At 41.7% G+C, this 144,179-nt stretch overlaps 1 protein-coding gene across 1 annotated transcript; it reads right to left on the bottom strand.

Moving 5' to 3' along the window:
- Window positions 1–71,059: 71,059 nt before the first annotated feature.
- LOC116376477 (mucin-2-like) lies at window positions 71,060–126,136 on the bottom strand. Its single transcript, XM_031836691.1, has 9 exons — window positions 125,769–126,136; window positions 92,397–92,456; window positions 79,974–80,986; window positions 78,504–79,712; window positions 73,338–74,579; window positions 73,141–73,214; window positions 73,075–73,091; window positions 72,435–73,019; window positions 71,060–72,266 (listed from the first exon to the last, which is right to left on the bottom strand). The coding sequence occupies exons 1-9, from the start codon at window positions 126,134–126,136 to the stop codon at window positions 71,060–71,062; spliced, it is 5,775 nt and encodes a 1,924-aa protein (XP_031692551.1).
- Between the last annotated feature and the right edge of the window lie 18,043 nt (window positions 126,137–144,179).

Raw genomic sequence — 144,179 nt, 5'->3', positions numbered from 1 at the left:
GATCCCATAGAGGTTAAATCACTTTTTCCACCTGATCAATCTTCACACAATACCTCATAATGACAAAGCAAAAACGGGTGAAGAAAGTTTTGCAAATGTTTTAGAAGTAAAACACTGAATATCACATTTACATACGTTTTCAGACCCTTTAATCAATCATTTGTTGACGCACCTTTGGCAGCAATTATAGCTTCGTGTCTTCTTGGGCATGGCTCTACAAGCTTTGCACACCTGCGTTTGGAGAGTTTCCGCTGCTGCTGAAAAACATCCCCATAGCATGATGCTGCCACCACCATACTTCACCATAGGGATGGTGTCAGGTTTCCTCCAGACAAGACGTTTGACATTATGGCCAAAGAATACAATCTTGGTTTCATCAAACCAGATAATCTTGTTTCTCATGGTTTGAGAATCTTTAAGTGCTTTTTGACTAACTCCAAGAGGGCTGTTTTACTGAGAAGTGGCTTCCTTCTGGCCACACTACCATAAAGGCCTGATTGGTGGAAAGCTGCAGAGATGGTTGTCCTTCTGGAAGGTTCTCCCATCTCCACATGTTCTTGGTCTCCTCCCTGACCAAGTCCCTTTTTTCCCCTGATTACTCAGTTTGGCCGGGCAGCCAGCTCCAGGAAGAGTCTTGTTGCTCCAAACTTCTTCCATTTAAGAATGATGGAGGCCACTGTGTTCATAGGGATCTTCAATGCTGCAGAAATGTTTTGGTACCATTCCCCAGAGTTGTGCCTAGACACATCCCTGTCTCAGAACTATACGGATAATTCCTTCGACCTCATGGCTTGGTTTTTGCTTTGACATGCAGTGTCAACTGTGGGACCTTATATAGGTGTGTGTTTTTACAAATCATGTCCAATCAATTGAATTCATCACAGGTGGACTAAAGGTTGTAGAAATATCTCAAGGATGATCAATGGAAACAGGATGCACCTGAGCTTAATTTCATGTCTCATAGCAAAGGGTTTGAATACTTATGGAAATAAGGTATTTCTGTTTTTTAATTTTTACATTAAATGTCTAAAAACCTGTTTTTGCTTTGTCATCATGCAGTTTTGTGAGTAGATTGATGAGGGGAAAAAACTGTTAAATCAATTTTAGAATAAGCCTGTAACGTAACAAAATGGGGAAAAAGTCAAGGGGTCTGAATACTTTCCGAATGTACTGTATAATATACTAAAGAGATGCTGCTGGACACCAGTTGATCATCCCTGATTGGGATAAATCATTATTTTGTTCAGGTGGTCTACAGCTTATCTTTTATTTTTTTGCAAGAATATAGACTTTGGGAAGGCTTTGCAGAGGCTTTTAAATGGTCAAAATCAGATTATTTTTTAACAGAACTCCGGAACTCGACAACTAATGCTACAACTGACGCTACAACTACAGCTACGACTACTGCTACGACTACTGCAACCACCATGACAGTCACGCCAGCAGCAACCACAAACACTACATTGGGTTTACATACCTCCAGCAGCGCTATGGCAAGAAACAGACCTCAAGAAATGGTCACTATATTACTTGCTTCAATACTGATCTATTTCTTCTGAACAAAATAACTCTAGGACTCAATTAAACCCATTGTCACATTCTGACCATCGTTCGTATGTGTTTTCCTTGTTTTAGTGTTGGTCAGGACGTGAGCTGGGTGGGCATTCTATGTTTCATGTCTAGTTTGTCTATTTCCATGTCTGGCCTGATATGGTTCTCAATCAGAGGCAGGTGTTAGTCATTGTCTCTGATTGGGAACCATATTTAGGTAGCCTGGGTTTTACTGTGTGTTTGTGGGTGATTGTTCCTGTCTCTGTGTTTGCACCAGATAGGACTGTTTCGGTTTTCATTACGTTCATTTACGTTCTTTGTTTTGTAGTGTTTGTATTGATTTGTGTTTTTACGTTTGTTTATTAAACATGGATCGCAATCTACACGCCGCATTTTGGTACGACTCTCCTTCACCACAAGAGAACCGTTACACCCATTAAGCTGATAATGTAATGAAGCTAATTCTGCCACAATACCAGAAAATGTATCATTGTGAAATTGTGTGATGTTTTGCTATTTAATGACATAAGTATGACCCAAGGGACCACAATACATGCATTTGCTCATGCTGAGGACATAGCCTCAACATTCTACATGTTCATCACAAAAGCCATTGAAAAAATAATCCTGGGGATGACAAATTTGGAGGGTTTCCGTAAATATGGAGACAACTGGAACAGGATGGATGAGATTGACCTGCATGCCTACATAGGGCTGCTTCACTTAGTGGGTGTGTATAGGTCCCGAGGCGTGGCTACATGTAGACTCTGGGATGCAGAGAGTGGAAGGGCGATTTTCTGTGCTATGATTCCACTGAAAGTCTTTCACACTTTCTCAAGAATGTCACGATATGATAACAGTGAGTCAAGACCCAACGGCAGACTCAACAGCCTTGGTTCCTCAAATGACTGCCTCGCCAGGTTCTCCAACTACTTCTCAGACAGAGTTCAGTGTGTCAAATCGGAGCGCCTGTTGTCCGGACCTCTTGCAGTCTCTATGGGGGTGCCACAGGGTTAAATCATCGGGCCAACTCTTTTCTCTGCACAAATTCTCATTTACAACTGTTACCTGGCCAAGATAAAGCAAAGCAGTGCGACAAAAACAACAGTTACACATGGGATAAACAAACGTACAGTCAATAACACAATAGAAGAATCTGCAAAAAAGAGTGGTGTCCACTGATTAAATGCAGTCTTTCTGCATTGTGAAGAGGGAAAACCCAGATATTCACAAATTTTGTGATGAACGACATGCAAAATAGATTTAAAACCTCATTCCTTATGATTACCTTTGTGGCTGTTTGTTTTTCATCTATGAAGGTGTTATTCAATGTGTTCCTATGGGCTATAGTCGTAAAGGCCAAGTTCAATATTCTATCAAATATATTTTATATATAGAGTTTATATAAGGAGTCTACAATTCAAAATCAAAGCTAAATTACCATTTAATTTATTTGGAATTTAATTTATTTGGGTAACAGACATATAGTACAAGTCAAAAGTTGAGACACCTACTCATTCAAATGAAATGAAATGAAATTGTATTTGTCACATGCGCCGAATACAGCAGGTGTAGACCTTACATTGAAATGCTTACTGACATACCCTTAACCAACAATACTTTAACAAGTTAAGAAAATAAAGTCTTAAGTAAAAAATGAAAAATAAGTAACAAAAAACAGCAGCAGGAAAACAACAATAGTGAGGCTATATACTGTACAGGGGGAAGAGGTACAGAGTCTGTGTGTGGGTAGAGTTGTAGATAGAGTTAAAGTGACTATGCATAGGTAATAAACAGAGAGAAGCAGCAGCGTAACACAGGGGTCTGGCTAGCCCTTTGATTAGCTGTTCAGGAGTCTTATGGCATCAAATAAAATACAATCAAATGTTATTGGTCACATACACATGGTTAGCAAATGTTAATTCAAGTATAACGAAATGCTTGTGCGTCTAGTTCTCATAGCGCAGTAATATCTAACAAGCAATCTAACAATTTCACAACAACTACCTAACACACACAAATCTAAAGGAGTGAATGAGAATATGTACATATTATTACATGGATGAGCGATGGCCGAGAGGCATAGGTAAGGTGTAATAGAGGGTAAAAAATACAGTATATACAGGTGAAGTCGGAAGTTTACATACACCTTAGCCAAATACATTTAAACTCAGTTTTTCACAATTCTTGACATTTGATCCAAATAACAATTCCCTGTCTTAGGTCATTTACAATCACCACTTTATTTTAAGATTGTGAAATGTCAGAATAATAGTAGATAAAAGCTGAAATAAATCATTCTATTTCTTTCATCACATTCCCAGTGGGTCAGAAGTTTACATACACTCAATTAGTATTTGGTAGAAATGTCCATAAATTGTTTAACTTGGGTGAAACGTTTCGGGTAGCCTTCCACAAGCTTCACACAATAATGTGAATTTTGGCCCATTACTCCTGACAGAGCTGATGTAACTGTCAAGCAAAGAGGCACTGTGTTTGAAGGTAGGCCTTGAAATACATCCACAGGTACACCTCCAATTGACTCAAATTATTTAAATTAGTCTATCAGAAGCTTCTAAAGCCATGACATCATTTTCTGGAAGTTTCCAAGCTGTTTAAAGGCACAGTCAATTTAATGTATGTAAACTTCTGACCCACTGGAATTGTGATACAGTGAATTATAAGTGAAATAATCTGTCTGTAAACAATTGTTGGAACATTTACTTGTGTCATGCACAAAGTAGATGCCCTAACCAACTTGACAAAACTATTGTTTGTTTAACAATACATTTGTGGAGTGGTTGAAAAACAAGTTTTAATGACTCCGACATAAGTGTATGTAAACTTCCGACTTCAACTGTATATCTTCAAAAGATGTAAATCATTGCAATTTACAGTGTTGCTATGATTTGAAACAGTATTTGATAATGTTTCATTTGCATGTATGATTCAATCATTTAATATCGTATATCCTTTCAAAATGCCTTTATGCCACTGGAGTCAAAAGATGAGATGCTTTCAAATTAACATCAACATGGATTTGTTCAGGAATTTGAAGAATCTGGGATTCTCGGCTGATGAAACAGCAAGTATGTTTTAATATTATATCGGGGAGGACAGTGAAATTGTACTATTTTGCTTTATTTTTTTCCATAACTCAAATCATGTCTTTATTTCAGTCCTCACTCTAATTAGCGGAGCCACAACCAAAACTCCCACGGCAATTACAGAAACACAATCAGCTTCCACAGCAACCACGTCTGGGTCAACATTATTTGGTTCTGCCAACTCACTTACTGGTTCTACAGTGACATCTTCTGGAACAAGTTCAGTATCAACAACAAATCCTCTAGACTACAGCAACCGGTTCCACAACATCAAATGCACCATCCACTACAACAACTGGTGCTTCGGCAGCCAACACTAAAATAACTACAACCCATGTTAGTTCAGCCACAACAAATGCTGCTTCCACTGCAAAATCTCCTGCTACAACTTTAACCTCTACAATTGCGCTCGCAGACTAAACAGCAGAGCCCACTGGAGAAGAGGGGTACCTGAAATTTGAATTCAGAATGGCACTTCCCTTCATAAGTGACTATTCAGACTCTTCCACTGCAGCATTCAAGAATCTGGCAGCAAATGTTTCTGCAGAGGTATGATGTTTGTATTTCTTGGTAAATTTGGACAAGATAGTTTCATTGGCTCCATTGAGTTAAAAGGTCAATATGACATTGGTACATACATCAAAACGTGATTAAAACTATAATGTTGACCTTGTGGATGGTCTGTCTATGAATTTGAGAGTTGTTATATTTCTTCAGTTCCATCCCTCAGCTTACTCCTCATTATTTAAACCTTATTTGTATTGTTCTTCTGTCATGTGAATCATCTGTTATAATGACCAATCTATCCCATTACATACAAAATATGTCAGGTCAACACATTCTCATGAGTACAAACTTGTTTCTAATTTTAATCTGATATGGATGACTCTTTTACATAAAGCATTTACAATGCTGTTGTACTTTACCTGTGAATATAAATTATATTTTACATTGCAGGAGCGGTTCAGGGATAGTCAACATGACTCTTATACTCAACAACACAGTGGTTCCCGATACAACCAGTGTTGAGCAGGCATTTACTAAAGCTCTGTCCAAGGGGAGCGCCTACCTTTCAGTTGAAACAGCATCCATCAGAGCAAGTAAGCCACATTTTTTTGTCATTGTCATCAGTGTCGTGAAAAGAGATGTTCTCTGCACATACAGTTGAAGACGGAAGTTTACATACACTTAGGTTGGAGTCATGAAAACTCGTTTTTCAACCACTCCACAAATTTCTTGTGACCAAACTATAGATTTGGCAAGTCGGTTAGGACATCTACTTTGACATGACACAAGTCATTTTTCCAAACAATTGTTTACAGACAGATTATTTCACTGACTGCAAGTTAAGCCATCATTGCTGACCTTGTTGTCATTATCATCACTTTCAACATTGACACATGGCACATTAATATTGGGTACATTTTTAGTAGTTATCTTCTGTGGTCTTACAGGGACAAAAACTACAGTTTCAGCTGCTGTAACCCCCACAGTTGCCACAACTATCAAGGCTGAAGTTAGGACAGCTTCATCAACAACAGCTGCGGCTACAACAACCACAGCCTCCCACACAACAATCACAGCCACTTCTACAACAACTAAAGTGAATCCAAAAACAACAACAACCACAGTCAAAGATACAACAACCACAGCTGCACTCACAATAACCACAGCCGCACCAACAAGAACCACATCAGGTATGAAAACAGTTACTCTGGCTCTCTGCCAGACCTCTGACTCATTCCCCTCTCATTCGCTCCCACCTCACAGTAGAAGCATCAAACAAGGTTCTAAAGACTGTTGACATCTAGTGGACGCCATAGGAAGTGCAATTTGACCCATAGACACTGTGCATTCGATAGGGAATGAGTTGAAAAACTACAAACCTCAGATTTCCCACTTCCTGGTTGGATTAATAATATGCATATATTAGCAACTGGGCCTGAGTAGCAGACAGTTTACTCTGGGCACCTTATTCATCCAAGCTACTCAATACTACCCCCAGCCATAACAAGTTTTAAAGCACCTCACCTGAAAATAAATACTACATCCCTTTGTCTGTATCTTTTTCTACAGGAGTGGCTCAGTGATTGTCGACATGACACTTATTTTCAAGAATGAGACTGTGGTTCCAAATGCAACCAGTGCAGAGCAGGGATTGACTGAATCTCTGTCTCAGGGGAACACCTTCCTCGCTGTTGATAAAACCTCTATTACTGCAAGTAGAATAAGCCATCATTGATAACCCCGTTGTCAATGTCATCACTTTCAACACTGACACATGACACTTATATAGAGTAGATTTCTATGAGTTAACTCAACAGATGCTCCAACAACAACAACAGCTTCCACCACGACAACAACAGCTGATCCCACACTCAAAACAGCCACAGCTGCCCCTATAACAACCACAGCGGAAGCTACAACAACCACAACTGCTGCCACAACAACAGCTACTGCCAAATGAAACACTTCTGCAGCAACAACAAACACAGCTGCTGCTACGACAACCTTAGCTGGTTCTTCTACCACAACAGCTGCTCCTACAACAACAACAGTCGCAGCAGCAACATCTACATTTTCTCCCACAACAACCACAACCACAACTACAGCAGCAACGACAGCAAATGAGGGATCACTGGGAATACGATTCAGAATGATCCGTACATTCCTAAGTGACTATTTGGACTAGTCCACAACTGCATTTCAGGAATTGGCAGCAAATGTGACCAAAGAGGTGAGCAACCCTTCCTTCTTTGAACAAGAATGTGTCTGTGGTTTCACAGTTGAAATAAAGGATGGAATTATTGACACTAATATACTTTTTTAAATTTCAGGTAAATCATGGATACATAATAATATATCCTTAATATGAAAGCATATGCGATATAAGGTGCATGGTGAATGTTTCCACACTCTTCGCACAGTTAAAAAAATGTTAAATTAAAATAAAGTAAAATCTAACAATAGACAAAATTGGGATTTTCCCACAGATCTACATAAATAACTCCACACTTTCAAAGTGAAAGAGAAATTATAGAAATGTTCTCAAAGTAATGAAAACAAACAATGTATTGATTGCGTAGGTCTTCACACCCCAGAGTTCATATTTGGTTGATTACATCAACTTTTGCAGAAACATCGATCCATTGTTCTCTGCAAACTTGCTCAACCTCAGTCAAGTTGGTTGGGGATCACTGAAGGAGCGCAACATTGAAATCTTGTCTTTGATTTTTTTAAGACTAGCCCACTCAGAAACACAATTGTGTGGAAACCCATTCTGGTGTGTATTTGGCAATTTGAGTAATTGATGCCCTGAAAAATACAACTACTTTTGATCCTAACTAACTCTCCAGTCCCTGCCGGTGACAAGCATACCCATGACTCTGATTTTCAAGCAGATTTAAGTCTGGACCTAGACTAGCACCCTCAGAAACACTCAACACCATGTGGAAAACCATTTAGTAATTTAGCAGACACTCTTATTCAGAGTAACTTTTACAGTTAGTGAATTCAGGTACGAGAACCACAACTCACAGTCATAGTAAAGAAACCTTACACCAGCCTCAGTCTTGTGAAGTGTATGGACGCAACCCAGTTGTTCATTCTAAATGTCCCATTGCCATACTCGCTGACAACGTTCTTATCCCTTGCTTGCTAGCAAGCCAACTATGGCTAACTTACAGTCACGTCATAAAGTACAGCCAGTATACCGGCAAAGTATTTGCATTTGTTTAAATTGCTTTCTATTGACATTGATTTGCAGACATCCATAACAATGAGCTAATGAGGTGCGATTTTGCCTGGCAAAGAAAATGTGCTTACTCGTCAGGACACTGTTGTTCGGAGGAGCTAGTGAACAACACAGCTAACATAATCACTTCAAACTGAAGCTGGACAGATGGCAAACTAGCTGCACTTACCTTTTTCAATTGACATTTCTTTGTATATATATCCATAAACTGAGTTTGACTGGCTGAGAAAAGCTGCCTGTCTGTCCGTCGCGTCCCTGCTCCCGACATGTTCATTATTATTGGACAGCTGGAGATCGAATTTGAAAATCGAAACAATGTTGCAAATGTCGGAAAGACAGAGAGCAAGGTTTATACAAATCTCCGCTGTTGAAAACTAAATGGTAGCCTAAAAGAAATGTGAGATATTGTCTAGATGTTTTTTTATCGTGGAGATTAAGTTTGTAAATTGCTTGGCTGGACTGAAGAGACAGTGGATAGAGCAGTCAGATGGAACAGAGTAAATAGGCATTTTAAAGTCATAGATTTAGCCAGCGGTAATTTGTGCAATAGACACTGTCTGGAATTCGATTTTAACCAATCACTATTCAGGACAAGACCCACCCGTTATATAATACAGTATTACACAATGGCCTTGTTGCAATCAAAAATTATGATTTGGAATGGAGGCCAGTGTCATACAGGCCAGTAGGCCTACTTAGAAGTGCCACATCAAGGGTGTGCAGACCTACACAATCAATATATATGTTTATTTTTTTATTTTTTATTAAAGCACATTTCTATTTTCATTTTGCTTACAAAGTGTGGAGTAGCTTCATTTAATTACTTGATTTTTAGATTTTAATTTAAGGCTGCACAATGTGAAAAGCTTGCAAAGGGTGTGAAGACGTTCTTGGCATTCTATAATGAAAGAATCCTACTATGTCTGATGTCCTTTCTTGCTTTCACTTGGTAACCTTCTTGATTGATTTGGTAGATAAACGTGAAGGAGATTTTGGTCACAAGTTTACTTGGTGACAATGGTCATTTAATGTGGTATTATTAGATTAGGAAAGATTTCTCTAAACTGGTGCAATAACACCGTTTTTTGGAGAGGAATTTTGATGATTGAGTGTTTATTACTGTTTTGTAGTTTAACACGAAATTCTGTCAAATATCAATATTGATGACAAAATTATGAAACATATTTGATTAAATTATTTTTTGTATATATTGTTTAATTGTGTTAATATATTATTATTTTGTTATTTTTGAAGTTCAGATGTGTGTATAAAGTTTGCACATAAAAAACAATTGCGTTTAAAATGATGAAATGCACAAATACTATCATGACAATGAAATTAGTTGGATAATGATAGATAACTCTATAAAGTAATGCTATAAAATCTAAATCATGAAAAAATCCCAGCATTCTTACATGAAATTCAGTATCTTGCATGCCAATTTCCACTCACCTGAACTTCTTGAAATAATAAATAAAGTCCACATAAAATTATACTCCCAAAGGTTCACAAAGTTATTGTCAGCCAGGAATACAGGTCCAAAAGTAGCGCATATCCTCACTCTATCACCTCACGATCATTACTGTCAGTATAGCAGGAGAACCCAGGTATGCTGAATAAGAATCTCAGACCATATTTACAGCCTTAATATTGCAATTGCTGATCCACTGGTTGGGTGGCCTCAATGTCAGCCCTTTTGTGTTGTTAGAATGTTCTAAACATTACTCCACCCAGGATAATCCATCTACCCTGCCCCAATGTGCAAATACATCATCAGTGCCATCCGCCTAAATGTTGTTTTTGTTCATTGTCTGATTGCAAAAGAGGTATCGGAATGATTTGCCTTACCAGTTATACCACAAGATAATTGCTTTCTCAGAGACACGTGTGCACATTTATCATGCAGAGGAGTACACAATGCATTCTTTCATACAATATAATAAAATACAATATATATTCAAAAGTATTTCGACACCCATTCAAGTTAGTAGATTCGCCTATTTAAGCCACACCCTTGCAGTCTCCATAGACAAACATTGGCAGCAGCATGGCCTTACTGAAGAGATCAGTGACTTTCAACATGACAAGTCAGTTCATCAAATTTCTTCCCTGTTATAGAGCTGCCCCGGTCAACTGTATGTGCTGTTATTGTGAAGTGGAAACATCTAGGCGCAACAACGGCTCAGCCGCAAAGTGGTAGGCCACAGAACGGGACCGCCGAGTGCTAAAGTGCATACCATGAAAAAAATAATCTGTCCTCTATTGCAACACTCACTGCAGAGTTCCAAACTGCCTTTGGAATCAAAGTCAACAAAATAACTGTTCGTCGGGAGCTTTATGAAATGGGTTTCCATGGACGAGCAGCCGCACACAAGCCTAAGATCAACAAGTGCAATGCCTGGTGTTGGCTGGAGTGGTATAAAGCATGCCGCCATTGGATTCTGGAGCAGTGGAAACGTGTTTCTCTGGAGTGATGAATCTCACTTCACCATCTGGCAGTCCATCGGACTAATCTTGGTTTGGCAGAGGCCAGGAGAACACTACCTGCCCGAATGTTTAGAGGCAACTGTAATGTTCGGTGAAGGAGGATAATGGTCTGGGGCTGTTTTCATGGTTTGGTATAAGCCTCTTAGTTCAAGTGAAGGGAAATCTTAATGCTACAGCATACAATGAGATTCTAGACGATTGTGTGCTTCCAACTTTGTGGCAACAGTTTGGGGAAGGACCTTTCCTGTTTCAGACAATGCCCCCATGCACAAAGCAAAGTCCATACAGAAATGCTTTGTCGAGATTGGTGTGGAAGAACTTGACTGGCCTGCACAGAGCCCTGACCTCAACTCCATTGAAAACATGTGGGATGAATTGGAATGCCAACTGCAAGCCAGTCCTAATTGCACAAATTCAGAGCCCAACCTTACTAATGCTCGTGGCTGAATGGAAGCCAATCCCCACAGCGATGTTCCAACATCTAGTGGAAAGCCTTCCCAGAAGAATGGAGGCTGTTATAGCAGCAAAGGGAGGGACCAACTCCAAATGAATGTCCATGATTTTTGAATGAGATGCTCGACGAGCAGGTGTCCACATACTTTTGGTATGTTATGTAAAATACGAGATTTAGCAAACGCTTTTATCCAAAGCAACTTACAGTCATGCATACTGTACATACACTTTACCTATTAGTTCTCATAACCCATATGGGTGCTGTAATTGCATGTTCACAACCACCACAAGTTTCCAAGATCCGTTCTTTTAGCATTACCTAGTTGCTTAATTTTCCTTTTAAGTATGACAGTCACAGCATAGTGGTTGCATTAGAAAAATAGATAACTTGTCGGTTTCAAAAATGAAATGGTGTCACTAGGCCTGGATTTCCTGGGTGTCAGCCCCAAACCTTTTGATGGTACAATAAAAAAGAATACAGTACATTTTATTTTATTTTATTAATTTCAGTCTGATGAGTTTCCATAACCACGCATCACTTGCGCTATGCACTATAAAAAAAAAAATTTGCTGACACATTTTTCTGACAAAAATAAACAGTACAATATCCTGCACTAGGCAGTAGCAGGCACTGCAAGGAGCCCATGGAGCGATGCAGTGCCTGCTGTGATTTGTTGAGATTTCACAACGCACTGGACCGGTCAGTGTCCCTTGGCAGCTCCCGCACCAGTTAGATGTCAATGTCATCACTCAGCAAAACGCCTGTCACTTAGTCAGAGCCTGTAGCATAACACAGAGCAAATATTGATATTCAGGACTTCTTCCTAAAGAGAGCAGGTTGAGCATTAGCAGGCAGCAGTGAATGAGGTGGAGAGGGCAGATCAGAGCTGTTTCCAGAGAACGTAATGTTAATTTCTCTTCCATAATCTGTGTCCAAATGAGAGAATTTGTCAATACGTCCAACTGGTCTCATAACTGCAGACCATGTTTATGGCATCGTGGGGCGGGCAGTTTACTAATGTCAACATTGTCAACAGAGTGCCCCACTGTGGTGGTGGGGTTATGGTATGGGCAAGTGAAAGCTTCGGATAATGAACACAATTGCATTTTATCAATGGCAAATTAAATGTGCAGCGATACAGTGACGAAATCATGTCGTGCAATTTGTCCGCCGCCATCATCTCATGGTTCAGCATGATGATGCACAGCCCCATGTCGCAAGGATCTGTACACAATTCCTGGAATCTGAAAATGTCCCAGTTCTTTCATGGCTTGCATACTCACCAGACATGTCACCAATTGAGCACGTCTGGGATGCTCTGGATTTACGTGTATGACAGTGTGTTCCAGTTCCCACCAATATCCAGCATCTTCGCACAACCATTGAAGAGGAGTGGGGCATCAATCCACAGGCCACAATCAACAGCCTGATTAACTCCATGCGAAGATGTGCCGCGCTGCATGAGGCAAATGGTGTAAACACCAGATACTGACTGCTTTTCTGATCCACGCCAATATAATTTTTAAGGTATATGTGACCAGTCATGTGAAACCCATAGATTAAGGCCTAATTCATTTATTTCAATTGACCGATTTCCTTATACGAACTGTAACTCAGAAAAATCTTTGAAATTCTTGCATGTTGTGTTTATATTTTTGTTCAGTGTACATATTTAAGGTAGAACTGACAAACTGCCAACCAGATATTTAAGTTGGAACCGACAAAATGAAATGAAGTTCTTACAACCTATTCCATTCTACAACCTATTTCATGCTTGGTTCTAGTCTGTTATTTTCATATAGACTGTGTAACTATTTGTAAAAAATGACCTTATTAAATTTGTGTAATTATATAATTCAGCTTTTATTTTTGTTACTCATTACTCATTTAGCTACTTACCTTTTCTTTTGTTGTTGCGTTGTTGAGAGGTGAACCTACAAGTAAGTCTACTCCATGTTGTATATAATGTGATATTAGACAACTAAACAACCTTGGAATTGAACTTTGAAGGGAAGGGGGAAAGCAAACAGAAAGAGAGTGTAAAAGGTAGTCAACTTTGTGGTTAGATTGTAAGGGAACTGTTGCTGAGCGATTAGTTATTAGTCAGTTCGGCTTTGGTCAGATGTTTAAAAAATAATCACGTTTTTCGATTTCGGTTTTGATAATAAAATAAAATAAATACGCAATATGCACTGTGTGGATTGAATGCTGTAACAACACAGAATAAAGCAATTAATATAAGTCCCATCATGGTAGTGTCACGTTCTGACCATTGTTCTGTTATTTTATTCTTTGTTTTAGTATGGTCAGGGCATGAGTTGGGGTGGGCAGTCTATGTTTGTTTTTCTATGTTGGTTTTTGTGTTCGGCCTTGTATGGTTCTCAATCAGAGGCAGGTGTCGTTAGTGGTCTCTGATTGAGAATCATACTTAGGTTGCCTGGGTTTCACTTTTGGTTTGTGGGTGTTTGTTTCCCTGTGAGTGTTTGGGCCACACGGTACTGTTTCGGCACAGAGGAAGGCTCCGTCCTTGGAGCGGTACTGGATGCCATGCCTGGACTGGGCACCGTCACAGAGGAAGGCTCCTGCCATGGAGCGGGACTGGATGCTGTGCCTGGACTGGGCACCGGCGCAGGTTGCACCGGACTGATGACACGCTCCTCAGGTCGAGTGCTTGGAGCCTGCACAGGACGCTCCGGGCTGGGGATGCGCATTGGAGGCCTAGTGCGTGGAGCCGGTACAGGTGGCACCCGACTGTTGACACAAACTTAAGGGCGAGTGTGGGGAGCTGGCACAGGACATACCGGGCTGGGGAGGTGCACTGGAGGCTTGGTGCGTGGAGCTGGCACAGATGGCACCGGATTGATGACCCGCTCTTCAGGGCAATTGCGGGGAACCGGCACAGGACGTACAGGGCTGAGAAGGCGTACTGGAGGCCTGGTGTGTGGAGCCGGTGCAGACATCACCATAGTGCTGACAGTCTCTTCAGGTCAAATGTTGAGCAGAACACACTTGACCAACATCTTTCTCCTCTCTCTCTCTCCCAACTTCTCCATCGCCTCCCTGACGGTCTCTGGCTCTTCAGAGCGATTGCGGTGAGCTGGCACAGATGGCACCGGACTTATGACCCGCCATTCAGGGAGAGTGTGAGGAAGCGGCAGAGGACGTACGGGGCTGAGAAGGCGCACTGGAGGCCTGGTGTGTGGAGCCGGTGCAGATGGCACCGGACTGGTGTCACACTCTTCAGCACGCCTGCGTGCAGCATACTCCTCGCTATCACCTCTATCCGGTATTTTTCATTGAATTCCCTCACCTACTCCCAAACAGGCTCTGGCACTCCCCGCTGCTCAGTCGACCACCTCATGTGCCCGCTCCAAAAACAATCTTGGGGTTTCTGTGGCCGTGGTCTCTGGCGTCTTCGCTGTCCTTCCTGATCCTTCTGCGACTCCCGCCAAGGAAGGGTCTCGCATCCACTCCTGATCTCCTCCCAGGTCCGACTCACCTTCTCCTCCATGGAACACTGCTTGGTCCTTGATTCGTTGGGATATTCTGTCACGATCGTGATGAAAGACGGACCAAGGCGCAGCTTGATTTGAGTTCCACATACTTTTAATCCTAAATTGAATCTACAACAAACAATAAACAAACACCGGCTGTGAACAAACAGAGCGCACCTCAGCACTCAACACAACAATATCCCACAAGTACAGGTGGTAACAGGGACACCTTAATTATGATTTCCAATTAGAGACAATGAACATCAGCTGCCTCTAATTGGGAACCATACTAAGTGCACCTACATACAGTGAGGGAAAAAAGTATTTGATCCCCTGCTGATTTTGTACGTTTGCCAACTGACAAAGAAATGATCAGTCTATAATTTTAATGGTAGGTTTATTTGAACAGTGAGAGACAGAATATCAACAACAAAAATCCAGAAAAACGCATGTCAAAAATATTATACATTTATTTGTATTTTAATGAGAGAAATATGTATTTGACCCCTCTGTAAAACATGACTTAGTACTTGGTGGTAAAACCCTTGTTGGCAATCACAGAGGTCATAGTTGGCCACCAGCTTTGCACACATCTCAGGAGGGATTTTGTCCCACTCCTCTTTGCAGATCTTCTCCAAGTCATTAAGGTTTCGAGGCTGACGTTTGGCAACTTGAAACTTCAGCTCCCTCCACAGATTTTCTATGGGTTTAAGGTCTGGAGACAGGCTAGGCCACTCCAGGACCTTAATGTGTTTCTTCTTGAACCACTCCTCTGTTGCCTTGGCCGTGTGTTTTGGGTCATTGTCATGCTGGAATACCCATCCACGACCCATTTTCAATTTCCTGGCTGAGGGAAGGAGGTTCTCACCCAAGATTTGACGGTACATGGCCCCGTCCATCGTCCCTTTGATGCGGTGAAGTTGTCCTGTCTCCTTAGCAGTAAAACACCCCCAAAGCATAATGTTTCCACCTCCATGTTTGACGGTGGGGATGGTGTTCTTGGGGTCATAGGCAGCATTCCTCCTCCTCCAAACACGGCGAGTTGAGTTGATGCCAAAGAGCTCCATGTTGGTCTCATCTGACCACAACACTTACGCATTTGTCCTCTGAATCATTCAGATGTTCATTGGCAGACTACAGATGGGCATGTATATGTGCTTTCTTGAGCAGGGGGATCTTTCGTTGCAGGATCTCAGTCCTTCACGGCGTAGTGTGTTACCAATTGTTTTCTTGGTGACTATGGTCCCAGCTGCCTTGAGATCATTGACAAGATCCTCCCGTGTAGTTCTGGGCTGATTTCTAACCGTTCTCATGATCATTGCAACTTCACGAGGTGAGATCTTGCATGGAGCCCCAGGCCGAGGGAGATTGACAGTTATTTTGTGTTTCTTCCATTTGCGAATAATCTCACACGCTGTTGTCACCTTCTCACCAAGTTGCATGGCAATGGTCTTGTAGCCCATTCCAGCCTTGTGTAGGTCTAGAATCTTGTCCGTGACGTCCTTGGAGAGCTCTTTGGTCTTGGCAATGGTGGAGTAGCAACCTCCATCACTGGTTTCACAAGGAAATGCATTGGTGACATTGTACCCATTGTACCCACAGTAAAGGTCTACTTCTTCGCCAATCAAAAGCCTTGGATTAACACAGAGGTTTGAGCAAAGCTAAAGGACAGGGCTACAACACACCAGGCTATTGCAGATAACCCTGAGGCTGTGGCTGAGGACAGGAATAAGTACAGGAAGTCTCGCTACAACCTGATCTGATCTGCTGATCAGCTGATCTGGGACTGAACCCGTACCTCTGCAACTGTATCCGGGACTTCCAGAGGGCTGACCCCATGTGGTGAGGGTAGGCAACATCACCTCCGCCATGCTGACCATCAACACGGCCACACTAACTATCCCCTCCTGTAATCCCTGTTCACCCACAACTCTGTGGCTACACATGACTCCAACACCATTATTAATTTTGCTGACAACATTATGGTGGTTGGCCTGATCACAAATGACGATGAGATAACCTATAAGGAGGAGGTCATTGACCTGGCAGTGTGGTGCCAGGACAACAACTTTCCCTCAATGTCAGCAAGACAAAGAGCTGATTGTGGACTAAAGGACACGGAGGGCAGAGCAGGCCCCCATCAACATCGAAGGGGCTGTAGTGGAGATAGTCAAGAGCTTCCTCTGTGTCCACATTACACACACCAACACAGTCGTGAAGAAGGCATGACAATGCCTCTTTCCCATCAGGAGGCTGGAACAATTTGGCATCGACCTTCAGATTATCAAAACGTTCTCCAGCTGCACCATTGAGAGCATTTTGACTGGCTGCATCACCCCTATGGTATGGTAACTGACTGGCCTCTGATTGCAGGGCTCTACAGAGGGTGGTGTGTATGGCTCAGCACATCACTGAGGCAGAGTTTCCTGCCATCCATGACGTCTATACCATTCAGTGTCAAATGCCCTAAATATTATCCAGCCACCCACGTCATGGACTGTTTTCTCTGCTACCGCATGGCAAGGGGTACTGATGCACCAAGTCTAGAATTAACAAGACCCTGAAAAGCTTCTACCCCCAAGCCATAAGACTGCTAAATAGTTGTTTTCCTTTTCACATATGCTGCTGTTTATTATCTATCCTGTTGCCTAGTCACTTTATCTCTATTTATACAGTGCTGTGAAAAAGTATTTGCCCAATTTCAAATTTTTTATACTGAATGTTATCAGATCTTCAACCAAAACCTAATATTACAAAAAGTGAACCTGAGTGAACAAATACCACAACAATTACATAAAACTAAGTTATGCAACACCGAATGCCCCTGTGTTAAGTTAAAAAGTAATTTCCCCCTTACACTCAATAACTGGTTGTGGCACATTTAGCTGCAATGACTCTAACCAAATGCTTCCTATAGTTGTTGATCAGTCTCTCACATTACTCTGGAGGAATTTTGGCCCACTCTTCTGTGCAGAACTGCTGTAACTCAGTGACATTTGTGGGTTTTCAAACATGAACTTTTCGTTTCAAGTCCTGCCACAACATCTCAATTGGGATTAGGTCTGGACTTTGACTAGGTCATTCCAAAACTTCAAATGTGTTGCTTTTTAACCATTTTCATGTAGACTTGATTGTTTTGGATCATTGTCTTGCTGCATGACCGAGCTGCTCTTCAGCTCACAGACGGATGGCCTGACATTCTCCTGTAGAATACTCTGATATAGAGCAGAATTCATGGATCCTTCTATTAAGGCATGTCTTCCAGGTCCTGAGGCAGAAAAGCATCCACAAACCATCCCACTTCCACCACCATGCTTGACCGTTGGTATGAGGTTCTTACCGTGGAATGCAGTGTTTGGTTTTTGCCAGGCATAATTTAACCCGAGGAAATCCCAGGACCTTACTTTTTTCACTATCAGTCACCTCCTCACCCTACAGATTTGCCGAGTTTGAAAGGTTAAAAATCAACACCATCCGACAGAATACTGTATCTGTCACGGCAGATTTCCTCATCTTCCTCTGTAGAGGTGTAGCAAGGATCGGACCAATACGCAGCGTGGTAGGTGTCCATGTTTTTAATAGGGAAAAAACTGAACACACTTTACAAAATACAAAATAACAAACGTGGCAAAACCGAAGCAGTCCTATCTGGTGCAGAGAACACAAAGACAGGAAACAATCACCCACAAAATACCCAAAGAATATGGCTGCCTAAATATGGTTCCCAATCAGAGACAACAATAGACAGCTGCCTCTAATTGAGAACCAATCTAGGCAACCATAGACATAAAATTCCCTAGAAAGGAAACAGCCCCATAAACTTACAAAACCCCTAGACAAGTCACACACCCTAGATGAGACAAAAACCATACATCACCCATGTCACACCCTGGCCTAACCAAAATAATAAAGAAAACAAAGATAACTAAGGCCAGGGCGTGACAGTATCTTCCAAATCTGACGCAGAGAAGCTAATCCATATATTCATTTTCTCCAGAATTGATTATGGGAACAGAGTACTTGGACACCTGCCTGTAAATTAAATTAATAAACTACACCTCATCCAAATGAGTTCCGCAAGGATTCTGACACAAACAACAAAGTCTGCCCACATCACTCCTATCCTTGTTGATCTCCTGTTCCTCAAATAATTGACTATAACATTCCCTACATCGGATTTGGTGGTGGGGAGTGGAGGGGGAGTTTTTTTTTGGGGGGGGGGGGCTGTGTTAGGGTCTCGGATGGTTGAGGAGCAGCTCTCGGGTGAACTGTGGGGGGATCTTGGATGGTTAGTGCCTGGAGGTTGTGAGTTTGGGACGGTGGCCGAGAGGCTGCTGGTTCGGGTCCCCGATTTGACTTAGTGAGAGATCTGTCGTTGTGCCATTGGGCATGACCTTGGTAGCTCCTTTGGGTTGCTCTGGATGGGAGTGTCTGCTAGATGACTGAATGTAATGTCAATGTTGAGCTACGTCACTTCAGGTAGATTGTATGTTTTAAAGGATTGGACCCTTTTTTTCAATTTTCGTGACATACCCAAATCTAACTAGCTGTAGCTCAGGACCTGGAGCAAGGATATGCATATTCTTGATAACATTTGAAAGGAAACACTTTGAAGTTTGTGGAAATGTGAAATTAATGTAGGAGAATATAACACATTAGATCTGGTAAAAATAAAATAAATTACAAACAAAAAAACGTGTTTTATTGAAATGTTTTTTTTCATCATCCTAGAATGGCAAGAGAAGGCAATAATGTATTATTGCAGTTAAATTCCAGATTGATCCAATGAAGCATTTCAATACTGGACAATATTTTGTATCACGTCTGCCCAATTAGACATATTCGATTTAATTTCCAATTAATGTGCAGTTGTAATGTTTTTTCTGACAGAATATAATTTTACAAGATTGGGCATGTGCCAATTTGATGGATTAATTGTACATAGGGTGCACTATGAAGCCTACTGAAGGGTACCTTTTTAATTGTACATAGGGTGCACTATGTAGCCTTCTGAAGGGTAATGGTGATATACAGTTTATTCAGAAAGTATTCAGACCCCTTGACTTTTTTCGTATTTTGTTACATTACAGCCTTATTCTAAAATGGATTTAAAAAAGAATCAATCTACACACAATACCGCATAATTACAAAGTGTGCATTCTGTTTCCATTGATCATCCTTGAGATGTTTCTACTTGTGTGTAGATTGTGTAGATGAGTCCACCTGAGGGAAACACCTGAGGGAAATTCAAATAATTGGACATGGTAGGCTATAGCCTACTAGAGTGTAGGCTATAGGCTATCAAATGGTGTGACATCTAGGCCTTATATTGTGATTAAATGGAGATATACACTGAGCATACGAAACATCAGGAACAAATTCCTAATATTGTGTGAATTGTCTCAATTGTCTTAAGGCTTAATAATCCTTCTTTAAAATGTCTTCAGGATAGTGTCTATTTTTCTCCATTTCCGCCTGACTGACGTACCCAAAGTAAACTGCCTGTTACTCAGGACCATTATATGCATATAATTGGTAGCATTGGATAGAAAACATTTTGAAATTTGTAGAAATGTTAAAATAATGTATGAGACTATGACACAATTGATATGGTAGGACAAAATCCAAAGAAAAACCAACCAGAATAATTTTTTTGAGATCTCATGCTATTATCATGGAGAGCTATGGGTCCTATGCAATTCCAGCTCCCAGATTGCAATTCCTAGGGCTTCAACTAGATGTCAACAGTCTTTGTTCAAGGTTTCAGGCTTGTTTCTTCCCAAACGAGGGAGAATTTCGACTTTTCGATTTTGGCGCTGAGAGTCAAAGTTGAAAATCAGTCTGTGTGCACACGGCGATGAGGATGCGCACTTGCTAATTTTACTTCTATATTGAACATACTTCTTTCCATATGAAATATTGTAGTTTATTTACATTTTAGGGTACCTGAGGACAAAAAAAAACGATTTAGTTTGACTTGTTTTAACAAAGTTTAGCAGTAGCATTTTGGATTCCTTTGTCTGCAAGTTGATTAATGAAATCGATGGCGCCAACTAAACTGACTTTTTGGCATTTGATTAAAGAAGGATTTTATCTAACAAAACAACCATGCATGTAGTAGCTTGGACGCTTTGGATTGCAAACAGAGGAATATTTTCAAAAAGTATGTGATTTTATGAAGCCTGTGCTGGTTGAAAAATATGTTGATGTGGGGTGCCGTCCTCAAACAGTCACATGGTATGCTTTCGCTGTAATAAATCAGACAATGCAGTTCGATTAATAAGAATTTAAGCTTATAACCGATAGATGAAGGCTAGGCGTCCCGCTAGCAGGACGACTGTCGACCAAATCCGTTGTATGACTTAAATGTTTAATGTTACGATTATTTATTTGAATTGCGGGCCCTCCAATTTCACCGGATGTTGTCGACAGGTGTCCTGCTAGCGGGACGCCAAGCCATCCTGTCTCCTCCCCTTCATCTACACTGATTGGAAGTTACATCAATAAGGGATCATAGCTTTCAGCTGGATTCACCTGGTCAGTATGGCATGGAAAGAGCAGGTGTTCATGTTTTGTATGCTCAGTGTAGATCGACCATTTAGAAATATTCTTATTTTTGGGGGTTTTACAGTGCACAATTAATATGCAGTTGTTATGTGTTTTTGAAAAGAATCTAATTTTGGCGTGTAGGTGTTTGTCCATAGATCTCCTACACATAATTTTGTCGAAGTACACATCTGGGGAAGGGTAGCAAAACATTTCTGCAGCATTGAAGGTGGCCAATAACACAGTGGCCTCCATCATTCTTAAATGGAAGAAGTTTAGATTCAACATGACTCTTCCTAGAGCTGGCTGCTCTGCCACACTCTGAAAGTGGGGGAGAAGGCCCTTGGTCATGGAGGTGACCAAGAATCCTTTGGTAACTCTGACAGAGCTCCAGAGTTTGTCTGTGGAGATAGGAAACCCCTCTCTGCAGCACTCAACCAATCAGGCCTTTATGGTAGAGTTGCCTGACGGAAGTCACTCCTCAGTCAAAGGCACATGACAGACCGCTTGGAGTTTGTCAAAATGCACCTAAAGGACTCTCAGACCATGAGAAACAAGATACTCTGGTCTGAATAAACCAAGATTAAACTGTTTGAACTGAATGCCAAGCATCACGTCTGGAGGAAACCTAGCGCCATCCGAAAGGTGAAGCATAGTGGTGGCAGCATCATGTGATGTTTTTTTTTTCAGTGGCAGGGATTGGGAGGCTAGTCAGGATTGCGGGCAAAATGAACGGACCAAAGTAGAGATCCTTGATGAAAACCTGCTCCGGATCACTCAGAATCACAAAGTAACATAAAGGTTCACCTTCCAACAGGACAACAACCCAAAGCAAACAGCCAAGACAACACAGGAGTGGCTTCGGAATAAGTCTCTGAATATCCTTGAGTGGCCCAGCCAGAGCCCGGACTTGAACACTATCGAACATCTTTGTAGAGACCTGAAAACAGCTGTGCAGTGACTCTCCCCATCCAAGCTGACAGAGATTGAGAGGACCTGCAGAAAATGTGAGAAACTCCCTAAATACAGGTGTGCCAAGCTTGTAGCGTTATACCCAAGAAGACTTGAGGCTGTAATCACTGCCAAATGTGCTTACACAAAGTACTGATTAATATGCAACACTTGTGTAAATGTGATATTTAAGTTTTTATTTTTAATAAAAGCTTGCCAATTTGATGGATAATTATACATCTTTATGGCTCTATGTATCTTATCGTCGTGTAGCCTATAGCCTATTATGCCTATGCAAACGGTGTGACAACTAATACTGTGATTAAATGGATATATAGATAGGACCATTTAAAACTATTTGAATTGTTTCTGGGTTTATAATGCAGAATTCATGTGTAGTTATGTCATTTTTGACAGAAATCTATTTTTAGGCATATGCCAATTTAATGGAATCCAGCTTCCAAGTTCAGTCAAAAGTGCTATTGTCAGGCATGTCTTTATTTTTAGATCAATTGTTTTATTATACATTCAAGCTATAGGCAAAACACAATTAGATTGTCAGCCCACGTCGGACATAAAACATGATTATCAATAACACAATTTACATGTTAAATTCATAATACATGGACCTAATAAATGCATGGACCTAGCAAGCAACAATAGATGCTATGCTAACTGATTCCACTATTGAAAGGAAAAAATATACACAAAAATAAACCTTATATGATACCCAACCCTTTCCTCCCACCCAAGTGACCAGTTTGATTTAACTCCTTATAGTAAGAGACCTAACAATCTCAGCTGCATCTGACCACGTTGTTAAAAGTATTTCATTAGTGCCATGTGAGCCAGCAGTAGAAAAATAACAATATCCAAAAAAGAGAGAACCTATTACAGCCATGTCAGAATATATGGAGGCTTCCATCTTAAAGGGCAATTCCACCCCTTTTCAGCTTCCTATTCATTATCTCCAGCGTCAAACCAGTGTCTTCATATGGTATATTCGTAAAGTATTCAAAAAGTACTGTTTCCACATTTTGTTATGTTACAGCCTCTAAATTGGATAAAATGTATGTATTTCCTCATCAATCTATACACAATACCCCATAATCACAAAGTGAAAGGGGTTGTTAGACATTTTTGCAAACTTATTAAAATATATTAAGTAAATGTGATATTTCCTTTTTATTTTTAATAAATGTGCAAAAAAATCTAAAATGCTGTCAGTCATGTGTATAGGTGGCAGGGAAGTCAGGAGCAGGAGAATCAAACTGAGTGTTATGGAGTTATTTAATAACGATAAATGAAACATACTCCAAACACTAAATGTAAACAATACACAAAGTGGGTACGAGGACCCCGTTGCGCACCAATACAAAAAACAACACAACTCTGAATAACAAACAATCTCTGACAAAGACATGAGGGGAAACAGAGGGTTAAATAGACAACAGGTAATGGGATGGAAACCAGGTGTGTAGGAAGACAAGACAAAACCAATGGAAAATGGAAAATGGATCAATGATGGGTAGAAGACCGGTGACTTCGACAGCCGAGCACCGCCCGAACAAGGAGAGGCTTCGATTTCGGTAGAAGTCGTGACAAATGCGTTATAATGAGGTACTGTGTGTAGATTTATGAGGGGGCCCAGGACTGACTTTGAGAAACTATTTCATCTGACTCTGGGGAAGTAGATAAAGTGCCTCATTGTCAAAATCCCAAAGTATCCCTTTAAGGTAAGCATTTTTCTGTAGTGTTAGGCCAGCTAGCCACATCTTTTGTTGTAATCTCATTGATATTGATGTTTTTTCGTTTAACAGCAACACAACATGAGTGCAAGACATATCATCTGTCACGTTCTGACCATAGTTTCTGTTTTTGTTTTAGTATGGTCAGGGCGTGAGTTGGGTGGGCAGTCTATGTTTGTTTTTCTATGTTGGTTTTTCAGTTCGGCCTAGTATGGTTCTCAATCAGAGGCAGCTGTCAATTGTTGTCCCTGATTGAGAATCATACTTAGGTAGCCTGGGTTTCACTTTTGGGTTATGGGTGTTTGTCTTCCGTGTCAGTGTTTGTCGCCACATGGGACTGTTTTGTTCATTTCACGTTTATTGTTTTGTATTTCGTAGTGTTCAGTTTATGTCTTAAAATAAACATTATGGACACTTACCACGCTGCGTTTTGGTCCTCCAATCCTTCTCGCTTCTCCTCCTCAGAAGAGGAGGATGAGATCCCTTACATCATCTCTATGTATTTTGGATAGAGACACTGATCTTTTCCCCAAAACAATACATTTGAAGACACTTCCACATTACATTCAAATATTTTATTTATTTATTTTTATTCAGCCTTCATTTTATCAGGGGCTCATATTGAGACCAAGGTCTCTTTTACAGATGAGCCCTGCATTTCAGTTTTACAGTAAATACACAAACCAAAACATAAATACAAAATGCATGCAGAAAGAAAAACACGGTCATAGAAAACAAACACATTCTTCAGTAATTAGGTCCTTAATTCCGATTTTTGAATTGTCCTAGAGGCACCAAAACATCACGTTATTGTTTTCCTCTCTGCCTTGGTCAAAGTGTAGCATTTGGAAACAGAGCTCGCTGCCCAGCCTTACATCATTACAAAAATTAGATTCTCCTGATTAAAATGGTGTGCGATTTGAATCTAAATATACACATGAGATATATGGCGAAATAGCCAGATATGTCCCTATTTCCCTAAAAACAACAGCAGTCTCAAATTTCGAAGAGCAGCCTTTTATTTAACCAACTATTTATCTGCTTCACTTTTTTGTTTGCCATTTTTTGTGTTTACAACTTTGTGGTTCGAACTAGGCCTCTATATGAAAGTGTGCAATCATTTATTCACTTTATATTATTCACAGGTCTACTCCTCTGATGGCACGGCAGACAGACAGACAGACAGACAGACAGACAGACAGACAGGCAGGCAGGCAGGCAGACAGACAGACAGACAGACAGACAGACAGACAGACAGACAGACAGACAGACAGACAGACAGACAGACAGACAGACAGGCAGGCAGGCAGGCAGACAGACAATTACTATCATTGTTCCTAGAATGCCTGAGGAGGTTACCCATACATGGAAGTACACCTGTTTTCTCCAAGAACTGTCCAAGGTGGGTCAATGTTGGAATGTGTTGATATGAAGGGGATTGGGCTGGCCCCCATTTCCCCCATAGAACCCCTGGTGGCTTCTCATCTACACCCCAGCCAGAAGTCCTCCATGACCTTGACTGGCCCCACCTTACTAACCAAGTATGAGCGCTTCCAGTCCCTCTTCAACGAAGAAGGTCTACAGGTTGGTCGCCACAGTGGTGAGGGCTCTCAGTACCGCCTCCATGCTCTTGGCATACCAAGCTGAGCTACAGGATGAGCTAGCGGTCACACCGGAGCCTGGTCTATGGGATGAGATCTATATTACCACAGACCTTAATCTGCGTCTGCTCAAAGCTGCTGTCCAGGCGTCAGGGAGAGCCATGGGACTCTAAGGAGAGAGCTTGATGGCTCAACCTATCCTCGGTGTCTGGTAGTGTGAAGCTGAACATCCTGGATGCTCCAGTAGACCCTAAAGGCCTTTTCTGTCCCATCTTTGAGATGATGCAGATGTCTTTGTCCGGACAATTAATATTGTCATAAAATGGAGATATAGCAAGGCAGTTTACAAATGTTCTACATGTTTCTCTTTTTATAAGGCACAATTAATGTGTAGTTTGACTGTCGTTTTTGGCAGAATCTAATTTTACAAGCTTGGGTGTTTGCCATTTTGAAGGATTCATTGTACATAGGGTGGACTATGTAGCCTACTGTAGGGTAATGGAGATATACAGTGCATTCGGAAAGTATTCAGACCCCTTGACCCTTTTCACATTTTGTTTCTTTACAACCTTATAATAAAATTGATGAAATTGAACATGTTCCTCATCAATCTACACAAAATACCGCATATTGACCAAGCGAAAATAAGGTTTACTTTTTTTTTGCATTGTTATTAAAAATGAAAAACTGAAATACCTTATTAGTATTCAGGCAAGTAATTGAGCTCAGGTGCATCCTGGTTCCATTGATAATACTTGTTTCGACTTGATTGAGCCCACCTATGGGAAATTGAAATGATTGGACATGATTTAGAAAGCCACAAACCTATCTATATAAGGTTCCATAGTTGACAGTGCATGTCAGAGCAAAAACCAAGCTATGAGCTCAAGGGAATTGTCCATAGATCTCCTACACATAATTTTGTCGAAGTACACATCTGGGGAAGGGTAGCAAAACATTTCTGCAGCATTGAAGGTGGCCAATAACACAGTGGCCTCCATCATTCTTAAATGGAAGAAGTTTAGATTCAACATGACTCTTCCTAGAGCTGGCTGCTCTGCCACACTCTGAAAGTGGGGGAGAAGGCCCTTGGTCATGGAGGTGACCAAGAATCCTTTGGTAACTCTGACAGAGCTCCAGAGTTTGTCTGTGGAGATAGGAAACCCCTCTCTGCAGCACTCAACCAATCAGGCCTTTATGGTAGAGTTGCCTGACGGAAGTCACTCCTCAGTCAAAGGCACATGACAGACCGCTTGGAGTTTGTCAAAATGCACCTAAAGGACTCTCAGACCATGAGAAACAAGATACTCTGGTCTGAATAAACCAAGATTAAACTGTTTGAACTGAATGCCAAGCATCACGTCTGGAGGAAACCTAGCGCCATCCGAAAGGTGAAGCATAGTGGTGGCAGCATCATGTGATGTTTTTTTTTTCAGTGGCAGGGATTGGGAGGCTAGTCAGGATTGCGGGCAAAATGAACGGACCAAAGTAGAGATCCTTGATGAAAACCTGCTCCGGATCACTCAGAATCACAAAGTAACATAAAGGTTCACCTTCCAACAGGACAACAACCCAAAGCAAACAGCCAAGACAACACAGGAGTGGCTTCGGAATAAGTCTCTGAATATCCTTGAGTGGCCCAGCCAGAGCCCGGACTTGAACACTATCGAACATCTTTGTAGAGACCTGAAAACAGCTGTGCAGTGACTCTCCCCATCCAAGCTGACAGAGATTGAGAGGACCTGCAGAAAATGTGAGAAACTCCCTAAATACAGGTGTGCCAAGCTTGTAGCGTTATACCCAAGAAGACTTGAGGCTGTAATCACTGCCAAATGTGCTTACACAAAGTACTGATTAATATGCAACACTTGTGTAAATGTGATATTTAAGTTTTTTATTTTTAATAAAAGCTTGCCAATTTGATGGATAATTATACATCTTTATGGCTCTATGTATCTTATCGTCGTGTAGCCTATAGCCTATTATGCCTATGCAAACGGTGTGACAACTAATACTGTGATTAAATGGATATATAGATAGGACCATTTAAAACTATTTGAATTGTTTCTGGGTTTATAATGCAGAATTCATGTGTAGTTATGTCATTTTTGACAGAAATCTATTTTTAGGCATATGCCAATTTAATGGAATCCAGCTTCCAAGTTCAGTCAAAAGTGCTATTGTCAGGCATGTCTTTATTTTTAGATCAATTGTTTTATTATACATTCAAGCTATAGGCAAAACACAATTAGATTGTCAGCCCACGTCGGACATAAAACATGATTATCAATAACACAATTTACATGTTAAATTCATAATACATGGACCTAATAAATGCATGGACCTAGCAAGCAACAATAGATGCTATGCTAACTGATTCCACTATTGAAAGGAAAAAATATACACAAAAATAAACCTTATATGATACCCAACCCTTTCCTCCCACCCAAGTGACCAGTTTGATTTAACTCCTTATAGTAAGAGACCTAACAATCTCAGCTGCATCTGACCACGTTGTTAAAAGTATTTCATTAGTGCCATGTGAGCCAGCAGTAGAAAAATAACAATATCCAAAAAAGAGAGAACCTATTACAGCCATGTCAGAATATATGGAGGCTTCCATCTTAAAGGGCAATTCCACCCCTTTTCAGCTTCCTATTCATTATCTCCAGCGTCAAACCAGTGTCTTCATATGGTATATTCGTAAAGTATTCAAAAAGTACTGTTTCCACATTTTGTTATGTTACAGCCTCTAAATTGGATAAAATGTATGTATTTCCTCATCAATCTATACACAATACCCCATAATCACAAAGTGAAAGGGGTTGTTAGACATTTTTGCAAACTTATTAAAATATATTAAGTAAATGTGATATTTCCTTTTTATTTTTAATAAATGTGCAAAAAAATCTAAAATGCTGTCAGTCATGTGTATAGGTGGCAGGGAAGTCAGGAGCAGGAGAATCAAACTGAGTGTTATGGAGTTATTTAATAACGATAAATGAAACATACTCCAAACACTAAATGTAAACAATACACAAAGTGGGTACGAGGACCCCGTTGCGCACCAATACAAAAAACAACACAACTCTGAATAACAAACAATCTCTGACAAAGACATGAGGGGAAACAGAGGGTTAAATAGACAACAGGTAATGGGATGGAAACCAGGTGTGTAGGAAGACAAGACAAAACCAATGGAAAATGGAAAATGGATCAATGATGGGTAGAAGACCGGTGACTTCGACAGCCGAGCACCGCCCGAACAAGGAGAGGCTTCGATTTCGGTAGAAGTCGTGACAAATGCGTTATAATGAGGTACTGTGTGTAGATTTATGAGGGGGCCCAGGACTGACTTTGAGAAACTATTTCATCTGACTCTGGGGAAGTAGATAAAGTGCCTCATTGTCAAAATCCCAAAGTATCCCTTTAAGGTAAGCATTTTTCTGTAGTGTTAGGCCAGCTAGCCACATCTTTTGTTGTAATCTCATTGATATTGATGTTTTTTCGTTTAACAGCAACACAACATGAGTGCAAGACATATCATCTGTCACGTTCTGACCATAGTTCTGTTTTTGTTTTAGTATGGTCAGGGCGTGAGTTGGGTGGGCAGTCTATGTTTGTTTTTCTATGTTGGTTTTTCAGTTCGGCCTAGTATGGTTCTCAATCAGAGGCAGCTGTCAATTGTTGTCCCTGATTGAGAATCATACTTAGGTAGCCTGGGTTTCACTTTTGGGTTATGGGTGTTTGTCTTCCGTGTCAGTGTTTGTCGCCACATGGGACTGTTTTGTTCATTTCACGTTTATTGTTTTGTATTTCGTAGTGTTCAGTTTATGTCTTAAAATAAACATTATGGACACTTACCACGCTGCGTTTTGGTCCTCCAATCCTTCTCGCTTCTCCTCCTCAGAAGAGGAGGATGAGATCCCTTACATCATCTCTATGTATTTTGGATAGAGACACTGATCTTTTCCCCAAAACAATACATTTGAAGACACTTCCACATTACATTCAAATATTTTATTTATTTATTTTTATTCAGCCTTCATTTTATCAGGGGCTCATATTGAGACCAAGGTCTCTTTTACAGATGAGCCCTGCATTTCAGTTTTACAGTAAATACACAAACCAAAACATAAATACAAAATGCATGCAGAAAGAAAAACACGGTCATAGAAAACAAACACATTCTTCAGTAATTAGGTCCTTAATTCCGATTTTTGAATTGTCCTAGAGGCACCAAAACATCACGTTATTGTTTTCCTCTCTGCCTTGGTCAAAGTGTAGCATTTGGAAACAGAGCTCGCTGCCCAGCCTTACATCATTACAAAAATTTGATTCTCCTGATTAAAATGGTGTGCGATTTGAATCTAAATATACACATGAGATATATGGCGAAATAGCCAGATATGTCCCTATTTCCCTAAAAACAACAGCAGTCTCAAATTTCGAAGAGCAGCCTTTTATTTAACCAACTATTTATCTGCTTCACTTTTTTGTTTGCCATTTTTTGTGTTTACAACTTTGTGGTTCGAACTAGGCCTCTATATGAAAGTGTGCAATCATTTATTCACTTTATATTATTCACAGGTCTACTCCTCTGATGGCACGGCAGGCAGACAGACAGACAGACAGACAGACAGACAGACAGACAGACAGACAGACAGACAGACAGACAGACAGACAGACAGACAGACAGACAGACAGACAGACAGACAGACAGACAGACAGACAGACAGACAGGCAGGCAGGCAGGCAGGCAGGCAGGCAGACAGACAATTACTATCATTGTTCCTAGAATGCCTGGAGGAGGTTACCCATACATGGAAGTACACCTGTTTTCTCCAAGAACTGTCCAAGGTGGGTCAATGTTGGAATGTGTTGATATGAAGGGGATTGGGCTGGCCCCCATTTCCCCCATAGAACCCCTGGTGGCTTCTCATCTACACCCCAGCCAGAAGTCCTCCATGACCTTGACTGGCCCCACCTTACTAACCAAGTATGAGCGCTTCCAGTCCCTCTTCAACGAAGAAGGTCTACAGGTTGGTCGCCACAGTAGGTGAGGGCTCTCAGTACCGCCTCCATGCTCTTGGCATACCAAGCTGAGCTACAGGATGAGCTAGCGGTCACACCGGAGCCTGGTCTATGGGATGAGATCTATATTACCACAGACCTTAATCTGCGTCTGCTCAAAGCTGCTGTCCAGGCGTCAGGGAGAGCCATGGGACTAAGGAGAGAGCTTGATGGCTCAACCTATCCTCGGTGTCTGATAGTGTGAAGCTGAACATCCTGGATGCTCCAGTAGACCCTAAAGGCCTTTTCTGTCCCATCTTTGAGATGATGCAGATGTCTTTGTCCGGACAATTAATATTGTCATAAAATGGAGATATAGCAAGGCAGTTTACAAATGTTCTACATGTTTCTCTTTTTATAAGGCACAATTAATGTGTAGTTTGACTGTCGTTTTTGGCAGAATCTAATTTTACAAGCTTGGGGGTTTGCCATTTTGAAGGATTCATTGTACATAGGGTGGACTATGTAGCCTACTGTAGGGTAATGGAGATATACAGTGCATTCGGAAAGTATTCAGACCCCTTGACCCTTTTCACATTTTGTTTCTTTACAACCTTATAATAAAATTGATGAAATTGAACATGTTCCTCATCAATCTACACAAAATACCGCATATTGACCAAGCGAAAATAAGGTTTTCTTTTTTTTTGCATTGTTATTAAAAATGAAAAACTGAAATACCTTATTAGTATTCAGGCAAGTAATTGAGCTCAGGTGCATCCTGGTTCCATTGATAATACTTGTTTCGACTTGATTGAGCCCACCTATGGGAAATTGAAATGATTGGACATGATTTAGAAAGCCACAAACCTATCTATATAAGGTTCCATAGTTGACAGTGCATGTCAGAGCAAAAACCAAGCTATGAGCTCAAGGGAATTGTCCATAGATCTCCTACACATAATTTTGTCGAAGTACACATCTGGGGAAGGGTAGCAAAACATTTCTGCAGCATTGAAGGTGGCCAATAACACAGTGGCCTCCATCATTCTTAAATGGAAGAAGTTTAGATTCAACATGACTCTTCCTAGAGCTGGCTGCTCTGCCACACTCTGAAAGTGGGGGAGAAGGCCCTTGGTCATGGAGGTGACCAAGAATCCTTTGGTAACTCTGACAGAGCTCCAGAGTTTGTCTGTGGAGATAGGAAACCCCTCTCTGCAGCACTCAACCAATCAGGCCTTTATGGTAGAGTTGCCTGACGGAAGTCACTCCTCAGTCAAAGGCACATGACAGACCGCTTGGAGTTTGTCAAAATGCACCTAAAGGACTCTCAGACCATGAGAAACAAGATACTCTGGTCTGAATAAACCAAGATTAAACTGTTTGAACTGAATGCCAAGCATCACGTCTGGAGGAAACCTAGCGCCATCCGAAAGGTGAAGCATAGTGGTGGCAGCATCATGTGATGTTTTTTTTTTCAGTGGCAGGGATTGGGAGGCTAGTCAGGATTGCGGGCAAAATGAACGGACCAAAGTAGAGATCCTTGATGAAAACCTGCTCCGGATCACTCAGAATCACAAAGTAACATAAAGGTTCACCTTCCAACAGGACAACAACCCAAAGCAAACAGCCAAGACAACACAGGAGTGGCTTCGGAATAAGTCTCTGAATATCCTTGAGTGGCCCAGCCAGAGCCTGGACTTGAACACTATCGAACATCTTTGTAGAGACCTGAAAACAGCTGTGCAGTGACTCTCCCCATCCAAGCTGACAGAGATTGAGAGGACCTGCAGAAAATGTGAGAAACTCCCTAAATACAGGTGTGCCAAGCTTGTAGCGTTATACCCAAGAAGACTTGAGGCTGTAATCACTGCCAAATGTGCTTACACAAAGTACTGATTAATATGCAACACTTGTGTAAATGTGATATTTAAGTTTTTTATTTTTAATAAAAGCTTGCCAATTTGATGGATAATTATACATCTTTATGGCTCTATGTATCTTATCGTCGTGTAGCCTATAGCCTATTATGCCTATGCAAACGGTGTGACAACTAATACTGTGATTAAATGGATATATAGATAGGACCATTTAAAACTATTTGAATTGTTTCTGGGTTTATAATGCAGAATTCATGTGTAGTTATGTCATTTTTGACAGAAATCTATTTTTAGGCATATGCCAATTTAATGGAATCCAGCTTCCAAGTTCAGTCAAAAGTGCTATTGTCAGGCATGTCTTTATTTTTAGATCAATTGTTTTATTATACATTCAAGCTATAGGCAAAACACAATTAGATTGTCAGCCCACGTCGGACATAAAACATGATTATCAATAACACAATTTACATGTTAAATTCATAATACATGGACCTAATAAATGCATGGACCTAGCAAGCAACAATAGATGCTATGCTAACTGATTCCACTATTGAAAGGAAAAAATATACACAAAAATAAACCTTATATGATACCCAACCCTTTCCTCCCACCCAAGTGACCAGTTTGATTTAACTCCTTATAGTAAGAGACCTAACAATCTCAGCTGCATCTGACCACGTTGTTAAAAGTATTTCATTAGTGCCATGTGAGCCAGCAGTAGAAAAATAACAATATCCAAAAAAGAGAGAACCTATTACAGCCATGTCAGAATATATGGAGGCTTCCATCTTAAAGGGCAATTCCACCCCTTTTCAGCTTCCTATTCATTATCTCCAGCGTCAAACCAGTGTCTTCATATGGTATATTCGTAAAGTATTCAAAAAGTACTGTTTCCACATTTTGTTATGTTACAGCCTCTAAATTGGATAAAATGTATGTATTTCCTCATCAATCTATACACAATACCCCATAATCACAAAGTGAAAGGGGTTGTTAGACATTTTTGCAAACTTATTAAAATATATTAAGTAAATGTGATATTTCCTTTTTATTTTTAATAAATGTGCAAAAAAATCTAAAATGCTGTCAGTCATGTGTATAGGTGGCAGGGAAGTCAGGAGCAGGAGAATCAAACTGAGTGTTATGGAGTTATTTAATAACGATAAATGAAACATACTCCAAACACTAAATGTAAACAATACACAAAGTGGGTACGAGGACCCCGTTGCGCACCAATACAAAAAACAACACAACTCTGAATAACAAACAATCTCTGACAAAGACATGAGGGGAAACAGAGGGTTAAATAGACAACAGGTAATGGGATGGAAACCAGGTGTGTAGGAAGACAAGACAAAACCAATGGAAAATGGAAAATGGATCAATGATGGGTAGAAGACCGGTGACTTCGACAGCCGAGCACCGCCCGAACAAGGAGAGGCTTCGATTTCGGTAGAAGTCGTGACAAATGCGTTATAATGAGGTACTGTGTGTAGATTTATGAGGGGGCCCAGGACTGACTTTGAGAAACTATTTCATCTGACTCTGGGGAAGTAGATAAAGTGCCTCATTGTCAAAATCCCAAAGTATCCCTTTAAGGTAAGCATTTTTCTGTAGTGTTAGGCCAGCTAGCCACATCTTTTGTTGTAATCTCATTGATATTGATGTTTTTTCGTTTAACAGCAACACAACATGAGTGCAAGACATATCATCTGTCACGTTCTGACCATAGTTCTGTTTTTGTTTTAGTATGGTCAGGGCGTGAGTTGGGTGGGCAGTCTATGTTTGTTTTTCTATGTTGGTTTTTCAGTTCGGCCTAGTATGGTTCTCAATCAGAGGCAGCTGTCAATTGTTGTCCCTGATTGAGAATCATACTTAGGTAGCCTGGGTTTCACTTTTGGGTTATGGGTGTTTGTCTTCCGTGTCAGTGTTTGTCGCCACATGGGACTGTTTTGTTCATTTCACGTTTATTGTTTTGTATTTCGTAGTGTTCAGTTTATGTCTTAAAATAAACATTATGGACACTTACCACGCTGCGTTTTGGTCCTCCAATCCTTCTCGCTTCTCCTCCTCAGAAGAGGAGGATGAGATCCCTTACATCATCTCTATGTATTTTGGATAGAGACACTGATCTTTTCCCCAAAACAATACATTTGAAGACACTTCCACATTACATTCAAATATTTTATTTATTTATTTTTATTCAGCCTTCATTTTATCAGGGGCTCATATTGAGACCAAGGTCTCTTTTACAGATGAGCCCTGCATTTCAGTTTTACAGTAAATACACAAACCAAAACATAAATACAAAATGCATGCAGAAAGAAAAACACGGTCATAGAAAACAAACACATTCTTCAGTAATTAGGTCCTTAATTCCGATTTTTGAATTGTCCTAGAGGCACCAAAACATCACGTTATTGTTTTCCTCTCTGCCTTGGTCAAAGTGTAGCATTTGGAAACAGAGCTCGCTGCCCAGCCTTACATCATTACAAAAATTTGATTCTCCTGATTAAAATGGTGTGCGATTTGAATCTAAATATACACATGAGATATATGGCGAAATAGCCAGATATGTCCCTATTTCCCTAAAAACAACAGCAGTCTCAAATTTCGAAGAGCAGCCTTTTATTTAACCAACTATTTATCTGCTTCACTTTTTTGTTTGCCATTTTTTGTGTTTACAACTTTGTGGTTCGAACTAGGCCTCTATATGAAAGTGTGCAATCATTTATTCACTTTATATTATTCACAGGTCTACTCCTCTGATGGCACGGCAGACAGACAGACAGACAGACAGACAGACAGACAGACAGACAGACAGACAGACAGACAGACAGACAGACAGACAGACAGACAGACAGACAGACAGACAGACAGACAGGCAGGCAGGCAGGCAGGCAGGCAGGCAGGCAGACAGACAATTACTATCATTGTTCCTAGAATGCCTGGAGGAGGTTACCCATACATGGAAGTACACCTGTTTTCTCCAAGAACTGTCCAAGGTGGGTCAATGTTGGAATGTGTTGATATGAAGGGGATTGGGCTGGCCCCCATTTCCCCCATAGAACCCCTGGTGGCTTCTCATCTACACCCCAGCCAGAAGTCCTCCATGACCTTGACTGGCCCCACCTTACTAACCAAGTATGAGCGCTTCCAGTCCCTCTTCAACGAAGAAGGTCTACAGGTTGGTCGCCACAGTAGTGAGGGCTCTCAGTACCGCCTCCATGCTCTTGGCATACCAAGCTGAGCTACAGGATGAGCTAGCGGTCACACCGGAGCCTGGTCTATGGGATGAGATCTATATTACCACAGACCTTAATCTGCGTCTGCTCAAAGCTGCTGTCCAGGCGTCAGGGAGAGCCATGGGACTAAGGAGAGAGCTTGATGGCTCAACCTATCCTCGGTGTCTGATAGTGTGAAGCTGAACATCCTGGATGCTCCAGTAGACCCTAAAGGCCTTTTCTGTCCCATCTTTGAGATGATGCAGATGTCTTTGTCCGGACAATTAATATTGTCATAAAATGGAGATATAGCAAGGCAGTTTACAAATGTTCTACATGTTTCTCTTTTTATAAGGCACAATTAATGTGTAGTTTGACTGTCGTTTTTGGCAGAATCTAATTTTACAAGCTTGGGGGTTTGCCATTTTGAAGGATTCATTGTACATAGGGTGGACTATGTAGCCTACTGTAGGGTAATGGAGATATACAGTGCATTCGGAAAGTATTCAGACCCCTTGACCCTTTTCACATTTTGTTTCTTTACAACCTTATAATAAAATTGATGAAATTGAACATGTTCCTCATCAATCTACACAAAATACCGCATATTGACCAAGCGAAAATAAGGTTTTCTTTTTTTTTGCATTGTTATTAAAAATGAAAAACTGAAATACCTTATTAGTATTCAGGCAAGTAATTGAGCTCAGGTGCATCCTGGTTCCATTGATAATACTTGTTTCGACTTGATTGAGCCCACCTATGGGAAATTGAAATGATTGGACATGATTTAGAAAGCCACAAACCTATCTATATAAGGTTCCATAGTTGACAGTGCATGTCAGAGCAAAAACCAAGCTATGAGCTCAAGGGAATTGTCCATAGATCTCCTACACATAATTTTGTCGAAGTACACATCTGGGGAAGGGTAGCAAAACATTTCTGCAGCATTGAAGGTGGCCAATAACACAGTGGCCTCCATCATTCTTAAATGGAAGAAGTTTAGATTCAACATGACTCTTCCTAGAGCTGGCTGCTCTGCCACACTCTGAAAGTGGGGGAGAAGGCCCTTGGTCATGGAGGTGACCAAGAATCCTTTGGTAACTCTGACAGAGCTCCAGAGTTTGTCTGTGGAGATAGGAAACCCCTCTCTGCAGCACTCAACCAATCAGGCCTTTATGGTAGAGTTGCCTGACGGAAGTCACTCCTCAGTCAAAGGCACATGACAGACCGCTTGGAGTTTGTCAAAATGCACCTAAAGGACTCTCAGACCATGAGAAACAAGATACTCTGGTCTGAATAAACCAAGATTAAACTGTTTGAACTGAATGCCAAGCATCACGTCTGGAGGAAACCTAGCGCCATCCGAAAGGTGAAGCATAGTGGTGTCAGCATCATGTGATGTTTTTTTTTTCAGTGGCAGGGATTGGGAGGCTAGTCAGGATTGCGGGCAAAATGAACGGACCAAAGTAGAGATCCTTGATGAAAACCTGCTCCGGATCACTCAGAATCACAAAGTAACATAAAGGTTCACCTTCCAACAGGACAACAACCCAAAGCAAACAGCCAAGACAACACAGGAGTGGCTTCGGAATAAGTCTCTGAATATCCTTGAGTGGCCCAGCCAGAGCCCGGACTTGAACACTATCGAACATCTTTGTAGAGACCTGAAAACAGCTGTGCAGTGACTCTCCCCATCCAAACTGACAGAGATTGAGAGGACCTGCAGAAAATGTGAGAAACTCCCTAAATACAGGTGTGCCAAGCTTGTAGCGTTATACCCAAGAAGACTTGAGGCTGTAATCACTGCCAAATGTGCTTACACAAAGTACTGATTAATATGCAACACTTGTGTAAATGTGATATTTAATTTTTTAATTTTTATTAAAAGCATGCCAATTTGATGGATAATTATACATCTTTATGGCTCTATGTATCTTATCGTCGTGTAGCCTATAGCCTATTATGCCTATGCATAATAATACTGTGATTAAATGGAGATATAGATAGGACCATTTAAAACTATTTGAATTGTTTCTGGGTTTATAATGCAGAATTCATGTGTAGTTATGTCATTTTTGACAGAAATCTATTTTTAGGCATGTGCCAATTTAATGGAATCCAGCTTCCAAGTTCAGTCAAAAGTGCTATTGTCAGGCATGTCTTTATTTTTAGATCAATTGTTTTATTATACATTCAAGCTATAGGCAAAACACAATTAGATTGTCAGCCCACGTCGGACAAAAAACATGATTATCAATAACACAATTTACATGTTAAATTCATAATACATGGACCTAATAAATGCATGGACCTAGCAAGCAACAATAGATGCTATGCTAACTGATTCCACTATTGAAAGGAAAAAATATACACAAAAATAAACCTTATATGATACCCAACCCTTTCCTCCCACCCAAGTGACCAGTTTGATTTAACTCCTTATAGTAAGAGACCTAACAATCTCAGCTGCATCTGACCACGTTGTTAAAAGTATTTCATTAGTGCCATGTGAGCCAGCAGTAGAAAAATAACAATATCCAAAAAAGAGAGAACCCATTACAGCCATGTCAGAATATATGGAGGCTTCCATCTTAAAGGGCAATTCCACCCCTTTTCATCATCCTATTCATTATCTCCAGCGTCAAACCAGTGTCTCCATATGGTATATTCGTAAAGTATTCAAAAAGTACTGTTTCCACATTTTGTTATGTTACAGCCTCTAAATTGGATAAAATGTATGTATTTCCTCATCAATCTACACACAATACCCCATAATCACAAAGTGAAAGGGGTTGTTAGACATTTTTGCAAACTTATTAAAATATATTAAGTAAATGTGATATTTCCTTTTTATTTTTAATAAATGTGCAAAAAAATCTAAAATGCTGTCAGTCATGTGTATAGGTGGCAGGGAAGTCAGGAGCAGGAGAATCAAACTGAGTGTTATGGAGTTATTTAATAACGATAAATGAAACATACTCCAAACACTAAATGTAAACAATACACAAAGTGGGTACGAGGACCCCGTTGCGCACCAATACAAAAAACAACACAACTCTGAATAACAAACAATCTCTGACAAAGACATGAGGGGAAACAGAGGGTTAAATAGACAACAGGTAATGGGATGGAAACCAGGTGTGTAGGAAGACAAGACAAAACCAATGGAAAATGGAAAATGGATCAATGATGGGTAGAAGACCGGTGACTTCGACAGCCGAGCACCGCCCGAACAAGGAGAGGCTTCGACTTCGGTAGAAGTCGTGACAAATGCGTTATAATGAGGTACTGTGTGTAGATTTATGAGGGGGCCCAGGACTGACTTTGAGAAACTATTTCATCTGACTCTGGGGAAGTAGATAAAGTGTCTCATTGTCAAAATCCCAAAGTATCCCTTTAAGGTAAGCATTTTTCTGTAGTGTTAGGCCAGCTAGCCACACTATCTTTTGTTGTAATCTCATTGATATTGATGTATTTTCGTTTAACAGCAACACAACATGAGTGCAAGACATATCATCTGTCACGTTCTGACCATAGTTCTGTTTTTGTTTTAGTATGGTCAGGGCGTGAGTTGGGTGGGCAGTCTATGTTTGTTTTTCTATGTTGGTTTTTCAGTTCGGCCTAGTATGGTTCTCAATCAGAAGCAGCTGTCAATTGTTGTCCCTGATTGAGAATCATACTTAGGTAGCCTGGGTTTCACTTTTGGGTTATGGGTGTTTGTCTTCCGTGTCAGTGTTTGTCGCCACATGGGACTGTTTTGTTCATTTCACGTTTATTGTTTTGTATTTCGTAGTGTTCAGTTTATGTCTTAAAATAAACATTATGGACACTCACCACGCTGCGTTTTGGTCCTCCAATCCTTCTCGCTTCTCCTCCTCAGAAGAGGAGGATGAGATCCCTTACATCATCTCTATGTATTTTGGATAGAGACACTGATCTTTTCCCCAAAACAATACATTTGAAGACACTTCCACATTACATTCAAATATTTTATTTATTTATTTTTATTCAGCCTTCATTTTATCAGGGGCTCATATTGAGACCAAGGTCTCTTTTACAGATGAGCCCTGCATTTCAGTTTTACAGTAAATACACAAACCAAAACATAAATACAAAATGCATGCAGAAAGAAAAACACGGTCATAGAAAACAAACACATTCTTCAGTAATTAGGTCCTTAATTCCGATTTTTGAATTGTCCTAGAGGCACCAAAACATCACGTTATTGTTTTCCTCTCTGCCTTGGTCAAAGTGTAGCATTTGGAAACAGAGCTCGCTGCCCAGCCTTACATCATTACAAAAATTAGATTCTCCTGATTAAAATGGTGTGCGATTTGAATCTAAATATACACATGAGATATATGGCGAAATAGCCAGATATGTCCCTATTTCCCTAAAAACAACAGCAGTCTCAAATTTCGAAGAGCAGCCTTTTATTTAACCAACTATTTATCTGCTTCACTTTTTTGTTTGCCATTTTTTGTGTTTACAACTTTGTGGTTCGAACTAGGCCTCTATATGAAAGTGTGGCAATCATTTATTCACTTTATATTATTCACAGGTCTACTCCTCTGATGGCACGGCAGACAGACAGACAGACAGACAGACAGTCAGACAGGCAGGCAGACAGACAGACAGACAGATAGACAGACAGACAGACAGACAGACAGACAGACAGACAGACAGACAGACAGACAGACAGACAGACAGACAGACAGACAGACAGACAGACAGACAGACAGACAGACAGACAGACAGACAGACAGACAGACAGACAGACAGACAGACAGACAGGCAGCACACTTCTAATGATTTAACTATAAAAGTGTTAATGTCCTTTCAACAAATCAAACCAAATATGTTATACCATGCATGTAACCACTTTTTGAGTAACTACAAATTCGTCATTTTTATTTTCAAAAGTTTTCTGCTGATATTGAGATCTTGACTTTTGGAGCTCTGTAGAGGACTGATCAACCACGTTCTGGGGGAGCTTACTGATATCCTGCCAGGGTTTGAATAGTACAGTATGTGGTGTTATCTAGTAGGTAACAGGTAGGTAAGTGGTCAGGCCACAGCTAGTCAGCAAAGGGTCCATATAAGGGGATATCTTTACATGGCACGTTTTTGACACGTTTTTCAGAATACTGACCATTTCCAATGCATATTTTGAGTTTTGTGGATATGACCTTATCCTGACAAATTCTGAATCCAGATATGACTTTTTGACATATACAGTTGAAGTCGGAAGTTTACATACACTTAGGTTGGAGTAAATAAACTCGTTTTTCAACCACTCCACAAATGTCTTGTTAACAAACTATAGTTTTGGCAAGTCGGATAGGACATCTACTTAATGAATGACACAACAAAATGTTCAAACATTTGTTTAGACTGACTTTTTTTTCTTTTTTTTTACCCCTTTTTCTCAGTATCCAATTGTTTTAGTAGCTACTATCTTGTCTCATCACTACAACTCCTGTACGGGCTCGGGAGAGACCACGGACCTCCCGGTAGCTGCCGGTTAAGACAGAGCCTGGGCGCGAACCCAGAGTCTCTGGTGGCACAGCTGGCGCTGCAGTACAGCGCCCTTAACCACTGCTCCCACCCAGGAGGCCTTAGACTTTTTCACTTAAAATTCACTGTATCACAATTCCAGTGGGTCAGAAGTTTACATACACTAAGTTGATTCTGCCTTTAAACAGCTTGGAAAATTCAGGGAAATGTCATGACATTGGAAGCTTCTGATAGGCTAATTGAACATTTTAGTTTATTGGAGGTGTACATGTGGATGTATTTCAAGGCCTACCTTCAAACTAAGTGCCTCTTTGCTTGACATCTTTGGAAAATCAAAGGAAATCAGCCAAGACCTCATAAAAAATGGTTGACCTCCTCCACAAGACCTCCATCCTTGGGAGGAATTTCCAAATGCCTGAAGGTACCACGTTCATCTCTACAAACAATAGTACGCAAGTATAAACACCATGGGCCCATGCAGCCGTCATACTGCTCAGGAAGGAGACGCGTTCTGTCTCCTAGAGATGAACGTACTTTGGTGTGAAAAGTGCAAATCAATCCCAGAACAACAGCAAAGGACCTTCTGAAGATGCTGGAGGAAACAGGTACACAAGTATCTATATCCATAGTAAAACGAGTCCTATATCGACATAACCTGAATGGCCACTCAGCAAGGAAGAAGCAACTGCTCCAAAACCGCCATAAAAAAACCAGACTACGGTTTGCAACACCAGATGAAGGCAAAGATTGTACTTTTTGGAGAAATATCATCTGGTCTGATGAAACAAAAATAGAACTGTTTGGCCATAATGACCATCATTATGTGTTAAAGGAATTAAATTGCTCTATGTTTTAATACCCAATTAAAATTAAACACTCTGTCAATTCATAAGGATTTGTAAGACCCTTATTCTATAATAATGGACAGAGCCCCAGTCAATCAGCAGAGTTTATTCACGAGAGTACTGAACACGATACAGGTTACCACAGGTTATAAACTGGAAATGACGTCATTAGTTCCAGTACCAGCCCGTCTCTTCTCCCACCCTGGTACAAAGGCAGTATCTCATGTCTTCCCACATCGTCTCCCTACCAATTTAATATAATTTATGGCTGAGCCAAGGTTTTTCGACGTAGATAAGCATTCTAGCCAGTCTGAAGATTTGGTCTGTTCCTTGGTTGGAATGAAATGAACTGTCATTGTTCTAATCCTTGATTCATTCACACACATTATATTCAGTACTAAGATTGAGAAAGAAAATTCATACATATACAGTAACATAATAGTATTCTGATTAGTACATATACAGTAACATAATAGTATTCCCAATTAGTACATATACAGTAACATAATAATATTCTGATTAGTCAGTCCTGATTGAAATGTATACATAATTAGTCATCATTGATAAAAATTCCCTTAACATTATGTTAGGAGGAAAAAGGGGGAGGCTTACAAGCTGAAGAACACCATCCCAACCGCGAAGCACGGGGGTGGCAGCATCATGTTGTGGGGGTGCTTTGCTGCACAAGGGACTCGTGCACTTCACAAAATAGATGCCATCACGAGGATGGAAAATTATGTGGATATATTGAAGCAACATCTCAAGACATCGGTCAGGAAGTTAAAGCTTGGTCGCAAATGGGTCTTCCAAATGGACAATGACCCCAAGCATACTTCCAAAGTTGTGGCAAAATGGTTTAAGGACAACAGAGTCACGGTATTGGAGGGGCCATCACAAAGCCCTGACCTCAATCCCATAGAAAACTTGTGGTCAGAACTGAAAAAGCGTGTGTGAGCAAGGACGCCTACAAACCTGGCTCAGTTACACCAGCTCTGTCAGGAGGAATGGGCCACAATTCTCCCAACTTATTGTGGGAAGCTTATGGAAGGCTACTCGAAACATTTGACCCAAGTTAAACATTTAAAGGAAATGCCAATTGAGTGTATGTAAACTTCTGACGCACTGGGAATGTGATGAAAGAAATAAAAGCTGAAATAAATAATTCTCTCTACTATTATTCTGATATTTCATATTCTTAAAATAAAGTGGTGATCTGTAACTGACCTAAGACAGGGAATTTTTACTCTGATTAAATATCAGGAATTGTGAACAACTGAGTTTAAATGTATTTGGGTAATGTGTATGTAATCTTCTTACTTCGATTGTATGATATTGGGATTACTCCGATTATCACACATGGACATAGAGCTCCATAGAGCTAATTAAAAAATATATATTATCAATTGTATTCATTCTCTTTGTCAACATGAATATTAAAATCGCCCAACACAATGATTTTATCATAATTCTCAAGGACATTAAACAATATTTCAGATAGATCAGTTTAAGAAAGTGGATTGTCAATTGTCAAACACTGAGTTAAAATGTTTTTGACCAATGTGTATGTAACTTCTGACATCAACTGTATGTGAGTGAGATGTTAGTAACATTTCTGAAGTGTTTTCATCATTCTAGATGGCAGCTGGTAGCAACAAGAAGAAACTGTGCGATGTGTGTGACCCCAAGAAGGACAGGAAGACACAATACACATGCATCAAGTGCAGGAAATACATGTGCAACACACACTCTGTCCCTCATGTGGTGTGTAGACCGAGCTTAATTTGTGTTCAAACTGTGTCTTTCCAATTTGTTCAGTTCAAAGCAATAAACATCAATACTGATAAAGCTTATTTAATTTACATTTATTCAAGAGCAGCAGGGTAGTGGCAGGGTAGCCTAGTGGTTAGAGCGTTGGACTAGCAACCGAAAGGTTGTAAGTTCAAACCCCTGAGCTGACAAGGTACAAATCTGTTGTTCTGCCCCTGAACAGGCAGTTAACCCACTGTTCCTAGGCCGTCATTGAAAATAAGAATGTGTTCTTAACTGACTTGTATAAAAAAATAAAAAATAAACATGATTTATTACAGCGATGTCTTGATAAAAATATATTTTTGTATAAAAAAAAAATCGAATAGCGCTTATATTGATAAAGGTGATCTAGCAGAGGTTAATGGCAAGTATTAACCATGTATTCTGTCTTTCACTTGTAATTGATATTAGTCAACATCTTAGTATTAAGTATTTTTATGTAAATTGTTATGGCTGTATTGTTTTAAAAACCCAATCATGTTGTGGGTCCATCCGACCTGCAAACATTGAGTGAATAACAAAAACATGAACACCACTAACGGCTTTCTTCCTGGGAAGGAGAGGACCAAAGTGCAGCGTGGTTCTTTAATGACAGCAACTCAACATGAACACACTACCAAACAATAAACTTGGTAAACTTGGTAAACTTGTGCAGAGAACACAAAGACAGGAAACAATCACCCACAAATCCCAACACAAAACAGGCTACCTAAATATGGTTCCCAATCAGAGACAATGACACCTGCCACTGATTGAGAACCATATCAGAAACATATCAGGCCAAACATAGAAATAGACAAACTAGACACACAACATAGAATGCCCACCCAGCTCACGTCCTGACCAACACTAAAACAAGGAAAACACACAAGAACTATGGTCAGAACGTGACAACCACACAAGGTTTAAAACCTGTGGCTAGCTCTTCTGATGCTGCAGTTAGACTTTATGTCTGTTCTGCCCTCTTCACCGCATTCCCTGCTGCCTGCTAATGCTAAACCTGCTCAACCTTCCCTCTTTAGGAAGATGTTTTGAATATCCCTATTTGGTCTGTGTTATGCTACAGGCTCTGACTGAGTACAGGTGTTTTGCTGAGTGATGACATTGACATCTAACTGGCGCTGTAGTGGTGGGGGAGGGGCCAAGGGACATTGACATGTCCAGTGCGTTGTGAAATCTCGACCAATCACAGTAGGCACCATATCACTCCAGGAGCTTCTTGCAGTGCCTGCTACTGCCTAGTGCAGTATGTATTTTTTGTCATAAAATGAGTCAGTAAAACACAAGTTATGCGTGGTTATGGAATCTCATCAGACTGAAATAATTAAATATACCATTTACTTTTTTATTGTACCATCAAAGGTTTAGGGCTGACGCCCAGGTAACCCACAAGTTATCTATTTATCTAAAGCAACAACTATTCTGTGACTACTGAAAAGGAACATTTTGCAACTAGGTAACGCTAAAAGAACGGATCTTGGAAACTTGTGGTGGTTATGAACATGCAATTACAGCACCCATATGGGTTATGATAAGTAATAGGTAAAGTGAATGTACAGTATGCATGACTGTAAGTTGCTTTGGATAAAAGCATCTACTAAATGTCATATAATTTTGGTTGTGTTGTGTAATGTGGACACCTGCTCGTCAAACATCTCATTCCAAAATCATGGGCATTAATATGGAGTTGATCCCCCCTTTGCTGCTATAACAGCCTCCATTCTTCTGGTAAGGGTTTCCACCAGTTTTTGGAACATCGCTGTGGGCATTGGCTTCCATTCAGCCACAAGAGCATTAGTGAGGTCGGGCACTGATGTTGTGCAATTAGGACTTGCTCGCAGTTGGCATCCCAATTCATTCCAAATGTGTTCGATGGAGTTGAGGTCAGGGCTCTGTGCATACCAGTCAAGTTCTTCCACACCGATCTCAACAAATCATGTCTGTATGGACTTCGCTTTGTGCATGGGGGCATTCCCCAATCCGTTGCCACAAAGTTGGAAGCACACAATCGTCTAGAATGTCATTGTATGCTGCAGCATTAATATTTTATATTTTCCTTTACTTGAACTAAGAGGCTTAGACCAAACCATGAAAACAGCCCCAGACTGAATACCTGGAGTAGCTGTCATACAACGCAACCTGACACATTTGACAGGCCGTATGTGTCTACGTGTTGGAGGTCCATTAACTGCTCTAGAATAGTGATCAACAAAGGTACTAACATAGTAATCTTTCACCAAACTTTACAGTTGGCACTAAGCATTCGGGCAGGTAGTGTTCTCCTGGCCTCCGCCAAACCAAGATTAGTCCGTCGGACTGCCAGATGGTGAAGTGTGACTCATCACTCCAGAGAAACTCGTTTCCACTGCTCCAGAGTCCAATGGCGGTGAATTTTACACCACACCAGCCGATCTTAGGCTTCTGTTCGGCTGCGGCTGACATACTTTTGTATATATGGTGTATTTTATCATATTGTATGAAAGAATGCATTGTGGTGTGCTCCTCTGCATGATACATTTGCACGTGTCTCTGAGAAAGCAATTATCTGTGACTTGTGCTATAACTGGTAAGGCAAATCATTCCGATACCTCTTTTCCTATCAGACGTTGAACAAAAAGAACATTTAGGCGGATGGCACTGATGATGTATTTGCACATTGGGGCAGGGTAGATGGATTTTCCGAGGTGGAGTAATGTTTAGGAACATTCTCATTTATAAAGAGGGCCTAACAACACAAAAGGGTTGACATTGAGTCCACCCAACCAGGTGATCAGCAAAGGCAATTCCTAAGGCTGTAAATATGGTCTGTGATTCATATTGAGCATACCTGGGTTCTCCTGCCATACTGACAGTAATGATCGTGAGGTGATAGAGTGAGGATATGCGCTACTTTTGGACCTGTATACCTGGCTGACAATAACTTTGTGAACCTTTGAGAGTCTAATTTTATGTGGACTTTATTTATTATTTCAAGAAGTTCAGGTGAGTAGAAATTGGCATGCAAGATACAGAATTTTGTGTAAGAAGGCTAGGATTTTTTATGATTTAGATTTTATAGCGTTACTTGAAAGAGTTATCTATCATTATCCAACTAATTTCATTGTCATGATAGTATTTGTGCATTTCATCAATTTAAACGCAATTGTTTTTTATGTGCAAACTTTATACACACAAATCTGAACTTCAAAAATAACAGTTTCTCATTTCAAATCCATCAACAGAAATTATAAACAAAATTAAACAATATAAACAAAATTAAACAAAGTAAACAAAATTCTTTACATAACGATATTTCATAATTTTGTCAACAAAATAGATATGACAGAATTTCACGTGAAATTACAAAACAGTAATAAAGACGATGCACCAGTTTAGAGAAATGTTTCCTAATCCAATAATATCACATGAAATTATCTTGTAACCAAGTAAACCTGTGGCCAAAAAATCCTTCATCTATCTCTGCCAAATCAATCAAGAAGTTTACTATGTTAATAAATCAAGAAAGAAAAACAGACAAAGCAGAATTCTTTCATTATGCAGTGCCTAAAGCATCTTCACACCCTTTTCAAGGTTTTCACATTGTGCAGCCTTAAATTTAAATCTAACAATGAATTAATCAAATGAACCTACTCCATACTTTTCAAGTAAAATGAAAATGATAGAAATGTTCATTAAATTACAATTAAAAACAAAAAAAACAAAGATGAATTGATTGTGTAGGACTCTCTGTGCTCTGACATTTGCAACATTGTTTCAATATTCAAATTAGATCTCAAGATGTTCTATATTAATGAACTTGTCCGGAGTCGGGACGAGACGACCAGAAAGGCAACGTTTCTCAGCCAGTCAAAATAATTTTAGGGATATTTATAAAGAATTGTAAATTGGAAAAGGTCAAATGAAACAAGGTGGAGCTAGTTTGCAGTCTTTCCAGTTTCAGTTTGAAGTGATTATGTTAGTTGTGTTGTTCGCTAGCTCCTCTGAACAACAGTGTCCAGACGAATGAGCACATTTTCTATGCCAGGCGATTAGGTCATTGTTATGGATGTAAGCAAGTAAAGGTCACTATGAAAACAGCTTAAACAAATGCAAATGCCGATACGTTGCTGTTATTCTGGCTCCACTTTTTGACGTGACTGTAAGTTAGCCGTAGTTGGCTAGCTTGCAAGCAAGGGATAAGAATGCTGCCAGCCAGTATAGCAATGGAACATTTAGAATTAACAAATGGGTTGCATCCATACACTGGTGTGAATGTCTTCACAAGACTGAGGCAGGTAAAAGGTGTACTACTATGACTGTGAGTTGTGGTTCTCGTACCTGAATTCACTAACTGTAAAAGTCACTCTGAATAAGAGTGTCTGCTAAATTACTAAATGGTTTTCCACATGGTGTTGAGTGTTTCTGAGGGTGCTAGTCTAGGTCCAGACTTAAATCTGCTTGAAAATCAGAGACATGGGTATGCTTGTCACCGGCAGGGACTGGAGAGTTAGTCAGGATCAAAAGTAGTTGTATTTTTCAGGGCTTCAATTACTCAAATTGCCAAATAACAACACAATGTCATATACAGATAGCCTAGTCAAATAATTAACATCCAATCACATTAACTCTTACTCTCTCGCAGGAATTGTAGCAAAACGTAGCTGCTGCTCATGTTGGTATCTGTACTGATGGCGCAAATGCCATGACAGGAAGACATAGTGGAGTGGTAACACATGTGAAAGCCGTTGTTCCCGATGCCACATGGGTACACTACAGCATCCACCGAGAGATTCTTGCTGTCAACAGAATGCCTGACAGGTTGAAAGACGTTTTGGACACAACAGTGAAAATGGTTAACTTTGTTAATGCAAGGCCCTGAACTCTTGTGTGTTTTCTGAACTATGCAATGATATGGGCAGCGACTATGTTATGCTTTTACAACATGCAGAAGTGTGCAGGTTATCAACGGGCAAGTATTGACATGGTTTTTTAAAATGAGAGACGACCTTAACATTTTCTTCACTGACCATTTTCATTTGTCTGACCGCTTGCATGATGACGAGTTTTTCACACGACTGGCCTATCTGGGTGATTTCTTTTCTCACCTGAATGATCTGAATCTAGCATTACAGGGACTCTTCGCAACTATATACTATCTTTTAACCTGCCAACTCATGGCCATTGGCTCAAATTATCCCATGGCAAACATATTTACTAAATTAGCAGACACAGCTACAAGGATGCGCTTTAATGCTAGGTTTAGGACCTTATATTGAAGCTGATGTATAGACCAATCTTAAAATGATCTACTTTGGTTTATATACAAGCATCATGAAACCTCCAACACAATAACTGTATTTGGTTCATTGAAAATCAGTTTTTTGGATGTCTTGCTTACCACTTTTTCCATGTGGTTTCTTCCTTTATAGAATCCATGAAATGATGACCTCTTCCTAATATTTGGGCAAATTATTCATTTTGTGTATGGTTTCCTAGAAACAACGGTGGCTCAACTAATCGGTTTGGCTCAACTTACCCCACAAGCTTAATTTCCGATGCAATGTATGTACTCAGAGTTTAAAAGACACTACGAAACATTTTTGTGGTGAAAAATAATTGTACAAAATCTCCAGAATTACCATGAACATAATTATAATCTGACACCGTGATTTAATCTGTCACACCTGCTCCTGCTCTTCCTCCCTGGTGCTCAAGGGCCCTAGGCATAACTGCCTTCCCCCATCACACACATCAGTGATTATGGAACTCACCTGGACTCAATCACCTCTGTCATTACCTCCCCTATATCTGTCTGTTCCCCCGCTCTGTTCCCAGCTTCAGCATTGATTGTCATATGTCCTTGTATACACAAGTCCTGACGCTGTTTCTGTCTTGTTTCCATGTCTGTTCCTATTAAATATTTGACTCCCCGTACCTGCTTCTCTATTTCAGCGTTGAGAGGTATTCTTGCCCCGGATGGCTCGGAAGGCGCCCATCCCACATCAGGCCTCAGCCTGATAGTCAGGTTTTTACGCCCAGCCGGCTCGTCAGGCTGCTAAGCCTCCAACCGGATCATCGGGCTCCCACGCCTCATCGGGATCGACAGGCCTTCATGTCTCAGCTGGATCGTCAGGCTCCTATCCCTTAGCCGGCTCGCCAGGCTCTCACGCTTCTGCCGGTTCTTCGGGATTTCACTCCCAGCCAGGTTGTCCAGCGCCCGATTGGTGCTTCAGAGCGGCCCGTCACGCTCGCCCAGGTGGGATGCCAGGTGGCACCTCGGAGGGGGGGGGGGGGGGGGGGTGGTACTGTCACGCCTGCTCCCGCTCTTCCCCCCCTGGCACTCAGCATTAATTGACACCTACCCGTGTGCTGACGCTGTTCCTGTCTTGTTTCCATGTCTGTTCCAATTAAATGTTTGACTCCCTGTACCTGCTTCTCTACTTCAGCGTCAGTCCTAACTTAATCTGAATATTGTCTTCAATAAATGTGTGCTATAAAGATGCTATTCATGTATTGCTCAGAATACTAAAATTTTGTTAAATAAGTGCCTCCTTATAATGCATTGTTGACAACGTTTCTAATTAAAACACCCTTAGAGATTATGATAAAGTTTACAGTATGTTTCCACTACAATTCTTCCCAATTCTTTTCCACTACAAAAAACGTCACCAATAGGATCTTAAACATGCAGCTACGAGAAGTCACTAATAATTGTCTGATCAATGCATAGTCACACAAACACGTTGTATCAAACATTGATCGAATATGAGCTCTACATTTCACCTGATGTCAACCATAAGGTTTTTCAGCTCATTAAATTATGTTAGCGATCAATCAAGGGTATGTTGTGGTTGTTCAATATAGCATCAATTCAATCATAGCCAACAGAAATGATATTAATCTGTTCATTATCACTCTGGCAGAGAATCTTTCTTTTTTACAAAAAAGAAAACAACTGAATTCAACCAATCTGTGAGGTGTTTTAACAACAACAGCATCAAGATTTATACTCAATCATCAAATTCTTCCTCTCTCAGTGGTAGGGAAGTTTAAATGACTAGCTTAATATAGCACTAAGATAAACATTGCACTTTTCTGAATAAAGCGATTTATACCGCTCACCATGGTGATGCTAAGGCATCCTTTTTGGGCCAGAATGGTAGTAACAAATGTACTGTCACGGTGGGGAGGTGAGAACTACATTATTTGTGCCAATTTTAAGGTGGGGATGACAGAAATAGCCATTGCAATGTTGTTTGGGACTCCAGAATGTGTAATTAGTAAGCGATATGGTAGCTCCGATTTTCAATATGAATTTGTTGTCATATTGCTTAGACCTATCTGTATAGCGTATACCATGTGTCTGGAAGTGCAAAGGGTATATGGACTAATACTTTTTGCATGGCAATGGCATTAAGGTAACCTTAGTTTAGAGAGAAGAGTGTCCTCTACTGGCCCTCCAACACAACTGGCCCTACAACAACTGTATTATTCTAGGGAGTTCCTGTTCCATGTATATGACCAGGCCCAACCCTGCTTAGGTTGAATTATTATTCGATTTTTATTTAACTAGGCAAGTCAGTTAAGAACAAATTCTTAGTCACAATGACAGCCTACCGTGGAACAGTGGGTTAACTGCCTCGTTCAGGGGCAGAACAACAGATTTGTGCCTTGTCAGCACTGGGATTAAATACAGCAACATTTCGGTTATTGGCCCAACACTCTAACCACTAGGCTACTTGCCGCACTGGCCTGGCTTTTAGCTGAAAGCTAAAAAATCCAAGGTGATATGTTGGATGGCAAATGATAAGAAACAAGAACCTCCATCACCTTGAATCTCGATGAATGTCTTTATTGAGCTTAAAAGTTGAGGTGGTTGAATTGACTACACCTGTACCATCAGTCTGGAACTTTCATGCTGAGTAATCAGCAGAATGAGGTTTACTCTTGAAGAAAAGGCTACTGTAATGGTCAGTCTTGCATTTCACCCACTATTAAACAATCCTTTAGGATTTGGGGAGAAGTGAAGGAAAAAGTACCCAATTGTCAAACTTGACAAAAAGTAAAGATACAATAATAGAAAATTTATAATAGAAAATTGAAAGTCACACAGTAAAATACTGCTTGAGTACAATCCTAAAACAAATTAGTTTTAAATATACTTATGTATCAAAAGTAAATGTAATTGCTAAATTACAGTGCATTCGGAAGACCCCTTGACTTTTTCAAAATGTTGTTACGTTACAGCCTTATTCTAAAAAGGATGATATATATATTTTTTTACATTTACGTAAGTGTTCAGACCCTATACTCAGTACTTGTTGAAGCACCTTTGGTGGCGTATTTGGGGAGTTTATCCCAGTCTTTTCTGCAGATCCTCTTAAGCTTTGTCAGATTGGATGTAGAGCGTCGCTGCATAGCTATTTTCAGGTCTGTGCAGAGATGTTCGATAGGGTTCAAGTCTGGGCTCTGTCTGGGCCACTCAAGGATATTCAGAGACTTGTCCTGAGCACTGTGGAGCATGTTTTTATCAAGGATCTCTCTGTACTTTGCTCTGTTCATCTTTCCATCGATTCTGACTAGTCTCCCATTCCCTGCCACCGAAAAACATCCCCAAAGCGTGATGCTATCACCACCATGATCCACCATGGTGACGGTGCCAGGTTACCTCCAGATGTGACGCTTGGCATTCATGCCAAAGTGTTCAATCTTGGTTTCATCAGACCAGAGAATCTTGTTTCTTATGGTCTGAGAGTCCTGTAGGTGCCTTTTGGCAAACTCCAAGCGGGCTGTCAAGAAGCCTGATTGGTGCTTCAGAGATGGTTGTCATTCGTGAAGGTTCTCCCATCTCCACAGAGGAACTCTGGAGCTCTCTCAGAGTGACCAGTGGGTTCTTGGTAACCTCCCTGACCAAGGCCCTTCTCCCTCGATTGCTCAGTTTGGCCAGGCGGCCAGCTCCTTGAAGAGTCTTGGTGGTTCCAAACGTCTTCCATTTAATAATGATGGAGGCCACTGTGTTCTTGGGGACCTTCAATGCTGCAGACATGTTTTGGTACCTTTCCCCAGATCTGTACTTCAACACAATCCTGTCTCGGAGCTCTACAGACAATTCCTTCCACAACATGGCTTGGTTGTTGCTCTTACAACTGTGGCACCTTATATTGTTTGACTTTCAAATCATATCCGATCAATTGAATTTACCACAGGTGGATTCCAATCTAGTTTTAGAAACATCTCAAGGATTACCAATGGAAACAGATGTCACGACTTCCGCTGACGTCGGCTCCTCTCCTTGTTTGGGCGGCTTTCGGTGGTCGGCATCACCGGCTTTCCAGCCATCGCCGCTCCATTTTTCTTTGTTCCATTTGTTTTGTCTTGTTCCCTGCACACCTGGTTTACATTTCCTCATCACACTGCATGTATTTATCACTCTGTTCCCCTCCATGTCTTTGTGTGAAATTGTTTATTGTTATGTGGTTATTTTGATGTGCCAGGCTATGTTTCCATGTTCCGTGTTTGTGCATGTCAAAGGGTCTGTATACCTATGTAAAGAAGGCATTTCTATTTAAAAAAAAAACGCTTTTCACTTTGTCGTTATGGGGTATTGTATTTGATTGATGAGGATAAAACATTTTTTTGTTTAGAATAAGGCTGTAACGTAACAAAAAGTCAAACTTTACAAATGCACTGTGTACTTAAGTATAAAAGGTAAAAGTATACATTTTTTCATATTCCTTATTTTAAGTAAGTGTATATTTAATTTACAGATAGCCAGTGGCACACTCCAACACTCTGAGATAATTTATAAACAAAGCATTTGTGTTTTGTGAGTCTGTGAGTCCACCAGATCAAAGGCAGTAGGATGACCAGGGATATTATTTAGTACGGGATTTGGACCATGTTCCAGTTCTGATTATCATTAAAAAAATAACTAGTACTTTTGGCTGTCAGGGAAAATGTAAGCAGTAAAAAGTACATAATTTCTTTAGGAATGTAGTGAAGTAAAAGTAAAATTTGCCGAAAATATCAATAGTAAAGTTGAGTACAGATACCCCAAAAAACAACTTAAGTTGTACTTAAAAGTATTTTTACTTAAGTACTTTACACCACTGTTTTTGAGTAAATGCTGATCCTAGATCCGGCTGATGAGTAACTATCCAGGGCAAAGCAAACATACCTACAATACTGTAAATAGTGTAAAAAAATTATACATGTTTTATTGTCACATACACAAGATTGGTGCAGGGAAATGTGTTATTTTACAGGGTCATCCATAGTAGTACAGTGCCCCTGATGCAAATGCAAAAAGTGCCTTGCTTAAGGGCATATCATTTGATTTTTCACCTTGTCGGCTCGCGTATTCGAAGCAGCAACCGTTCGGTTATTGGTCCAACGCTCTAACAAATATACTATCTGCTGCCACTGAAAGGGGGAAAAGGGGATAGTAATTGACAAATGAATGCTTTATCTAAAAAATGCTAACTACTCTAGATTTACCCAACTGCTTGACAAAAAACACCCTGAAAAAATAAAACTTGATTGTGAGAAAATCATCTTGCACAGAAATGAACAAATAATAAGCAAACTCCTGCCTCACACCTTAAACACTCTTGAGTCAATTTCGGCCTTATCTAAAAACCCCAGAGCTACGTTTCAGTTGGGTCAACCATAGGCTAACGACCTTCATTAGTCAATTTCTGCTTCCCCACAAAAATCGAATTAGCATCATAAAAATAATCCCATAAAAATCCATATTTTTAATATAGAGATATCTGCATGGGCTGCCTCTCAACCCACCGCAAATCCCGATCTCGGCCTTCCACATCTGTGGTGAAATGTGGCAGAGGTTTATCAGACCATGAGACATCCTGAAAATCTGTCTTCTCACAAAAATGTATGTAGTGTCTGAACGGTTTGGCCTACACAATGATGACCCCTCTAAGGAAAGGTGAGTCTCTCACGAACACATCTCAGTGGTTTTAGGACACCCACAAACCACACAAGACTCGCCTGAAGGTAGCCTGGTACCAGATAAAAACATTTATGACAGTATATATGGAAGAGAGAGGTTCAGTGCCTATAAAGGTTGATAAATATGAGTTAAGAAAAAGAAAAACATTGTTTCCTGATATTTCTTATACAGTATCTCTCAGATATGAAGGACCTCGGCGTTACTCTGGACCCTGATCTCTCTTTTGACGAACAAATCAAGACTGTTTCAAGGACAGATTTTTTTCCATCTACGTGTTAGGAAATTCTGATTAATATGACGTTTTTTCATGAAGATTAACAGAAAATCCTGATAAGTAGAATTAAGATTCTGATGTAGGATAGAACAGTCATGGAAGTTGATTATGTACATACATGTATTTGTTGTCGTCTTTTAGTATATCATTGATATTTCCATGTAGTGTTTAATGTTGGTATGAGTTGTTAAGTCATTTTGAGGGTGGATTGTTAGGAAATTCTGATTAATATGACTGAACAAATCATTTTAAATGGAACTGTATGTAAACTTATACTCTGTTATATTATATCTGATTAACAATATGAGTTCATAAGTAGGAATTGTGGGACAGGAGAAAGGAGTAATAAAACCATTCCAACTGGGCAGGAACAAATGGGTTGTGGACTGTGTAAACACATAAGGTCGTTAGCCTAGCCTATGGTTGACCCAACTGAAACGTAGCTCTGGGTTTTTTAGATAAGGCAGTGAGTGCATTTCTAGGGTTTCTGTTAATTAAAACTGTCAGTTCAGTGGTGATCGATAATGTTGAGGGGTCAAAAGTTATCTGGGAGTGTGTTAGTAAGTTAGAATGAACTTTTCACCTTACTTTGTCCTGTCGAGAGGGGGTTCGGGTTAAGGCAGTGAAATGACGTCATGATCTGTATTTAACCTGATGCATGTTGTTTGAGGGGAGCACGCTCTGAGAATAAATTATATTACCTATTATTTAAAGACTGGTCTGCGACTATTTTATGCAAACAAGGAATCTTACAAATTCTCATAAAATAGATGAAGTGCTTTCAATTGATGAAAGCCCATTGGCATAATTAAATTATACTAACAACGTAACATTGCAAAAATCTGAAACTTTCTGTCCAAAAATTATGCAGAAAAGTTAATCCAAGCTTTTGTTACTTCTAGGTTAGACTATTGCAATGCTCTACTTTCCGGCTACCCGGATAAAGCACTAAATAAACTTCAGTTAGTGCTAAATACGGCTGCTAGAATCCTGACTAGAACCAAATAATTTGATCATATTACCCCAGTACCAGCCTCCCTACACTGGCTTCCTGTTAAGGCAAGGGCTGATTTCAAGGTTTGACTGCTAATCTACAAAGCATTACATGGGCTTGCTCCTACCTATCTTTCCGATTTGGTCCTGCCGTACATACCTACCAGTACGCTACGGTCACCAGACGCAGGCCTCCTAATTGTCCCTAGAATTTCTAAGCAAGCAGTTGGAGGCAGGTCTTTCTCCTATAGAGCTAAATTTTTATGGAATGGTCTGCCTACCCATGTGAGAGATGCAGACTCAGTCTTAAGTCTTTACTGAAGACTCATCTCTTCAGTAGGTCATATGATTGAGTGTAGTCTGGCCAGGAGTGTGAAGGTGAACGGAAAGGCTCTGGAGCAACAAACCCGCCCTTGCTGTCTCTACCTGGCCTGTTCCCCTCTCTCCACTGGGATTCTCTGCCTCTAACCCTATTACAGGGACGAGTCACTGGCTTACTGGTGCTCTTCCATGCCGTCCCTAGGAGGGGTGCGTCACTTGAGTGGGTTGAGTCACTGACATGGTCTACCTGTCTGGGTTGGCTCCCCCCTTGGATTGTGCTGTGGCAGAGATCTTTGTGGGCTATTCTCGGCCTTGTCTCAGGATGGTACGTTGGTGGTTGAAGATATCTCTCTAGTGGTGTGGGAGCTATGCTTTGGCAAAGTGGGTGCGGTTATATCCTGCCTCTTTGGCCCTGTCCGGGGGCATCAACGGGGGGTATCATCGCCACAGTGTCTCCTGACCCCTCCTCTCTCAGCCTCCAGTATTTATGCTGGAGTAGTTTATTTGTGGGGGGCTAGGGTCAGTCTGTTATATCTGGAGTATTTCTCCTGTCTTATCCGGTGTCCTGTGTGAATATAAGTATGCACTATCTAATTCTCTCTTTCTCTCTATCTTTCTTTCTCTCTCTCAGAGGACCTGAGCCCTAGGACCATGCCTCAGGACCACCTGGCATGATGACTCCTTGCTGTCCCCAGTCCACCTGGCCGTGCTGCTGCTCCAGTTTAAACTGTTCTGCCTGCGGCTATGGAACCCTGACCTGTTCACCTGACTTGCTACCTATCCCAGACCTGCTGTTTTCAACTCTCTAGAGACAGCAGGAGCGGTAGAGATACTCTCAATGATCGGCTATGAAAAGCCAACTGACACTTACTCCTGAGGTGCTGACTTGTTGCACCCTCGACAACTACTGTATTATTATTATTTGACCATGCTGGTAAGTTTTTCACCATTTTCAATGACTCTTCATGCTTAGCCCTACCAATTAGGTGTGCTCCAGCTGTCCTTGTCATGTGCACTCCTCAAGTCTTCATAGAATAAACTGCTTTATTCTCTTCACAAACAGGAAACTCATCATGCTTTTCACATTTCCTTGGCTTTACATAAGGTTATTGACCCCCTTAATGATAAAGATATATATTTTTAACCAATAACCTGCTGATGAAAGCTTATTTGAGAAGGGCTTCCGAGTGGCACAGCAGTCTAATCCACTGCATCTCAGTGCTAGAGGTGTCTGACTTGCCAAGTAAAAAAAAAGGTTAAATAAAAAAGTATCTATTAGGTAAATTAAGGCATAAGTCTAACAATGTCATATATATAACATTCATTCACTTGTTGATATTTTCCTAACATTGTAAATGCATTATGAACTAGAGAAGACAATGGCCTGTGCTTAAACATTGCTTTATTCTAGATCATCAGTTTACATTGTGTTTCTTTCATCCCATCTGTCTCTTCTGTAACTCCTACCAGGCTAGCACCCAAGACTAGCTAGCATAATAATTCAACACTATGCTGTCATAGATGGGTTAGTCACTAGATGAATTAAGAAAATGACATACAGTGCATTCGGAAAGTAGTCAAACCCCTTGACTTTTCCCACATTTTGTTACGTTATAGCCTTATTCTAAAATTGAAAAATACACACAATACCCCTTAATGACAAAGTGAAAACAGGTTTGTACACATGTTAAATAATTTAATAAAAATAAAGAACTGAAATGCCTTATTTACATAAGTATTCAGACCTTTTGCTATGAGACTTCAGTTCGTCAGTTGCATCCTGTTTCCATTGATCATCCTATGAGATGTTTCTACAACTTGATGGGACTCCACCTGTGGTATATTCAATTGATTGGACATGATTTAACCTCTTGAAGCTAGGGGGAACTATTTTTATTTTTGGAAAAATAACGTTCCCAAAGTAAACTGCCTATTTCTCAGGACCAGATGCTAGAATATGTATATAATTGAGAGCTTAGGATAGAAAACTGTTCCCAAAACTGTAAAAATATTGTCTATGAGTATAACAGAACTGATATTGAGATATTGAGAAAAATCCAATCAAGAAGTGACTCTTATTTTGAAAACCTTGTATTTCTATGCATCCCTATTGCCCATTGAAAGGGATATCAACCAGATTCATTTTTCCGTGGATTCCCTATGGTGTCTACAGCCTTTAGATGTAGTTTCAGGCCTTTATTTTGAAGAATGAGCGTAAACTTTCACATTGCGTAACTGGTCAGTTGTTGGCTCTCAGTGTGATTTTTGCGCTAAACAGAGAGGTAGCCATTTTTCCTCCCGGACCTAGTGAAAAGGCAACTGTCCCGGTTGATATATTATTGAATAGATATTTGAAAAACACCTTGAGGATTGATTATAAAAAAATGTTTGCCATGTAAATGTTGATATTATGGATATAATTTGGAATGTTTGTCTGCGTTGTCAAGACCGCTATTTCCGGTGGATTCCTAGGCATAACGCATCAAACTAACAGAGGTATTTGGTTATAAAAAACAAAAGAACAAAAGGAACATTTGCTGTCTAACTGGGAGTCTCGTGAGTGGAAACATCCGAAGCTCATCAAAGGTAAACGATTCATTTGATTGCTTTTCTGATTTTTGTGACCAAGTTGCCTGCCGCTAGGTGTACATAATGTTTTGCTAATATATATATAGATAAACTTACACAAACGCTTGTATTGTTTTCACTGTAAAGCATAATTTCAAAATCTGAGACGACAGGGTGATTAACAAAAGGCTAAGCTGTGTTTCGTTATATTTCACTTGTGATTTCATGAATATGAATATTTTCTAGTAAGATTATTTGACCTTTGCGCTATGCTATTTAGCGTAGTTGATGACAATTATCCCGGATCCGGTGGGGGGGGGGGGGGGGGGGGGGGGTGGTTCCAAGAGGTTAACTAGACGATACTACAGTGGTAGGCTTTATTAAAAATATTGATGAGACGGCCTAGTGAGAGGTGAGAGCCCTCGGAGTGTGGTGTCAGGAAAATAACCTCACAATCAACAAAACAAAGGAAATGATTGTGGCCTTCAGGAAACAGCAGAGGGAGCACCCCCTTATCCACATTGACGGGACAGTAGTGGAGAAGTGGAAAGTTTTAAGTTCCTTGGCGTACACATCACGGACAAACTGAAATGGTCCACCCACACAGACAGCGTGGTGAAGAAGGCGCAACAGCGCCTCTTAATCCTCAGTAGGCTGAAGAAATTTGGCTTGTCACCTAAAAACCCTCACACGCTTTTACAGATGCACAATCGAGAGCATCCTATTGGGCTGTATCACTGCCTAGTGAGGTCTGCACAACGCATCACCGGGGGCAAACTACCTGCCCTCCAGGACACCTACACCACCCGATGTCACAGGAAGGCCAAAAAGATCATCAAGGACAACAATCACACGAGCCACTGCCTGTTCACCCCGCTATCATCCAGAAGGAGAGGTCAGTACAGGTGCATCAAAGCAGAGAATGAGAGACAGAAAAACAGCTTCTATCTCAAGGCCATCAGACTGTTAAACAGCCATCACTAACATTGAGTGGCTGCCGCCAACATACTGACTCAAATCTCTAGCCACTTTAATAATGACTAATTGGATGTAATAACTTATCACTAGTCACTTTAAACAATGACACTTTATAAAATGTTTACATACCCTACATTACTCATCTGATATGCATATACTGTACTCTAAACTATCTACTGCATCTTGCCTATGCTGCACGACCCCCGCTCATCAATATATTTAAATGTAGATTTTCTTATTCATTCCTTTACACTTGCGTGTATAAAATAGTTGTTGTGAAATTGTTAGATTACTTGTTAGATATTACTGCACGGTTAGAACTAGAAGCACAAGCATTTCGCTACACTCGCAATAACATCTGCTAACCATGTGCACGTGACCAATAAAATTGGATTTGATTTGATTTGAAGAGGCACACACCTGTCTATATAAGGTCCGACAGTAGACGCTGCATGTCAGAGCAAATACCAAGCCATGAGGTCGAAGGAATTGTCCGTATAGCTCCGAGACAGGATTGTGTTGAGGCACAGATCTGAGGAAGGGTACCAAAAAATGTCTGCAGCATTGAAGGTCCCCAAGAACACAGTGGCCTCCATCATTCTTAGATGGAAGAAGTTTGGAACCACCAAAATCTTTATAGGGCTGGCCGCCCGGCCAAACTGAGTAATCGGGGTTGAATGGCCTTGGTCAGAAAGGTGACCAAGAACTCGCTGGTCACTCTGAAAGAGATCCAGGGTTCCTCTTTGGAGACGGGAGAACCTTCCAGAAAGACAACCATCTCTGCAGAACTCCACCAATCAGGCCTTTATGGTATAGTGGCCAGATGGAAGTCACTCCATAGGAAAAGGCACATGACAGCACGCTTGGAATTTGCCAATAGATACCTAAAGGACTCTTAGACCATGAGAAACAAGATTTTCTGTTCTGATGGAAACCTGGCACCATCCATGTTTTTCACCGGCAGGGACTAGGAGACTAGTCAGGATCGAGAGAACGATGAAAAGAGCAAAGTACAGAAAGATGCTTGACGATAACCTACTCCAGAGTGCTCAAGACTGGGGCGATGGTACATATTCCAACAGGACATCAACCTTAGCACACAGCCAAGTTAGTGCAGCATTGGCTTCGGGTCAAGTCTCTGAATGTCCTAGAGTGGCCCAGCCAGAGCCCGTACTTGAACCCTATCGAACATCTCTGGAGAGACCTGAAAATAGCTGTGCAGCGACGCTCCTCATCCAACCTGACAGAGTATGAGAGGATCTGGAGAGAAGAATGGGATAATACTTTCTGAATTCACTGTATGTTTGGAACCATAAACAACTAAACACAACTCTACAACTGAAAACACTTCCGAGTCTGTTTTTTACATACATTGCTAACTTTGAAAAGGCTGTGTATACACGCTAACATACAGTTGAAGTCGGTTACATACACCTTAGTCAAATTCATTTAAACTCAGTTTTTCACAATTGCTGACATTAAATCCAAGTAAACATTATCTGTCTTAGGTCAGTTAGGATCACCACCTTATTTTAAGAATGAGAAATGTCAGAATAATAGTACAGAGAATGATTTATTTAATCTTTTATTTATTTCATCACATTCCCAGTGGGTCGGAAGAATATATACACTCAATTAGTATTTGGTAGCATTGCCTTCAAATTGTTTGGGTCAAACGTTTAGTGTAGCCTTCCACAGGCTTCCCACAATAAGTTGGGTGAATTTTGGCCCGTTCCTCCTGACAGAGCTGGTGTAACTGAGTCAGGTTGTAGGCCTCCTTTCTCGCACTTGCTTTTTCAGTTCTACCCACACATGTTCTATAGACTTGAGGTCAGGCCTTTGTGATGGCCACTACAATACCTTGACTTTGTTGTCTTTAAGCCATTTTGCCACAACTTTGGAAGTATGCTTTGGGTCATTGTCTATTTGGAAGACCCATTTGCGACCAAGCATTATATTCCTGACTGATGTCTTGAAATGTTGCTTCAATATATCCACATAATTTTCCTGCCTCATGATGCCAACTATTTTGTGAAGTGCACCAGTCCCTCGTGCAGCAAAGCACCCCCACAACATGATGCTGCCATCCCCGTGCCTCACGTTTGGGATGGTGTTCTTCGGCTTGCAAGCCTCCCCCTTTTTCCTACAAAAATAACGATGGTCATTATGACCAAACAGTTCTATTTTTGTTTCCTCAGACCAGAGGACATTTCGCCAAAAAGTACAATCTTTGTCCCCATTTTCAGTTGCATACCGTAGTCTGGCTTTTTTTATGGCGGTTTTGGAGCAGTGGATTCTTCCTTGCTGAGCGGCCATTCAGGTTATGTTGATATAGGACTCATTTTACTGTGGATATAGATACTTTGCTCAACGTCTTCACAAGGTCCTTTGCTGTTGTTCTGGGATTGATTTGCACTTTTCGCACCAAAGTACGTTCATCTCTTGCAGTCCGAACGCATCTCCTTCCTAAGCGGTATGTGTAGTCCAATGGTGTTTATACTTGCGTACTATTATTTGTACAGATGAACGTGGTACCTTCAGGCGTTTGGCAATTGTTCCAAGGATGAACCAGACTTGTGGAGGTCCACAATTTTTTTCTGAGGTCTTGGCTGATTTCTTTTGATTTTCCCATGATGTCAAGCATCATGAAGGTAGGCAATGAAATACATCCACAGGTACACCTCCAATTGACTCAAATGATGTCAACTATACTATCAGAAGCTTCTAAAGCCATAACATATTTATTTTATTTTACAAGCTGTTTAAAGGCACAGTCAACTTTGTGTATGTAAACTACTGACCCACTGGATTTGTGATACAGTGATTTTTAAGTGAAATAATCGGTCTGTAAACAATTGTTGGAAAAATTACTTTTGTCGTGCACAAAGTAGATCTCCTAACCGACTTGCCAAAATTATAGATTTTTAACAATACATTTGTGGAGTGTTTGAAAACGAGTTTTAATGACTCCAACCTAATTTTATGTTAACTTCCGACTTCAACTGTAGATGTGGCTGGGTTGGTTATAGCATTTCTTTCACATGACCCATACATTTATTAAATTGTGTCTGAGTAAGCATCATCTAATAATTAAAAATATTTACAAAATATTTTGATCTTGACACTTTAGAGTTTTTATATTGCTACTAAACCATTTCACACCTTCTGTATTATTTGCATGTGACAAATAAAGCACACATTTATTTTATATAGTCTGTGTTTACCAGACACGATAATGTGAAGAACAACATGACTTGCACCAAAGTCAGATTAGGATATAGGCCACAGACTAGATATAGTGTATTTATACCTGAAGATGTTCCTTATTGTAGGCTACTACTTTCACCACTTTTAGTCTTGAATTCTTTGGTTGTGTACAACACTACCTTACTCGCTCTGTTTAACACGTCCTCACATGTGAATCCTTAAAGAGATGGGAGGGGCTAAAGCTTAAGAGGGTGTGAACGATGCTGAATAGGTGTAGAAGAGGAGCTCTCCAGTATGTGTACCAAAACATTCATGGGCAATTTAAAATTGGGGATACAAGTTTATCAACTTTCAAAGTGGAATGTCTTTCCCATTGTTCCTCAACTGCAGTGTATGATGTTACATTTACTATCTCTGTCTCCACTTTTATATAACCTAACAGCCTTATTCTAAAATGGATTACATAGTTTTCCCCCTCATCAATCTACACACAATACCCCACAATGACAAAGAAAAAAAACTGGTTTTTCATTTTTTTTGTGAATTTATGAAAATAGAAAAAAATAATGAAATATTACATTTAAGTAAGTATTCAGTCCATTTACTCAGTACTTTGTTGAAGCACCTTTGGCAATGATTATTGCCTCGAGTCTTCTTGGGTATGACGCTACAAGCTTGACACACCTGTTTTTGGGGAGTTTCTCCCAATCTTCTCTGCAGATCCTCTCAAGCTCTGTCAGGTTGGATGGGGACTGTCGCTGCACAGCTATTTTCAGATCTCTCCAGAGATGTTTGGTAGGGTTCAAGTCCAGGCTCTGTCTAGGCCAGTCAAACTAGGCCACTCAGAGACTTGTCTATAAGCCACTCCTGCGTTGTCTTGGCTTTGTGCTTAGGGTTGTTGTCCTGTTGGAAAGGGAATAAGGGCGCTCTGGAGCAGGTTTTCATCAATGAACTCTCTGTACTTTACTATTTTCATCTTTCCCCTCACTCCTAACTAGTCTCCCAGTCCCAGACGCTAATAAACAGTCCCACAGCATAATGCTGCCACTGCCATGCTTCACCGTAGGGATGCGTGACATTCAGTTCAAAGAGTTAAATCCTGGTTTCATCAGGCCAGAGAATCTTGTTTCTCATGGTCTGAGAGTTCTTTAGGTGCCTTTTGGCAAACTCCAAGCGGGCTGTCATGTGCTTTTTAGTGAAGAGTGGCGTCCAACTGGCCACTCTACCATAAAGACCTGATTGGTAGAGTGCTGCAGAGATGGTTGTCAAACCTGGAATGTTCTCCCATCTCCACAGAGAAACTCTGGAGCTTTGTCAGACTGACCATTGGGTTCTTGGTCACCTCCCTGACCAAGGCCCTTCTCCCTGGATTGCTCAGTTTGGCCAGATGGCCAGCTCTAGGAAGAGTCTTGGTGGTTCCAAACTTCTTCCATTTAAGAATGATGGAGGCCACTGTGTTCTTGGGTTACTTCAGTGCTGCAGACATTTTTTGATACCCTTCCTCAGATCTGTGCCTCAACACAATCCTGTCTAGGAGCTCTACAGACAATTCCTTCCACCTCATGGCTTGGTTTTTGCTCTGACATGCACAGTCAACTGTGGTACTATATACTGACAGGTGTGTCCCTTTCCAAATCAAGTCCAATCAATTGAATTTACCAGAAGTGGACTCCAATCAAGTGATATAAACATCTCAAGGATGATCAATAGAAACAGGATGCATCTGAGGTAAATTTCGAGTCTCATAGCAAAGGGTCTGAATCCATAGGTAAATAAGGATTTTCAGTTTTTTCTGTTTATACATTTGCAAAAGTTTCTAAAAACTTGTTTTCGCTTTGTCATTCTGAGGTATTGTGTGTAGATTGACGAGAAAAACATTTAATTGAATCAAATTTAGAATAATGCTGTGATGTAACAAAATGTGGAAAAACTCTAGGCATCTGAATACTTTCTGAATGCACTGTATATGGAGACTTTTTAGTGCCAAAAATAAGGGGTTAATTACAAATGTTTACTGTTTCTTATTCTTCCAGATATACGACAGACACTTCCTTTAGATCATTTTTGGGCCTATCTGTCGTTCCTTGTAGTAAATCTGTTATTCAACGCGTTTGTATGGGCTAATAGCAGTAAATAACAAGAAGGCCCGCACACTGTCAAAGCTCCCAATTCACCACTTTATTGACAACGTTTTGACCTGAAACGGAACTTCATCAGGTCAAACAGTGCTCACATCCCAAAAAATGACACTTTTCACCTAACATGACCATTACACAAATGACGCATGGTGAGTGAAAAAACTATGTGTATCTCTAATAATTTGATGTTCAATGAGATTGGCACATGTGGTAGTTCCATAAAATTATACACATTTACAAAATGACCAATACTAATAGCAGTAAGGCCCCAAATCATTTTTCATTTTAAAAAATGTATATATTTGTTGGTTATATGCCAAGGGGCCTTAAAATTCAAATGATCCTTGGTATGACCTTTTTAAGACAATTCCAAATAACTTAGAACAACCCCCCCCACCCCCCTCACCCCGGCTTAGACATGGCTTAGACTCTGTGTTAACCTAATTAACAATTAAAGTGCCCCTCCACCCACTACATGGTAGGTAGGTAGGACACACTTGAAGCCTGACCTAGAGTCTAATGTGCGTTTGAGTGACATCGGCAGAATGGTTGAGGCTAGAAACAAAACATGCATGGGATCGTTCAGCAGACTCTCCCGATGAACGCAAGCCTAAATCTGAACATGTGAAACGAACTCTTCACAGTGAAAACTTGGCCCCACAGACAACAAGGCGTTCCTCCATAGAAAAGCATTACATACAGCCCTCAAAAAATCATATCACCCCTGTTTACTGCGATCCACGTTGACTAGCTATCCATCCTTTCACACATCCAATCGTGACCTTATAGGGATGCCCTGTTTGGAGGTTCAGCTTCCTGTTTATGTGGCAAAACAAGCAAGTTTAGTGTAGAGAATCATTGGGCCATCTAAACTGCTGTTAAATATATTTTCCATAACCAAACATATTGTATTTACATCTGTTTGAAGCTGCTGTAAAAGAAGCAAAAACTAAACTTAAGAACAGGAAGCATAGAAATAGCACGCATAGAACAGATCTACCGCTTCTAAGACTTGCTTTCAATGAGAATGACAGAGCTATTTTTTGTTCGGGCCGCTCAAAAAAATACATATTGCAGCTTTAATAGGGGCGGCCGGGGACCAGGTATCGTAAATTTGTGGGGACGGACGTGGTTGTCGGAGCTGCGATTGATGCAGATGTGGTTGTGTCAGTAAAAGCTGTGGTTGTTGTTGCAGCAGCTGCTGTTGTGGGTTCAGCTGTGGTTTTTGTGAGGAGGACAGATGTTGTTGTAGTCACTGCTGTTTTTATCATAGCAGCAGCTGTTGTTGTTGTTATTGTTGTGGGGACAGCTGTAGTTGTCGTAGCAGCAGCAGCTGTGGTTGTTATGGGTACAGCTGATATTGTTGTAGTGGAAGCTTAGGTTATGGGAGTTGCTGTAGTTGTTGTCAGAGAAAATGTGTTTGGGTGGATGCTGCTGTGGTTGTTGCGGGAGCAGCTTTGGTTTTTGTGGGGATGACTGTTGTTGTCGGAGCTGCTATAGTTGTTGTCGGTGAAGATGTGGTTGTTGTGGGAGCAGCTGTTGTTGTTGTGGGGATGGCTGTGGTTGTCAAAGCTGCGACTGTGGTTGTTGTTGGTGCAGATGTGGTTGTGTTGGTAGCAGCTGTGGTTGTTGTCGGAGAAGACGTGGATGTTGTGGGTGCATCTGGTTGTTTTAGGAGCAGCTGTGGTTTTTGTAGGGACTGATGTGGCTGTCTGATCTGCGGCTGTGGTTGTTGTTGGTGCAGATGTGGTTGTATCAGTATCAGATCTGGTTGTTGTTTTTGTTGTTGTTGTCAGGATTGCTGTTGTTGTTGTAGACACAGGTGTTATCATGGTTATTTTAGGGGACGCTGTATTTGTTGTGGGAGCAGCTGCTGTTGTTGTTGTGGAGACAGCTATTGTTTTTGAAGCCACAGCTGTAGTTGTCGTAGTAGCAGCTGTGATTATTGTGGGAAGAGCTGTCATTGTTATAGGGGAAACTGTTGAGGTATTGGGAGATGCTGTAGGTGTTGTGTGAGAAAATGTGGTTGTTGTGGTTGTATCTGCAGTTGTTTTGGGAACAGCTGTGGTTGTTGTCAGGCTGGCTATGGTTGTTGTACATGAAACTGTTGTGGATGTTGTAGATGCTGTAGTTGTTGTCGGTGAAGATGTGGTTGTTGTGGCTGTACAGTGCCATGCAAAAGTATTCATCCCCTTTGGCTTTTGACCTATTTAGTTGCATTACAACCTGTAATTTAAATAGATTTTTGTTTGGAATTCATGTAATGGACACACACAAAATAGTCCAAATTGGTGAAGTGAAATGAAAAAAATGACTTCTTTCAAAAAATGTGTATGCATTATTTATTCAAGGGTTTTCAAAGTAATTTCCAAATATTTCAATGTTTGCCAATAGTTGGGTTACAGTAAGGAAGAAAATATATATATTACTGAATACGTTTTTGAAGATCATTTTCTAATATAATGAGTTCATATCATATAATACTAATTTATTAATATTTTATTACATTATTCATAAGCTATACTAAAACAAATATAAATATTAAATATCAAAACACAACACATTTACTTTCATTCACACAATAATGCAGTTTCTGGCATTAGCAGAATTAGCTTCATCACATTACCATTAATAACCATTACATTATTGATTTATTTTCTATTGAGGTCAATTCTGTACAAAACAAAATAGACTAACAGTTTTAAACATAATCATAATGATAAGCAATTACTTTAACTATGCTAGTGTTAGCTTAGTTTCTTAACATGTTTCTTAACATCTCTTAATCTTAATAGCTGAAGTTAGATATGCCTTTATTGTGGAATATCTTATACTCAATGGGTTTAATTGAGTCCTAGAGTTATTCTGTTCAGAAGAAATAGATCAGCATTAAAGCAAGTAGTAAAGTGACCATTTCTTGAGGTCTGTTTCTTCCCATAGCGCTGCTGCCTGTATGTGAACCCTCTGTAGGTTTCGTGGCTGCTGCTGGCGTGGTGGTTGCAGTAGTCGTAGCAGTAGTCGTAGCAGTGGTCGTAGCAGTGGTCGTAGCAGTGGTCGTAGCAGTGGTCGTAGCAGTGGTCGTAGCAGTAGTCGTAGCAGTGGTCGTAGCAGTGGCCGTAGCAGTAGTCGTGGCATTAGTCGTAGAATTTGTCGTATCATTAGTCTTATCAGTAGTAGTAGCATTAGTCGTAGCATTAGTCGGGGAGTTCCGGATTTCTGTAAGAAAAAAATCAGATTTGGACCATTTAAAAGCCTCTGCAAAGCCTTCCCCAAAGTCTATCTTCTTGCAAAAATATAAAAGTACATGTAAAACTTCACATTTTATATCTCCGTACCATGGCAAAATCTATAGATTTGCAGCAAACTTGCTTTAATGGCAAATGTGGGATGTGGGTATGAAGACCCACCAGCCACTGCAACCTCTCACGTTTTTTTGTGGCCCCCAACTCAATCAAAGTTGCCCATTCCTGATTCAAATAATCAGTGATGAAAACCAGAGAACCAGAATCATTTTTTCTCACATCTACGGGTAAAGATAGTCTTATAAGAGACTACCATGATTGAAATGGTTTTGGAATTTAAGATAGACCTTTAAATGAGATACAGTATTCAAGTATGATGTAATTTTGTCACAACTGATGAAACCAGAGCTGGTAAATAAGCTTTAAGCATAAAAAGCAACAAAAACATGGTGTCACGGACGGGAATATTGCTTCAAACAATCATCTGTACTGTATGAATTTTCCTAAATATTGTTTTAAGATTCATCCTTACCAGCTTTGATACTGCCAGGAATAACATCTAAGAAAACTGTGGACGTGTTGATGGATGTCTTGAGGGATTCCACTGCATCTGTAAGGTTAGGGACCACTGACTGATTCGTGAAGATCAAGTTGGTTGTCACACCCACAGATCCAGGCCTAAAAAAATCAAAGAAGTAGAATGTATGTGAAATGGGATAAAAGTTATTATTATTGGTTGTAGTAGTGTTAGTACTATTAAATAATGGTAAACGGAAATAACACACTTGTTCTAGCAGCAAGTAAGTTGCAGAAATATGGACCAAAATGAAAACTGAACATACCAGAAACCGATGATGATGCATCTGAGGAAGATTACAGGATATATATTGTTGTATCCTCGAGTCAACTGTGGAAAGATATGAGGGCATAATGAGTATTTTAAGGACAAACAAATGTGTACTAGATACTAATAACTCTCAAGCAAGATATGTTTGTTAATGTCCATTTCAATATTTCTATTAATGATAAACTTTTACCTCAGTTGTGACATTTAAAGCCAAAGTAATGTAATCCAAGGAATTTGAATCTTTGTAGGCTTCCATAAACATACGGTTCATCCGGAACATGAGAATAAGTACACCTTCAGTTGACGCTGGAGGGTTTGTGGATGCGGTGGTTAGGGAAACAGTTGTTGTTGTTTTAGCAGCTGTAGTTGACGTTGGTGCAGCTGTAGCTGTGGTAGTTACAGCAGCTGTGGTTGTTGTGGCTGAAACGTTGGTTGTTGTGTGGTGGGTGTTGCTGGTCTTTGCAGCAACTGTGGTGATCGATGGTGAAGCTGTGAGTGTAGTGGGAGCTGCTGTGGATGATGTTGGCACTGCTGTGGTTGTTGTGTGAGCAGTTGTAGTTGTTGTAGGGGTGGCTGTTGTTGTCATAGCAGCAGCTGGGGATGTTAGTGCAAATGTTGTGGTTGTGGGAGCAGCTGTGGTTGCTGTTGGTGCAGCTGTGGTTGTCGTTGGTGCAGCTGTGGTTGACGTTGGTGCAGCTGTGGTTGTCGTTGGTGAAGCTGTGGTTGTCGTTGGTGAATCTGTGGTTGTCTTGGGAGCAGCTGTGGTAGCTGTGGATGCAGCTGTGGATGTTGTTGGAGCACCTGTGGTTCTTGTGAGGTTAGCTGTAATTGTGGTAGGGCTAGTAGTGATGGTTGTTACAGAAGCTTTTGTTGTTGCATTTGTTGTTATGGCAGCTGTTGTTGTAGAGGGAGCCACTGTGGTTGTAACAAGAGCTGTATTTGCCGCTGGTGCAGCTGTGATTGTCAACGGTGAAGCTGAGGTTGTTGTGGAAGCGTATGTGGTCGCTGTAAGTGTAGCTGTGGTTGTTGTTGAAGCTGCTGTTGTTGTTGAAACCATTGTTGCTGTAGGTGAATCTGTGGTTGTCGTTGGTGCAGCTGTGGTTGTTGTTGGAGTTGCTGTTGTTGTAGGAGCAACTGTAGTTGTAACAAGAGCTGTATTTGCCGCTGGTGCAGCTGTGATTGTCAACGGTGAAGCTGAGGTTGTTGTGGAAGCGTATGTGGTCGCTGTAAGTGTAGCTGTGGTTGTTGTTGAAGCTGCTGTTGTTGTTGAAACCATTGATGTTGTAACAGGAACTGTTGTTGCCGTTGGTGCAGCTGTGGTTGTTGTAGTAGCAGCTGGTGTTGTTGTTGGGGCTTCTGTTGTTGTTGGAGCTGCTGTTGTTGTTGAAGCCATTGTTGTTGTTACAGGAATTGTTGGTGCCGTTGGTGCATCTGTAGTTGTTGTGAGAGAAGCTGTTGTTGCTGTAGGTGCAGCTGTGGTTGTAGAAGTTGAAGGTGAAGCTGTGCTCATTGTGGTAGTGGCAGTTGTCGTTTTAGGTGGAGTTGTGGTTGTTGTTGGTTCAGCTGTGGTTGTTTTGGGAGCAGCTGGGGTTGATGTAGGAGCTGCTGTTGTTGTTTGAGCCACTGTTGTTGTAACGGGAACTGTTGTTTCCGTTGGTGCAGCTGTGGTTGTTGTTGGAGAAGCTGTTGTTGCTGTAGGTGAAGCTGTGGTTGTCGAAGGTGAAGCTGAGGTCAATGTGGAAGTGGCTGTTGTCACTGTAGGTAGAGCAATGGTTGACGTTGGTGCAGCTGTGGTTGTTGTGGGAGCAGCTGGGATTGATGTTGGAACTGCTGTTGTTGTTGGAGCAATTATTGTTGTAACAGGAACTGTTGTTGCCGTTGGTGCAGCTGTGGCTGTTGTTGATGAAGCTGTTGTTTCTGTATGTGAATCTGTCATTGTAGTTGATGAAGCTGTGGTTGTTGTGAGAGCAGCTGGGGTTGTTGTTGGAGAAGCTGTTGTTGCTGTAGGTGAATCTGTGGTTGTTCTTGGTGTAGCTGTGGTTGTTGTGGGGAAAGCTGTTGTTGCTGTAGGGGCAGCTGTGGTTGTTGAATGTGACACTGAGGTCGATTTGGAAGCCTCTGTGGTTGCTGTAGGTGGAACTATCGTTATTGTTGGTGCAGCTGTGGTTGTTGTGGGAGCAGCTGGGGTTGTTGAAGCTGCTGTTGTTGAAGGAGCCATTGTAGTTGTAACAGGAACTGTTGTTGCTGTTGGTGCAGCTGTCGTTGTAGTGGGAGAAGCTGTTGTTGCTGTAGGTGAATCTGTGGTTGTCATTGGTGCAGCTGTGTTTGTTGTTGTTGAAGCTGTTGTTGCTGTAGGTGAATCTGTGGTTGTCGTTGGTGCAGCTGTGGTTGTTGTGGGAGCCGCTGTGGTTGTTATTGTAGGAGCTACTGCAGTTGTAACAAGAGCTGTATTTGCCGCTGGTGCAGCTGTGGTTGTCGACGGTAAAGCTGAGGTTGTTGTGGAAGCGTTTGTGGTCGCTGTAAGTGGAGCTGTGGTTGTTGTTGAAGCTGCTGTTGTTGTTGAAACCATTGATGTTGTAACAGGAACTGTTGTTGCCGTTGGTGCAGCTGTGGTTGTTGTAGTAGCAGCTGGTGTTGTTGTTGGGGCTTCTGTTGTTGTTGGAGCTGCTGTTGTTGTTGAAGCCATTGTTGTTGTTACAGGAATTGTTGTTGCCGTTGGTGCATCTGTAGTTGTTGTGAAAGAAGCTGTTGTTGCTGTAGGTGCAGCTGTGATTGTAGAAGTTGAAGGTGAAGCTGAGCTCATTGTGGTAGTGGCAGTTGTCGATTTAGGTGGAGTTGTGGTTGTTGTTGGTTCAGCTGTGGTTGTTTTGGGAGCAGCTGGGGTTGATGTTGGAGCTGCTGTTGTTGTTTGAGCCATTGTTGTTGTAACGGGACCTGTTGTTTCCGTTGGTGCAGCTGTTGTTGTTGGAGAAGCTGTTGTTGCTGTAGGTGAAGCTGTGGTTGTCGACGGTGAAGCTGAGGTCAATGTGGAAGCTGTTGTTTCTGTAGGTGAATCTGTCGTTGTAGTTGATGAAGCTGTGGTTGTTGTGGGAGCAGCAGGGGTTGTTGTTGGAGAAGCTGTTGTTGCTGTAGGTGATTCTGTGGTTGCCGTTGGTGTAGCTGTGGTTGTTGTGGGAGCAGCAGGGGTTGTCGTTGGAGAAGCTGTTGTTGCTGTAGGTGAAGCTGTGGTTGTTGAATGTGAAGCTGAGGTCAATTTGGAAATAGCTGTTGTCACTGTAGGTAGAGCAATGGTTGTCGTTGGTGCAGCTGTGGCTGTTGTGGAAGCAGCTGGGGTTGTTTTGGGAGCAGCTGGGGTTGATGTAGGAGCTGCTGTTGTTGTTGGAGCCATTGTTGTTGTAAAAGGATCTGTTGTTTCCGTTGGTGCAGCTGTTGTTGTTGTTGGAGAAGCTGTTGTTGCTGTAGGTGAAGCTGTGGTTGTCGAAGGTGAAGCTGAGGTCAATGTGGAAGTGGCTGTTGTCGCTGTAGGTAGAGCAATCGTTGTCATTTGTGCATCTGTGGTTTTTGTGGGACCAGCTGGGTTTGATGTTGGAGCTACTGTTGTTGTTGGAGCAATTGTTGTTGTAACAGGAACTGTTGTTGCCGTTGGTGCAGCTGTGGCTGTTGTTGATGTAGCTGTTGTTTCTGTAGGTGAATCTGTCGTTGTAGTTGATGAAGCTGTGGTTGTTGTGGGAGAAGCTGTGGTTGTTGTGGGAGAAGCTGTGGTTGTTGTGGGAGAAGCTGTGGTTGTTGTGGGAGATGCTGGGGTTGTTGTGGGAGAAGCTGTTGTTGTAGTTTGATCAACTGTGGTTGTTGTGGGAGATGCTGGGGTTGTTGTGGGAGAAGCTGTTGTTGTAGTTTCTGCAGCTGTGGTTGTCGTTGGTGCAGCTGTGGTTGTTGAGGCCAGTGCTTCGGTTGTTGTTGCTGCAGCTTCTGTTGTTGTAGCTGCAACTGTGGTTGTTGTGGGAGAAGCTGTGGTTGTTGTGGGAGAAGCTGTGGTTGTTGTGGGAGATGCTGGGGTTGTTGTGGGAGAAGCTGTTGTTGTAGTTTGATCAACTGTGGTTGTTGTGGGAGATGCTGGGGTTGTTGTGGGAGAAGCTGTTGTTGTAGTTTGTGCAGCTGTGGTTGTCGTTGGTGCCGCTGTGGTTGTTGAGGCCAGTGCTTCGGTTGTTGTTGCTGCAGCTTCTGTTGTTGTAGCTGCAACTGTGGTTGTTGTGGGAGAAGCTGTGGTTGTTGTGGGAGAAGCTGTGGTTGTTGTGGGAGAAGCTGTGGTTGTTGTGGGAGAAGCTGTTGTTGTAGTTTGTGCAGCTGTGGTTGTTGTTGGAGCAGCTGTGGTTGTTGAGGCCAGCACTTCGGTTGTTGTTGATGCAGCTGTGGTGGTTGTAGCTGCAACTGTGGTTGTTGTGGGAGATTCTGTGGTTGTTGTGTGAGAAGTTGTGAATGTTGTGGGAGAAGCTGTGGTTGTTGTGGGAGAAGCTGTGGTTGTTGTGGGAGAAGCTGTGGTTGTCGTTTGTGCAGCTGTGGTTGTTGTGGGAGAAGCTGTGGTTGTTGTGGGAGAAGCTGTGGTTGTAGTTTGATCAACTGTGGTTGTTGTGGGAGATGCTGGGGTTGTTGTGGGAGAAGCTGTTGTTGTAGTTTCTGCAGCTGTGGTTGTCGTTGGTGCAGCTGTGGTTGTTGAGGCCAGTGCTTCGGTTGTTGTTGCTGCAGCTTCTGTTGTTGTAGCTGCAACTGTGGTTGTTGTGGGAGAAGCTGTGGTTGTTGTGGGAGAAGCTGTGGTTGTTGTAGGAGAAGCTGTTGTTGTAGTTTGTGCAGCTGTGGTTGTTGTTGGAGCAGCTGGGGTTGTTGAGGCCAGCACTTCGGTTGTTGTTGATGCAGCTGTGGTGGTTGTAGCTGCAACTGTGGTTGTTGTGGGAGATTCTGTGGTTGTTGTGTGAGAAGTTGTGAATGTTGTGGGAGAAGCTATGGTTGTTGTGGGAGAAGCTGTGGTTGTTGTGGGAGAAGCTGTGGTTGTCGTTTGTGCAGCTGTGGTTGTTGTGGGAGAAGCTGTGGTTGTTGTGGGAGAAGCTGTGGTTGTTGTGGGAGAAGCTGTGGTTGCTGTGGGAGATGCTGGGGTTGTTGTGGGAGAAGCTGTTGTTGTAGTTTGATCAACTGTGGTTGTTGTGGGAGATGCTGGGGTTGTTGTGGGAGAAGCTGTTGTTGTAGTTTCTGCAGCTGTGGTTGTCGTTGGTGCAGCTGTGGTTGTTGAGGCCAGTGCTTCGGTTGTTGTTGCTGCAACTTCTGTTGTTGTAGCTGCAACTGTGGTTGTTGTGGGAGAAGCTGTGGTTGTTGTGGGAGAAGCTGTGGTTGTTGTAGGAGAAGCTGTTGTTGTAGTTTGTGCAGCTGTGGTTGTTGTTGGAGCAGCTGGGGTTGTTGAGGCCAGCACTTCGGTTGTTGTTGATGCAGCTGTGGTGGTTGTAGCTGCAACTGTGGTTGTTGTGGGAGATTCTGTGGTTGTTGTGTGAGAAGTTGTGAATGTTGTGGGAGAAGCTGTGGTTGTTGTGGGAGAAGCTGTGGTTGTTGTGGGAGAAGCTGTGGTTGTCGTTTGTGCAGCTGTGGTTGTTGTGGGAGAAGCTGTGGTTGTTGTGGGAGAAGCTGTGGTTGTTGTGGGAGAAGCTGTGGTTGTTGTGGGAGATGCTGGGGTTGTTGTGGGAGAAGCTGTTGTTGTAGTTTGATCAACTGTGGTTGTTGTGGGAGATGCTGGGGTTGTTGTGGGAGAAGCTGTTGTTGTAGTTTCTGCAGCAGTGGTTGTCGTTGGTGCAGCTGTGGTTGTTGAGGCCAGTGCTTCGGTTGTTGTTGCTGCAGCTTCTGTTGTTGTAGCTGCAACTGTGGTTGTTGTGGGAGAAGCTGTGGTTGTTGTGGGAGAAGCTGTGGTTGTTGTGGGAGAAGCTGTTGTTGTAGTTTGTGCAGCTGTGGTTGTTGTTGGAGCAGCTGTGGGTGTTGAGGCGAGCACTTCGGTTGTTGTTGATGCAGCTGTGGTGGTTGTAGCTGCGACTGTGGTTGTTGTGGGAGATTCTGTGGTTGTTGTGTGAGAAGTTGTGAATGTTGTGGGAGAAGCTGTGGTTGTTGTGGGAGAAGCTGTGGTTGTTGTGGGAGAAGCTGTGGTTGTCGTTTGTGCAGCTGTGGTTGTTGTGGGAGAAGCTGTGGTTGTTGTGGGAGAAGCTGTGGTTGTTGTGGGAGAAGCTGTGGTTGTTGTGGGAGATGCTGGGGTTGTTGTGGGAGAAGCTGTTGTTGTAGTTTGATCAACTGTGGTTGTTGTGGGAGATGCTGGGGTTGTTGTGGGAGAAGCTGTTGTTGTAGGTTCTGCAGCTGTGGTTGTCGTTGGTGCAGCTGTGGTTGTTGAGGCCAGTGCTTCGGTTGTTGTTGCTGCAGCTTCTGTTGTTGTAGCTGCAACTGTGGTTGTTGTGGGAGAAGCTGTGGTTGTTGTGGGAGAAGCTGTGGTTGTTGTGGGAGAAGCTGTTGTTGTAGTTTGTGCAGCTGTGGTTGTTGTTGGAGCAGCTGTGGTTGTTGAGGCGAGCACTTCGGTTGTTGTTGATGCAGCTGTGGTGGTTGTAGCTGCAACTGTGGTTGTTGTGGGAGATTCTGTGGTTGTTGTGTGATAAGTTGTGAATGTTGTGGGAGAAGCTGTGGTTGTTGTGGGAGAATCTGTGGTTGTTGTGGGAGAAGCTGTGATTGTTGTTTGTGCAGCTGTGGTTGTTGTGGGAGAAACTGTGGTTGTTGTGGGAGAAACTGTGGTTGTTGTGGGAGAAGCTGTGGTTGTTGTGGGAGAAGCTGTGGTTGTTGTGGGAGATGCTGGGGTTGTTGTGGGAGAAGCTGTTGTTGTAGTTTGATCAACTGTGGTTGTTGTTGGAGCAGCTGTGGTTGTTGAGGCCAGCACTTCGGTTTCTGTTGCTGCAGCTGTTGTTGTTGTAGATGCAAATGTGGCTGTTATGGGAGAAGCTGTGGTCGTCGTGTGTGCTGCTGTGGTTGTTGTGTGAGAAGTTGTGAATATTGTTGGAGCAGTTGTAGTTGTTGTGGGGGAAGCTGTGGTTGTTGTGGAAGAGGCTGTGGTTGTTGTGGGAGAAGCTGTTGTTGTAGTTTCTGCAGCTGTGGTTGTCGTTGGTGCAGCTGTGGTTGTTGAGGCCAGTGCTTCGGTTGTTGTTGCTGCAGCTTCTGTTGTTGTAGCTGCAACTGTGGTTGTTGTGGGAGAAGCTGTGCTTGTTGTGGTAGGAGCGGTGGTTGTTGTGGGAGAAGCTGTTGTTGTAGTTTGTGCAGCTGTGGTTGTTGTTGGAGCAGCTGTGGTTGTTGAGGCCAGCACTTCGGTTGTTGTTGCTGCAGCTGTGGTTGTTGTAGCTGCAACTGTGGTTGTTATGGGAGAAGCTGTGGTTGTTGTTTGTGCAGCTGTGGTTGTTGTTGAAGCAGCTGTGGTTGTTGAGGCCAGCACTTCGGTTGTTGTTGCTGCAGCAGTGGATGTTGTAGCTGCAACTCTGGTTGTTGTGTCAGAAGCTGTGGTTGTTGTGGGAGACGCTGTGGTTGTTGTGGGAGAAGCTGTTGTTGTAGTTTGTGCAGCTGTGGTTGTTGTTGGAGCAGCTGTGGTTGTTGAGGCCAGCACTTCGGTTGTTGTTGCTGCAGCTGTGGTGGTTGTAGCTGCAACTGTGGTTGTTGTGGGAGATTCTGTGGTTGTTGTGTGAGAAGTTGTGAATGTTGTGGGAGCAGCTGTGGTTGTTGAGGCCAGCACTTCGGTTGTTGTTGCTGCAGCTGTGGTGGTTGTAGCTGCAACTGTGGTTGTTGTGGGAGATTCTGTGGTTGTTGTGTGAGAAGTTGTGAATGTTGTGGGAGAAGCTGTGGTTGTTGTGGGAGAAGCTGTGGTTGTTGTGGGAGAAGCTGTGGTTGTCGTTTGTGCAGCTGTGGTTGTTGTTGGAGCAGCTGTGGTTGTTGAGGCCAGCACTTCGGTTGTTGTTGCTGCAGCTGTGGTGGTTGTAGCTGCAACTGTGGTTGTTGTGGGAGATTCTGTGGTTGTTGTGTGAGAAGTTGTGAATGTTGTGGGAGCAGCTGTGGTTGTTGAGGCCAGCACTTCGGTTGTTGTTGCTGCAGCTGTGGTGGTTGTAGCTGCAACTGTGGTTGTTGTGGGAGATTCTGTGGTTGTTGTGTGAGAAGTTGTGAATGTTGTGGGAGAAGCTGTGGTTGTTGTGGGAGAAGCTGTGGTTGTTGTGGGAGAAGCTGTGGTTGTCGTTTGTGCAGCTGTGGTTGTTGTTGGAGCAGCTGTGGTTGTTGAGGCCAGCACTTCGGTTGACGTTGCTGCAGCTGTGGTGGTTGTAGCTGCAACTGTGGTTGTTGTGGGAGATTCTGTGGTTGTTGTGTGAGAAGTTGTGAATGTTGTGGGAGAAGCTGTGGTTGTTGTGGGAGACGCTGTGGTTGTTGTGGGAGAAGCTGTGGTTGTCGTTTGTGCAGCTGTGGTTGTTGTGGGAGAAACTGTGGTTGTTGTGGGAGAAGCTGTGGTTGTTGTGGGAGAAGCTGTGGTTGTTGTGGGAGATGCTGGGGTTGTTGTGGGAGAAGCTGTTGTTGTAGTTTGATCAACTGTGGTTGTTGTGGGAGATGCTGGGGTTGTTGTGGGAGAAGCTGTTGTTGTTGTTTGTGCAGCTGTGGTTGTTGTTGGAGCAGCTGTGGTTGTTGAGGCCAGCACTTCGGTTGTTGTTGATGCAGCTGCGGTGGTTGTAGCTGCAACTGTGGTTGTTGTGGGAGATTCTGTGGTTGTTGTGTGAGAAGTTGTGAATGTTGTGGGAGAAGCTGTGGTTGTTGTGGGAGAAGCTGTGGTTGTCGTTTGTGCAGCTGTGGTTGTTGTGGGAGAAACTGTGGTTGTTGTGGGAGAAGCTGTGGTTGTTGTGGGAGAAGCTGTGGTTGTTGTGGGAGATGCTGGGGTTGTTGTGGGAGAAGCTGTTGTTGTAGTTTGATCAACTGTGGTTGTTGTGGGAGATGCTGGGGTTGTTGTGGGAGAAGCTGTTGTTGTAGTTTCTGCAGCTGTGGTTGTCGTTGGTGCAGCTGTGGTTGTTGAGGCCAGTGCTTCGGTTGTTGTTGCTGCAGCTTCTGTTGTTGTAGCTGCAACTGTGGTTGTTGTGGGAGATTCTGTGGTTGTTGTGTGAGAAGTTGTGAATGTTGTGGGAGAAGCTGTGGTTGTTGTGGGAGAAGCTGTGGTTGTTGTGGGAGAAGCTGTGGTTGTCGTTTGTGCAGCTGTGTTTGTTGTGGGAGAAACTGTGGTTGTTGTGGGAGAAGCTGTGGTTGTTGTGGGAGAAGCTGTGGTTGTTGTGGGAGATGCTGTGGTTGTCGTTTGTGCAGCTGTGGTTGTTGTTGGAGCAGCTGTGGTTGTTGAGGCCAGCACTTCGGTTGTTGTTGCTGCAGCTGTGGTGGTTGTAGCTGCAACTGTGGTTGTTGTGGGAGATTCTGTGGTTGTTGTGTGAGAAGTTGTGAATGTTGTGGGAGAAGCTGTGGTCGTTGTGGGAGAAGCTGTGGTTGTCGTTTGTGCAGCTGTGGTTGTTGTTGGAGCAGCTGTGGTTGTTGAGGCCAGCACTTCGGTTGTTGTTGCTGCAGCTGTGGTGGTTGTAGCTGCAACTGTGGTTGTTGTGGGAGATTCTGTGGTTGTTGTGTGAGAAGTTGTGAATGTTGTGGGAGAAGCTGTGGTTGTTGGGGGAGACGCTGTGGTTGTTGTGGGAGAAGCTGTGGTTGTCGTTTGTGCAGCTGTGGTTGTTGTGGGAGAAACTGTGGTTGTTGTGGGAGAAGTTGTGAATGTTGTGGGAGAAGCTGTGGTTGTTGTGGGAGATGCTGGGGTTGTTGTGGGAGAAGCTGTTGTTGTAGTTTGATCAACTGTGGCTGTTGTTGGAGCAGCTGTGGTTGTTGAGGCCAGCACTTCGGTTGTTGTTGCTGCAGCTGTGGTTGTTGTAGATGCAACTGTGGTTGTTATGGGAGAAGCTGTGGTTGTCGTTTGTGCAGCTGTGGTTGTTGTTGGAGCAGCTGTGGTTGTTGAGGCCAGCACTTCGGTTGTTGTTGCTGCAGCAGTGGATGTTGTAGCTGCAACTCTGGTTGTTGTGTCAGAAGCTGTGGTTGTTGTGGGAGACGCTGTGGTTGTTGTGGGAGACGCTGTGGTTGTTGTGGGAGAAGCTGTGGTTGTCGTTTGTGCAGCTGTGGTTGTTGTGGGAGAAACTGTGGTTGTTGTGGGAGAAGTTGTGAATGTTGTGGGAGAAGCTGTGGTTGTTGTGGGAGACGCTGTGGTTGTTGTGGGAGAAGCTGTGGTTGTCGTTTGTGCAGCTGTGGTTGTTGTGGGAGAAACTGTGGTTGGTGTGGGAGAAGCTGTGGTTGTTGTGGGAGAAGCTGTGGTTGTTGTGGGAGATGCTGGGGTTGTTGTGGGAGAAGCTGTTGTTGTAGTTTGATCAACTGTGGTTGTTGTGGGAGATGCTGGGGTTGTTGTGGGAGAAGCTGTTGTTGTAGTTTGTGCAGCTGTGGTTGTTGTTGGAGCAGCTGTGGTTGTTGAGGCCAGCACTTCGGTTGTTGTTGATGCAGCTGCGGTGGTTGTAGCTGCAACTGTGGTTGTTGTGGGAGATTCTGTGGTTGTTGTGTGAGAAGTTGTGAATGTTGTGGGAGAAGCTGTGGTTGTTGTGGGAGAAGCTGTGGTTGTTGTGGGAGAAGCTGTGGTTGTCGTTTGTGCAGCTGTGGTTGTTGTGGGAGAAACTGTGGTTGTTGTGGGAGAAGCTGTGGTTGTTGTGGGAGAAGCTGTGGTTGTTGTGGGAGATGCTGGGGTTGTTGTGGGAGAAGCTGTTGTTGTAGTTTGATCAACTGTGGTTGTTGTGGGAGATGCTGGGGTTGTTGTGGGAGAAGCTGTTGTTGTAGTTTCTGCAGCTGTGGTTGTCGTTGGTGCAGCTGTGGTTGTTGAGGCCAGTGCTTCGGTTGTTGTTGCTGCAGCTTCTGTTGTTGTAGCTGCAACTGTGGTTGTTGTGGGAGATTCTGTGGTTGTTGTGTGAGAAGTTGTGAATGTTGTGGGAGAAGCTGTGGTTGTTGTGGGAGAAGCTGTGGTTGTTGTGGGAGAAGCTGTGGTTGTCGTTTGTGCAGCTGTGTTTGTTGTGGGAGAAACTGTGGTTGTTGTGGGAGAAGCTGTGGTTGTTGTGGGAGAAGCTGTGGTTGTTGTGGGAGAAGCTGTGGTTGTCGTTTGTGCAGCTGTGGTTGTTGTTGGAGCAGCTGTGGTTGTTGAGGCCAGCACTTCGGTTGTTGTTGCTGCAGCTGTGGTGGTTGTAGCTGCAACTGTGGTTGTTGTGGGAGATTCTGTGGTTGTTGTGTGAGAAGTTGTGAATGTTGTGGGAGAAGCTGTGGTTGTTGTGGGAGACGCTGTGGTTGTTGTGGGAGAAGCTGTGGTTGTCGTTTGTGCAGCTGTGGTTGTTGTGGGAGAAACTGTGGTTGTTGTGGGAGAAGCTGTGGTTGTTGTGGGAGAAGCTGTGGTTGTTGTGGGAGATGCTGGGGTTGTTGTGGGAGAAGCTGTTGTTGTAGTTTGATCAACTGTGGTTGTTGTGGGAGATGCTGGGGTTGTTGTGGGAGAAGCTGTTGTTGTAGTTTGTGCAGCTGTGGTTGTTGTTGGAGCAGCTGTGGTTGTTGAGGCCAGCACTTCGGTTGTTGTTGATGCAGCTGCGGTGGTTGTAGCTGCAACTGTGGTTGTTGTGGGAGATTCTGTGGTTGTTGTGTGAGAAGTTGTGAATGTTGTGGGAGAAGCTGTGGTTGTTGTGGGAGAAGCTGTGGTTGTTGTGGGAGAAGCTGTGGTTGTCGTTTGTGCAGCTGTGGTTGTTGTGGGAGAAACTGTGGTTGTTGTGGGAGAAGCTGTGGTTGTTGTGGGAGAAGCTGTGGTTGTTGTGGGAGATGCTGGGGTTGTTGTGGGAGAAGCTGTTGTTGTAGTTTGATCAACTGTGGTTGTTGTGGGAGATGCTGGGGTTGTTGTGGGAGAAGCTGTTGTTGTAGTTTCTGCAGCTGTGGTTGTCGTTGGTGCAGCTGTGGTTGTTGAGGCCAGTGCTTCGGTTGTTGTTGCTGCAGCTTCTGTTGTTGTAGCTGCAACTGTGGTTGTTGTGGGAGATTCTGTGGTTGTTGTGTGAGAAGTTGTGAATGTTGTGGGAGAAGCTGTGGTTGTTGTGGGAGAAGCTGTGGTTGTTGTGGGAGAAGCTGTGGTTGTCGTTTGTGCAGCTGTGTTTGTTGTGGGAGAAACTGTGGTTGTTGTGGGAGAAGCTGTGGTTGTTGTGGGAGAAGCTGTGGTTGTTGTGGGAGAAGCTGTGGTTGTCGTTTGTGCAGCTGTGGTTGTTGTTGGAGCAGCTGTGGTTGTTGAGGCCAGCACTTCGGTTGTTGTTGCTGCAGCTGTGGTGGTTGTAGCTGCAACTGTGGTTGTTGTGGGAGATTCTGTGGTTGTTGTGTGAGAAGTTGTGAATGTTGTGGGAGAAGCTGTGGTTGTTGTGGGAGACGCTGTGGTTGTTGTGGGAGAAGCTGTGGTTGTCGTTTGTGCAGCTGTGGTTGTTGTGGGAGAAACTGTGGTTGTTGTGGGAGAAGCTGTGGTTGTTGTGGGAGAAGCTGTGGTTGTTGTGGGAGATGCTGGGGTTGTTGTGGGAGAAGCTGTTGTTGTAGTTTGATCAACTGTGGTTGTTGTGGGAGATGCTGGGGTTGTTGTGGGAGAAGCTGTTGTTGTAGTTTGTGCAGCTGTGGTTGTTGTTGGAGCAGCTGTGGTTGTTGAGGCCAGCACTTCGGTTGTTGTTGATGCAGCTGCGGTGGTTGTAGCTGCAACTGTGGTTGTTGTGGGAGATTCTGTGGTTGTTGTGTGAGAAGTTGTGAATGTTGTGGGAGAAGCTGTGGTTGTTGTGGGAGAAGCTGTGGTTGTTGTGGGAGAAGCTGTGGTTGTCGTTTGTGCAGCTGTGGTTGTTGTGGGAGAAACTGTGGTTGTTGTGGGAGAAGCTGTGGTTGTTGTGGGAGAAGCTGTGGTTGTTGTGGGAGATGCTGGGGTTGTTGTGGGAGAAGCTGTTGTTGTAGTTTGATCAACTGTGGTTGTTGTGGGAGATGCTGGGGTTGTTGTGGGAGAAGCTGTTGTTGTAGTTTCTGCAGCTGTGGTTGTCGTTGGTGCAGCTGTGGTTGTTGAGGCCAGTGCTTCGGTTGTTGTTGCTGCAGCTTCTGTTGTTGTAGCTGCAACTGTGGTTGTTGTGGGAGATTCTGTGGTTGTTGTGTGAGAAGTTGTGAATGTTGTGGGAGAAGCTGTGGTTGTTGTGGGAGAAGCTGTGGTTGTTGTGGGAGAAGCTGTGGTTGTCGTTTGTGCAGCTGTGTTTGTTGTGGGAGAAACTGTGGTTGTTGTGGGAGAAGCTGTGGTTGTTGTGGGAGAAGCTGTGGTTGTTGTGGGAGAAGCTGTGGTTGTCGTTTGTGCAGCTGTGGTTGTTGTTGGAGCAGCTGTGGTTGTTGAGGCCAGCACTTCGGTTGTTGTTGCTGCAGCTGTGGTGGTTGTAGCTGCAACTGTGGTTGTTGTGGGAGATTCTGTGGTTGTTGTGTGAGAAGTTGTGAATGTTGTGGGAGAAGCTGTGGTTGTTGTGGGAGACGCTGTGGTTGTTGTGGGAGAAGCTGTGGTTGTCGTTTGTGCAGCTGTGGTTGTTGTGGGAGAAACTGTGGTTGTTGTGGGAGAAGCTGTGGTTGTTGTGGGAGAAGCTGTGGTTGTTGTGGGAGATGCTGGGGTTGTTGTGGGAGAAGCTGTTGTTGTAGTTTGATCAACTGTGGTTGTTGTGGGAGATGCTGGGGTTGTTGTGGGAGAAGCTGTTGTTGTAGTTTGTGCAGCTGTGGTTGTTGTTGGAGCAGCTGTGGTTGTTGAGGCCAGCACTTCGGTTGTTGTTGATGCAGCTGCGGTGGTTGTAGCTGCAACTGTGGTTGTTGTGGGAGATTCTGTGGTTGTTGTGTGAGAAGTTGTGAATGTTGTGGGAGAAGCTGTGGTTGTTGTGGGAGAAGCTGTGGTTGTTGTGGGAGAAGCTGTGGTTGTCGTTTGTGCAGCTGTGTTTGTTGTGGGAGAAACTGTGGTTGTTGTGGGAGAAGCTGTGGTTGTTGTGGGAGAAGCTGTGGTTGTTGTGGGAGATGCTGGGGTTGTTGTTGGAGCAGCTGTGGTTGTTGAGGCCAGCACTTCGGTTGTTGTTGCTGCAACTGTGGTTGTTGTAGCTGCACATGTGGTTGTTATGGGAGAAGCTGTGGTTGTCGTTTGTGCAGCTGTGGTTGTTGTGTGAGAAGTTGTGAATGTTGTTGGAGCAGTTGTAGTTGTTGTGGGGGAAGCTGTGGTTGTTGTGGAAGAAGCTGTTGTTGTAGTTTCTGCAGCTGTGGTTGTCGTTGGTGCAGCTGTTGTTGTTGAGGCCAGTGCTTCGGTTGTTGTTGCTGCAGCATCTGTTGTTGTAGCTACAACTGTGGTTGTTGTGGGAGAAGCTGTGCTTGTTGTGGTAGGAGCGGTGGTTGTTGTGGGAGAAGCTGTGGTTGTTGTGGGAGAAGCTGTGGTTGTTGTGGGAGAAGCTGTGGTTGTTGTGGGAGAAGCTGTTGTTGTAGTTTGTGCAGCTGTGGTTGTTGTTGGAGCAGCTGTGGTTGTTGAGGCCAGCACTTCGGTTGTTGTTGCTGCAGCTGTGGTGGTTGTAGCTGCAACTGTGGTTGTTGTGTGAGAAGTTGTGAATGTTGTGGGAGAAGCTGTGGTTGTTGTGGGAGAAGCTGTGGTTGTTGTGGGAGAAGCAGTGGTTGTTGTGGGAGAAGCTTTGGTTGTTGTGGGAGAAGCTGTGGTTGTTGTGGGAGATGCTGCTGTGGTTGTTGTGGGAGAAGCTGTTGTTGTAGTTTGATCAACTGTGGTTGTTGTGGGAGCTGCTGGGGTTGTTGTGGGAGAAGCTGTTGTTGTAGTTTCTGCAGCTGTGGTTGTCGTTGGTGCAGCTGTGGTTGTTGAGGCCAGTGCTTCGGTTGTTGTTGATGCAGCTTCTGTTGTTGTAGCTGCAACTGTGGTTGTTGTGGGAGAAGCTGTGGTTGTTGTGGGAGAAGCTGTTGTTGTAGTTTGTGCAGCTGTGGTTGTTGTTGGAGCAGCTGTGGTTGTTGAGGCCAGCACTTCGGTTGTTGTTGATGCAGCTGTGGTGGTTGTAGGTGCAACTGTGGTTGTTGTGGGAGATTCTGTGGTTGTTGTGTGAGAAGTTGTGAATGTTGTGGGAGAAGCTGTGGTTGTTGTGGGAGAAGCTGTGGTTGTTGTGGGAGAAGCTGTGGTTGTCGTTTGTGCAGCTGTGGTTGTTGTGGGAGAAACTGTGGTTGTTGTGGGCAAAGCTGTGGTTGTTGTGGGAGAAGCTGTGGTTGTTGTGGGAGAAGCTGTTGTTGTAGTTTGTGCAGCTGTGGTTGTCTTTGGAGCAGCTGTGGTTGTTGAGGCCAGCACTTCGGTTGTTGTTGCTGCAGCTGTGGTGGTTGTAGCTGCAACTGTGGTTGTTGTGGGAGATTCTGTGGTTGTTGTGTGAGAAGTTGTGAATGTTGTGGGAGAAGCTGTGGTTGTTGTGGGAGAAGCTGTGGTTGTTGTGGGAGAAGCTGTGGTTGTCGTTTGTGCAGCTGTGGTTGTTGTGGGAGAAGCTGTGGTTGTTGTGGGAGAAGCTGTGGTTGTTGTGGGAGAAGCTGTGGTTGTTGTGGGAGATGCTGGGGTTGTTGTGGGAGAAGCTGTTGTTGTAGTTTGTTCAACTGTGGTTGTTGTGGGAGATGCTGGGGTTGTTGTGGGAGAAGCTGTTGTTGTAGTTTCTGCAGCTGTGGTTGTCGTTGGTGCAGCTGTGGTTGTTGAGGCCAGTGCTTCGGTTGTTGTTGCTGCAGCTTCTGTTGTTGTAGCTGCAACTGTGGTTGTTGTGGGAGAAGCTGTGGTTGTTGTGGGAGAAGCTGTGGTTGTTGTGGGAGAAGCTGTGGTTGTTGTGGGAGAAGCTGTTGTTGTAGTTTGTGCAGCTGTGGTTGTTGTTGGAGCAGCTGTGGTTGTTGAGGCCAGCACTTCGGTTGTTGTTGATGCAGCTGTGGTGGTTGTAGCTGCAACTGTGGTTGTTGTGGGAGATTCTGTGGTTGTTGTGTGAGAAGTTGTGAATGTTGTGGGAGAAGCTGTGGTTGTTGTGGGAGAAGTTGTGGTTGTTGTGGGAGAAGCTGTGGTTGTCGTTTGTGCAGCTGTGGTTGTTGTGGGAGAAACTGTGGTTGTTGTGGGAGAAGCTGTGGTTGTTGTGGGAGAAGCTGTGGTTGTTGTGGGAGATGCTGGGGTTGTTGTGGGAGAAGCTGTGGTTGTTGTGGGAGAAGCGGTTGTTGTTGTGGGAGAAGCAGTGGTTGTTGTGGGAGAAGCTTTGGTTGTTGTGGGAGAAGCTGTGGTTGTTGTGGGAGAAGCTGTGGTTGTTGTGGGAGATGCTGCTGTGGTTGTTGTGGGAGAAGCTGTTGTTGTAGTTTGATCAACTGTGGTTGTTGTGGGAGCTGCTGGGGTTGTTGTGGGAGAAGCTGTTGTTGTAGTTTCTGCAGCTGTGGTTGTCGTTGGTGCAGCTGTGGTTGTTGAGGCCAGTGCTTCGGTTGTTGTTGATGCAGCTTCTGTTGTTGTAGCTGCAACTGTGGTTGTTGTGGGAGAAGCTGTGGTTGTTGTGGGAGAAGCTGTTGTTGTAGTTTGTGCAGCTGTGGTTGTTGTTGGAGCAGCTGTGGTTGTTGAGGCCAGCACTTCGGTTGTTGTTGATGCAGCTGTGGTGGTTGTAGGTGCAACTGTGGTTGTTGTGGGAGATTCTGTGGTTGTTGTGTGAGAAGTTGTGAATGTTGTGGGAGAAGCTGTGGTTGTTGTGGGAGAAGCTGTGGTTGTTGTGGGAGAAGCTGTGGTTGTCGTTTGTGCAGCTGTGGTTGTTGTGGGAGAAACTGTGGTTGTTGTGGGCAAAGCTGTGGTTGTTGTGGGAGAAGCTGTGGTTGTTGTGGGAGAAGCTGTTGTTGTAGTTTGTGCAGCTGTGGTTGTCTTTGGAGCAGCTGTGGTTGTTGAGGCCAGCACTTCGGTTGTTGTTGCTGCAGCTGTGGTGGTTGTAGCTGCAACTGTGGTTGTTGTGGGAGATTCTGTGGTTGTTGTGTGAGAAGTTGTGAATGTTGTGGGAGAAGCTGTGGTTGTTGTGGGAGAAGCTGTGGTTGTTGTGGGAGAAGCTGTGGTTGTCGTTTGTGCAGCTGTGGTTGTTGTGGGAGAAGCTGTGGTTGTTGTGGGAGAAGCTGTGGTTGTTGTGGGAGAAGCTGTGGTTGTTGTGGGAGATGCTGGGGTTGTTGTGGGAGAAGCTGTTGTTGTAGTTTGTTCAACTGTGGTTGTTGTGGGAGATGCTGGGGTTGTTGTGGGAGAAGCTGTTGTTGTAGTTTCTGCAGCTGTGGTTGTCGTTGGTGCAGCTGTGGTTGTTGAGGCCAGTGCTTCGGTTGTTGTTGCTGCAGCTTCTGTTGTTGTAGCTGCAACTGTGGTTGTTGTGGGAGAAGCTGTGGTTGTTGTGGGAGAAGCTGTGGTTGTTGTGGGAGAAGCTGTGGTTGTTGTGGGAGAAGCTGTTGTTGTAGTTTGTGCAGCTGTGGTTGTTGTTGGAGCAGCTGTGGTTGTTGAGGCCAGCACTTCGGTTGTTGTTGATGCAGCTGTGGTGCTTGTAGCTGCAACTGTGGTTGTTGTGGGAGATTCTGTGGTTGTTGTGTGAGAAGTTGTGAATGTTGTGGGAGAAGCTGTGGTTGTTGTGGGAGAAGTTGTGGTTGTTGTGGGAGAAGCTGTGGTTGTCGTTTGTGCAGCTGTGGTTGTTGTGGGAGAAACTGTGGTTGTTGTGGGAGAAGCTGTGGTTGTTGTGGGAGAAGCTGTGGTTGTTGTGGGAGATGCTGGGGTTGTTGTGGGAGAAGCTGTGGTTGTTGTGGGAGAAGCGGTTGTTGTAGTTTGATCAACTGTGGTTGTTGTTGGAGCAGCTGTGGTTTTTGAGGCCAGCACTTCGGTTGTTGTTGCTGCAGCTGTGGTTGTTGTAGCTGCAAATGTGGCTGTTATGAGAGAAGCTGTGGTTGTCGTTTGTGCTGCTGTGGTTGTTGTGTGAGAAGTTGTGAATGTTGTTGGAGCAGTTGTAGTTGTTGTGGGGGAAGCTGTGGTTGTTGAGGCCAGCACTTCGGTTGTTGTTGCTGCAGCTATGGTTGTTGTAGCTGCAACTGTGGTTGTTATGGGAGAAGCTGTGGTTGTCGTTTGTGCTGCTGTGGTTGTTGTGTGAGAAGTTGTGAATGTTGTTGGAGCAATTGTAGTTGTTGTGGGGGAAGTTGTGAATGTTGTGGGAGAAGCTGTGGTTGTTGTGGGAGAAGCTGTGGTTGTCGTTTGTGCAGCTGTGGTTGTTGTTGGAGCAGCTGTGGTTCTTGAGGCAAGCACTTCGGTTGTTGTTGCTGCAGCTCTTGTTGTTGTAGCTGCAACTGTGGTTGTTGTGGGAGAAGCTGTGCTTCTTGTGGTAGGAGCTGTGGTTGTTGTGGGATAAGCTGTGGTTGTTGTGGGAGAAGCTGTGGTTGTTGTGGGAGAAGATGTGGTTGTTGTGGGAGAAGCTGTGGTTGTTGTGGGAGAAGCTGTTGTTGTAGTTTTTGCAGCTGTGGTTGTTGTTGGAGCATCCGTGGTTGTTGAGGCCAGCCCTTCGGTTTTTGTTGCTGCAGCAGGGGTTGTTGTAGCTGCAACTGTGGTTGTTGTGGGAGAAGCTGTGGTTGTTGTGGGAGAAGCTGTGGTTGTCGTTTGTGCAGCTGTGGTTGTTGTTGGAGCAGCTGTGGTTGGTGAGGCCAGCACCTCGGTTGTTGTTGCTGCAGCTCTTGTTGTTGTAGCTGCAACTGTGGTTGTTGTGGGAGAAGCTGTGGTTGTTGTGGGATAAGCTGTGGTTGTTGTGGGAGTAGCTGTTGTTGTTGTAGCCATATCTGTGCTTGTTGAAGCCGTAGGTGTAGATGTCATTGGTGTTGTTGTGGGTGTTGTTGTGGTTGTTGTGGGTACGACTTTGGTTGTTGTATTGGAAGCTGCTGTGGTTGTGGGATCTGCTGTAGCCTTCTTGGGAGAAAAAGGTGTTGTTTTAGGTGTATCTGTGGTTGTTGTGGGGGCAGATGTGGTTGTTGTAGGGATGAATTTGGTTGTTGTAGCCACAGCTGTGGTTGCTGTAGGAGAATATGTGGTTGTTGTGGGAACAGATGTGGTTGTTGTAGGGGAAGCTGTTGTTGGAGCTGCTGCAGTTGTTGTGGGAGACACTGTGGTTGTTGTGGGTGCATCTATGGTTTTTTTGGGAACAGATTTTGTTGTTGTTGGGATGGCTGTGATTTTTTGTTGATGGCAGGGTTCTGGGGGTTGTTGTTCTTGCATCTGGTGATGTTGTGGGGGCATCTGTGGTTTTTTTTGCGACTTCTCTTCTCGTCGTATCCGCAGCTGTGGTTGTTGTGGGTGCAGCTTTGTTTTTTCTTGCCTCAGCTCTTCTTTTCGTACCCACAGCGTGGTTGTTGTGGGAGCAGCTGTAGTCGTCATTGCTGCGGCTGTGTTTGTTGTGGGAGCAGCTGTTGTTGTTGTGGGCTCAGCTGTGTTTGATTGTGCTGACACAGTTGTCAAGATTGTTGTTGCCGTAAGTACTGTTGATGGAATCGACATTATCATTGTTATTTTCATAGTTGTTTTATCATGCCCAGCACATTTAAGGGGGCATTTGAAGTGTCTGCCCTATATCTGAGAGAAATACGAAAGATCAGGAAAAAATTGCTTTAAAAATAACAACGTATTTAACCCCTTCTTTTGACACTGAACTACTTCCATACAAACATCCATAACTTGTTTTAAAACCTCTTAGGGAGGCGAATTCGAATTTGCGAATTTTCGCAGCTTTTTGTTAAAATCGCGCAACATTTCAAAGTCCTGCTACTCATGCCAGGAATATAGTATATGCATATGATAAGTATGTGTGTATAGAAAATACTCTGAAGTCTCTAAAACTGGTTAAATCGTGTCTGTGGCTATAACAGTACTTGTTTAGGAGTAAAAATCCCTCGAAAAACTGTTCACCAAAAACACACAAAAAATATTCATCCGCCAGTCAATGTATTGTCTAAGGCGACAGACAAAAAACGAGGCCCCCATTACAATGCCTACAGCTTCCACACGATGTCGCCAGTACTGGCATTTTTTGCCTGCTTTATCCTTGGTTAGATGACGCATAGGCACTTCCTTTCTTGGGGCTCACCCCAGGATGTTGTGAAATTGAAAACATGGACGATGATTTCAAGACTTGCTGCTATCGAATACAGATCGCCCCATGATCAATTTTATAGATTATTAACGTTTATTAATACCTAAAGTTGGTTTAGAAAAGTAGTTTGAAGTGATTTGTAAAAGTTTATAGGCAACTTTTGTAATTTTAAAAAGTGACGTTGCGTCTTGTAAAAGGGAATATTCCTGGATCAGACCGGTCTTCAGAGAATGACATTTTGGCTATACAATGACGGATTTAATCGGGAAAAAGACCCAATTGTGATGTTTATGGGATATATAGGAGTGCCAAGAAAGAAGCTCGTCAAAGGTAATGAATGTTTTATATTTTATTTCTGCGTTTTGGGTAGCGCCGGCTACCGCAAAATCTGTTGTTTAGGTGACGGTCTGGTATTCTGGGGGGTGCATGCTATCAGATAATAGCTTCTCATGCTTTCGCCGAAAAGCATTTTACAAATCTGACTTGGTGGATAGATTCACAACGAGTGTAGCTTTAATTCAGTACCTTGCATGTGTGTTTTAATGAAAGTTTGAGTTTTATCAAAAACTATAGGTGGCGCTCTAAAATTTCCACTGATCTAATCCCGCCACAGGAACACTCCTCCATTTAACTGCTACCGGACTTGCCTTCAGTTCAGTCTTGTGAGGATTGGTGGCGTCCTAGAGCAAAACAGTCGACATGTATGTGTTTATGAGAGACTCACCTTTTCATAGAGGTTTCAATAGTTTGTAAACCATTCGGAAGCTACATAGTTTCTTTTTTAGAAGATTTTTGGGGTGTTTTATGCTCTATAGCTCTGCCACCTTTCACTGCAGATGTGAAAGGCCGATATCAGCGGACGCGGTCGATTGAGACGCAGCCCATCCAAAAATACTTCTCTAGTTTAAAACTTCTTGATGCTACCCATCCCTTAAGCGGGATAATTGTCATCAGCAACCGCTGAATAGCATAGCGCCTCAGTCAAATAATATTACTAAAAATATTCATATTCATAAAATCACAATTGCAATATTGCAAAACACAGTTTAGCCTTTTGTTAATCCACCTGTCATCTCAGAAATTATGCTTTACAGCGAAAGCAATCCAAGCGTTTGTGTAAGTTTATCGATCGCATGACAAAACATTAAATACACTTAGCATCAGGTAGCTTGGTCACGAAAATCAGAAAAGCAATCAAATTAATCATTTACCTTTGATGATCTTCGGATGTTTTCACTCACGAGACTCCCAGTTACACAACAAATGTTCCTTTTGTTCCATAAAGATCATTTTTATATCCAAAATTCCTCCGTTTGTTTGGAGTATTATGTTCAGAAATCCACAGGATTTTTTATAATCAATCCTCAGGTTGTTTTTATAATATATAATCGGTAATATATCAACCTCAAATCTCTTTCACAGTAGGAGAGGGAAAAGCAATACCCATCCAAACTCTGTTGCGCGAGCAAAACAGACCACTTGACCCGATGTTATCGTTCTGGCTCATTTTTCAAAATAAAAGCCTGAAACTATGTCTGAAGACTGTTGACACCTTGAGGAAGCGATAGGAAAAGGAATCTGGTTGATATCCCTTTAAATGGAGCAATGGGAGGCTATGGAACATGGAGTTTTCAAAATAGAAGCCACTTCCTGGTTTGATTTTTATCAGGGTTTCGCCTGCAATATCAGTTCTGTTATACTCACAGACAATATTTTGACAGTTTTGGAAACTTTTGTGTTTTCTATCCTAATCTGTCAATTATATGCATATTCTAGCATCTGGTCCTGAGAAATAGGTCGTTTACTTTGGGAACGTTATTTTTCCAAACATAAAAATAGTGTCCCCTAGCTTCAAGAGTTAATGGGTCTTGAGACAGGAGCCATAGCCATTTATCATTAACCATGCTACTTGCTATTCACCCTAGTTCATGCGCACCCTCTGCTGTTTGAGTCTTTGGTACTGCAATAATTACCCCCAAAAATTCACAGTTTCACAGTATTGTTCCAACCTCATATTGTGGAAATATATATAAAAGACAGGAAAGTCACGTTTTTGATTGCACTGGAATTTTAACGATTTGATAATCTACACTTTTTTTACACTGTGTTTTTTGTAAGACATATTCTCATATGAACATCAGGAACTATTTAATCTCACTGTAACGGCTTTCTTCTATCTCCTCCCCGGACGAGGAGGTGTAGCAAGGATCGGACCAAAATGCAGCGTGGCTATTGCAATCCATGTTTATTAAATAATAAAGAAACACGAACTTACAAAAACAATAAATGTAATGTGAAAACCGAAACAGCCCTATCTGGTGCAAACACAAAGACAGGAACAATCACCCACAAAATACACAGTGAAACCCCGGCTACCTAAATATGGTTCCCAATCAGAGACAACGAGAATCACCTGACTCTGATTGAGAACCGCCTCAGGCCGCCAAACCTATGCTACACCCCTACTCAGCCGCAATCCCAATGCCTACAAAACCCCAATACGAAACACAACAAAATAAACCCCTGTCACACCCTGGCCTGACCAAATATATAACGAAAATACAAAATACTATGACCAAGGCGTGACACTCACAGAAGTTGAACATGTTCTGCTTTCATTTCTCACCTGTTAAGCAGAGCAGTGTAGCTCTGCATCTCATCTTGATTGTAGCCATATCTCCACCACCTAAGAGAGAAAGATGATATCAAGTTTTCTACACATAAATGTTGGAACTATAATTTGATATTCAGCCTCGTACAATATATGTACATTTTGGCATGTGGATATGTTTACACACTCACCCCAATGGTTGTCGATACCCTGAGATATCAAATCTTTCATTACATAATTCACATACTGTCATAAAGGAAATTATTTGCACCATTGATAAAGATGAGCCGAAAAGACTGTATAAATAAATAACACAAATACTATTGCATAGTATTTTTTGAAGATTATATAATAATACTACTAATACAATTGCTCAGAGAAAAATATTTTGTTTAAGAAGTAATCCTTTTTTCTCCAAACGTTTCAATACACTAGCACCCTCCCCTTGCGTGAATAACTGCACTGAGCCTTTTTCTAAAATTATTTATGGGATTGGAGAACACATTGGGAGGAATCCATTTTGAAAAGGCTTGGAGACCTTGTCCCTCCCCCTGGAATGCTATTCCTTAGAGCAGTGAATCATCTTCTGTGACTGTTTTACTTTACACAATCTAATCATTTCCGATATAAACCCCGGGGCGATGTGTTTGGTGTGTTCGATACCATTCCATTGATTCCATTCCAGCCATTACTATGAGCCCATCCACCCTAATAAAGGAGCCAACTGCCGCTTGTGCCACATTTCATTGGGGAAAAAACAACCTGCGTTTTAATCACAAATAACAACTGTTATTTTGCCACTCATGCAAGTACAGCACGATTTATAGTCACATATTTGAGTTTCCAAATCTCAGTTAGTTAGGGGATATTCTCTCTATGTTAGCAAAAACCCTCTGAGAACCTTTTTAGTATGTCTTGGTGTTAAAGTTAGGAGAACATTCCCTTAAAATGTCTAGCAGAACTTATCTAGAATGTGGTTAAAATGTTCTCTGAATATAATATATTAAAGTTCTAGACACGTTTCATGGGACGTTGCAAGAACATTCATGTCCAGTTTTCTGAGGGTTCGGAGAATATTCCACCAACGTCCCACCAGACATACACAGAACAGAATTGCCATGTTCTCAGAATATGCGATATTAACGTTCTAGACACATTTTTTTATTTTTTTATTTTACCCCCTTTTTCTCCCCAATTTCGTAGTATCCAATTATTAGTAGTTACTATCTTGTCTCATTGCTACAACTCCCGCATGGGCTCGGGAGAGATGAAGGTCGAAAGTCATGCGTCCTTCGAAACACAACCCAACCAAGCCGCACTGCTTCTTAACACAGCGCGCATCCAACCCGGAAGCCAGCCGCACCAATGTGTCGGAGGAAATACCGTACACCTGGCGACCTTGGTTAGCATGCACTGTGCCCAGCCCACCACAGGAGTCGATGCGATGAGACGAGGATATCCCTACCGGCCAAACTCTCCCTAACCCGGACGACGCTAGGCCAATTGTGCGTCGCCTCACGGACCTTCCAGTTGCAGCCGGCGCGAACCCAGTGCCCTAGACCACGGCTCCACCTGGGAGGCCCTATGTTCTAGACACATTTGATGAGAACGTTGCAAGAACATTCCTGTGTTCAGTTGTCTGAGGGTTAGGAGAATATTCCATGAACGCCACATCAAACATACACAGAACATGGTTGCCATACTCACAGAAGATAATAACCTTTTTTGACATGTTTAATAGGACGCTGCAAGAACAGTGGCGGCTTCATGTTATGGGTATGCTTGTCATTGGCTAGGACTAGAGAGTTTGTAGGATAAAAATAAATGGAATACAGCTCAGTCAGCTTTCCAACAGACACAGGGAGGAAAATTCACCTTTCAGCAGGACAATTACCTAAAACACAAAATATACACTGGTGTTTCTTACTAAGACGAAATGTAATGTTCCTGTGCAGCCTAGTTACAGTTTTGACTTTAATGTTCTTGAAAATCTATGGCAAGACTTACATAAATATTTTACATTCCCAATATTGTACATTCCAGGTGTACAGACTTACCCAGAAAGACTGATTCTAAGATGTATTGACTCAGGGTTGTCAATACTTATGTCAATGAGATGTATTTCCTTTTCAGTAAATTAGCAAAAAATAAATAAAAACTGAGTTTTCATTTTGTCATTATGGGGTATTGTGTGTAGATGGGTGTAACACAACAAAATGTGGAATAAGTCAAGGGGTATGACTAATTTCTGAAGGCACTGTATAATGAAATCCTATTACCGTCTGATGTACATTCTTGAACTGACTTGGTAACCTTCTGGATTGATTTGGCAGATATACATGAATGATGTTAGGGGCTACAGGTCTACTTGGTGGAAAGATCATTTCATGTGATATTATTGGATTGGTGAAATATCACTCGCTGCTTTTGAGAGGAGTTTCAATGTTTGAGTCTTCATTACTGTTTTGTATTTTCAAATTACATTCTGTCAAATACCTATTTTGATGACAACATCATGAACCGTCATATGAACCAAACATATTTAAGAATGTTTGTTATTTCTCACTCAACTATTATTTTTTGTTCAGATACAGGTGTGTATAAAGTTTGCAGATAAAACATTTTTGGATAATGATAAATAACTTTATAAAGTAATGCTATAAAATATAAATCATAAAAAAAATCCTAGCATTCTTTTACTAAATTCAGTATCTTGCATGCCCATTTCCACTCACCTGAACTTCTTGAAATAAATAAATGAAGTCCACTTGAAATGTTACTTCCAAAGATTCACAAGGTGATCGTCAACCAGGTATATAGGTCAGAAAGTATAGCTTCTTCTCTCTCTATCACCTCACAATTGGTAATGTCCGTATGACAGGAGGATGCAGGTATGCTCAATATGATTCTCAGACTGTATTAGCAGCCTTAATATTGCAATTGCTTTTCAACTGGTTGGGTGGCTTCAATGTGTGTTGTTAGGCCCTTTTTATAGATGAGAACATTCCTAAACATTCCTCCACCCCGGAAAATCCATCTACCCTAATCCACTGTCTAAAGACATCATCAGTGCCATCCTCCTATCTTTTGTTTTTGTTAATTGTCCAATTACATAAGAGGTATTGAAATGATTTGCCCTACCGGTTTTACCTCGAGTCACTGATAATTGCACATGACTTGAAATACAGATATGCATCTGTTGGTCACAGATACCTTTGAAAAAAGGTTAAGGGCGTGGATCAGAAAAACCAGTGTCTGGTTTTACCACAATTTGCCTCAGGTAGCGCGACACATCTCATTCGCATAGAGTTGATCAGGCTGTTGATTGTGGCAGGTAGAATTTTGTCCAACTCCATATTACATGTGTTTTATTTGATTACTTTATTATTTCCTTCCAGGTCATCATCTCATCTCTATAGATCTGCTACGTATGCTGTCTGACAAAATCACTCTTTTACTAGTTCTTCAAAGTAAATAAGGCATACTTTTATAACTGCTGAATACCAACTAGCAATCACTTAGGTTAGATCATGTATTTTCAGATGGAGATACCTCACGAAGCAACTGCTGCCCTTCCCTTTCGATGTGCTTTCTCCTGTCTCTCATCTCTCACCCTCTCCATGTCTGCCCCACACCAGAGAGGAAGAGGTGAAGCAAGATTCTTGAGCATCTCTTCATTATACCCATCGACTGTACAAGTAGGCACTTAATGGATTATGGTCATTGTAGTTATTTACCACGTTTTCTGTGCTAAACTATTTAGAATATTGGCCTGTTGGAAACTACAACTCCCTACTGCATCGCACAGTTTGGGCTTGATCTGATTTCGCTCTAGAGAAACTGCACATTGAGCTCACTGAAGAAAAAACATCTACTAAGTGGAATTGAAATAATTCAACCGACATCAGACAATTCAATTGTTTAAAAACCCGATAAATGACCAACATTTCATGAATCCCTCTGGGTGAACAAAATATTGAAAATACATGGGCCCTTAATATTAAGTTATGTGTCCTCAAGGTATGTGTCCTCAAATGTTATTTAGTATAAGAATATCACATCAGCTGGTAGAACTGACTAAATTAAATGAATCTTATAACTTATTCCATTTCACAGGTATTTTTGGGGCTCATGTCTTTTAATATTCATGTAGACTAGGGGCTATATAGATTATTATCTGTCATGTTGTGTGGACACTTGCATTTCTTTACAGCTGAGTTACCCTGGTCGTGTCAGTACACAGTCATTTTTTTATTAATAACATCATGCAACTTTACCTCGCTACATCTCCAAAGAGGAGAACAAAGAGAACAGCAGGCCAGTAGATTCCTTAGAACAGCAGCAGCCAGGAGAAACTGGTAGGCAAGTGGATGATTTAGGTGACCCTGACACTGGCTCAAAACAAGTTAAGCTACCCAAGTATCCCCTTGACCGTTTTGGATCGCAAAACTAAAGAGACACACCAGAAGAGAACCCAGAAACAGCAGCTGAAGAGTAGATGATTGAGATAGACACCAGACAAAACACAGATTCAGCAACTGAAAAGTAGGATATGATGGAGAGAGACACACCACACCGAGGCTCCCGAGCGGCGCAGCGTTCTAAGGCACTGCATTTTAGTGCAAGAGGGGTCACTACAGTACCTGGTTCGAATCCAGGCTGAATCACATCCAGCCGTGATTAGGAGTCCCATAGGGTGGTGCACAATTGGCCAGGTGTCGTCTGCGTTTGGCCGGGGTAGGCCGACATTCTAAACAAGACTATGTTAGCGGAACCCCGTTCCCAGACAGGTTTTAACTGACTTATCAAGTTAAATGGAGGTTAGATAATACATAAAAACGAAATAAAAACACAGCAATAGAATAACAGGATTCCAGAAGAACAGGCCACAAGCATAGACGAAGGAGACAGCAACAAAGAAGTACCTCGGACAGCAACAGACAAGACACAGAGAAAGTCACAGAAGAAGGCAGATGGAGAGACAACAGAGGTAGGTTGATCACAGAGTGGACTAAATATCACTTCACACTGCTCTAGAGATTCTATGTAGTTTTATTTGCACAAATTATAACAAATGAATTATTAACAGTGCCAAAGTAAAACATGTTTTACAAAGAATTTGCAGGTGAGGTGAAAAAATCTTGTGAAATTACTTTTAAAACAATTGCTGAAAATTCATTTTGGCGGGATTTAGTTGGTGAGATTGAGATTTTTGTCATAAATGGAAAATAACATCTTTTGTAACCTCCTTGGTGAATATATTTATGGACAGACTGACATGCTGATTGATGCATTGGTAGATACCTGTTGGTATATGGAGAGATGAATAGAGAGGGTGCAGTCAGAGATCTAAGGGTTTTTGAGTCATTAAATGCTTCTCTATTATGGCAGCAGAATGTGTCAACTTATCTACTCTCTCACATGACTCACCAAGCATGATTATTTTAGGATGGGTCTAAGGACTGAGCACTGGCACCTGTAGTTGTAGACTTTGGATGGGTGATACAAAGTCAGGTACACTGTAATTACAATGTAGTTAAACATTGTTGTTAGTTTACAACTGTGAAATCTACAGAGTGTGCAAATATGTCACCAAGGCAAAGGGTGGCTACTTTGAAGAATCGCTCTTGCACTGAGCTTCAAATATATTTTAATATATATATATTTTGATTTGTTTAACACTTTTTTGTTTACTAGATGATTCCATAGGTGTTATTTCAAAGTCTGGATGTATACACTATTATTCTACAATGTAGAAAATAGTAAAAAATAAAGAATAAACCTGGAATGAGTATGTGTGTCCAAACTTGACTGGTACTGTATGTGTAATTACATATAACACAAATTTTGGTAATTAAATATCATTAAACCACACCTACATGTATTATATAGGAAACGATATCACCTAACTTCTGGTCACAGCTGCCAAAATAAAGGAAACTTTAATAAATTAGGGATAATAAGTATTTCAATTGTGTTGAGATCTGGTGACGAAGATGGCGATGGCATATGATTTACATCGCTTTAATTTTCATACAACCATACAGTGACCACATTGCCCTGATGATGGGGGCATTTTCATCCTGGAAGAGACCCTTCCCACCAGAATGGAACTGCTTCAGCAGAGGTTGTAGGTGATCACTCAGAATGGATGTGTAGTTATTGGCATATACCTGGCCCTGTAAGGGGTTGAGTGGACCTAAACTATGCAGGGAAATGCACCACACACCATAACAGAGACACCTGAATCCTTCTCCTGCTTTCAATATACGTCGTGTCCCTCATTTATTCAAGTGTTTCCTTGATTTTGTCAGTTACCTGTATCTCTGTTGATAAACGGGGCTAGATTACCCAATAATAGGATACGTGAGTTAAAGTTTGTGAAGACAAAAGCCAAATCTGTTACGTAAAGTTCACAAAGCAAATTTAGCTTGTAACTATTACATGACCTGCACATCATGATCAAATGCAAATACATTTTAGTTGGCCAAAGGTTTGTTCAACTTGTGATGAAGTCCTCAAAAACAAAAAAAATCAGAAGCAGCAAGATTACAATAATGGGAAATGCAACCACAATGCACTTCAACTTTGACATGTTGAAGGCTAACTATAGGGAGAAGCACTGTAATATTAACGTTAACCTCTGGTAACACCACATTAAAACAGTGCACATGTTGTTTCAGGACGATGGACAGTTACAGAGTCAGCACAAAGTTCATCAGCGCGGTCTCTGCTATTTTAACACCATCAGTTGGACACTGCGCCTAGCATCTCAACGAGCACATTCACACTCATCACGATATGCAATGAACCTGTGAAGAATATATACCTACAGTTTGGTCCAGAATAGGTAAATACAGTAGTTATTCCAAATTGCAGCAAAGATGGCAGCAAATATTGGAATATTTGTACCCAAAATAAGATGTTTCATTTAACTAAAAGGTATTTGAGTCCATCAAAGGAAATGCAAAACAGTTAACCGAAAAATGAAATAGCACTCCAATGACATGTACTGTAGCCTAAACTTTATTTTGTAAAACAAACCTTCAGAAAATAATTGTTAAGGGGATTCCAATTGTTAGCACTGCTCACTGTGAAACCCTAAATCTCGAGTACAGCCTATCGTACAGAATTTAGGAACACCAGAAAAAATGCGTGGATTCAGTGCAAAACTTGAAAAACGTGTGGTTCTCATGGTGAAGTGAAACGAAGACAATGTATCAACTTTCTCGCCTGTGTGATACAATGTAGCCTAACAAAATTGCTTGAAAAAGGCACAGATTTTAGTTTTTTGTTAATAGAAGCATTGATTCTCTTAAATGTTAACTCTTGCACATCAAACGATTTAATAGCGAATCAAATGGTCTGCTGTGCCGATAACCAGGGTTACTATTTAGCAAGATGGAAATGGGAAAATAAGGGACCCGTGAAAAATATTGAAATAGTGTAGCACCCCAATACCATGTGATGTATAGGCTATATATAATTTACTATTTGAATTGTGACCACAAACTAATCTGCATAAATGGGAGGGAAAAGTGTAAGCTGAACCCAATTAAGCAATAAGGCCTGAGGGGGTGTGGTATATGGCCAATTCTTATGCATGACGCAACGCTGAGTGCCTGGATACAGCCCTTAGCCGTGGTATATTGGCCATATACCACCAACCCCTGAGGTTCCCTATTGCTTATCCCTATTATTAACTGGTTAGCAACATAATTAGAAAAAATAGATGTTTTGTCATGCCCATGGTATGCGGTCAGATATACCACGGCTTTCAGACAATCAGCATTCAGGGCTCAAACCACCCAGATTGGAAATACATTTAGGAAATAAATATGAACCACTGGGCACACACTGGTTGAATAAACGGCATTTCATGTCCAATTCTTATATCCAACTGACTTTGAATGGAATAGATTCCAACCCTAACAATAATGTAGTAGTGTTAGCCTTTTATGTAAAACTGCCGTTTCCTATCATTGTTGTGGGCAGGTATGCAGTCTGCTAAAGTTACAGTTCAAATCAAATCAAATGTATTTGTCACATGCTTTGTAGATAACAGGTGTGGACTATGTGAAAAAATAAATATGATGATCAATCAATCACATTTATTTACAAAGCCCTTTTTACATAAGCTGATGTCACAAAGTGCTGTACAGAAACCCAGCATAAAACCCCAAACAGCAAACAATGCAGGTGTAGAAGCACGGTGGCTAGGAAAAACTCCCTGAAAAGGTCAGAACCTAGGAAAAACATAGAGAGCAACCAGCCTACGAGGGGTGGCCAGTTCTCTTCTAACTGTGCCGGGTGGAGAACATGGCCAAGACATTCAAATGTACATAGATGACCAGCGGGGTCAAATAATAATAATCACAGTGGTTGTTGAGGGTGCAACAGGTCAGGACCTCAGGAGTAAATGTCCGTTGGCTTTTCATAGCCGATCATTCAGACTATCTCTACCACTCGTACTGTCTCTAGAGATTTGAAAACAGCAGATCTGGGACAGGTAGCACATCCGGAGAACAGTTGAAGGTTCCAGAGCCGCAGGCAGAACAGTTGAAACTGGAGCAGCAGAACGACCAGGTAAACTCGGGACAGCAAGGAGTCATCAGACATGGTAGTCCTGAGAAAGAGGGAAACAAAGAAGGTGGAAAATGATCATTCAGGACAGAAGGCTGGGCTGGTCTCACCGAACCAGATTTACCCTGCTCATGGACAATGATTGACTTTCAAATATTTGTGAACTACTGTGTGGTTAATTTGCAATTAAAAAGGTACAATATCTGATATTATATCATTTATTTAGACTAAACGAAAAGATGAATGCAACATGCAACAATTTCAAAGATTTTACTGAGTTACAGTTTATATAAGGAAATCAGTTCATTGAAATACATTCATTAGGCCCTAATCTATGGATTTGACTTGACTGGGAATACAGATATGCATCTGTTGATCACAGATACCTTAAAAATTGGTAAGGCCGTGGATCAGAGCATCCCACACAAGCTCAATGGGTGACATGTCCGGTGAGTATGCAGGCCATGGAAGAACTGGGACATTTTCAGCTTCCAGGAATTGTGTACAAATCCTTGCAAAATGGGGCTGTGCATTATCATGCTGAAACATGAGGTAATGGTGCCGGATGAATGGCATGACAATGGGCCTCAGGATCTCATCACTTTTTCTCTGTGCATTCAAATTGCAATTGATAAAATGCAGTCGTGTTTATTGTCCGTAGTTTATGACTGCCCATACAATAATCCCACTGCCACCCACACAACGACCATGCACATGGTCTGTAGTTGTGAAGTCGGTTGAATGTACTGACAAATTCTCTAAAAATACATTGGAGGTGGCTTATGGAAGAGAAATGTACATTCAATTATTTGGCAACAGCTCTGGTGTCACATTCCTGCAGTCAGCATGCCAATTGCATGCTTCCTCAAAACTTGAGAAATTGTGTTGTTAGCACAAGGTCCACCTGTGCAAAAATCACGCTGTTTAATCAGCTTGCTGATATGTCACACCTATCAGGTGAGTAGATTATCTTGGTAGAAGAGAAATGCTCACTAACAGGGATATAAACACATTTGTGCACAACATTTGAGAGAAGTATGTTTTTTGTGCATTTGGGATATTTTCGGGATCTTTTATTCCAGCTCATGAAACATGGGACCAACACTTGGTATTGGTTCCACTAGACATTACACTGATATTTTTGATCAGTGTATTTATTTATTGAGATTCAATCTGTGAAACTGTTGATTTAATCCTAAATGTGAGGGTCTGTTATAGGACCTATACATTTCCTAATGCCTACGTCACAATACCCTTTGAATCCAACCTACCCTTACGCTGGTTGTCTGGTGAGTACGTCTATAAGTAACTCAAGGTAGTGCTCAGGAATGCATACAATGTTTTCCGGCACACCTTTTATACTAAATAATCCAGATCGGGAGTCTTCCTTCTTCAGATAAATAGAAACTGGATTAGCCAGTTTTTTGCCATGACTCAGAAAGTAATGTCAGTAAAATCTATTCAAATCTCGGTATCAAATCTCAAGCGACAATGATTCTTTTGAAACACTTTGTAATTTTCACGATAAGCCATTATGCTTAAACAGTACATGTTTACCACTACTATAAATACTTAGAAATGTTGTATATATTATTGTAAATGTAATAAGTGGTATGATTTGTAATGTTTACAATGTTTATAAATGTTTGCAAGTTTTTAAACATTATCACCGATAATGAAATGTAGTACTTATGCATTAACATTTGTAAAAGTTATGAATGGATTTTATATGATCGTTCTACATGAATTAAATCACTTTCTGCCTGCCCTCCTTTTGATTTAAACAAAACCTTTCATAAGTTTGCCCATGGTAGAAGTGGTCACATAGTGACTGTTTCAAAGTTCACCTATTTTACACACCCCACCTTGACATGAGACATACAGTGCCTTGCGAAAGTATTCGGCCCCCTTGAACTTTGCGACCTTTTGCCACATTTCAGGCTTCAAACATAAAGATATAAAACTGTATTTTTTTGTGAAGAATCAACAACAAGTGGGACACAATCATGAAGTGGAACGACATTTATTGGATATTTCAAACTTTTTTAACAAATCAAACACTGAAAAATTGGGCGTGCAAAATTATTCAGCCCCCTTAAGTTAATACTTTGTAGCGCCACCTTTTGCTGCGATTACAGCTGTAAGTCGCTTGGGGTATGTCTCTATCAGTTTTGCACATCGAGAGACTGACATTTTTTCCCATTCCTCCTTGCAAAACAGCTCGAGCTCAGTGAGGTTGGATGGAGAGCATTTGTGAACAGCAGTTTTCAGTTCTTTCCACAGATTCTCGATTGGATTCAGGTCTGGACTTTGACTTGGCCATTCTAACACCTGGATATGTTTATTTTTGAACCATTCCATTGTAGATTTTGCTTTATGTTTTGGATCATTGTCTTGTTGGAAGACAAATCTCCGTCCCAGTCTCAGGTCTTTTGCAGACTCCATCAGGTTTTCTTCCAGAATGGTCCTGTATTTGGCTCCATCCATCTTCCCATCAATTTTAACCATCTTCCCTGTCCCTGCTGAAGAAAAGCAGGCCCAAACCATGATGCTGCCACCACCATGTTTGACAGTGGGGATAGTGTGTTCAGGGTGATGTGCTGTGTTGCTTTTACGCCAAACATAACGTTTTGCATTGTTGCCAAAAAGTTCAATTTTGGTTTCATCTGACCAGAGCACCTTCTTCCACATGTTTGGTGTGTCTCCCAGGTGGCTTGTGGCAAACTTTAAACAACACTTTTATGGATATCTTTAAGAAATGGCTTTCTTCTTGCCACTCTTCCATAAAGGCCAGATTTGTGCAATATACGACTGATTGTTGTCCTATGGACAGAGTCTCCCACCTCAGCTGTAGATCTCTGCAGTTCATCCAGAGTGATCATGGGCCTCTTGGCTGCATCTCTGATCAGTCTTCTCCTTGTATGAGCTGAAAGTTTAGAGGGACGGCCAGGTCTTGGTAGATTTGCAGTGGTCTGATACTCCTTCCATTTCAATATTATCACTTGCACGGTGCTCCTTGGGATGTTTAAAGCTTGGGAAGTCTTTTTGTATCCAAATCCGGCTTTAAACTTCTTCACAACAGTATCTCGGACCTGCCTGGTGTGTTCCTTGTTCTTCATGATGCTCTCTGCGCTTTTAACGGACCTCTGAGACTATCACAGTGCAGGTGCATTTATACGGAGACTTGATTACACACAGGTGGATTGTATTTATCATCATTAGTCATTTAGGTCAACATTGGATCATTCAGAGATCCTCACTGAACTTCTGGAGAGAGTTTGCTGCACTGAAAGTAAAGGGGCTGAATAATTTAGCACGCCCAATTTTTCAGTTTTTGATTTGTTAAAAAAGTTTGAAATATCCAATAAATGTCGTTCCACTTCATGATTGTGTCCCACTTGTTGTTGATTCTTCACAAAAAAATACAGTTTTATATCTTTATGTTTGAAGCCTGAAATGTGGCAAAAGGTCGCAAAGTTCAAGGGGGGCGAATACTTTCGCAAGGCACTGTATGTCTTCATTACTGAAAATATTGATTTTGGTTGATATTAATGTCATTTGAAAGTTACAAACAAAGTCAAACTATTTTATAATTTCTTGAAAATTGTTGCAGCTAATTGTATCTCAACATTGGATCATATCTGTGTAATATTTAATTAAGTACCCATTTAAGTAAATATTTTATTTTTTATCTAATGTAGGATGAAGGCTACAACGATTGAAGGTTGTTCTCACTATTAGCACAAGCAGTTCGCAGTCTACACAATAGAAAGTGGCAGGGAGGAGGCTGGCTCAAAATAACGTCTGGAAAGGATATAATGGAATGTTATCAAACATTCCATTTTTAAGGGATCTGTGTCCAACACATGTATATCCATATGCCCAGTCATGTGAAACCCATAGATTAGGGCCACATGGAAGCCATGTGTTTGATGTGTTCGACACCATTAAATTGATTCCGTTCCAGCCATTACCGAGATGCATACAAAGCTCTCCCTCGCCCTCCATTTGGCAAATCTGACCATAATTCTACCCTCCTGATTCCTGCGTACAAGCAAAAACTAAAGCAGGAAGTACCAGTGACTCGCTCAATATGGAAGTGGTCAGATGACAGGGATGCTATGCTATAGGACTATTTTGCTAGCACAGACTGGAATTTGTTCCGGTGATCCAATGGTATTGAGTAGTATACCACCTCAGTCATCGGCATAATCGAAAAGTGTATCGACGATGTAGTCCCCACAGTGACCGCACGTAAATATCCCAACCAGAAGCCATGGATTGCAGGCAACATCCACACCGAACTAAAGGCTAGAGCTGCCGGTTTCAAGGAGTGGGACAGTAATACAGACGCTTATAAGAAATCCCGCAACGCTCTCAGACAAACCCTCAAACATGCAACGCATCAATTCAGGATTAAGATTGAATCCTACTACACCGGCTTTGACATTCGTCGGATATCAAATCAAATCAAATTTATTTATATAGCCCTTCGTACATCAGCTGATATCTCAAAGTGCTGTACAGAAACCCAGCCTAAAACCCCAAACAGCAAGCAATGCAGGTGGAGAAGCACAGTGGCTAGGAAAAACTCCCTAGAAAGGCCAATACCTAGGAAGAAACCTAGAGAGGAACCAGGCTATGTGGGGTGGCCAGTCCTCTTCTGGCTGTGCCGGGTGGAGATTATAACAGAACATGGTCAAGATGTTCAATGTTCATAAATGACCAGCATGGTCGAATAATAATAAGGCAGAACAGTTGAAACTAGAGCAGCAGCACAGTCAGGTGGAAGTTGAAACTGGAGCAGCAGCATGGCCAGGTAGACTGGGGACAGCAAGGAGTCATCATGTCAGGTAGTCCTGGGGCATGGTCCTAGGGCTCAGGTCAGTTGAAACTGGAACAGCAGCATGGCCAGGTGGACTGGGGACAGCAAGGAGTCATCATGTCAGGTAGTCCTGGGGCATGGTCCTAGGGCTCAGGTCCTCCGAGAGAGAGAAAGAAAGAGAGAAGGAGAGAATTAGAGAACGCACACTTAGATTCACACAGGACACCGAATAGGACAGGAGAAGTACTCCAGATATAACAAACTGACCCCAGCCCCCCGACACATAAACTACTGCAGCATAAATACTGGAGGCTGAGACAGGAGGGGTCAGGAGACACTGTGGCCCCATCCGAGGACACCCCCGGACAGGGCCAAACAGGAAGGATATAACCCCACCCACTTTGCCAAAGCACAGCCCCCACACCACTAGAGGGATATCTTCAACCACCAACTTACCATCCTGAGACAAGGCTGAGTATAGCCCACAAAGATCTCCGCCACGGATATGGCAAGGCTTGTAAACTATTACGGACTACAAAGGGAAACCCAGCCGCGAACTGCCCAGTGACACGAGCCTACCGAGAGACTGAAAAACAGCTTCTATCTCAAGGCCATCAGACTTTTAAACAGCCACCACTACCATTGAGAGGCTGCTGCCAAAACACTGACTCAACTCCAGCTCACTTTAATAATGGAAATGGATGCAAATTGATGTAAAAAATGTATCACTAGCCACTTTAAACAATGCCACTTAATATAATGTCTACATACCCTACATTACTCATCTCATATGTATATGTATATACTCCACTCTATATCATCTACTGCATCTTTCCATCTTCATGTAATACTTGTATCACTAGCCACTATGCTACTTTTATGTTTACATACCCTACATGACTCATTTCATGTGTATATACTGTACTCGATACCATCTACTGCATCTTGCCTATGCCGTTCTGTACTATCACTCATTCATATATCTTTATGTACATATTCTTTATCCCTTTACACTTGTGTGTATAAGGTCGTAGTTGTGGGATTGTTAGATTAGATTACTCGTTGGTTATTACTGCATTGTCGGAACTAGAAGCACAAGCATTTCACTACACTCACATTAACATCTGCTAAACATGTGTATGTGACAAATACATTTGATTTGAACACAACAGTCATTGTTAAAATGCTGTCGTGTTCATTGTCCGTAGTTTATGCCTGCCCATACAATAACCCCACTGGCACTCTGTTCACAACGTTGATATTAGCAAACCGTTCATCCACACAACAACCATACACGTGGTCTGTGGTTGTGTAGCCAATTGGATGTACTGACAAATTCTCTAAAAAGACGTTGGAGGGGGCTTATGGTAGAGAAATGTACATTCAATTATTTGGCGACAGCTCTGGTGTCACATTCCTGCAGTCAGCATGTCAATTGCATGTTACCTCAAAACTTGAGAAATGGTGTTGTTTGACAAAAAAACATTTTAAAGTGGCCTTTTATTTTCCATAGCACAAGGTCCACCTTTACAATAATCATGCTGTTTAATCAGCTTGCTGATTTGTCACACCTATCAGGTGAGTAGATTATCTTGGTAGAAGAGAAATGCTCACTAACAGGGATATAAACACATTTGTGCACAACATTTGAGAGAAGTATGTTTTTTGTGCATATGGGATATTTTCGGGATCTTTTATTCCAGCTCATGAAACATGGGACCAACACTTGGTATTGGTTCCACTAGACATTACATTGATATTTTTGATCAGTGTATTTATTTATTGAGATTCAATCTGTGAAACTGTTGATTTTATCCTAAATGTGAGGGTCTGTTATATGACCTATACATTTCCTAATGCCTACGTCACAATACCCTTTGAATCCAACCTACCCTTACGCTGGTTGTCTGGTGAGTACGTCTATAAGTAACTCAAGGTAGTGCTCAGGAATGCATACAATGTTTTCCGGCACACCTTTTATACTAAATAATCCAGATCGGGAGTCTTCCTTCTTCAGATAAATAGAAACTGGATTAGCCAGTTTTTTGCCATGCCTCAGAAAGTAATAGCAGTGAAATCTATTCAAATCTCGGTATCAAATCTCAAGCGACAATGATTCTTTTGAAACACTTTGTAATTTTCACGATAAGCCATTATGCTTATACAGTACATGTTTACCACTACTATAAATACTTAGAAATGTTGTATATATTATTGTAAATGTAATAAGTGGTATGACTTGTAATATTTACAATGTTGATACATATTTGCAAATGTTTAAACATTATCACCGATAATGAAATATAGTACTTATGCATTAACATTTATAAAAGTTATTATTGGATTTTATATGGTCGTTTTACATTAATTAAATCACTTTCTGGCTACACCCCTTTTGATTTAAACAAAACCTTTCATAAGTTTGCCCATGGAAGAAGTGGTCACATAGTGACTGTTTCAAAGTTCACCTATTTTACACACCCCACCTTGACTTGAGACATCTGTCTTCATTACTGAAAATATTGCTTTTGGTTGAGTTTTATGTCATTTGAAAGCTTACAAACAAAGTCAAACAATTTTTTAATTTCTTGAAAATTGTTGCAGCTAATTGTATCTCAACATTGAATCATATCTGTGTAACATTGAATTAAGTACCCATTTAAGTAAATATTTGTAAAAAAATCTAATATAGGATGAAGGCTACAACGATTGAAGGTGGTTCTCACTATTAGCACAAGCAGTTCGCAGTCTACACAATAGAAAGTGGCAGGAAGGAGGCTGGCTCATAATAACGTCTGGAAAGGATATAATGGAATGTTATCAAACATTCCATTTTTAATGGATCTGTGTCCAACACATGTATATCCATATGCCCAGTAGTGTGAAACCCATAGATTAGGGTCACATGGAAGCCATGTGTTTGATGTGTTCGACACCATTAAATTGATTCCGTTCCAGCCATTACCGAGATGCATACAAAGCTCTCCCTCGCCCTCCATTTGGCAAATCTGACCATAATTCTACCCTCCTGATTCCTGCGTACAAGCAAAAACTAAAGCAGGAAGTACCAGTGACTCGCTCAATATGGAAGTGGTCAGATGACAGGGATGCTATGCTATAGGACTATTTTGCTAGCACAGACTGGAATTTGTTCCGGTGATCCAATGGTATTGAGTAGTATACCACCTCAGTCATCGGCATAATCGAAAAGTGTATCGACGATGTAGTCCCCACAGTGACCGCACGTAAATATCCCAACCAGAAGCCATGGATTGCATGCAACATCCACACCGAACTAAAGGCTAGAGCTGCCGGTTTCAAGGAGTGGGACAGTAATACAGACGCTTATAAGAAATCCCGCAACGCTCTCAGACAAACCCTCAAACATGCAACGCATCAATTCAGGATTAAGATTGAATCCTACTACACCGGCTTTGACATTCGTCGGATATGGCAAGGCTTGTAAACTATTACGGACTACAAAGGGAAACCCAGCCGCGAACTGCCCAGTGACACGAGCCTACCGAGAGACTGAAAAACAGCTTCTATCTCAAGGCCATCAGACTTTTAAACAGCCACCACTACCATTGAGAGGCTGCTGCCAAAACACTGACTCAACTCCAGCTCACTTTAATAATGGAAATGGATGCAAATTGATGTAAAAAATGTATCACTAGCCACTTTAAACAATGCCACTTAATATAATGTCTACATACCCTACATTACTCATCTCATATGTATATGTATATACTCCACTCTATATCATCTACTGCATCTTTCCATCTTCATGTAATACTTGTATCACTAGCCACTATGCTACTTTTATGTTTACATACCCTACATGACTCATTTCATGTGTATATACTGTACTCGATACCATCTACTGCATCTTGCCTATGCCGTTCTGTACTATCACTCATTCATATATCTTTATGTACATATTCTTTATCCCTTTACACTTGTGTGTATAAGGTCGTAGTTGTGGGATTGTTAGATTAGATTACTCGTTGGTTATTACTGCATTGTCGGAACTAGAAGCACAAGCATTTCACTACACTCACATTAACATCTGCTAAACATGTGTATGTGACAAATACATTTGATTTGAACACAACAGTCATTGTTAAAATGCTGTCGTGTTCATTGTCCGTAGTTTATGCCTGCCCATACAATAACCCCACTGGCACTCTGTTCACAACGTTGATATTAGCAAACCGTTCATCCACACAACAACCATACACGTGGTCTGTGGTTGTGAAGCCAATTGGATGTACTGACAAATTCTCTAAAAAGACGTTGGAGGGGGCTTATGGTAGAGAAATGTACATTCAATTATTTGGCGACAGCTCTGGTGTCACATTCCTGCAGTCAGCATGTCAATTGCATGTTACCTCAAAACTTGAGAAATGGTGTTGTTTGACAAAAAAACATTTTAAAGTGGCCTTTTATTTTCCATAGCACAAGGTCCACCTTTACAATAATCATGCTGTTTAATCAGCTTGCTGATTTGTCACACCTATCAGGTGAGTAGATTATCTTGGTAGAAGAGAAATGCTCACTAACAGGGATATAAACACATTTGTGCACAACATTTGAGAGAAGTATGTTTTTTGTGCATATGGGATATTTTCGGGATCTTTTATTCCAGCTCATGAAACATGGGACCAACACTTGGTATTGGTTCCACTAGACATTACATTGATATTTTTGATCAGTGTATTTATTTATTGAGATTCAATCTGTGAAACTGTTGATTTTATCCTAAATGTGAGGGTCTGTTATATGACCTATACATTTCCTAATGCCTACGTCACAATACCCTTTGAATCCAACCTACCCTTACGCTGGTTGTCTGGTGAGTACGTCTATAAGTAACTCAAGGTAGTGCTCAGGAATGCATACAATGTTTTCCGGCACACCTTTTATACTAAATAATCCAGATCGGGAGTCTTCCTTCTTCAGATAAATAGAAACTGGATTAGCCAGTTTTTTGCCATGCCTCAGAAAGTAATAGCAGTGAAATCTATTCAAATCTCGGTATCAAATCTCAAGCGACAATGATTCTTTTGAAACACTTTGTAATTTTCACGATAAGCCATTATGCTTATACAGTACATGTTTACCACTACTATAAATACTTAGAAATGTTGTATATATTATTGTAAATGTAATAAGTGGTATGACTTGTAATATTTACAATGTTGATACATATTTGCAAATGTTTAAACATTATCACCGATAATGAAATATAGTACTTATGCATTAACATTTGTAAAAGTTATTATTGGATTTTATATGGTCGTTTTACATTAATTAAATCACTTTCTGGCTACACCCCTTTTGATTTAAACAAAACCTTTCATAAGTTTGCCCATGGAAGAAGTGGTCACATAGTGACTGTTTCAAAGTTCACCTATTTTACACACCCCACCTTGACTTGAGACATATGTCTTCATTACTGAAAATATTGCTTTTGGTTGAGTTTTATGTCATTTGAAAGCTTACAAACAAAGTCAAACTATTTTTTAATTTCTTGAAAATTGTTGCAGCTAATTGTATCTCAACATTGGATCATATCTGTGTAATATTTAATTAAGTACCCATTTAAGTAAATATTTTATTTTTTATCTAATGTAGGATGAAGGCTACAACGATTGAAGGTTGTTCTCACTATTAGCACAAGCAGTTCGCAGTCTACACAATAGAAAGTGGCAGGGAGGAGGCTGGCTCAAAATAACGTCTGGAAAGGATATAATGGAATGTTATCAAACATTCCATTTTTAAGGGATCTGTGTCCAACACATGTATATCCATATGCCCAGTCATGTGAAACCCATAGATTAGGGCCACATGGAAGCCATGTGTTTGATGTGTTCGACACCATTAAATTGATTCCGTTCCAGCCATTACCGAGATGCATACAAAGCTCTCCCTCGCCCTCCATTTGGCAAATCTGACCATAATTCTACCCTCCTGATTCCTGCGTACAAGCAAAAACTAAAGCAGGAAGTACCAGTGACTCGCTCAATATGGAAGTGGTCAGATGACAGGGATGCTATGCTATAGGACTATTTTGCTAGCACAGACTGGAATTTGTTCCGGTGATCCAATGGTATTGAGTAGTATACCACCTCAGTCATCGGCATAATCGAAAAGTGTATCGACGATGTAGTCCCCACAGTGACCGCACGTAAATATCCCAACCAGAAGCCATGGATTGCAGGCAACATCCACACCGAACTAAAGGCTAGAGCTGCCGGTTTCAAGGAGTGGGACAGTAATACAGACGCTTATAAGAAATCCCGCAACGCTCTCAGACAAACCCTCAAACATGCAACGCATCAATTCAGGATTAAGATTGAATCCTACTACACCGGCTTTGACATTCGTCGGATATGGCAAGGCTTGTAAACTATTACGGACTACAAAGGGAAACCCAGCCGCGAACTGCCCAGTGACACGAGCCTACCGAGAGACTGAAAAACAGCTTCTATCTCAAGGCCATCAGACTTTTAAACAGCCACCACTACCATTGAGAGGCTGCTGCCAAAACACTGACTCAACTCCAGCTCACTTTAATAATGGAAATGGATGCAAATTGATGTAAAAAATGTATCACTAGCCACTTTAAACAATGCCACTTAATATAATGTCTACATACCCTACATTACTCATCTCATATGTATATGTATATACTCCACTCTATATCATCTACTGCATCTTTCCATCTTCATGTAATACTTGTATCACTAGCCACTATGCTACTTTTATGTTTACATACCCTACATGACTCATTTCATGTGTATATACTGTACTCGATACCATCTACTGCATCTTGCCTATGCCGTTCTGTACTATCACTCATTCATATATCTTTATGTACATATTCTTTATCCCTTTACACTTGTGTGTATAAGGTCGTAGTTGTGGGATTGTTAGATTAGATTACTCGTTGGTTATTACTGCATTGTCGGAACTAGAAGCACAAGCATTTCACTACACTCACATTAACATCTGCTAAACATGTGTATGTGACAAATACATTTGATTTGAACACAACAGTCATTGTTAAAATGCTGTCGTGTTCATTGTCCGTAGTTTATGCCTGCCCATACAATAACCCCACTGGCACTCTGTTCACAACGTTGATATTAGCAAACCGTTCATCCACACAACAACCATACACGTGGTCTGTGGTTGTGAAGCCAATTGGATGTACTGACAAATTCTCTAAAAAGACGTTGGAGGGGGCTTATGGTAGAGAAATGTACATTCAATTATTTGGCGACAGCTCTGGTGTCACATTCCTGCAGTCAGCATGTCAATTGCATGTTACCTCAAAACTTGAGAAATGGTGTTGTTTGACAAAAAAACATTTTAAAGTGGCCTTTTATTTTCCATAGCACAAGGTCCACCTTTACAATAATCATGCTGTTTAATCAGCTTGCTGATTTGTCACACCTATCAGGTGAGTAGATTATCTTGGTAGAAGAGAAATGCTCACTAACAGGGATATAAACACATTTGTGCACAACATTTGAGAGAAGTATGTTTTTTGTGCATATGGGATATTTTCGGGATCTTTTATTCCAGCTCATGAAACATGGGACCAACACTTGGTATTGGTTCCACTAGACATTACATTGATATTTTTGATCAGTGTATTTATTTATTGAGATTCAATCTGTGAAACTGTTGATTTTATCCTAAATGTGAGGGTCTGTTATATGACCTATACATTTCCTAATGCCTACGTCACAATACCCTTTGAATCCAACCTACCCTTACGCTGGTTGTCTGGTGAGTACGTCTATAAGTAACTCAAGGTAGTGCTCAGGAATGCATACAATGTTTTCCGGCACACCTTTTATACTAAATAATCCAGATCGGGAGTCTTCCTTCTTCAGATAAATAGAAACTGGATTAGCCAGTTTTTTGCCATGCCTCAGAAAGTAATAGCAGTGAAATCTATTCAAATCTCGGTATCAAATCTCAAGCGACAATGATTCTTTTGAAACACTTTGTAATTTTCACGATAAGCCATTATGCTTATACAGTACATGTTTACCACTACTATAAATACTTAGAAATGTTGTATATATTATTGTAAATGTAATAAGTGGTATGACTTGTAATATTTACAATGTTGATACATATTTGCAAATGTTTAAACATTATCACCGATAATGAAATATAGTACTTATGCATTAACATTTGTAAAAGTTATTATTGGATTTTATATGGTCGTTTTACATTAATTAAATCACTTTCTGGCTACACCCCTTTTGATTTAAACAAAACCTTTCATAAGTTTGCCCATGGAAGAAGTGGTCACATAGTGACTGTTTCAAAGTTCACCTATTTTACACACCCCACCTTGACTTGAGACATATGTCTTCATTACTGAAAATATTGCTTTTGGTTGAGTTTTATGTCATTTGAAAGCTTACAAACAAAGTCAAACTATTTTTTAATTTCTTGAAAATTGTTGCAGCTAATTGTATCTCAACATTGAATCATATCTGTGTAACATTGAATTAAGTACCCATTTAAGTAAATATTTGTAAAAAAATCTAATATAGGATGAAGGCTACAACGATTGAAGGTGGTTCTCACTATTAGCACAAGCAGTTCGCAGTCTACACAATAGAAAGTGGCAGGAAGGAGGCTGGCTCATAATAACGTCTGGAAAGGATATAATGGAATGTTATCAAACATTCCATTTTTAAGGGATCTGTGTCCAACACATGTATATCCATATGCCCAGTAGTGTGAAACCCATAGATTAGGGTCACATGGAAGCCATGTGTTTGATGTGTTCGACACCATTAAATTGATTCCGTTCCAGCCATTACCGAGATGCATACAAAGCTCTCCCTCGCCCTCCATTTGGCAAATCTGACCATAATTCTACCCTCCAGATTTCTGCGTACAAGCAAAAACTAAAGCAGGAAGTACCAGTGACTCGCTCAGTATGGAAGTGGTCAGATGACAGGGATGCTACGCTATAGGACTATTTTGCTAGCACAGACTGGAATTTGTTCCGGTCATCCAATGGTATTGAGTAGTATACCACCTCAGTCATCGGCATAATCGAAAAGTCTATCGATGATGTCGTTCCCACAGTGACCGCATGTAAATATCCCAACCAGAAGCCATGGATTGCAGGCAACATCCACACCGAGCTAAAGGCTAGAGCTGTTGGTTTCAAGGAGTGGGACACTAATACAGACGCTTATAAGAAATCCGGCAACGCTCTCAGACAAACCATCAAACATGCAACGCATCAATTCAGGATTAAGATTGAATCCTACTACACCGGCTTTGACATTCGTCGGATATGGCAAGGCTTGTAAACTATTACGGACTACAAAGGGAAACCCAGCCGCGAACTGCCCAGTGGCACGAGCCTACCGAGAGACAGAAAAACAGCTTCTATCTCAAGGCCATCAGACTTTTAAACAGCCACCACTAACATTGAGAGGCTGCTTGCTAAACACTGACTCAACTCTAGCTCACTTTAATAATGGAAATGGATGCAAATTGATGCAAAAAATGTATCACTAGCCACTTTAAACAATGCCACTTAATATAATGTCTACATACATATGAGATGAGTAATGTAGGGTATATGTATATACTGTACTCTATATCATCTACTGCATCCTTCCATCTTTATGTATTACTTGTATCACTAGCCACTATGCTACTTTTATGTTTACATACCCTACATGACTAATTTCATGTGTATATACTGTACTCGATACCATCTACTGCATCTTGCCTATGCCGTTCTGTACCATCACTCATTCATATATCTTTATGTACATATTCTTTATCCCTTTACACTTGTGTGTATAAGGTCGTAGTTGTGGAATTGTTAGATTAGATTACTCGTTGGTTGGTTATTACTGCATTGTCGGAACTAGAAGCACAAGCATTTCACTACACTCGCATTAACATCTGCTAACCATGTGTATGTGACAAATACATTTGATTTGAACACGACAGTCATTGATAAAATGCTGTCGTGTTCATTGTCCGTAGTTTATGCCAGCCCATACAATAACCCCACTGCCACGATGGGGCACTCTGTTCACAACGTTGATATTAGCAAACCGTTCACCCACACAACAACCATACACGTGGTCTGTGGTTGTGAAGCCGGTTGGATGTACTGACAAATTCTCAAAAAATTCGTTGGAGGGGGCTTATGGTAGAGAAATGTACATTCCATTTTTGGCATATGGGATATTTTCGGGAGCTTTTATTCCAGCTCATGAAACATGGGACCAACACTTGGTATTGGTACCACTAGACATTACATTGATATTTTTGATCAGTGTATTTATTTATTGAGATTCAATCTGTGAAACTGTTGATTTTATCCTAAATGTGAGGGTCTGTTATAGGACCTATACATTTCCTAATGTCTACGTCACAATACCCTTTGAATCCAACCTACCCTTACGCTGGTTGTCTGGTGAGTACGTCTATAAGTAACTCAAGGTAGTGCTCAGGAATGCATACAATGTTTTCTGGCACACCTTTTATACTAAATAATACAGATCGGGAGTCTTCCTTCTTCAGATAAATAGAAACTGGATTAGCCAGTTTTTTGCCATGCCTCAGAAAGTAATAGCAGCGAAATCTATTCAAATCTCGGTATCAAATCTCAAGCGACAATGATTCTTTTGAAACACTGTAATTTTCACGATAAGCCATTATGCTTATACAGTACATGTTTACCACTACTATAAATACTTAGAAATGTTGTATATATTATTGTAAATGTAATAAGTGGTATGATTTGTAATGTTTACAATGTTTATAAATGTTTGCAAGTTTTTAAACATTATCACCGATAATGAAATGTAGAACTTATGCATTAACATTTGTAAAAGTTATGAATAGATTTTATATGATCGTTCTACATGAATTAAATCACTTTCTGGCTGCACCCCTTTTGATTTAAACAAAACCTTTCATAAGTTTGCCCATGGTAGAAGTGGTCACATAGTGACTGTTTCAAAGTTCACCTATTTTACACACCCCACCTTGACATGAGACATATGTCTTCATTACTGAAAATATTGATTTTGCTTGAGATTAATGTCATTTGAAAGTTACAAACAAAGTCAAACTATTTTATGATTTCTTGAAAATTGTTGCAGCTAATTGTATCTCAACATTGGATCATATCTGTGTAATATTTAATTAAGTACCCATTTAAGTAAATATTTTATTTTTAATCTAATATAGGATGAAGGCTACAACGATTGAAGGTTGTTCTCACTATTAGCACAAGCAGTTCGCAGTCTACACAATAGAAAGTGGCAGGGAGGAGGCTGGCTCATAATAACGTCTGGAAAGGATATAATGGAATGTTATCAAACATTCCATTTTTAAGGGATCTGTGTCCAACACATGTATATCCATATGCCCAGTCATGTGAAACCCATAGATTAGGGCCACAAGGAAGCCATGTGTTTGATGTGTTCGACACCATTAAATTGATTCCGTTCCAGCCATTACCGAGATGCATACAAAGCTCTCCCTCGCCCTCCATTTGGCAAATCTGACCATAATTCTACCCTCCTGATTCCTGCGTACAAGCAAAAACTAAAGCAGGAAGTACCAGTGACTCGCTCAATATGGAAGTGGTCAGATGACAGGGATGCTACGCTATAGGACTATTTTGCTAGCACAGACTGGAATTTGTTCCGGTCATCCAATGGTATTGAGTAGTATACCACCTCAGTCATCGGCATAATCGAAAAGTGTATTGAGTATGTCGTCCCCACACTGACCGCACGTAAATATCCCAACCAGAAGCCATGGATTGCAGGCAACATCCAAACCGAACTAAAGGCTAGAGCTGCCGGTTTCAAGGAGTGGGACACTAATACAGACGCTTATAAGAAATCCCGCAACGCTCTCAGACAAACCCTCAAACATGCAACGCGTCAATTCAGGATTAAGATTGAATCCTACTACACCGGCTTTGACATTCGTCGGATATGGCAAGGCTTGTAAACTATTACGGACTACAAAGGGAAACCCAGCCGCGAACTGCCCAGTGACACGAGCCTACCGAGAGACAGAAAAACAGCTTCTATCTCAAGGCCATCAGACTTTTAAACAGCCACCACTACCATTGAGAGGCTGCTGCCAAAACACTGACTCAACTCTAGCTCACTTTAATAAAGGAAATGGATGCAAATTGATGTAAAAAATGTATCACTAGCCACTTTAAACAATGCCACTTAATATAATGTCTACATACATATGAGATGAGTAATGTAGGGTATATGTATATACTGTACTCTATATCATCTACTGCATCCTTCCATCTTTATGTATTACTTGTATCACTAGCCACTATGCTACTTTTATGTTTACATACCCTACATGACTAATTTCATGTGTATATACTGTACTCGATACCATCTACTGCATCTTGCCTATGCCGTTCTGTACCATCACTCATTCATATATCTTTATGCACATATTCTTTATCACTTTACACTTGTGTGTATAAGGTCATAGTTGTGGAATTGTTAGATTAGATTACTCGTTGGTTGGTTATTACTGCATTGTCGGAACTAGAAGCAAAAGCATTTCACTAAACTCGCATTATCATCTGCTGAGTTACAGTTTATATAAGGAAATCAGTTCATTAAAAATACAGTCATTAGGCCCTAATCTATGGATTTGACATGACTGGGAATACAGATATGCATCTGTTGATCACAGACACATTTAAAAAAAAGGTAAGGGCATGGATCAGAGCATCCCAAACAAGCTCAATGGGTCACATGTCCGATGAGTATGCAGGCCATGGAAGAACTGGGACATTTTCAGCTTCCAAGCTGCAACACTGAAGCATGCATGAGAGCACCAGATGGTCTGGATAATTGTGTTATAACGCTCTCGGTAGCCGATGCAAGCAAGACCTTTAACCAGGTCAACATTCACAAAGCCACGGAGGCCAGACGGATTACCGGGACGTGTACTCAAAGCATTTGCAGACCAACTGGCAAGTGTCTTCCTGTACTCCCTGTTCACCCACGACTGTATGTCCAAACATGAAACCAACACCATCATTACGTTTTCTGACGACACAATAGTGGTAGGACTGATTACCGAAAACAATCACACAACATATTGTGAAGAGGTCAGAGACCTGGCAGCTTGGTGCCAGGACAACAACCTCTCCCTCATTGTGAGCTAGACAAATGAGCTGAGCATGGACTTCAGGAAAAGGCGGGCCGAACAGTACCCCATTAAAATCGACGGGGCTGTAGCGGAGAGGATCGAGAGTTAAGTTCCTTTGTGTCCACATCATCAACGAGCTATCATGTTCAAAACACACCAAGACAGTTGTGAAGAGCGCATAACAACACATTTTCCCCCTCAGGAGACAGAAAAGATTTGGCATGGGTCCTCAGATCCTCAAAAAGTTATACAGCTGCACCATCGAGAGCATCCTGACCGATTGCATCACCGCCTGGTATGGCAACTGCTGCTACAGATGGTAGTACTGTATGTACGGCCCAGTACATCACTGGGGCCAAGCTTGCTGCCATCCAGGATCTATATACTAGGCAGTGTAAGAAGAAAGCCCAAAAAATTGTGGAAGACTCCAGTCACCCAAGTCATAGACTGCTCTCTCTGCTACCGCACTGCAAGTGGTACCAGAGCGCCAAATTCTAGGACCAGAAGGCTCCTTTACAGCTTCTACCCCCAAGCCATAAGACCTAATCAAATGGCCAGCCTGACTATTTACATTGACACCCCCCCCCCCCCCCCCCCCATTTGTGTTTACATTGCTGCTATGTTAGCAATGTTAAGGTCTGTTGTAATCGGCGGATGTGACAAGTAAAGTTGATTTGATTTGATTTAAAAAATCTACTGAGAAGCTTTTTAGCACAAACATTCCCTTAACCTCTTCGGGATCAACTTTGCTCATACACTACTGCCATTTAGTGGCCAACATTGAATTGCACCTAGGCTGGAATAATACATTATGGCCTTTGTCATGCATTTGAAAGATGATGGTAAAAAAAAAAATTGTTTGTTTGACATACCTTTTAGTGTTAAAAATTGTAGTCTCAGCCCAATTCCATTGCATGGCATTTCCCCAAACGAATTAACCTATTCAATAACGCTTTAATGAGTTCTGTGTGGTTCATTTGGGTTTTCAGGGTCTGTGAGCCTATCTGAAGCCTATACTTGCCTATGAAACATGACAATTATTTTTTACATTAAATGTAGATATAGACTATTTGCAATATTTCAAACATATTTATTGTTTTACAATGCACAATTATTAATGTGCAGTTAAATCATTTTTTACAGAAAATAATTTTACAAGCTTGGGCGTGTGCCATTCGAAACATGGGGGACTTTATATAATGGGGCACTATGTAGCCTACTGTAGTGTAGCCTATAGCCTAACAAATGGTGTGACCAATTAAATCAAACTGCATTACAAGCACCGAAAACAACAGGTGTACCTTACAGTGAAATGCTAAATTACGAGCCCCTAACCAACAATGTTTAAATAAAATACGATTAAGAATAAGAAATAAAAGTAACAAGTAATTCAAGATAAGCAGTAAAACAACAACAGTAAGGCTATACACATGGTACCGGTACAGAGTCAATGACCGGGGGCACCGGTTAGTTGAGGAAATATGTATATGTAGCTAGAGTTATTAAAGTGACTATGCATAGATGATAACAACAGAGAGTAGCAGCGGTGTAAATGAGGGAGGATGCAAATAGTCTGGGTAGCCTTTTGATTAGATATTCAGGAGTCTTATGGCTTGGGGGTAGAAGCTATTTAGAAGCCTCTTGGACCTAGATTTGGCGCTCTGGTACCGCTTGCCGTGCAGAAGCAGAGAAAACAGTCTATGACTAGGGTGGCTGGAGTCTGACAATTTTTAGGGCCTTCCTCTGACACCGCCTGATATAGAGGTCCTGGATTGCAGGAAGCTTGGCCCCAGTGATGTACTGGGCTGTTCGCACTACCCTCTGTAGTGCCTTGCGTTCGGAGGCCTAGCAGTTGCCATACCAGGCAGTGATGCAACCCGTCAGGATGCTCTTGATGGTGCAGCTGTCAAACCTTTTGAGGATCTGAGGACCCCATGCCAAATCTTTTCAGTCTCCTGATGGGGAATAGGTTTTGCCGTGCCCTCTTCACGACTGTCTCGGTGTGCTTGGACCATGTTAGTTTGCTGGTGATGTGGACACCAAGGAACTTGATGCTCTCAACCTGCTCTGCTACAGCACCGTCGATGAAATGAGGGTGTGCTTGGTCCTCTTTTTCCTGTAGTTCACAATCACGTTAAGGGAGAGGTTGTTGCCCTGGCACAGTCCTTCAGAACAGCTGGTACTCTCAAGCATGTTTCAGTGTTATTTGCCTCGAAGCGAGCACAGAAGTAGTTTAGCTCGTCTGGTAGGCTCGTGTCACTGGGCAGCTCTCGGCTGTGTGCTTCCCTTTGTAGTCTGTAATGGTTTACAAGCCCTGCCACATCCAACGAGCATCAGAGCCGGTGTATTACGAATAAATCTTAGTCCTGTATTGGCACTTTGCCCTTTTGATGGTTCATCGGAGGGCATAACGGGATTTCTGTGTAAGAGTCCTGTTCCTTGAAAGTGTCAGCTCTAGCCTTTAACTAGGTGCTGATGTTGCCTGTAACCCATGGCTTCCAGTTGGGGTATGTACAGTGGAGCAAATCACATTGTAGGATTTTTAATGAATTTATTTGCAAATGATGGAGGAAAATAAGTATTTGGTCAATAACAACAGTTTATCTCAATACTTTGTTATATACCCTTTGTTGGCAATGACAGAGGTCAAACGTTTTCTGTAAGTCTTGACAAGGTTTTCACACACTGTTGCTGGTATTTTGGCCCATTCCTCCATGCAGAGCAGTGATGTTTTGGGGCTGTTGCTGGCCACACGGACTTTCAACTCCCTCCAAAGATTTTCTATGGGGTTTAATCTTAATCTTCCGCATAGGTCATTGATTTTATTTTCCAAAGATTGCACATTTGTTAGCAGAATGGAAGGAAGTGGGGGTTTATTCGATCCCCTATGAATTCTCAGAAGGCAGCCCACTCTCTGGCCCCTTTTCCCTGCCTTATCTTCACGCAAATTACAGGGATCTGGGCCTGTTCCCGGGGAAGCGGTACACCATTCACGTCGGACTAATTAAAGGAAAAAAAGGATTTCTGACAGTCCCTGGTGAGTAATCGCAGTTCTGATGCCCAAAAGTTATTTTCAGTCATTCGAGACGGTAGAAGCAACATTATATACAAAATAAGTTACAAACAACGCAAAGAAATTATCAAAAAAAAGACGCCGGAGAACTAGGCCTTATATTGTGATTAAATGGAGATAAACACTGATTACACCAAACAATTGTCTCAATTGTCTCAAGGCTTAAAAATCCATCTTTAACCTTTCTCCTCCCCTTCATCTACTCCTGTTGGAAGTAACATTTATTAGGGATCATAGCTTTCATCTGGATTCACCTGGTCTGTCTGTCACGGAAAGAGCATGTGTTCTTAATGTTTTGTATACTCATTGTAGATCGACCATTTAGAAATATTCAAACATTTTCTGGTTTTATAATACACAATTAATGTGCAGTCGTAATGTTGTTTTTGAAATAATGTTATTTTGGTGTGTAGGTCAATTTAATGGAATCTGGCCCGTCAAGTTCAGTCAGAAGTAGAGAAGTGCAGCTGTCAAGCATGTTCCTTAATTACAATGTAAGGGGTGAGTCAGTGTCATTCATGTTCAGAACATTATAAGTTCCTGAGTCATTAATGCATTTGTAACATAGCATACCTATAGTAACATAGCCAACATCTTATCTACGCTAGGGAGTGTCCTGTTTGTCACAAGATAGTTATTTCAAAGAACGACTAAGTACTTTTATAAATATGGGCTTATAATGTAATTCCAAAATTATCTTTCTGAAGCAGTTCATTTAAGTCTAAGACATTTGATTAATTTGGCTCCACACTGGACACACACTGGTTGAATCAACATTGTTTCTACGTCATTTCAATGAAATCACGTGGAACCAACGTGGAATAGATGTTGAATTGACGTCTGTACACATTGGGCTGATAATTTAGTGCAACAATAATAGTTTTATATTAATCTATTTGTATCTCACTATAAAACATGAGACAAAGGAAACTTGAATTCTTCCATTCAGATTTTATTCTTGCAATGGCTCCACCACCACCAGTAAATGTACAGTACAGTACATGACCAAAAGTATTTGGACACCCCTTCAAATTAGTGTATTTGGCTATTCCAGCAACACCAGTTGCTGACAAGTGTATATAATCAAAGCCATGCAATCTCCAAAGACAAACAATGGCATTAGATTGGCCCGTACTCAAAAGCTCTGTCACTTTCAGTGTCGCACCGTCATAGGATTCCATGTTTCCTGCAAGTCAGATCTTCAAATTTCTGCCCTGCTAGAGCTGTCCCGGTCAACTGTAAGTGCTGTTACTGTGAAGAGGAAATGTCTATGAGCAACAATGGCTCAGCCACGAAGTGGTAACCCACACAAGCTCACAGAATGGGACCACCGAGTGCTAAATTGTACCACGTAAGAATCGTCTGTCATCGGTTGCAACACTCACTACCGAGTTCCAAACTGCTTCTGGAAGCAACGTCAGGTAGAGAACTTCATGAAATGGGTATACAACGCACAATGCCAAGCATCGGTTGGCTGGAGTGGTGTAAAGCCTGCCTCCATTGGACTCTGGAGCAGTGGAAACACATTCCTTGGAGTGATGAATCCCACTTCACAATCTGGCAGTCCGACAGATGAATCTGGGTTTGGTGGATGCCTGGAAACCGCTACCTGCCCAAATGTATAGTTCCAACTGTAAAGTTTAGAGTTGGAGGAATAATCGTCTGGTATGGGGCTGTTTTTCATGGTTCGGGCTAGGCCCCTTAGTTCTAGTGAAGAGAAATCTTTATGCTACAGCATACAATGACATTCTAGACGATTCTGTGCTTCCAACTTTGTGGCAAACGTTTGGGGAAGGCCCTTTCCTGTTTCAACACGACAATGCCCATTTGCACAAAGTGAGGTCCATACAGAAATGGTTTTCAAGATCGCTGTAAAAGAACTTGACTGGCCTTCACAGAGCCCTGACCACAACCCCATCGAACACCTTTGGGATTAATTGGAACGCCGACTGCGAGCCAATCCTAATCACCCAAAATAAGTGCCCGACCTCACTAATGCTCTTGTGGCTAAATGGAAGCAAGTATCCACAGCAATGTTCCAGCATCTAGTGGAAAGCCTTCTCAGAAGAGTGGACGAGCAGGTGTCCACATACTTCTGGTCATATAGCACTACTTCGGTAGGCTGTTAAATCCCTTAAATATGCCTACTTCAATTTCAAATAAAAGCATGTATTTCCTAATATTATTATTGTTATTAATAATGTTATCAATAGGATTAATGCAATATAAATTATTTTGCTTTAAGAATAGGATCCTGAAATAATACATGAATTGATTGTTCACCTGAATATTTTTGTTGATGTGATATGGTAGAAATGAAACCACTGGAACTCCTGGGGTTTCACAGCTTGCGTAATGGTTTTGTATAGGCATGTCTGCACTAACAGAGGGAAAACAGAGAACTATTTAGAACAGACAACAGTTAGTCCTAAGGTACCAATTAAGTGGTCCCAGGACTGTAACTATGCTTTTGAGTCCGATAAAGCACTACCTTGTATTGTGCCAGTGCTTGCCGCCCCCAACTTTGACAAACCTTTTAAGTTTGGAGGTAGACGCTAGTATAGTGGGGGTGGGTGCGGCTCTCTTGGAGGAAGATGAAGGGGATCGGCCTGTCAGTTTCTTCTTCTGCATTCAACTCGTGTCAGTCAAGGTACTCCACCATTGAACAAGAGACCCTGGCTTTATTGCTAGCCTTACAGTTCCTTGAAGTACATGCGGGCTCCAGTGCCTTGCCTTTACTGGTCTTCACGGACCATAATCCTTTGGTGTTTTGAAGCAAATGTATCATTACTGCTGCCTTATGCGATTGGCTCTGACTGTACAAGGATACGATGTACAGATAAAGAATGTGAAGGGCTCAGCAAATGTGGTCGCCGACGCGTTATCACGGGTTTAGTAACTAGGGATGCGTTAGGTTTTGTTATTGCAAACTGTAAGTTTGCATGTTTTGTGGTAGGTGTGTTACATTCCCCAGTTTCTGTGTTGTGGTTTTGTTTGTATGTGAAATTCCCCCCAAGCAGCTGATTGGTATGTCCTATGTTGGTTGTTGCTGAGAGAGAGAGAGCTGATTGTTATGTTCTGTGTTAGTTTGTTGCTCAGACAGAGAGATGGTTATAAATCCTGTATTGGTTGTTTCTCAGAGAGAGATGATTCGTAAGTCCTGTGTTGGTTTTTACTGAGAGACAGGTTTATTGTTGATAACTCGACCTACATGTACTGTAACGGTTTTGACATGAGGTTATTATTTATAGGGGTCCAGCCCGGTAAAGAAGTTCAGGGAACTCAAGTGACCTTAGTCACGCAATGTTTGTCCGTTCCTACAAGTGTAGCGTACACCCAGTATCAAAGAGTGGATCCGATCCTGGGTAAACTCTATTAGGCTACAAAACACACGTTTAAAGGCAACAAAACAAACAGAATAGAGAAACTTCGGAACTGAGGGTTGAACACATCCTCATTCACGTCTCCATCACAACCCCACTTTTGCACAGCTGATGCTGGCTATTTAATTGGGAATTAAAGGTAAAGCACCCTATTGGAAGGAGAAGCACTGAGACGGTTCAGACAAATTCAGGGCCGTCACACACCCCCTCCCCTGGAAAAAGCTGACCATTGCACTGGAAGGCACATCTTGGTCGGGGAAACCGAGAAAGGTCTCCTCACTTTCCTCTACAAAAATATGAATTACTTTTTGGCGGTTTGCTTCTCAGCTGGGGGGTCACAGGCCTTAAGGTGTGAGACTTCTGGGTCTGGGAATCCGAGAAAAGTCTCCTCACTTTCCTCTTCAAAGATATCCAGGACCTTGCGGCCCTCAATCACCTCCAATTCCTCAGCCAAGGGGTAACAGGCCTTAAGGCGTGAGACATGGACAACGCGCATATCTTCCCCTGTGTCCTCTTTCACCACTCGGTAGTTCTGCTCCACAATCCTATACGGTCCTTGCCATTTAGGAGCGAGCTTGGCCAAGAAGAATTGTTCAGCTTTCGAGTAAGGATGAGAGCGAAGCCACACCCGATCACGAAGCTGAAACATGCATTTCTCGTCTGTTCTTATCATAATTTATCTTCTGCTTGAGTCTAGCCTGGATCATGTTCTTTGAGACAAGAGCTCTCAAGTCGTGGAGATGGACTACCTGGTCATAGCATGCAGAGTCTGGAGCACCATATCCAAGGGTCCTCGGAGGGGATGACTTAGGTTCAGCTCTGCAGGTGTGACTCCAGTGGACTCTTGCAGGGTAGAATTCGGGGCAAATCGATACTCGTGAAGGTGCTTGTCCCAGTGTTTGTGCCTACATAGGAAGCAATCATTGTCTTCAAGGATCGATTTACTCTATCAGTGAGGTTGGTCTGTGGGTGATAGGCCGTGGTCAACTTCTGTCTCAGGTTCCATCTTTGGCAGGTCTCCTCAAAGAGATCAGAGACAAATTGGGAACCTCGATCAGACAGGATGTAGTCAGGCACTCCCCAGCGAGTCAGGAACTCATTCGTAAGGCTGTTAAACACGGTCCTTGCTGTGGCCTGACGCAGGGAAAGAGCTCCACCCACTTATAATAGTAATCAACAAAAACAATCATGTACACATTCTGATTGGAGCTTCTAGGAAATGGACCCATCAAATCCACTCCTAACATTTCCCAAAGTCAGGTAACCACCGTTTGCTGCAACTTGCCAGCAGGCTTTCTACCTTCTGTTTTGTACATTTGACAAACCTGACAGTTTCGGATGTGTGACTTCACATCCATGCTCAGATGTGGCCAGTACAGTAATGCTGGCAACCGCTTGTAGGTTTTGAACCTGCCCAAATGACCAGCTAATGGGTCTTCATGGAAATGTTGCAGCAGTTGAAGGCGTAGAGTTTCAGGAATGTACATTTGATAGAGGGTTCTGTGAGATAGTTGTACAACACGGTAGACTTTGTCTTCAATGATGGTCAGCTTTGTGGTAGGATTGACCATCTTTTCTCCATCTTCCAGGATAGTCTGGTACAAGCCTGTCCTCCTGTATCATCCTGTTGGGCTTTCCAAATGGTCTCATCAGAGATGGGAAAGTCAGTTTTGGGTGAGTCTCGACTGCTTGACAGGACAGTAGCACATGTAAGATGAGGACCGCCATTACCACAAGCAGGAGCTCTGGATAAGGCATCTGGAACAGTGTTGTATTTTCCAATCCTGTATTCTACTGCAAAGGTGAACACTTGCAACCGTAGAGCACATCTGATGAGTCTGGTGCTTGGTTTGTTGGTCTTGAACACCCACACAAGGGAGAAATGGTCAGTGACCACAGTGAAGTTTCTTCCCTCCAGGTAGTACCTCCACTTTTCTAAAGCCCAGACAACTGCAAGGCACTCTTGCTCGGTTGTGGAGCAGTTCCGTTCTGCACCATTCAATGTCCGACTGGCGAACGCAAGCACTTCTTCAGTGCCAAGTCCAGTCTGTTGGACAAGGACAGCACCAAGTCCAACATCACTTGCATCAATGTAAACAACAAAAGGGCAATCAAAGTTGGGATGACCTAAAATAGGAGGTGTGACGAGGTGTCGTTTCAGGGTTTCAAAGAAGGTCTGGCACTCTGCCGTCCATAGGAATTTCGCTCCTTTTCGCTTCAACGCGTTGAGGGGTTCTGCCACCTGGGAGAAGTTCGACACAAACCGATGGTACCATCCAGCCATCCCAAGGAACCGTTGAAGGGCCTTGAGTGTGGTTGGCACAAGGAAGTCTTGTACAGCCTTTGTTTTTTCAGGATCCACATGAATGCCATCAAAAGACACAATATGCCCAAGGAACTTCAGGGAGGTTTGGCAGACGTTGCTCTTCTTCATATTCAAGGTCAGACCAGCTTCTCTTAGCTTGTCCAACACTGCTTGAAGATCTTGAAAGTGTTGTTCTCTGTTCTGGGAGTAGATAATTGTATCATCCAGGTAGACAAAACAGATCTTCCCTTTGAGCTCACCTAATGCAATCTAACGCAAAGTCTTTGGAAAGTGGCAGGTGCATTCTTTAATCCAAAAGGCATCACCTTAAAAGAAAACAGAGTCTTGTCCTTGCTTTCCTGGTCCAGCTCAACCTGCCAATAGCCACTATTGAGGTCATGGGTAGTGAACACAACGGCGCCAGACAATGACTTCAGGATCTCGTGGATTATGGGAAGAGGATAGGCATCAGTCTGGGAAACATTGTTGGTCTTCCTATAGTCCCCAGAAAATTTAAGACCACCGGTCTTTTTTAGGGATACTGACAACAGGATCAGCCCAGGGAGAGGAGGAATGGTTTATTATATCTTGTGTTAACATATCATTAATGAGTCCCTTTTGGATGATTAGCGTCCAAGGGGACAAATGATATGGCTTTTGCTTGATCGCCATTTCCTGTGTAAGGAATATTTTGTGCTTCAGGAGCCGGGGCGCCCAAGCTTTGAAGTACATACATCAGCATTATTCTGCAGCTGTTCCAACAGCCTTAACTCCTCTGGCTGTTCCAGCTGAGCTCTTCTCACAGCCTGTAAAAGGAGATCATCAGAAGGATTATCAAGGGTTTGTGGTACCGAAGCAACGGCAGAGAAGACTGCCACATTGGAACCCCAATCATGTAACTTTGTAACTTCTGATTGGAAGAAATGCTTCTTGCTCAGATTGCATGGAAACCAGTAGCAATTGTGTGAGATATCAATCTGGATACCACTGAAGTACATGAAATCAATTCCCAACACGACAGGAAAAGCAAGGTTCTTGGTTTGTAGGATAACAGAAGGAATCATATAGGAGCGGTTACACAGGTGGAACTCTCCCTCACTCCATCCAAGTGGTCGTTTAGCCTCACCATCAGCCAGATAGAGTGGACCTTCTGTCCACGGCTTCAAGTTGTATTGTGGACCTTTAACCACCTCCCACAGTTTCTCATTGAGCAGTGTGTAGGATGACCAGGATGGCTCTTCCTGTCCATGGGTCTATGGACTCTTGGGGCTTCAGCTCTGGTTAAAGCACCCAGAGTAGGATGGTCATTCCTGCGAAGAGAGTTAGGTGTGTTGGCCTGTTGGGATTTGTGGTTTCTGGAAGGGTTTACTCGATACGGTCTTGGACATGTGGCTGAAGAATGTCCCTTTTGGCTACATCTCCAACCGAACATGGGAGGTATCTTGGCTGGAGACTCTGGCAGTTGTTGGTCTGGCTTGGGTGTCTGTTTCTTTCTCTGTTCATATTGCTGTTGGCATTCTCGGTCCTTCTCAAACTGCTGTCCCAGACGAAGCAGTCCATCGACAGTGGTGACTCTTTCTCTGAGTTGACTGGCTAGTAGAGGGTTGATGTTCTTCAAGATCAATTTAAACATTCATGAAAATACAGGTGTTATACATCAGTTAAAAGCTTAACTTCTTGTTAATCCAGCCACTTTGTCAGATTTCAAAAAAGGATTTACGTCGAAAGCACACCATGCGATTATCTGAGGACAGCACCCCGCACTCAAAAGCATTACATACAGTGGGGCAAAAAAGTATTTAGTCAGCCACCAATTGTGCAAGTTCTCCCACTTAAAAAGATGAGAGAGGCCTGTGATTTTCATCATAGGCACACTTCAACTATGACAGACAAAATGAGAAAGAAATCCAGAAAAATCACATTGTAGGATTTATGTAAAGGGACCAGGTGAAAGCAGCACATAAGGAGCAAGAGATAACCAAGGGCATGGGCTGAATTCTGCAGATTGAGTGTACATCAAAATACCCCAGGAGGGGGTGTTGGGACAGCGTTGGTCTGGTCCACACACAATACTCCTTACAGCACCTGTGGTAAAGATCGTCATGTCTTTCTTCTGTGGGTGCATAGTTCTCACGTGAAGTAAGGTCCAGATGTATAATGGGTGGGCTTGAAGACACCACGATAGAGGAAGCGGAAACAAAGAGAGAGAGAGGGACTAGATTCCACTATAGACATGCAGATGGGTTGGGTCTGGTAGCTACTTTAGCATCATAGTTGAGTTAGCTGATTTATTGGTTAATGCATCATATGAATGACAATGTAATGTTAATTACGGATATGCACTTGCATATCAGGTGACGTGCCTATCAGTCGAAATGCAGGAAATGGGGAACAAAGTGAGAATGACATGACTTGGGAACACCTCTCGGAACCTGGGGCCGAAAGGGGAAGACTGGGCAAAAGCATGAGGAAGCTTCATTAGGGCTTTTATTTTTGTGGAGTGCAGCAGACAGGTATCCTGGAGGCAGGTGAAGAGGTGAAGAGAGAGTGGGAATTGTCATGGTCCCAGACATCGATTTTCGATTTTCATGAATATACTTATGCATAACATACCACATTGCTAATACTGTTATGTTTTGTGTTTTTCATTGCTTTGCAAGTCTTATTCTATCACTCTCTTAGGAACCCGAAGGAGAAAGTGGAGAAACTAAAAGCAGCTCAGCTGAAGTGAAGTAAGTCACCAGCTTCAGTTGGAATGTCATTTTGTAGTGTGATGAGAGATGGAAATAAGATGGTGTATGGTGTAATCATAGAACAGAGGCCATAAGTCTCTGAGTTTGAAAACCTCACGGAAAGAAGGAAAAAACCTGAACCAGGACCAGAGGTTCCACATCCGATGATCCCAGGGGACCAGGACTACATCAAAATCAAATCAAATCAAATTTATTTGTCACATACACATGGTTAGCAGATGTTAATGCGAGTGTAGCGAAATGCTTGTGCTTCTAGTTCCGACAATGCAGTAATAACGAACAAGTAATCTAACTAACAATTCCAAAAAAAACGACTGTCTTATACACAGTGTAAGGGGATAAAGAATATGTACATAAGGATATATGAATGAGTGATGGTACAGAGCAGCATAGGCAAGATACAGTAGATGATATCGAGTACAGTATATACATATGAGATGAGTATGTAAACCAAGTGGCATAGTTAAAGTGGCTAGTGATACATGTATTACATAAGGATGCAGTCGATGATATAGAGTACAGTATCTACGTATGCATATGAGATGAATAATGTAGGGTAAGTAACATTATATAAGGTAGCATTGTTTAAAGTGGCTAGTGATATATTTACATCATTTCCCATCAATTCCCATGATTAAAGTGGTTGGAGTAGAGTCAGTGTCATTGACAGTGTGTTGGCAGTAGCCACTCAATGTTAGTGGTGGCTGTTTAACAGTCTGATGGCCTTGAGATAGAAGCTGTTTTTCAGTCTCTCGGTCCCAGCTTTGATGCACCTGTACTGACCTCGCCTTCTGGATGACAGCGGGGTGAACAGGCAGTGGCTCGGGTGGTTGAGGTCCTTGATGATCTTTATGGCCTTCCTGTAGCATCGGGTGGTGTAGGTGTCCTGGAGGGCAGGTAGTTTGCCCCCGGTGATGCATTGTGCAGACCTCACTACCCTCTGGAGAGCCTTACGGTTGAGGGCGGTGCAGTTGCCATACCAGGCGGTGATACAGCCCGCCAGGATGCTCTCGATTGTGCATCTGTAGAAGTTTGTGAGTGCTTTTGGTGACAAGCCGAATTTCTTCAGCCTCCCGAGGTTGAAGAGGCGCTGCTGCGCCTACCTCACGATGCTGTCTGTGTGAGTGGACCAATTCAGTTTGTCTGTGATGTGTATGCCGAGGAACTTAAAACTTGCTACCCTCTCCACTACTGTTCCATCGATGTGGATGGGGGGGGTGTTCCCTCTGCTGTTTCCTGAAGTCCACAATCATCTCCTTAGTTTTGTTGACGTTGAGTGTGAGGTTATTTTCCTGACACCACACTCCGAGGGCCCTCACCTCCTCCCTGTAGGCCGTCTCGTCGTTGTTGGTAATCAAGCCTACCACTGTTGTGTCGTCCGCAAACTTGATGATTGAGTTGGAGGCGTGCGTGGCCACGCAGTCGTGGGTGAACAGGGAGTACAGGAGAGGGCTCAGAACGCACCCTTGTGGGGCCCCAGTGTTGAGGATCAGCGGGGAGGAGATGTTGTTGCCTACCCTCACCACCTGGGGGCGGCCCGTCAGGAAGTCCAGTACCCAGTTGCACAGGGCAGGGTCGATACCCAGGGTCTCGAGCTTGATGACGAGCTTGGAGGGTACTATGGTGTTGAATGCCGAGCTGTAGTCGATGAACAGCATTCTCACATAGGTATTCCTCTTGTCCAGATGGGTTAGGGCAGTGTGCAGTGTGGTTGAGATTGCATCGTCTGTGGACCTATTTGGGCGGTAAGCAAATTGGAGTGGGTCAAGGGTGTCAGGTAGGGTGGAGGTGATATGGTCCTTGACTAGTCTCTCAAAGCACTTCATGATGACGGATGTGTGCTACGGGGCGGTAGTCGTTTAGCTCAGTTACCTTAGCTTTCTTGGGAACAGGAACAATGGTGGCCCTCTTGAAGCATGTGGGAACAGCAGACTGGTATAGGGATTGGTTGAATATGTCCGTAAACACACCGGCCAGCTGGTCTGCGCATGCTCTGAGGGCGCGGCTGGGGATGCCGTCTGGGCCTGCAGCCTTGCGAGGGTTAACACGTTTAAATGTCTTACTCACTTCGGCTGCAGTGAAGGAGAGACCGCATGTTTTCGTTGCAGGCCGTGTCAGTGGCACTGTATTGTCCTCAAAGCGGGCAAAAAAGTTATTTAGTCTGCCTGGGAGCAAGACATCCTGGTCCGTGACTGGGCTGGGTTTCTTCCTGTAGTCCGTGATTGACTGTAGTCCCTGCCACATGCCTCTTATGTCTGAGCCGTTGAATTGAGATTCTACTTTGTCTCTGTACTGGCGCTTAGCTTGTTTGATAGCCTTGCGGAGGGAATAGCTGCACTCTTTGTATTCAGTCATGTTACCAGACACCTTGCCCTGATTAAAAGCAGTGGTTCGCGCCTTCAGTTCCACACGAATACATCCGAGTGTTCCGGAGGAAGTGGATCTAGCCAAGGCGAGAGGGTCCCTACGATGTGGTCCTAGCAACACCAACAGTCATCCAGGTGGAAGGAAGAACTACGTGGTACCATCTAAACCACTGTATCAGAGTTCCGGAGGGGATCGGTGAGCGACCATATGGCCATGAGGACACAGAGGATGCTGATAAACCAGATGGGTATCCAGAGGGAACGGGAGCAGAGGAGGTCGACGTGCCAGGAAGGAGCCAGGAAGAAGCCGAAGGAGAGGCGGATCAAGGAGCAACTTCCAACAGCCAACAGACACTCTCTCCTGAATGTCCAGGGATGAGGAGGAGTGACATGCCTGTTGACATACCTACTCTGGCAGATACATATGACAGAGGTGCTGTCCAAGGGGACGGAGAAAGAACGACAGGAGAATGGGAAGGCAACTTCCTTACCATCGACTTCTCTGTCCTTATGTTGTCTTTCTAACCGAACGTGAAACCAGGACAGATGAAGAACAGTAGAATTGCCTTGACAGCAACAGCGACAAACCTAGAAGAAATTGTAAAATCACCTCCCACTAGAGACTAGTACACCAACTAAGGCAATGGCAAAACCACAAGAAAGTGGATTGATGCAGAAAATCTGGACATCTGTTACCAACTGGGGTAGCCACAATGAAGAAACTACCCCAGAATCAAATATTGACCAAAGATTTAGAAAAGCAATAACAAATGGCTGGTATAAGTAGACTCAGTACACAGCAACCAAACATGGGATGGACAATTGTATATTGTGTAGCAAATCCCCTTTGGCAGATCTGTTAATTGTACCTGAACCTGCATCATTTGAAGAATGTGTTAAATGGAAAAATGTTCAATGTACTTAGAAGAAATACTACATTCCTTTGTGTAACGAAGAATGCAGGTTGGCATTAGTCAGCACTAAGGGTAGGAGTATATTAGAACACTATGTTGGGAGAATGTGAATTTGCAGCATATGACATAAGAACTGAATTAAATGGTCCTCATAATGACAGGTTCACTATTGTAAAAGGAAAATATGAATGTTTCTATAGCTATGGAGATAGTGGGATAGATGTGGGAAACACTGCAGTTAATTGTAAAACAATTTGGGTTTTAGAAACTGCAGGAGTTCATAAATTTGATGATAAAGGATTGGCTATGTACTACAGGCAAGGCTATGTAGTACATTCTCATGCTTCTACGTTGTATTTTAAGTTTGCTTTTGCTTTGTATTTGTACAGATTGGATCTTTTTTCTCCTTTCCATTGTATATGAATGGAGATCTTTGGTCCGGTCTTGTCCTTAGGTTTGTGGAGTTCCAATCGTTAGGACGGATAGGGGGAAGTTTGCCCCCAGTGCTTGATGATTGATGCTCCCTTTCCTGTGTTTAGTTGTGTTTTTTTTTGGTGTGGGACTTTAGTCCCAAAGGGGGTTTATGTAGGAGCAAAACTCATGACAATGATTACATTTCCATTATCTGCAGTATCTGGACTGTCTATTTTGAAGTGCTGACACAGAATGGCCATATAAGGGATGAAACATATATAACCAGGGCCCCGCCACAATTATAATCTAGACAGGTGTCAGATGTGGGCGTTAACAAGCAGAAAATGAGACTGGAAGATAATGGTGGCGAAAGGTAAAGGGGAGTTATTTACATATAGAGGAAGGGGACTCTATATGTTATGCAAAGAATTAAAACTATAAAGGCAGAGCTCTGTGATAAGGTAAGAGATTCCATGGAATCGCTCGGCTCTGTTACTTTTGTAATAAAGTCTAATATTTCCCCTAAATATTATTAGGTAACGTGGTATGGCAGAAATGAAACCTCTGACACTACTGAGGTTTCACAGCCTGCGTGATGGTTATGTATAGGCATTTCTGTAACAGAGGGCAACAGAGAACTACTTAGAACGAACAACAGTTTATCCAGGTGACAGCCAGTAGGACCTAACATTTAGTTGACTTATTTTTTTTATTTCACAAAGTCAACAATCTTAATATATGGCTACACCTGAATGAACACAGAACAGCCCTACTCACTCTCACATTGATGCACTGGTTGTTTCATAGCATGGGCAATAGCATTTAACATTGTGGTATGGTTAATTTACTTAAAATCTGAAAAACTCCAACAAATTGATATATCTTACGTAAGTGTTTAATAAGATACATACTATTGCTGGAAGCATCAACATTACTGGTGTGCTGCAGTTCTTTTTAGTAAGTACAATTTAGGCTCCATACACCTGGTAGCGTGTTACATGCAAGTTTTCTCTTTCAAATGATTTACCAAAAATGTCATGTACTGTCACACAAACATTTAGATAGAGCTATTGTTTTATTTTTAAATTGGTGCTGAAAATATTGAATTATTTGTAAACGCTTTAAAAAAAAAGCCATTATGGTTATAGGCTTACCTGTTTATGAATTCTTCTATATGTTTTATAAATGATTATAAATGTTATAAGTGGTCATGAATTGTAATGTTATAATGCTAATAAATGCCAGCATTTTCTTTTTTAAGTTCACAAATAATGAAATGCATTCATATGCATTCCGATTTTAATAGATTATTATCGCTTATTTATGATAGTTATTGTAAAGTTTAACATACTCATTGATCACTTCCACGCCTTACATGAACCACCGCCACACTTCTACTTCGAAACATTAGTCAATTGATAAAGACCAAATGTGGTAGTACTTTACAGTAGCTTAAAGTGGTAATTATATGGTACTGTAGCAGTACACTACATGTCACATATGGTAACAATGTAGAGTTACAATGGAAATATGACTTGCCCAGATCTCAGTATAATATATCATGGTTTCAATGCAATAAACCACATAGCTAGCCAACCTTTTAATAATGGGTAACAATAAAATAGCAATATGGTAACGGGGGGAAGCCTATTGATGTTTTCACTGTCAGCAACAATAACTTGTAACCCTTCCATACAAATACCGTCAGATAAAATCCCAGCTAGAACCACAGGTTCTGATTTCCATTTCAGTGTAGTACCACGTTAATACCAGAGCCATAAATGCTGTGATACTATGTAGCTTGAAGTGCCACCAACATATGGTAATAATGCAACCTTTCGGCCAATCAGAATCGAGTGTTCAGCATTGGTTTAAAATGCATTCATGTGTTGTGTATCTAAATAGGCATAATATAACGTTACATGTATCTGCAACTTCGATAGCAGGCGTTTATTGTATATCTATTTTCGTAGCGTCAGTAGCAAGCCATTTTTCATTATTATCACAAAGGCTACATGAGAGCTACCTGGTGGCATGGAAGTCAGCCTGTTTGGCTGCAATCTTTTAATCGACTATCAACGCAAAATGAAACAAGAAAGGAAGAACAATGGATGAGTGAATGAGTGAGTGAGTGAGTGAGTGAACTCATCAACTTCTCATAACATTCCAGTTGCTATGCGTGCTACTTGTGTTTATCATGGCACAGGGCCGGGCGTTACATTAACATCAAATAGGCTATTTGACAGTTGAAAAAGTCAGCAGAAGAGTATCTCAACCTGCTTGTCCCAGCCTCATCCTTACTTTTTGCTTCTGGAATATTTGCCTACGTCAGATCGTAGCCTCTGATTTGTCACAACTTGTAAATAGACAGACTAAAATATGAGCGGTAGGCCAGAATGGCAATTTACATCTCTTTCAGAGTGCAAAAATATTAACCAATTTAAATTGGCTTAACTAATTCATGTGCAGTTTGAATGTAGTTTTGGCAGAATATAATTTTAAGAGCTTGGGCGTGTGCAAATGTAATGGATTCATTGTACATAGGGAAATGGAGATATACAGTGCATGAAAAAAGTATTCGCACCCTTTGACGTTTTTCACATTTTGTTATGTTACATTAAATTAAATAAAAAATATTCCTCATCAATTTACACACAATAGCCCATAATGACAAAGCGAAAACAGGTTTGACATTTTTTGCAAATGTATTTAAAATGAAAAATGGAAATACCTTCTTTACATAAGTATTCAGACCTGAAAATGAGCTCAGGTGTATCCTGCTTCTATCCTGCTTCAATTCCAAATGTACTGTAGATAGACCATTTAGACATATTCGATTTAACCTCTATGGGATAGGGGGCGGTATTTTCACGTGCAGATGAAAAGCGTGCCCAAATTCTACTCAGGCCCAGAAGCTAGGATATGCATATTATTAGTAGCTTTGGATAGAAAACACTTTGAAGTTTCTTAAACTGTTTGAATGATGTCTGTGAGTATAACAGTACTGATATGGCAGGAAAAAAACCGAGGACAATCCAGCCATCTTTTTTTTCAGTTCACCACTGATTACAATGGCTGGAAATGGGAATATAAAAGGAATGCCTCCCCGATTCCAGTTCCGAGGGCTTCCGCTAGATGTCAACAGTCTTTAGAAAGAGTTTCAGGCTGTTTTTTTTTTTTTAATTTGCTTGCATTTGTAGTTTTTGTAAGTGGCTCCCATTTTGGCTGTAGTGTTTGTAGTGCGTTCCGGTGAGGGCGCACACTTCGTTATTTATCTCTGGTGTTTCGCACTCCTCTAGGAAGAGGGAACGAAAACACCCTGCTACAACACAACTCAATTGACCTTTTACTGGGAATTTATTTACTCCTTCACACGGTAAATTTGGGGAAAAGGTTCTGGACGGAACCACAGCAAATAAAGTAAATGTCAAAGCCTCCTTTCCTACCTTGCCTGCCTACCCACTTACTTAACCAGGGGGGGTGGTCTGTCAAGGTCTTACCTAGAGTGCATAGAAAGTAAATACTACGGGTTATGTATGCCCGCAGGCCACTTGCCTAAGCACTCCCTAGGTGCCTTTTTGGTAATGTATTAAAAATGAAAAACTGAATGACCTTATTTACATAAGTATTCAGACCTGAAAATGAGCTCAGGTGTATCCTGTTTCTATCCTGATTCCATTCCAAATGTACTGTAGATAGACCATTTAGACATACTCAATTTAATGTACAATTAAAGGGCAATTGTAATGTTGCTTTTGAAAGAATATCCTTCTGGGGTGTGTGTCAATTTAATGGAATCTGACTGATCAAGCTCAGTCACAAGTAGAGAAGTGCTGCTGTCAAGCATGTTCCTTAATTATAATGTAAGGGTGAGTTAGTGTCATTCAGGTTCAGAACATTATAAGCTCCTGAGTCATCCATATGTATCTGGTAAACTGTAAGTGCTGTGAAGTAGAAACATCTAGGAGCAACAATGTCTCAGCCGACGAAGAGGTAGGCCACACAAGCTCACAGAACGGGACCATCGAGTGCTAAAGCTTAGTGAGTAAAAATCATCTGTCATCGGTTGCAACAATCACTACCAAGTTCCAAATTGCTTGAAATGGGTTTCCATGGGCGTGCAGCCGCACACAAGCCTAAGATCACCATGCACAATGTCAAGCGTTGACTGGAGTGGGTTTGTAGGATGCCAGGAGAACGCTGCCTGCCCCAATGCATATTTCCAACTGTAATGCTTGGTGGAGGAGGAATAACAGTCTGGACCGTTTTTCATGGTTCGGGCTAGGCCCCTTAGTTCCAGAGAAGGGAAATCTTAACGTTTTTTATTTTATATTTTTTTTTTACCTTTATTTAACTAGGCAAGTCAGTTAAGAACAAATTCTTATTTTCAATGATGGCCTAGGAACAGTGGGTTAACTGCCTGTTCAGGGGCAGAATGACAGATTTGTACCTTGTCAGCTCAGGGGTTTGAACTTGCAACCTTCCAGTTACTAGTCCAGTTACTAGTCCAACGCTCTAACCACTAGGCTACCCTACCGCCCCGTTACAGGATACAATGACATTCTAGACGATTCTGTGCTTCCAACTTTGTGGAAACCGTTTGGGGAAAGCTCTTTACTGTTTCAGCATGACAATGCCCATGTTTTTCGTAATCGGTATGGAAGAACTTGACTGGCCTGCACAAAGACCTGACCTCAACTCCATCGACACTTTTAGGATGAATTGGAACGACGACTGCGAGCCAGTCCAAAATCAGTGCCCGACCTCACTAATGCTCTTGTGGATGAATGGAATCAAGTCCCTGCAGCAAGGTTCCAACATCTAGTGGAAAGCATTCCCAGAAGAGTAGTGGGGTAACAGGGGAAGCCTATTGATGTTTTCACTGTCAGCAACAATAACTTGTAACCCTTCTATACAAATAACATAAAAAAGGATCCCAGCTAGAACCCGAGGTTCCAATTCAGTGTTCTACCGTGTTATTAACAGAGCCATATATTCTGTGATACTATGCAGCTTGAAGTGCTACCAACCTATAATAATATTGCAAACTTTCGGCCAATTTAGAATCAAGAGTTCAGCACTGGTTTAAAATCCATTCATGTGTTGTGTATCTAAATAGGCATCATTTCTTAGTCTGATATTTATGAACATGACATGTTTTATGACTTAGTAAATTTTTAATGGGAGCTTCATAAGCTTTTTACATTCCGATAAGTGTATTTGGTTGCAATTACATTTGCATATAGTGTAAATAGCTTGTATCCGCAACTTCAATAGTAGGCGTGTATAGTTTATCAATTTTCGTAGCGTCAAATGCGTCATAGCCTATTTGCAAGTCCTTTTTCATTATGAACTCAAAGGCTACTTGACAGCTACCTGGAGTCATGGAAGTCAGCCTGTTTGGCGACAACATTTTAATCGGCTATACTATGCTTTGGCAAATGAACGCAAAATAAAAACAAGAAAGGAAGAACAATGGATGAGTGAGGGAGTGAGCAACTCATCAACTTCTCATAACATCCCAGTTGCAATGCGTGCTACTTGTGTTTATCATGGCACAGGGCCAGGTGCTTAGCCTTGCTGTTAGATCAACATTAAACAGGCTTTTTGACAGGAGAAAACATCAACAGATTATATATCGGACAATTTAACCTATTCAATTAGGCCTAAACATTTTGTGTGATTCATTAGTTTTTTTTCAGGGGCTATCGGCCTATATCAAATCTCCCATTCCTCTCAATTTCTTTTGAAAAAGCTGTTGCGCAGCAACTCACTGCCTTCCTGAAGACAACAATGTATACCAAACGCTTCAGTGTGGATTTTAATCCCATCATAGCACTGACACTGCACTCGTGAAATCTGTAAATTACCTTTTAAAACAATTTGCTTAATAGATCAATGGAAGATAAATTCAGCCAGGGCTCTCTGTACCAGAGAAACAGAATATTAAAAAAATGAGTGACATTCTCAAAGCATATTATGGATAGGTTTGACAGACAGGGACATAGCTTAAAGATATGTCTCTGGAGAATCTATTCAAAGAGCAGATTGGCATTTATTGCTGTATAGCTAAATCACCAATGTTTCAACACACTGTGAGACAGACGTCTGTGTCGGGTGTAGCCTATAAACTTAAATGACAAAATACATGATCGACATGTACAACAAATGTCTGTTGTGCCAGTAGGCTATTACAAACATAAGCATGATACAGGCATTTTAAGTAGCTACTCAGGCTATGCTATTGCAACATACAGTGCCTTCAGAAAGTATTCACACCCTTGGACTTTTTCTAAATTTTGTTATGTTACAACGTGGGATTAAACTTGGAAAATAAAAGGAAGACCCAGAGTTACCTCTGCTGCAGGGGACAAATTCATTAGAGTTTACTGCACACCAGATTGCAGCCCAAATAAATGCTTCACAGAGTTCAAGTAACATACACATCTCAACATTAACTGTTCATAGGAGACTCCGTGAATCAGGCCTTCCTGGTCGAATTGCTGCAAAGAAACCACTAGTAAAATACACCAATACGAAGAAGAGACTTTCTTGGGCCAAAAAACATGAGCAATGGACATTAGACTGATGGAAATATGTCCTTTGGTTTGGAGAGTCCAAATTTGTGATTTTTGGTTCCAACCGCCGTGTCAGATTCAGTCTTCCCAGCCTGGTGAGGTCTACAATTTTGTTTCTGGTGTCCTTTGACAGCTCTTTGGTCTTGGCCATAGTGGAGTGTGACGGTTTGAGGTTGTGGACATGTGTCTTTTATACTGATAACAAGTTCAAACAGGTGCCATTAATACGGGTAACGAGTAGAGGACAGAGGAGCCTCTTAAAGAAGAAGATACAGGTCTGTGAGAGCCATAAATCTTGCTTGTTTGTAGGTGACCAAATACTTATTTTCCACCGTAATTTGCAAATAAATTCATAAAAAAATCCTACAATGTGATTTTCTGGATTTTTTTTCTCAGTTTGTCTGTCATAGTTGAAGTGTACCTATGATGAAAATTACAGGCCTCGCTCATCTTTTTAAGTGGGAGAACTTGCACAATTGGTGGCTGACTAAATACTTATTTGCCCCACTGTATGTTGATTTGTTTAACACTTTTTTGGTTACTACATGGTTCTATATGCATTATTTCATAGTTGTTATCTATTCACTTCTACAATGTAGAACATTTTACAAAAATTAAGAAAATAAATTGAATGAGTATACGTGTCCAAACTTTTGACTTGTACTGTTTATAAAACAGTAATATACTGTATCTTGATTACATAAGTATTCAACACCCCTTTAGAATCACATTTAGCAGTGATCACAGCTGGTAGTCTTTCTGGATAAGTCTCTAAAAGCTTTGCACACATGGCGTGAACAATATTTAGAAATGATCATTTCTAAATTTCTTCAAGCTCTGTCAAGTTGTTGATCATTACCAGACAGCCATTTTCAAGTCTTGTCAAAACTGTAACTAGGCTACTCAGGAACATTCAATGTCGTTTTGGTAAGCAACTCCGGTGTATATTTGGCCTTGTGTTTTTGATTTTTGTTCTGCTGAAAGACACATTTTTCTCTCAGTATCTGTTGGAAAGCACACTCAACCATGTTTTCTCTGGGATTTGTTTAGCTCTATTCCGTTCATTTTTATCCCAAAAAACTCCCTATTCCTTGACAATGACAAGCATACACGTAACATGATGTAGCCACCACAATGCTTGAAAATATGAAGTGGTACTCAGTGATTGGCCCAAAACCTAACAGCATGTCTTCAGGATTTAAAGTTAAGTTCGTTGTCATTTTTTTTGCAGTTTTACTTCAGTGCCTCATTGCAAACAGGATGCATGCTTTGGAATATTTTTAATCTGTACAGGCTTCCTTCTTTTCGCTCTTTCATTTAAGTTAATGTTGTTGATCCATCCTAAGTTTTCTCCTATCACAGCGATTAAACTCTGTAACTGTTTTAACATTTGGCTCTTTCCTCTCCGGCGACTGAGTTAGGAAGAACACCTGTATCTTTGTAGTGACTGGCTGTATTGATACACCATCCAACGTGTAATTAACAACTTCATAATGCTCCAAGGGAAACTCCTTTTTTGCTGAACACGTCAGGTCTGCAGGTCACATTATGTTGGCTTGCAAAGTGATGTTTAATTCCTATTGGAAACCAGCCAGAGTGGGATATCCAAGAATTATAATGTTTATTGACTCACAACCTGCATTCAGAATGACTGCCAGGGTTAGAACCAGGGACATCATACCCATATGGGGCACAGGGGCACTTGCGCCCTCAGATTTGTCCCGTTAAATAAATATATATACAGTATATATACTCACCACCTTGATTCGGTCTTATGTAGCAAAATTTGAAATTGTGTTTATTACATTGGATAAAAGGAGACTCAGAGCTAGAAAATTGTATATCATGCACTGCATTTGAGGAATAATGGGAAAGTAATTATGCTTTGAAAGTTGATCAATTTATAAACTCACTTTTGAGAAAATCGGCTTTGAATGTCTTGCTATCTAGTGAAGAGCTCTTTGTCAACACCCATTCAGCATCCTTCACACCCTCTTAAGCTTTAGCCCCACCCATCTCGTTTCGCTCTTGAAGCGCACATTTGACACTCTGGCCGATGATTTGTTTACCTCTGTATAACATGAAAACAGCCTAACCAGATCCGCTGGCATACAATTTCATTACGATTTTTTGTAATGACACGGGCCATATTCACGTCATGTAACGTTTGCTAATGAGCCAGCCAGCCAACATTAGCTAGTTAAACAACAATGACCAGTGCCAATAATATCACAGTGCTGGGAGCTAACAAACCATGTTCAATGTTAGCTAGCTAACTAGAGCAGTTAAATAATAAAACAAAAAATAATAATATCATCAGCTAGGGAGCCAGCCAGCTAATGTTAGCTAGAAAGCTAACAGTACACTTTAGCTAGAAATCCAAACACTTTCGGTCAAAATTAGGAGACATGTAGTATCTCAAAATGTAGCTAGCTAATGCTAAACTATCTTACCTGTATACGTCATCATGCATGGATGCGTCTCCCTGTCAGGAATGCCATGCCACGGTTGTCCTTAGTTTGAGATGTAATCCGGAGACAGGTGTTTTCTCCATCTCTTTAGCTATCATACTCTAATTCCACTGACTTCAAAACTTGATTTTCCAGAAAGCGGAGAGCAACACTTATGCATCTCTAATACATAATAGATTTTTTTTAAAGCAGCATTCGACAGGACTACCAACACAGACTGACTGCAGACCAATCCGAACTCCTCTCTCAGCATGTCCAACACATTCATTATCTCAGCCAATCATGGCTAGTGGGAAGGTTGCTAACTTTTTCGATGGCTTAACCAACAAGGCTCGTAATTTTAACATTTTCATTCATATTTACAGATGGCATACAAATGTGTTATTAAGGCACATGTCACGCCCTGGCCATAGAGAGGCTTTTATTCTCTATTTTGGTCAGGGTGTGACTAGGGTGGGCATTCTATGTTCTTTTTTCTATGTTTTTGTATTTCATTGTTTTTGGCCAGGTATGGTTCTCAATCAGGGACAGCTGTCTGTCGTTGTCTCTGATTGAGAACCATACTTAGGTAGCCTTTTCCCACCTGTGTGGTGTGGGTAGTTATTTTCTGTTCAGTGTGTTTTGCACCTGACGGAGCTGTTTCGGTTGTTCCTTTTGCTACTTTGTATTTGGTGTTCAGTTCTATTTAATCAAATGATGAACACGTACCACTCTGCACCTTGGTCCTTACCTTCTTCCTCTGAATGCCGTGACAGCACATGAAAGTTTACATGTTCGAGAAGGCATTTCTGCTAAAAGAAAACGGATTACTGAATACTTTCCAAATGCACTGTATGTGGAGACTGTTTAGTGCCAAAAATAACGGGTTAAACAATTGCAAATGTTTCCTGATGTTTCTCATGTCTCTCAGATATA

This window comes from Oncorhynchus kisutch, linkage group LG12, assembly GCF_002021735.2.
Source record: "Oncorhynchus kisutch isolate 150728-3 linkage group LG12, Okis_V2, whole genome shotgun sequence".
Lineage (NCBI taxonomy): Eukaryota > Metazoa > Chordata > Actinopteri > Salmoniformes > Salmonidae > Oncorhynchus > Oncorhynchus kisutch.
This window is presented reverse-complemented; position numbering and strand designations above follow the sequence as displayed.

What these genes read in the sequence shown, in the direction of transcription:
- LOC116376477 (XM_031836691.1), bottom strand. Translation starts at nt 126,136, where the DNA reads ATGATAAGAACAGACGAGAAATGCATGTTTCAGCTTCGTGATCGGGTG. An exon ending in TCCCACAACAACCACAGTTG is followed by an intron (nt 79,713 to 79,973) that starts ATCAAACTACAA and finishes CTGCACAAACGA; the next exon opens with CAACCACAGCTTCTCCCACA. An exon ending in TCCCACAACAACCACAGTTG is followed by an intron (nt 73,215 to 73,337) that starts ATCAAACTACAA and finishes CAACAACCACAG; the next exon opens with CTTCATCAACTACAACGACA.